This window comes from Aptenodytes patagonicus, chromosome Z (assembly GCF_965638725.1).
Source record: "Aptenodytes patagonicus chromosome Z, bAptPat1.pri.cur, whole genome shotgun sequence".
Classification (NCBI taxonomy): domain Eukaryota; kingdom Metazoa; phylum Chordata; class Aves; order Sphenisciformes; family Spheniscidae; genus Aptenodytes; species Aptenodytes patagonicus.
The window spans coordinates 58,354,618-58,470,213 of NC_134982.1; the positions used below are offsets into that span (position 1 = coordinate 58,354,618).

Below are 115,596 nucleotides of genomic sequence, written 5' to 3' on the forward strand. Positions count from 1 at the left end.
TCTTTTTAATCAAGATGCTGGTTTCTCCTGGCTGGCCACTTTTTCTGCCAGGTAGCAGAGACATCTGCTGAACCAGCACCCGAAAATGGGATTATTATAATATCTGAACAAAACAGTTAAATTAAAATAGGATGCACTCAGTCAACTTTCAGCTAATATATTGCATGGTTATACCCATTTCTGCAAGACCATTTTTTTAATATTTTTTCCTGCTCGAAACCTCTTCTTCTTCATATTCAAATTTCACAAATTTTTAATTTTGTTTGTTATGCAATCAGCATGTTCATCTGACTAAACACTAAAATCTGTTGTAGATTAATCTAGTCCGTGTAGAAAATATAGTTTACATATTGCTAGAACCCATCTGTTAACTTCACAGCACTGCAGTAAAAAAACCAGAAAGCACATTTAAATATATATTCAGTGTTTTTTCATTTATTCAGATAACCAATGAACCTGCAAAAGGACTTCATGCAGACATCAGGTGAGCATTCACAGAAATTACAGCTACATTTTTTGAAGGTAATATCCTTGGCAAAACACAGAGAAAAATATTTTTTGGTATTTGTTTTTTTCATGTTGTTATCCAGATTTGTCTGATGGTACTGGAGCACATAGGAAGCGGCAGTTATAAAAAAGAGTTTTTCTGCCTGTCTTACATATTTAGGATATTTATTTAAGGAGTGTTTCACGATCATAATAGCATTTTCTGCAAAGTTTATATAGTGACTAGTTTAAAGGAATCAGTACTGTATTTATTTTGTTACTGCGAAGCCTCTTATCAACTAGATTAATTATGATTCAGCAGCAAGGTCCATGCAAAACTTGTTACAACTTAAAGATAACTTTTAAATATACAGTACAAGGGAAGGAAACACATAAGGAAAAAGTCATCTCTGTGTTTCCAAGCAGTTCAATGAATAACTACATATTTGAAATTTAAGCTCACAGATTGTGAGTGGACACGTATATATATGCTTCCATAATTAGTCTATTTTCACCCTGGTTGTTGAAAGCATGTTTAAATAAGAATACCATTAATGTTCCTTTACTGATTTTGCAGTAAGTCACGATTTATACCAATTTCCACTAAAGCCAGCAGGAGTTTACCTGTAAAAGAACCAATGTAATTTTACTAAGCTTCATCCTAGACTGGCAGGAATTTCTCTCTTATTAATTCTCATAGTTAAAAAGTTGCATTTCTTCAGTGATGTGATGAAAGCTTGCCAAACTAAAATACGTGTTTTAAGACAGAAAATAGATACTAAAAAGCCCTTGGTTTCAGCTTAAATCCTTTTTTCAAGACATTTCCCATCGCTTATCTCACTGTGCACTGAAGGCTTTAGAAGCTGGAAGCAAATATCTGTTTTCTTTCTAAATTTTTAAAAATTTTTTTTGAGAAAGTTGCTGCTGTCAGATTTAATGAATGCTTGCATGATCATTTGCATTCACTCCACCTAGGAAAACATATTCAAGAGTCTACTTTGAAAAAAATTATTATATAGTTGTACAGAAAATTTCCAACAAGGATGATTAGAAATTGTGAGAAAAAAACATTATTAAGAATCATGAAAAAATATCTCAGAATCCAATCCAAGTGACCAGCATTCAGATAGAGATTGGGGGTTCCAGAGTTCAATGGCCCATTTAAGCAATTTTGCTAATGCTGAACTGTTAGCTTCAGCTTTTTCAAGACTGAATGTAGTTGCAATTCAGAAGAATTTTTCTGAGCATTAGTGTTTTCAGCCAAAGCACATAAAGAGATCATCAGATATACCTCTTTCTGCCTTAGGGGACAAGGTATGATCTATGCTTCCATCATTATATGTTTTTAGAATGGCATGAAAACAAATCCACAGAACAACTTGCTACATTTTACATTAAATGTAGAAGGAGAGGAAGAAGTTTGCATCTCTTGTTTGGAACATCTGGTTTGAATTTAATGACAGTGATACTTTACTGAAAAATTTATTGTCAAGGTGGGGAGATGTCATGGGATGCCCTCACTTAGGTAACAGGTACAGCACTTGTGTTGTGGTGTCCGTGGCTGTCTGCTTCTGACATTTCTCAGAAAAGAAGGGTTCTGCAGGCTGCATTTTACACAACATGACCCAGAATCTACATGGCCAACTGGTTGCCAGCTGAAGCTGTAAAGCACTTGCAGAAGCCAAAGACCTTTTTATCTTCCAAACTTGGCTTGTCATGGCAAACTAAGGATAGTGTGTTAGTTACTGACAGGCAGGATTATTTCACTTAACTGTGTCATAAAGTTAGAGGTCTAGTCTCTGAGCTGTGCCTCTCGGATCCATTGTAAGAGGAGGGAGATGGAGGGGAAGGGGGAAAGACAGGTCCAGCTGAATTCCATGTACTCTCTAAAACTGAAGCACCCAGTGAAATGAAGGACGTATTAAGTGAAGTCTAGGGGCTGTGATCACTACTGATCTCAGAGTCATAGATTAATGAGCAAAGATTGTGTGGCTTTGAAATACTTTTAGTATAATTCAAAGGTTTTGATTTTTTAAACCTCTCCATCTTCAGACTCCAGTCAATGTAGACATATAGTCCTCATACATAGAACAGTTCAAGACACTTACATGCTGCCTATCAACTCATAGGTACTCTTCTTGAAGTCTCATAGCCAAAAATAAATATATAAAAAAGTTAAATTTCTCACATTAACAGAATGTATTTCTCCCGATTATACCCCATCCATCCTTTTTCCAAGATGAAAAGCAAATTTCCAATTTTTATCTTCTAACACAAAATGCAATGTCTTTTCTTTCTTACAGTAAGGAGCTTTCATAGCTCACAGTTTTCAGTCATAGTCCATACCACTGTCCTCTTTGAACTCTACTATTATCTTATCCACCAAGTGTGTTAGCCATCACCCAGCTGATTATCTCCTTGCTTTCACTGAAAGAGGCACCATATAGTGGAATCTTCACGTCTTTGCAGAACAGATAGCAGCAGTACACCCTCACCCTCTGCAACAGGAGCAACCCACAATTGCCCAACTTCATACCTTCATTGCATTTGCAATGAAATGCTGTCTGCTTGTTTGTGTGCCTGAAGTTTTTTCCCCCATGGCTGACCAGGCACCTGTTCCATGTATCGAGGGAGCCAATGAACAGATTTGCACGATTTATTTCTGGCACAAGTTACTGAAGAAGGCATTCACAGTACTGCAGTCACTTATGCAAGGTTATTACATTTTTTCACTGTTACAAACACCTGTCCTACATTCTGCTCTAGAATTAGTGGTGTATTACTCCCCTCAATTATCATAGTCTTCGTACCTGCTAACATTGATGCTAAATTCAGGCTGCTCAAGACTGCATTATTACTGCCCAAGATTCCACTGGAGTCACAGCTTCCACTTACGATACTAACAGTAAGTGAACCTCGTAGTCCAAGGTAACTGTGTTTTCTTTCTTACTACCATCATGAAAACTCTAAAAGGACTCAGTGTTGACTTCAAATATTGTGAATCATCATTTACTCTGTATCTTCTACTCTAGCCCCGTTCCTTTGATATGAACATTGCTTTTTTTTCTTACATATAGCTGGCTAAAGCAGATTTACTCTTCCATTACATTTTTCTAACTTTCTAAGTTCACACTTATATGCTGTGAGTTTTGTCAACAGGAGTGCATAGTACATGTAAGGTGCTGATTGCCCAGGATGAAATTCTTTATCTATTTAAGATTTCAGCAATTCCACTGAGAATATATTTAATAATTTCTGGAGAGTCTGAGATGGTTTCTTCCCTGAGTGATATTTGCTATATGTTTAAAAACAGACATTGCAAGGCCTTCACCCCATTCATTCCCCATTTTTCCCATCTGAAAAATGTTGTAGGATTCATAAGACACCTGACAACCTTTCTTTTCCTAATCTTCCATGCATCTCCTGACATCTTACATGGCCAAAGACTGTTCTGCCTTTTTATGTTCAAAAGTGTTCCTGCATTCCTCTTTTCAGCATATTCTTGTTCCAAATTTCTCTATCACTTCTCATTATTTAACATACATTCAAAATTATCCCTCCTGGTGTTATTAATCAATTCATCATTAGTTTGCAGGATGTGGCATTTTTTGTAATACAAATAATGTTTTGTGCTTTATTTTTATTCATTATGTCACCTTGATGAGTGTGTAAAAGGACTTTTTCTCCTTTGTCAGGTATAAAATTCACTGCAGACTGCATTTTTAGCTACTGCTGTATTTCCTTTGACATAATTTTATACATTGTTTTACATTGAGATAAAGGTTTGTATATTGAAATAAAGGTTTTCAAGCTCTTCTTTAACAATGAAGGAAATAGTCCTTTCAAATTGACAAGTTAACAAATATTTGTTAATTTAAAAAAACCAAATATAGTACTAAATCCTCTATGCAGTGGCATTCTTTCTAGTTATTAAAAGATTTTGTAATTCATAGAGTCATGCATCTCCCATGAATCACTATGTTGATCTCATAATCATTATGGCACAAAAGTGAAGTATCACTGTTTTGGATACTTCACTCAATTTTTGTAGATCTAGATTAATTATATTTTTAATTAACTATAATTTTAATTAATGAATTTTTAGTTGTGAAAAAATCTTTTTACAATCCTGACTAGCTGTGATTAATAGATTTTACTTTGCATTGCATCAAACACAGAAAACAAATTTGGCAACTTGTGATGAAAAGAGGAGGGTGGGATGTGATATAAAGGAATTTACTATCAGAGACAAAAATAGCTGCAAAGATTCAGGGCAATGCACATTTATCTGATGAGTCAGATCTTCTATTCAAATATGTCTCCTGGATTTCTGTTGAGATATGAAAGTGCTTTCTCCAAATCTACTTTGTTGTATTTTATACCTTTTTATATAATCTTGTATTTATCAAAAGCCCTGTAATTTGTCTGTATTTCCATTACACTCAAATTGCTTTTTTTAATAAAGCAAATACTTTAAAAGATAGATACCTGAGTATGACACTTAAAGTGTTATTTCTTTTCAGTCTTACATATTTTATAGTTACCTTCCCGATACACTAAAAAATACAAACGAAAACTGGGCATATTGTTCTAAACTCTTTTGCAAAACTGAAGATTAAGAGTCATATATTTGTTGAAATGAAAACAGGTGCTTTCAAACATCACTCCTAAGCAAAATCCTTTTTAATTTGCAAACTGTAGCCCAATATGAGTTGCCAAAGATTTGTTCATTCACCATCAGATAGTAAATGCTGGTTTACAGATGACTGATTTCATTTTGACATAACATTACAATGCCTTTGACAGTCTTTTTACTATATTAGAGAGGGTATATGCATGAATATTCAGTTCTTCTAATGATAATTTTTGTGCAGAATGAACTGTCTTCTCGGTTCAAATCTTAAAATTTAGCTTTGTTTGTTTGTTTCCTTTTATTCTGTCCCTTTCCCTTTTGAAATACGACTAGGCAACCGTGTTATTTTGAGGTTTTGTAGTCCCAACTCCTAAACTAGTCTAGAGAAAAAGGAAAGCTTTTTTTCCTAGGCATTACCCAAGGATTTCAAAGAGATGCTACATCCAACAGAATATCTGTTAATCTGTTTTTTTGTTAATTGCCAGACCCTGAAAAATGGAAAAGCTACTAGTGCCAGAAAAAAAAGTGTGGAAAAGCAAAACCACAAGGTAACACAGAACTAACTTCTAAGAAGCAGATGTATTAGCCCTTGAAGACAAACTCTGCAAAGCATCTGCATATTCATTCACTACAAACCATATAAAGATTTCTTGGCTTGGTTTTCATTCTGCTTCTAGCACTGGTCTTGAAAACAGATTAATTTTATCAAATTTAGGAGATATAATATTCTTTCAGCCTTCTCATATTCACTTCTTTACTAACTGTTACTTCTTGTTTACCATGTCACAGATATTTGCCCTTTCAGATAAAAGTCAGAGCACATAATAATACCTGTCTTCATTTTTCGTGTTGCCTTGAAAATGTTTCTGCTTTGAATTTGGCAAGCTAAATGAAAATGTTTTTTGATGTCTTTGATAGAGTCTGTTTGTGTACACATATGTAATTAAACAGTGATGATGTAACATTAGTTTTAGAAGGTTTGTACGTCTACTAAGTTTCATTTCTCTTTTACTAGGAAACTAGTATTTCTGCATAGAATTTGAAACCCTTTTTCCATACAGTCATTATCTGAAAGTAAGACAAAAATAGTTCAAGAATGTTGATCATCACACTAAGGACCAGAGTTTGAGGTTGCAACTGAAAAAAGTGAGAACAAATGTTTGTTTTGCACGTGCATTGATTCTGTTTACAGAGGAAATTGGGCACTTGTGCAAGTAGATGGGCAAAACTGGTTTTTCATCAACATAGGTAATGAGGCAAAGAAAGGATATGCAGTACACATATGCAGCTGCAGCAACGGCCATAGTCAAATCAGGTATGCCATTTCTTATGTATGATGTTGAAAATTAAATATTTACATGATTTTTACTGCTTGACATAGATATTTTCTAGTAGTACTAGTACTGGTTTATACTTTAACCACTGAAAGGAACTGATTATGATACGAAAGCACTTCCACTTCTACATGATAAAAAAAAAAAATCTCTCCTAGATTCTAGAAAACAGGAGATTTGGAAATGTAAAATATTATTTCTTTGTGCATTTTAATGTTCAGTAGAAATCTGTCAGTACTGTAGCTGAAATTAACTCAGAAGAGCAAGGTACTGACAGCTAGGATCAGAGATGTCTTCATACAGTCTTAGATTTTTTTGCTGACACATTGAAAGATGACTACAAATATACAGAATCAGGTAAATATATTTCGAAGAAAGGATGAAAATTTTTCAGTTGAATGAAAATCTGAGTAGAAGAATTCATTCAGTCTTGGATATTATATTTGCTCTCCATGAATGTGAATGATTGTGTATTTTCATGTCTGTTTTATGTGATATACAGAAACAATAGTCTTCAACTAGGATCAAGCTCACTCCATGCATCTATGCAATATGCTAAAATTCAGTTTGAGTCTTTATAGATACTTGTGGAGAAAACTGTTATTTTATATGGTGAATGATCTTGGTTGTGTCCCTCTATTCCCACATGCAAAGCTTTCTGGTCAGTAGGCCGAGTTGCAAGGAGGCACTCGTGACTCAAGATTTAGTAATCTCCTATCATGAATCTCGCTTGTAGATTCTTTGAGCATTACTTTATAAAATATTATCTGCAAATAGCTAAACTGACCTCATTGTTTTACTTATGTTGTGGTTTAACCCGGCAGGCAGCTAAACACCACACAGCTGTTTGTTCAGTCCCCCCTACCCCCAGTGGGACAGGGGAGAGAATTGGGAAAAAAAAGAGGAAATCCAACACACAGCACTATACCAGCTACTAGGAAGACAACTGACTCTATCCCAGCCGAAACCAGGACAAATTAGTTCTTTCTTCTTGTCAGAGCGTAGAAGAGGAATAAATAAGCCCCCTCTCTTTCAGTGACAGCAGGTGGTTCATTTGGCTCAGTTGTGCTGCGGGATTTAATTTTTAGTGTTAAAACTTGAAAAAGATCCTAGGATTTCTCATTCTTTTATGGTACATGGCTGTTGTCTGCAGAATAGTTGGCGTGTGTGACAGAGTGGCAAACTTCATATTGTCCTCCATAGTCAAGGCAGAGTATTCCAGAATGACAGCTGGAGTGGGAAACAGGGGCCAAAACCCTCCATTTCAGGCTGCTTTCTGAGACTACCTGTTCTAGAAAACTCAAAGCGTATGCAGCAGGTATGGTACTTCACTGATGATTTTACAGAGCAATATTCCAGATCAGAGTGAACCTGATGTGAAAATCAGGAAAAAGTTAACAGAACTTCAGGCTGTGTGGATACTAAAGAGATTATTGTACGTTACACATCCTTTTCAATTCTTAGAGATCCTGTTGGATTTAGCACAACTATAAAGATTACATATTCCTACAAGGTTCAAGAATTCCCTAAACCCTACTGCCAGTGCATTCATTTGATGCATCCATTCTTTGACTTGGCCAACTTCAGAGGGAGATGATACCCCTAAAGCATCAGAGCCCCACAAAACACTGACATGGTATATAACACTGCATTCAGCAGGTGGCTGAGGTGGACCTCACTACCCAGAGTGGACCTGCAGTCACTGCACATCGTTGACTTTCTGTATGTGAAATACACGCCTAGAACACGAGAACAGGACTTGTGGATCATGAAGGCAATGGCTTGTTTTGGAGCAGCTGTACTGCTTCCTGCCAGCAGCTGTTACCCATCCCATGACAATGCCTGGTAAGAGGAGTGCCTGCTACAGGGATGACCCAGGTAGTTGTGTGGCTGTTGCTGATCCACTGCAGGTTACTGTCTGATGAGCAAGTATGGGTTATTTTTTTCTTTGATAGAACAGGCTGTAATTACAACACATCCAATTGTTTTGGCTCAACAGATAGGACAGCAGCCTGTGTTATGGGAGGATAGAGCAACAGGGGAAAAATGAGCAATGAGAGATGGCCGAGGAGGGAACTCCATTATCTGGTGTGGCTGCTGAAAATCACATCTTCTGAGTTGATGAAGTTATCCAGGATGTCTGGGATGGAGCAGTTTCAGATCCATGTCTCCCAATACTTGGACAGGTGGCCTAAACTTCACTACCCATACTTCAGAATAATTCAGCTGATCTGAAAGGCAAGGCAGATGAGTGATCAAGATATATAGGCTGATTCCTGTCAGGCTTTTAGCTCAGCAGTCAGGCTTTGGAAAGCTGTATTGTTCTTTTTATTTTCTGTATGATTTGCTTTTTGTAAATGGTATCACAAGCCATATCTTTCATCCAGCTATTATTTTTACATTGTTCCCTTAAGCAACAATTTGGTTTTCTGTTCCAAAGTGTAAAAAGAGAGAAGAAATGTTCTGTCTCAAATTCTTTTTCCTGAAATGCTAATGCATGTTAATACATTACACGTGAATGTGAAACTTTTTAAAATGTTTTTTTAAAATACTGCTTATGTTAATTTGAGGATGTCAAAAGCTGATATGGATCTGTCACTGCCTATGAAAAAGTTTGCCATCCATGTGCAGTTGCAAGTGTCTTCCTACAGATGTTTTCTTATGGTGAATTATGTATATCTTCAGATACTTTAAAGACAATCCTTGCTTTATATTGATAATATGTTATATGTATAGCCTGATACTTCATTTTTACCTATTTAAGTCACAAGCAAATATTTTAATATTTATGTCATATATACAAATATGTATTTCTGCAACAGGTGTGTATTTTGCTCATGTGGATGTCACTTTCCAAGATTTTTAAAAATACATTGAAACCTTCCTCTGACTGTTTATCCAGAAACCTTTAGAATGCATGGGAATGCCAATTTAGTGTTTCAGGTTTTAAGGTTTTTCTTAAATACTTTTCTAAACTAATTATGTTAAATGAATTACACTTTGCAGATTAAAGGGCAAATTTGATTTAACAATCACAGTTTGTTAAGCCAAAATAATAAAGAGGAATGACTGTACTACTCGTTAGATCTGGCTTCTCTCATGTAGGTGTGTAACACAGGATTCTTGGATGCTCTCTTCAACCCATTTCCTACCAACTCATGTTTTAATGAATTACTTCCTATTATTTATACATTGTATGTTATATACTAACATACATGTTATCCATGGTTTTACACAAATTAATCACTTTTCATGGGCTAGTGGTTTTATACTTTCTGATTTCACAAAGGAACACTTTAAAGGATTATTAAGAAGCTGTTCAGATCCAAGTTCTCAATATTATATTTGTTAAATCTTATTCATTTTTCCTAGGGGGACCCCAGTAATCCTCTAAAATTTGCTTAAGCAGGACATTTATAGCAGCTGAACCAAAATAACATTATGTGCCTAAAAACACTCAGGATAAGGAAGTTTGAGACTTTCAATACAAACTAATGGGTGCATAAACAAGAAGGAAAAAAATGTTAGTTTATGCTTAAAGTTTTGGGGTAGAATTGCAGTGATTTTTTACAATTCTTGTTTGTGCCACAGGGTAAGTCATTTGATCTCTTTTTATATTTGCTGCCGCTCACCAGAATAGATTATGAGATATACCTTCTTCCTATACCTGTTCTATTTAATTAAGCTCTTCAGATTGACTGTAGACAGCCAAACACGTAAGAAACTTATTTTGATTATTTTCTCTGAGTGCTTCTGTGTCTTCAATAATGACAACCCATGAGTTTAGAAATACATGTATGTTAATACTGCCTATATAATTCTGATTAACCGGATCTGTAAATCATACTTTTACCATTTATCTGCCAGTTTCTACAAGATTTCTAATTCTTAAAATTTCTATTCTAAATCCATCAGGCAAAAACCCACATATCAGTCCCTTTGTGAAGATGGTATCAACTTCAACTTTTAGAAGCAGTTTTTGAACCACATCAATTTACTTGCATCATAGCTCTCTGTTTGAGAAAAAAGCTCCAGTTTGTGTCTGTAGTATAATATTAATTATAAAAACTAGACTTCTATAGCAATAAACTGAAGTACTAGCAAAATATGCCTTCCCCTAGAAAATAGGGAAGATAAAGAACACAATATTTAATGAACTTTGTTCCCCTGGGCTTGAAACAAGGATTTAATAACATCTAGTACTAAGATAATTAAGTAAAAGCATTAAAATTTTAACTCATTTCCTCATGTTTAGTCTCATTCAGGAATATACATAAGGAGTTTAATGGCAAAATTAGAAACATACTGAGAAGAATAAGCTTCTTTATGTAGGAAACAGTGAAAATTGTCTTTAGAATGGTCAGCATAAAGTATTCATAAACACTTTAATCTAGTTTTAAGCATCTATCTTGAATTTAAATAGTATTCATAGTCTACAATTCAATGGAACTAAAAAATATATTGTATGTTAATTCCTGAAAATGAAATTTAGGAAATACATTCTTCCTGTGTAGTTATTCTTTTACTAAATAGATGTGAACAAGTAGAAAGTTGGTGCAGAATAGCAGAACTAAATTCTGGAGTGAGACATATAAATAAGATCATAATCCCAAATATTCCATAGAATTATTTTCTATGAACAAAGAAAAAAGAAGAAAAGACAAGATGAGGTTTCTGGTGGAAAGTGCTCTGAAGGATTCCTATCTTCTATTTTCCCCCCTCTATCCAGTGTAAAGAGATAAATACTTTCATAATAATAATCCTCGAGTTGCAGCCATGAACAACAGCACAAGCATCAGGAAAAAGCAGTGACGAAATTGTTCAAGCGCTTGCTAACACCATCTTTTCCAAACTTCCTGGTATGACAGCATCACTTCTATCCTTCTTAGTGCTGCTGTTCTATGTTGTAAAGATTGTTGGTTAAAAAGATTGAAAATTGGTTCACTCTTTAATAAACTCACTTCTAACAAAAGTGTACTTGTGGTGATGCTAGCCTTACCTAATGAAATACTAAATATACATATAATATATGAAAAGCCAAAGCTTCTAATACTCATGAAAATTTTCTGTACTTTGAATGCTATAAAGGGAAAAAAACCCTGATCATAATTCATGGTTAACCCATGGAAGTTGTTGCATAAAGCATCATTGAGCAACAAATTCTCATTTGCACTTTTGAACATCTTCACAAAGGTGTTTTTTTGACTAGTGAGTATAAAACACATAAGATTAATCAAAACAGATTTTTTTTTTTTTTTTAAGAAAAGTGTTCTTTTGCTAAGTATAAACAACTCCTGCACAGAACAAACATTTGGGGGTAGCAATTCAAATGCTTCAGGAAGTAAGACCTCTAAGCAGTAATCGGTGTTGAAAATGACACTTAAAAGCGTACTACTGGGACAAACTATAGACAGCCTCTTTCAAAGTACCCCTCACTGGCCAGTGCTGTATACAGCATATCTGGCTAGATGGAAACATCAAAATAGGTGGGTAGGATAAACCAGTGTATTGGTTCCTGCTGACCTGCTGCTCTTGCAGGCACAATGTAGCCAGCAACAGATCACTACTTAGAAAAGCATCAGGAGAGAATTTCAATGCATGGTGAATTCAGTTTGTTAAGAACCTACTTTTGGGATTTCCTCAGTTTCCTTAATCAGAAAAGCCTCCTTGCATTTGAGAAAATGGTTCTAAGAAAAGGGAAGTGTATGAAAAATGTGATTAACTTAGGTTCAGCCCCTTCTCTAGCTGAGCGCTTCCCATCTCTTCTGTTTTCCAGAAGCTACCCTTTGATGGGCCCACCAACTGTACGGGAAGAGAGAAGGGGGAACAGACTCCTGAAGCCAGAGCAAGCATTGGACGTTTTATGGTACAATAGTAAAAATCTCCGTGCTGGATTCAGGCAAGCCAGTGGAGCAATTCTCAGTGAATTCAGTGAGACTGAATGCTGGCAAACGCCAGGCCTCTTCAATACATCAGTGTAAATCGAAGCAGGCAAAACATTTCACTAGCATAGTTCTAGCTGCCGGGTGAGCATATAAACAGCTGTGAGATTTATGCATTTTAGGTGATGTGAGCGTTAAAATTTTCTTTTAGAAAATAAATTAAAATAAGAGCTAAGGGAAAGTGTAATAAAAGCTGTTCACCAGAAGAAAATGGTATTTTCCCTAGGGGAACAAAAGATGTGTATTGTTGCTATGATACCTCATCATGAAAAGTTATTTGAGCAGTAGAGAGGATTTTTCTAATCACTTAAGACTTCCAAATCCATTTAGAAATACTGCCTTCTTTTCCCAGTCAGGCACTGCAGTCAATATTGGGCAGTCAATACACAAGGAAGCCAGATACAGTCACTCTCATGCCCTGTTTTTCTCATGAACATCAGCCCCTGTTTGCCTATAGGAATACTATTATTGGCTTCACCATAATTTTGAAGGTGTTTAATTTGTTTCTGTTTTGTAATACATTTGAAAGAGTATAATCTTAACAGTTCAATGTTTTTTGCTTAGAACATGATGAAAAGCATTGATTAATTAGGTTAATTAGGTTCCTGCTCTGTGGGCCAATGCAGCATATCCTCTGAAGCCTTTAAGAAGCTGCATACAAGATCTTGTCCTCAGGATAGCCTTTCTAGATGATACAGGAATTTCATGCTGAACTTGATCTCTCAGCTTTAACTGTGGGAGCTGCTCAGAGATATGAAAGAAGCAGCTGGCCCAAATTTGCTCTGTAGTCCTTTCTGCAAAGGTAATTTGGAATTCAAATGTAAAATTCACACAGCGCACCCACTGAAAAGTCTGCTATTTGTTACCATTACATTAGTCAAGTCTGTTTCTGGACATTTGGTTTCAATCTGCTGCTGTTCTTCAAGGCAAAGACTTCTGGGCAGTGGGAAGAACGTGCTGAAACATGGCCCTTGTGGCACACGTGGTGGTCAGCACCTCCACGGCTTGAATCTTCCAGGTCATTTCACTGCACCAATCTCTGAGATCAGGTCATTCCCTTCCTCTGTCTGATCTGTCTGGGGCTACTGTTTCCCTTTCCTCTTTGAATAGCATGTGCTTAATAGCACTTTCCCAGACGTGTGGTCTAGCAGGTTTCTGGCAGCAGCATTCCACTTTACACTGATGCCACTTGAAGATAATTAGGGACACCTAAGTCTCTAGCTGTCCTCCTCATTACCACAAACACTACTTGCCTTTCAAACATCCCCTGCTGAGAACCTGAAACTCTGGCAGTCTTTTCTGCTGATGTTACACCTGTTTCTGCTGGAGTATGCTGAGTCAATTAATCCCAGAGCACATTCATTTTAAATTCAGCAACAGCAGGAATTTAGCACAGAGATTTGCTAGAGTGGTAGTATGCAGTGGACACATCTTCAAAGAGTACCCATGAGACTTTGACAAACAGGGCATTTCAAATGTTGGGTTTGGAGCTGGGCAAGTTCTTGAGATTATGTATGCTACACAATCCTAAAACCTCAGTTTCTCTTGTTCAGGACCTTATCCACCCTATCACTAATGTAGAAACTTCCCTTTTGTCACTTCCACTTCCTTCTGCTTATTATTGTGGGCCTGCATTATATAAGATTCAGCACACTTTTGCAATGAGAGTCTGGCATTTGATTGCACGTAATTATAAAATTGGAAGCTTTCAGAATTGGCAAAAAACTTTGTGCCTCATCTCTGACTTCCTTGTGAAGTCAAAGTATCTTAGGATTCAGAGTGCTTAGAAAATGCGTTATAAAAATACTCTGGTCACATGCAGAACTGTTCACATTAGCCATAAACATGTTTTATATTCTTAATACTTCTCAACACATACCATGTGGCCTGTTAATTCATTAAGGACTATTTCTATAGCAAAGCTATAGAAACAAATTTCAATTTAGAAGGGCATAGTCAGATCATAGACATTATTGGTGCTCCATAGAAGTTGGATACTGGGCTAGAAGGGTCTGTCGTCCACCCCACTACGGCTATTTTAAAAGTGCTTCAGATGGGCTGAATTTAGCCATGAACTTCTAAGTTTAGCAAGTACGATTTAAGTACATGGTGTTAAGCTTTGCAACTAACATTAACTAAAATACTCAGGTTTTATAGTCTTGGATCAAAAAAAGGTCACCCAAAGTCTTTCTGGTTTTCTGGTTTTTCTTTTTCACAAGGATTTTTGACAGGTAAAATAGGAAAAAAAAAGGAAAAAAACCCAACACCCTATATGGAAACATATTTGTTTGCCACAGAGTTCTGGGTTATGGGTGCTTGTTTATTATTATTCTGACAGGATGCCTCCTTTTCACTGCCCCTAGCTAAGAGGAAAAAGGGAGCCAGCAGCTGCCATTTTGGATAGTGTCCTCATGGCCTGACAGACTCTCCAGAGATGTAAAAGCCGTTCTGCACCACTCTTCTATTGATGCTAAAATGAAAAATCTTGACTTTTTGCATAGAAATTAAGAAGAGCCTTTTCTCAGGAAAAATAGGCATTTGCAGGTTTTGGAGGTACTTTTGAAGTTTGTTACGAGAGTTATCAAAAGGTAATTTTTCTTAATAAAATAAAACTGACAGTGCTAATCAATTAAAAATAAATTTTTAACTCCAGACCATGTGTATTCTTTAGAGCTCATAAAAACTAGGGAAAGTTTTTCTTCAGAACTATTTCTAACTAAAATTAATTTAGAATAATTTCGGTAAATCTGTTTTTAGGGTTTCTGTGGCTTTGACCTTTTCCATTCCTTCATCAACTTCAGTATTTTATGCTGAGTGTGCTTTTTTTTTTTAATTTTTGGTCTATGACATTTTACTCATTGTTTTCACTTTTTGATGTTCTCATCAGTAGCCATGTCCTGAAGATGGTGTATTGGTTCATGGGATGGTTTTGACTGCAAGTCCTTGGGATGATGAAGAAATGGTTACAGGATATGTCTTGCCTAGGCAAATGAATTCATTGTTACCAGTGATCTATTATGAACTGCAGAGGAACTATGAAGCCGGTCCACAACTGTATCATTCAGCACTCTATAACAGGTACACTGTCAATGACAGGTAAGCATTTGTTTGAAATTCCATTTTTCTGCTCAAAACCTGTAGTTGTTTGAGCTGTAAAATGAACATTTTGAATGCACAAAAGATCAAATCTAAACCTTTGCTAGGATGTTGAATGAAAACCATGTTATAAACGTTTCCAAAGGAAATTTCTTTATTTGTGAGAAATACATGTACCAGATCTCTCTCTCAAAACAGTTTAGCTGTTTCCCTGGTGTTACATCTCTTGGCATTGTGATAGAAATAGCTGCTGTGCATTATTCTAAGGAGCCACGATGCTGGGAGTGTCCAGTTTGGATCAGCTGACTATTCATTAGGCTTTTCAGAAGCACTGGGAAGGATGCAGACAGTTGCATCTCAAGATCTGTTTTCCCTGAAATGATTTATTCTAAGGAAATAATCCAGGGACAAAACTTGGTGAATGGACTGCAGCTGTATGCTTTTCCTGTAATACTGGGTTTAATATAACTCAAATGTGTAAAATCAAGGAAGAACACAATTAAGATATTTTAAACCTTATCAGTGCTGCTTTAGAGTCGGTGATAGTTAACAAGAATTATTTGTAAGTATACTAATTGCATTCACTGGTAGTATAGCTGCATTAAATAGTGAAGAAATTAATCCCAATAGCTTAACAGAACTAATGGGATACAAAGTGACCTGTGAGGGCATGAATCTTTTCAACTACCAAGCATGTGATAACAGGCAAAAGTATATGTGAGACCTCCATCCTTTCCATTAAAGACCTCTCATATGTGAGCTGTACTGGGAGCTGCACATGGGTCTTGTCAGCAACAAGGTGAGACATGAGTGAATTCAGAATTTACTGCATCATGTTAGACCAAAGTGCATTTGTACGTATGAACGCATAGAAATATGGTGTACTTTTAGTATAGTATTCAGTTTTGGACATTAGGACAGGTAGAACACAAAAGGATGGGAGTGGTGTTAAAGTTGCTTTCAGGACTTGCTGCATGGGGGCAGAGTTAAGGTTACATCAGTCTGTACTATCCTCTGTACTTCACAGATTTCAGAAATCTGTACCTGAAATACCCTCAATCCTACTTTTTTTTCCCAGTAGTTTCACAAAACATTACAAGATAAGCTTTTTTTTTTTTTTTGGCTCTTTTAACTTGTGCTTTTCATGCTTTTTTTATGAAAAAAGGCCTTTTCATGCCTTTTTTTGACATGAAATTTCTGAGAAAAAAAAAAGCAGTGTTATTTGTTGGCTTTTTAAAAGATAAAATTTCTGCAAAAATAGCTGAATGTACAGCTGTAACCTTGAGGGATGCAAACTGTTAAAGGATATTGGGATTCCTGAGTATACCTTCCCCTTATTAAATATGTTCTATCATTGAATGTAAATAACCATTGTGCCTTGAAAACTTTGGAATGCAATGTTATGTGTCTAAGTGCCAAGAATGTCACAAATATTATCTTAAAATTTATTTTGATTAGAACACAGTGGACATCTCACAGTACTGTGTTGTGTATACATTCACTTTTTGGATGTTGTATAACCATGCAAATTATTTCAACAAAAATAATTTTCTAAATAAGGAAATAGATACTCCTAAAACCACACTGCTGTATTCCTGTCCTTGGTCTGAAATTTAGATCCCACTTTCTCTGATAAATGGATTTAAAAAAACCGAGAAGATATAATGCTTGTATGAGATAAGCATGTGTCCTGAAAAAACTAATCTTTTAAAGTTCTATTTTCTGCAACAATATTTCTTTTTAGAGTTTACCATCAGAATGACTGCATGTTATTTTTACTAGTATTCTGTCGTTTTTCTACATTCTAATTGTATTTGCATTTATTTTTGTTCAAACACTTGTCTTGCCTAATTTTTTCCTTTAGTCAGACAAGTCCATCTGGACTGTGTCAAAACTACATTTTACTTGGGAAGGTCTTCACAAATTTCTTACATTAAATGCAAATCTACAGGGGCAAGGTGCTGATAGCCTGCATAACAGCTCAGAGATTTCTGTTCACAAAAGAAATTGGCTATGTGTTAAAGCACTAGGAAACTTTTTCTTCCAAAATCATAACTGTGACATGATCAAGATCATGCCAATATTAAAATAACTGTGTCATGATGGATGATCATTAGGACTTTGATTACTACTGATAATAATGATTATCACCACAAAGAATTTTTTTTACCGATACTGAGTCAGCTAACGATACTGAAATTTTGCCTTCTCATATGAAATGTGTTTTTTAAGTAATTGAGTCTAGTAGATTCATTTATATGCCAGAGATTAACAAGCAGTGATAAAATATGTCAATGATACATTAGGGAAACTGAATTCTCTGTAATTGGAGGTTTAAGATTAAGCATCTGTTGAAAGCACTTGAGACACAGCTGCTTTTGCTGCCATACTGGGACAGGAGAAAGATTGTGTGAATGATTTGTACGATTCAACAGACTTGATAAGGAGTTGGAGTTAGAGATCTGAAGACCATCTTAAATGGTGATGGAAAGCAGTTGTGATGGAGTCTAGCTTTAACAGCAGTGGTATCAAATATAAACCCAAGAGATACTTCTACTCTTGTCTATGCAAACCTGTATAAGTAGACCCTTAGTAGCCTCCAGTTCATTCTACAAGAAAGAAAGGGAGCAAGCTTTCTGAGCACATGCTTTCTTTCTAAATTGAAATTTGGAGTTTCATACGTTTTGTGTCCTCTCTCCTTTAGTCTGCATGTCATCAAGAGAAAAAAAGACTAAGAAACCCTTGTTTTGCTTAAAATTCCAAACTGGATATATAATTCTGGGAAGCGGAAGTCTTCCAGACAAATGATCACCGCTCAGCCCCACCTCTTAACCCAGACGTACTCTCACCAAGTGTTTTACAGAGTTTCAAATTTTTCTTCCACGTTCTGCCAAGAGGAGCCTCACAAAAGGAAAGGGATTTCAGCTGGTTCTATCTCTGTTTATTTCTGTGGGGATTTCACAGTATTTGACACACCAATTTTCTAAAACCCCAGATTAGTTCTGTTCTTCATTAACATTTTTCTGATTTATACCATCCTTTTATCCTGGGCACATGGTAATTTAGAATAAGAAAATGGTTTTAGTAGAAGTAGAAGTAGATCCTCTACTTCTTTATTATAGTCACTACTAAAAAGTTAATGTTGATTGAAAGAACTATGTGGCTTTACTGTAGTAAATAAATACTTGATATTCACTGTTGGAAGTTATACAGCCATACTTCTCATGGTGGCAGATAAAAGAGCAAACTTTGAAGGGTGACTAAAATGTTCTAACAAGAATGGAAAACACACTGTTTTAGGTATATCTAGGTATTTGAGTCAAGATAGTTGACGCTTCAAAAAAACTGGTAACCCATGAGTCAAAGTTAAAATTATGTTAGATGATTTCTTTATGTTCAATGAATAAATCAGGGCAGATTCTCACCTTCTTATGCTGAATACCTCCACACCAGAAATCTACCATGCCTTCTGGGAAATAAAGTACTCCTCAGCAAGAGAAAGTGCACAAGGACCTTTACTATCATGTTCCCGTGTTACCAGGGGAGGGTAAGACCATCACTCTTTATGTAACATTTGTTTAAGTGCCTGGATTTTGTAAAGGATATTATGGATTAGTTTCTTGTTTCCATTTACCCTTTGTAATCGATTTGGGAATTTTTTCTTCTTTTAGAATTATGTAATACCTTGACAGATACTCTGTGACGCTAACTAGTGATGCCGTGAAGAGCTGTGAATCAGTATAGACAGATGATGCATCAATCTTTCCAAGTGTACTGTAGTTCTCAGGAAAATCTTAAATGCATTCGCACTTTATTCTGCAATGCTCTGTATGTACAATAACCATTTTTCTGTGCCATTTTACAGTAGTCATTCTACAAATTTTGTGGTAACAGTGTTATTACCTTCCAAAAGGCCAAGTGACAACTGGATATCAAAAGGATCTGTCTTACTTTGTCATCTGAAAAAGTAAGCAGCAAGCAGTTTCAGTCCAGTGTCAGGATTTGTAAACTGCATACCACTAACACAATTTGAGTCTTAGGACTTTTCTATGAGAGACAACCCAGCCCTGGCAATCTAACAGCATAAGGTAGTAATCTATAAATGGAATTTTTTGTTTGCACTGGCTTTTATAAAATAAGAGTGATTGAAATTAATTTTCTGCTGTTGTTTTCAGATAGTTTCCATCCTCCTTCTGATCCTAAGATGTATGCAACCAGTTAAAAATACTCTTATACAACAACTCTGTGTTTCATGTAAGGAAACATGCTTTGCATCAGGATGGTAAGTTATTGTGACTGTGTGGTTTAACATTAGCTTTTATCTTTTTATCCTGTCACTGGAGATTACTTTCAAAAGTTGATATTTTTCAAGCAAAAATATTAGTGGTCCTTGAGCAAGTGTTCTAAAAGTCATTTAGCATCCTGCATCACAAGATGCAGAAGTAATTGGATATTTAGAATTTTTATTTATCGGTTGTCCCCATAACTAAAGCAATAACTTACAATGAGCATTTCAGCTGCTGTCCAAGAGTAGAGCCCGATATCACTAACCCAAACCACCAGACCAGTTCTGCTGTTTGGTTAGATGTTTCTATTAGGCAAACCCCTCTTGAATTGCATTCTGTACCTTAGCAGGACCAATTTTGTAAGTAGAAGAGCAAAATGGGCAGGAGAAACAAGCAGAGATCATGGGAGTTTTCTCCTGCAGGCTCAGAAGGAGCTACTTAGAGCACTAATGCTCCTATGAAGGAAAACAAGATCTCTCTGAAATGTAGATTGAATTTTCAGTAGAGGCTTTTACTATAAGCCATTGTTACCCCTTTGAGCTGCACCCAGAACTGAAGTAACAGCAAGAAGCGCAAAAGCTAAGTGAAATACAAAACAGGTCACTGTAGTCAGTACCTCCAATAGCTTTTAGGTGCTTTTTCAAACATAACTCCAAGCAATGTGATAAATCCATAAATGTGATGATCTAATCTTAACAGCTACAGAGGTAACATTACAGTGAAGTCTCTACTTAAAGGGAGCCATGACCACCTAACAAGAAGCAATAGTAGAAAAGCTCAAGCACCTTATCCTAAAAGAAATAGTTGCATATTCCTTCAATCTGTAGAACTACCAGCTTCACCATCACCTTTTAGATGGAAATACCTTCCATTGAGTAATAACGCCATGATCTGTTTCTTTCTCTCCAACAATGATGGTGGGAAAGATCCCATCATACAGGTATGGGAAATTTTAATTTTGGTACACTAACACTGGAAGAAAAGGAAGTTGAAAGTCAGCCAGAGAAGATAATAGGTTGTTGTTTTCTTTTAGTGGACAGAAAAGTGCTGTGTTGGCCCAAAGAGGAAAGGTGTCTACATCAGACCACATCCTTTTGTAGCTCTGCTGTGATCAGTAGGCAAAATAAAATCACACCAACAGAGGTGTCATTCCCACCCACAGTAGTGAGTGGAAAGAAGCTGCTATTGAGAATAGTGCTTTTTTGCACTTACCTTCCAGGGAAGTGGCATAAATGGATTATTTTTTATTCATATATAGACTTTATATTAGCATACTTATGGACAGCAAATTGATAATAAACATTGCTACATTAAAATTTAGCAAAATAAAATTAGTCTTTTACATACTGCTTTTAACAAAGCCATACTGACCAAGTTGGAAAGGGGACTGTACTAATAGAACTTTCAAAAAATACTACTTCAGTGGTGTAGACTAGATATGAAATCTGAGCCCAATGAAATCAGTGGCAAATTTCTTACAGATTATGCAGAGCCGAGATTTTTGCCCTAATTACACAGAGTGAGTCAGTATTAGGCTGGCAACCGTGTCCCAAAAGATCAGAGATATTTCAAATTAAGTAGAGTTTCAAGATGGCAGCAACAGTTAAGCAGCAGTAGAGCTAAGAAGGCACCATTAATGATATCTATGATTGTCAGCATGGAGAATTAATTTTTTTTTCCAACCTCACAACCAACATTTCCTAATTTAAGAAAAAAAAAAGAAAAAAGAAGTAATATTCTGGGAAAAATACATTCTGTTAACATATTTACTGAGAAAACATTCCAGTCACTGCAATAGTAAGAGCTAACATGATGATAGTTTATTTTCGTAAATACAATATACAGCATCATAAGACTGTGGAGATATGTCTGTCAAATCTGAGAAATGAATGTCACAGCCACACTAGATAAAAATGATAAAACACAAATATACTGAAAACAGCAAAATGCTGTAGAGCTTATAGTCATCAATGAACATTTAAATTATTAACAATATCTAAAAGTTCACAAATTCATAGTACACATTGATACTAGTTTTAGCTTGTAATAATATATTGTAGATTTGAATTCTTGTCTACGTGTGATCGTTTGTCACAGATCATGACATAATTACACGTGGAACTAGTCTATGAAATAAGTAACAGAGCTCAATATGTTTACAAGTAACAGAGCTCAATATGTTTACTATTCAGTAACTACAATTACTAACAACAGGAATAATTACCTCCTGAAATTATTTTCATCCCCTTCTGTGTATGTTAGCACATATAAGTACACTTCTCTATTTGAGTTAAATTATCTAGCAAAATTACTGGTAATATTCACTTTTAAATTATTGTGCTCATCTTTGAAATCCTTATGCAAAATCCTTTGAAACAGCTTCTATAAAATTTGGAGCAGACATGAGTATTGTAAATGTGCAAATGATGGCAAAAAGGGTAAATGCAACCAGGCATAATCTGTCTATGACAGCAGCTGCAAACTTCCACTCACTGCAGATCTCTTCACCCTCATCTTGTTTCCTGAAGCGCATTGCTATGAACTGAACTTCCTCCAGGATCTTCACAATCACCGGAATAGTATCCATTAAAGCCTTCTTTTGAACAAGCTCAATATCTTCTGGTAAGGGGCAAGTAATCTTTCCACTCTTGCTACCCAGATCATTCTTCTGGGGGCAGCATGGATTTTCCATCGCGTGGTAGCTATAGTTCATGTTGCCATTGCTGGACTGGTGCCCAGGTAGGACGTTCATCTCCATGCTGTTTACGCTCAGATGGTGCTTGGGATAGCTATATTTGCAAGAGAGGGGCTTTATATTTTCCCCGGGTTTTTTCATTCGTAAAAACCAAGCACACCAATTCAGCAGGATGACACGGACCTGAAAGAGAGTGATCATCATAAAAATAAAAAGGAACTTCTGTGCATTTTAAAAGTTTTTGAAATATTTCATTACTATTATAGTTAGTCTGTATGGTACTTCAGAAAGACTGACTGCTTTCTGTGTTCTCCAGCTATCTGCTCTCAAATGGGGTTTTTGGGGGTCTGGCTTCTTCCCAAGAATGACCTTTTTTTGTGTATGTCTTGAACATAGAGGTGTTTAATGCCCGCTTAGCTTATAAAGAAAAAGAGATGTAAAATCTTACTTTACAAAATGATTCTTGAAGTCCTATCTTTAGCAAACAATCCCAGATCTCTGTAATTGAGCAGAGGACACAAAATTGGCTGCATGGTTTTCAACCATTTCTCAGATAGTATGGAATACATTCAAATATTTGGGGGGGGGGGGGGGGGCAATGTTTAGATTCTGCTGAAAAACCCCTGTACAACAGACTAACAGCTGTTTTTAGCACATTCCCCACCCCCATCTCTATTGTTTAAGTCTAAATAAACAGCCTTCGTTGTTGGTTTGTTTTTTTTTTAATTGAAAGCCATTTTAATACTCCTTTGAAGAGTTCAGCCACATAATACAGCAGGCCTTTTTTCAAAAGAATAACAGTAAATCAATTAAATTGGGCAGTTCCAAATCTGAATGCTACTATTAACTGCTGTCATTTCCTTGTGCTCTACTGTACAACTGCTCTGGCGCACAACTGCTCTGGCACATCGCAAGAGCACTCTAACCTGCATGTGGCAGATTGTGCCCCATATGTTTCTTATCAAGGTCATTAAATGAACTAAGTCCAGAGAGTGCATCCAGCATTTTTTTCCAGTGAATTGATCTTCAGATGTTTTGTCTGAAATCTGAGGCTGCTATGATTCCTATTAACAGTTTGCTGTGAAATGCAGTAAAAAGGCTGTGAAATCAGTAACATCTTGTGTGAAGGGCAGCAAACTAAATCAGTAAAATCTTGTAATTATAAAGTCCTTCAGGTATTATGTTTACAAAATGGACATTTGCAATGTGCTTGTGAGAGTCCCTCTGGGAAGATAGGTGGCCTCTTTAATGTCTTTATCATTCTGGTTGCAAGTCAAAAATCATATGTCCAGGAGAGAACAGATGTGACCTCTGGTTTCTCTTCTGAGCCTTGTCCCAGGACTCCCTGTGTGATCCTGCTCCAGTCACTTTGGCCATGTTTGGCTCAGGACCAAACTTTGCCTCCAGGGTTGTTTTAGATGCAGGATGAGTTGTCTCGTGTGTTTGCACAGTACAGATGCAGGGATGGGGAATTTACAGCTAGCACTTTGAGCTGCTGCTGTAATGACCAGCATAATTTCAGAAAGGAGGAGGCATTAATTACCACAGGTGGGAATAATAATAGCAAAAGCCTAAAACAATGACCAGTGGAAGATGGTTACACAATTTTTAAATTCTGCAGTGAGAGCTCTTCTGGGTCTCAGCTCTGTGCCATCTTCTGTGAGCCTTTCTGCTTCTCTCCCACTAACAAATCTTTTATTCTTCATCCTAAAAGACTATTTTCCTGTGACTCATATTATTCTGTTTTCATTGGGGTCTTTAAATATTTCATTATTTCCTCCATGGTCACCACAGACAAATAGAAAACTCTGATGTAGCAACCTAAAAAATCAATCCTGGATTTAATTGAACTTAATTACAATGTCTTCTGACTGCTTATGAACACAAAATGGGACATCATGGAACAAAATAAAAGTATTAATTGCTAGCAATATTTCAACAGTGGCAGTGGCAAAGGAGGGAGAGAGATTAATTCTCCAGTACTGTGAAATTCCAAAATACTAAACCAGACAAACTTTCTTAGTAGAAAATGTTAATATGTCTGCTTTAGATCTGAAAGGAGACGTGAGGTGAAAAATCTCTATTCTACAGGAATGCTACTTTTCTTTCAAGACAAAGTGTTTACTCCTTAGGGAAATTACATTTATAAATATAGCCAAACCCATTTCCCATAGAAAAATAAATTCACAGAAGACAGCAGCACAGCTTTTAATTTGCTTGAACTTCCAAATGCCCTATTTCCTTGAAAACACAGATGCTCAGTCATCAATCTGTTCTTGTCGTAATAATTAATTCAGGAGACAGCTGCAGCATAGGGGTTGTTGGAAAACAGCCGGGCATGATGGTATGAATCTGTGGTCTCACCTGCATTATTATATCTGGGTTTCTGTGAAGGAAGGACACAGGTACAGCTGCCCGCAGAGGTCAACAGCCTAACCCTGCTGTGACCCTCTGCACCAAGGTCCTCCCCTAACCATAAAACAGCTGTACTCCTAGCTCCCATCACAGCCACCTGCCTGGCTTAGTGTGGAGGGGAGAGTTTCCAATTAAAGCTCTCCTGATAAGAGGCATCAGCACCTGAGCAAATCTGTGCATGTCCAGGTTTAAAGCATATCAAAAGAAAAGCCTGAAACCTGACAAACCTGATTTAGGCACAGCAAAGAGCCAGAGTGCTTTTACCTTTTCCCACAAAAGCCTTTCTTCTCTCTGTGCTTGGTCTCTCCATATCTCTCGCCTATGCAATAGTCTTGGTTGTCAGCAGAGGTAGGTCGATGGAGCTGTAACCCATACCTGATGTTATCCACTCCCAAACTGCTCCTTAGCTGGACCTTCTTTAGTGCTCTTTTTCATAGTAGCTCAGCAGACATTATCAAAAGTGTCAAGGAGCCAGCAGCAACCACTTCTCAACTGAGTAGGCAACAAATGCCCTGACTGAACACCTTGGATTTAAACACCTCTCTTGGAAAAAGTTGGCTTTAGTAAGTCATCAAAGATTAATAGAAAGGAAGGCACAACTCTCAGCAGTGGAGTAAGGGAAGAAGTGAGCACCTACAGAGAGGCTAAATACTAACATGCACATCTCTTCCCTTTTCTGGTTCAAAGGCCAAGCACAGAGCCCTTGAGAGACAGGCAGGGAAAAGAAGCTGCTCAACTGTAAATAGTTTAGAAAGTGGGTGTTTAGGCAGTGCAGTCAGTTAAATGTCCCAGGTCTGGAGCTGCTCCCATATAAGCCCAATGCCTTCCTCTGCAACTTACTCCAGCAGGTAATTCTATTTAAGCAGAAGGTGAGAAGAATCCTGTAACAATTAATCAGGGTTAGAGCTTTGCAATAAACTGATGTATGGCTCTGCCAAGATGAGGAGGATGCAGGGAGTAAGTAGGTGGTAATGGTATCTGCTGGGACCGGAATTGCAGAGAACAAATATCAGAAAAGCAATTTCCTTCTTTCTGCAGATGGCTGTCTTAGATTCCTGGTTTTTATTGAGCAAAAATCTTTCAGGTGTCTCTGTAAGAAACACCTGACATATGTGGACAGGAAAAAAAAATAATAAGACTTTGCCATGAATCCTAATGACTGAGCCTTGCCAATGCCTTGCAGAGGACTAATGCCCACTTTTGTGGGGTCAGCCTCTTCCCTACACACTTGGCATTCACGCTTTTTCTCTTGAGATCTTTCAGCCCTGTAAGCTTGCCTGGTCTACAGTTTTCACAGCCTATCATCTGCGCTTCCCAGTAGCGCTTTCCACAGTCTTTGCTTCCTGATGGCATTTTTTTCATCTATGCCAGTTCAGCTGTCAGGCCATTGAACAAAGTTCCTCAAGAGTGAGAATTCATTGCACGCTGTGTTTCCAGCCAAGACAGCAAGAGACTGGTAGAGAGCAAGAGCTGACCTGCAGAGTCTGTGAGCAGATTTAACATGAGCCATTGTGTCTAGGCTCCTTGAAAAGCAAACAAAACTATAAAATTGTCCATGGGGGCTGCTATGCTGCTGCATACCCTATCCCTGTAGACAGCTGAAGCATGTTTACCCAGATTTGTGCCCTCAGGTCTTGCTTACATGCAGGTTCATCCAGAATTCACATGCTCTGCTGTCTTGAAAGTAAGATGATTTTAAATGATACAGCACTTTAAGAAATAATTGTTAGTATGCTTAATTGCTACTGGCTTTTTTCTTTTAATTTGTATTAATGCTGCAGTTTATTTTTAGAGAGGCTAAATTAGAAAGCTGTTCTGTACTCAGGCTGACATTGGTAATGATGTAATATTCAATATCATGTCAGGATAATTGTCTAGCATGACAAATGTGGTGAATGCGATACCAGAGAATGCTGAACAACCAGACTTCTGTGAAACCAGGGTGGGTAGATAGTTGACTGTGACTCTTTGTATCTGCTTCTGCTTTCGTTCCTTTTCTTTTTGTAAATACAAAGCATACCTTGCTTATTCTAAAATCTATCCTTAGGAAAAGGAGAGAGAAAAAAAGCATCATTTTCTTTTAACTTGAAAATCTAAAGGAAACACATTCCTCCTGAAGGCCAGCTGGCGTTGGTGCCAGAACTCACTGGGCTAACAGAGTCTGCTGCTGTAGAGAAAAGAGGGTCCACATGCTAATGCACTGAGAATTGATCAGATGGCAGCAGACAAAATTGTTTTTCCACGCAGACAAGTGGATGTGGCTTCAGCAGAAGGCAGATTTTCAAGCCAGGGAAGTCCAGGGGTCTCCTCAGTACAGTCAGACTGAGCACAACAGTGTTGTCTTTCTGTTTCTGCTGATGGTGCATTAGCAGTGAGCTCTGAGCTGTGAGCAGCATAGCTGGGTTCAGTATTCAACACCCTCACTACACTGAGGTATTGGGGTTCCTGATCTTCCAGCAACTCAGGAAGCCAGCTCATAACTGGAACAGTTGCCAGACAGAAGTAAATTGGCTTCACCTCCTGTCTTTGTTTTGGGAGATGACAGCTCTGTCATGAACTGCAGTAAGAACCTCTGTAAGGGAACAAAGCAGACAAAATGCCCAGCAGAGACCAGTAAGTGTTTGTTTAGTGCTTTGAAATGTCACATTTTATCAGTACTGGTGTCTGCTGGATAAGAAATTAAAGGTGTTGCCCATGGGGTTAGCACTTACAAAGCAGGTGTGGGCAAGATTACTATGCCATGACTCAAACACCCCATTGTAAGTTTAAATAGAAAACTCAAATAACAGATGCTGTTTTTAATGGAAAACCAAATTTAGTATGTTTGTTCTTTCCCTCCAATAGCAAACATAAGTGTCACACATACTGTCTGTAGCTGACTTTTAAGATTAATGGAGAACAACTTCTGCCCCTCATCTATAACTAATTTGCTATAGCTTTCAGATTATTTTTTTCTTTCAATAGGCTGTTAAATATTTACCACCAAAGCTGCTTACCCATTTGGGCATCTTTCCTGCTTGCGGGTCATGATGGTGAAACTGTAGAACCAGCACTGTTACCACCACAGACAGACCAACGATGACCATGATGCTAGCGAAATACTGAGCTGCAAGTAAAAGGAGGACTTGGTTAGGAGGCGAAAAAACAAACAAAGGGCAAATAATATTCTTTGGCCATGTCCCAAGATCTACATTTGAGAAGCTCTGCATCACATCCAAACATCTTCTTCTCTGGTCTTCCACACTGGAGCATTTGAGGCCTTTGAGGTTTCCAGTGTATCTGCTCAGCTCTCTCATCTCCAACGAGGGAAGGGCTAGAATCAGTGAAAGACATAAACTGCTTGGCTTTTTTTCCCAGAGAGGAATGTAGCCCCCCTGCTAAGGACCTGCTCCCTGCCTGCTGCCAGGACAGTGAGGAGCTGAGCTGACCAGACCCACTGAACACCAGCAACCCCAGCCCTGGGCCACCCCACAGTAGCAGCAGAGGTGCTGGAAGGAAATGCTGTCCTCATGGTGTCACTGGACCCCCTCAGGAAGTGTCACCAGACCCCCTCCCTCGCCCCACTACTGCTCACAAGGGGTTAGGCATATTTTTCAGCACCCTTCTCAGCCTTCAAGACCACTTCTTTTGGTTCGACGAAAGCACGCTACACCTTTGCTGAGTGCTAAATTTAAGCTTGCCATGCAGGAAAGAAATCATGATCATGAACGCCAGCACTGAGACTTGAAACCGTATCTCCTAAGTGGCAGTACAGCTTCCTCATGCCAGGAGTGAGGTTGATGCACTGGAGTGTAATGAGGGCTAATGACATTTGAAGGCTGCTGTGGCAAAATACCAGGGAGCATTACCGTTGGCTGATACGATGGGGCACATGACACTGCCCCAGACTGCAGCCTCCTCCCAGCCCTCTCTCCTGCAGGTTGCAGGAAAAGTAAAAAATTCAATACAGCCTCCAAGACAAGTTTTGTTCCGGCTCTGTTTCTTAATACCACTTCCCACTGCCTCAGCAGCAAAAAGCTTGTTCATAATAATGAGGTTTTCAGGCCCTCCTGAAACGAACGCTGCAATTGCTTCAAGAGGCAGGCATGGCTTTCCATGGCAAAATGAATTATGCAGCTGGATTAGAAAAATAGTCCTGAGGGTGAGGTGAATTGGAAGGTTTCTGTTGCACTTATGAGAGAGCAGAGCCAACAGCCAGGCAGAGCAGAGCAGGAACTGAGGTTTCAGGGAAGCTGGCTGATCTGATTCTGGTATGCCCCATGAAACAGAAACACAGCAGCGTTGATATCGCTGGTTTAATTACTGCCATAAGTCACCAAACAACTTCCGTAAATTCTACGCATTTTGTTGTCACCAGACTCCAAGAGCCTGAAGTGGTCCCTTTAAAATGGCTTTGGCTAGGATATTTCACAAATCCTTGGAAAATTAGTCACCTGGTTAAACTTGGAAACAACTTGGTATTATCTGACTCAAGATCCCAGCCAATGATTAGCAGAGGGATTCACACTCTCAGGTTTTTGTGCTGTAAACCCAGGAACAGAGGTCAGGAAACTGCTTTGGAAAACTGCTAGTAAACAGGGAAAACTGTTCTCTCAGGAACAGACTGAGAACTGTAGGGGAACTGTTGACCCATAAAGAAAGATGTTTTATGGTTTTGCCTGATGATAGGCAAGGAAGATGGCTGGGTGTGCATCACCTGCATTTTGCAGGAGGCCTTCTGTTCAAGGTACAGTGAAGTTTTCAGTTGGAAAGTAAGGATGGAGTATATAGTGCGTGGTACTTCAGCCCTATTATCAGTGTCAAGCAATCAAATGTCACAAGATATCTGTGAAATGAGAACTGGCAGGTAGACTTATGCAGTCCAGGTGGGTGCAGGTTCTCTATTCATTTCAGGGGGAGAAAGCCCCAAAGCCCTGGAGCAGCCCAGACCTACTCTAGGGCTGGATTTTACCAGCCCTGAAGAATCAGCAGTAAAAGAGGAGGAAAGAATTAGCAATGGCTGGCACACCTGTCACGTTAGCCTTTCACATCTCTAGTTGGAGATATGATGAAGACTGTTGCCTCCCTTCCTGTGGCAAGACAAGGTAGACCTAATAGTCATTGTTCACAAAGGAATTGCTAGATCTTCTGCCCATGGGTCTCTGATGGAAAACATGAATCTGTGCTTACAGTCTAGACCCTGTATTGGGGCAGAGCCACCCGTAGGGATGGCCAAGACCTAGCTGGGCCTGGATTCAGTGGCAGTTCACCTGTAAGGGGAGGAAAGTCCCCAGAACTGAGTGGGTATGTCCACGAGGCAAAATGGTGCTGGCTCTGAAATGGTATCCATACCCACTCAGCATTTCCTGATCTTTCCTTCCTTTAATGCTACATCCTCTTTTTCCCAGCAGCAGAAAAACATGGTCCTCCTGCAGCAGCCAGGAGAACTGGTGGGAAAGAATCCTGTGCTGTCTCCCATGCACCTCCCTAAAAGCATGGCTTAATCCTCCTACAGTGTGCTGGCTTGGCATCTCTGTTCCTGGCAGTCTTTAGCCCTCACACCAGCCAGATTAAACCCATTACTTGGTGAAAGCTACAAGGGCTGCTGTCCCTTTTCACCTCTAGCACACCCTCTGATATGACCATGATGCAACCTTCTCCAGCAACCCTGTGAGCAGAAGACCCTACCTGCTGAAAGGATCAAGCTACAATGTGCACAGATAACACTTTCCTTGGAGCCACAGGACTGCAGTCTTCACTCACACTACCGTAGCCCCACACAGCCCTGAATTAGCAAACTCTGCTCCTGGGCCTCCACTGATGTTGCTGAACACAGAAATAGACTGCTCTCCTGTGAGATGTGGCACAGGAGACAAGCAGTGGAGTAAGAACTGAGCTTTGATCTCCCAAGTGGCAGCTGCAATCCAGCCACCAGACTTTTTTCGCCAGTATTTTAGGGTCTGTCCTAAAGCCTACAGCACTTATGCAGTTAGGGCTTTGAAGCTGCTGCTCCTACAAAGTCCTACCCCCACGTGTCCGTTGGCAGTGGTAAATGCAAATCTAATTTTAGAAAGAAGCTCAGCCCCTTTCATTTAAACTGCAGAAGGGAAATGTTCAGCAACTATCACTAAGCATCTCTCTGTATCCTACTTATGAGCTCCTGGTTACTAGAGCATCCCTGGTATGGATGGGTCAGCTTGGAGGCTTTAACAAATTACTTCACCATGGGCAGTGTCAGGAACAGCAATCCCAGACCGGAGTGCATTTGAAAGACCAGGGGCCTGGTTACTGTGTGTCAGCTGCTCTGAGGCACAGCTGGGAAGTGACTGACCCCTTCTGGAGGGGAACTGGCTCATTTGCACTCTCTGTCCTGGTCAGCTGCCACAGGCCAGGAAAAGGGACCAGAAGACCTGTGTTTGGAGCCCCTCAATATCCCTGACTTACACAGCGACATTCCTCAGGGATACCGAGGTCTGCACTGGTCGCCGCTAGATGCTCTTCATGTGTTTTCAAACCTGCATGCTGCTTTCTTCAGCAGTTGTGTGTGAATGGAAAAGCTGTTTTGGATGCTCAGTTGATCTCTTTCAAGTAGTATGAAGCATTTGCGTTTCTATAATTGATTTCCTTCCCTTTCTTTGCTGAAGGAGGCATGGTGTAACACGCTACCTGGACTGCTGTTTTAACATCTGGGAGTTGCCAGCCTCCATCTCAGCATTGTCAGAAGGTGATCAGGTGCTGTTGTCATAGCAAATATTGATCTAATACAGCCACAGATAGCCAGAAAGCCTTTTTAAAAAATCAGTGACAACAGCTATTTGTTCTTGCAGGCATCCTCTGACATCACCTATATCAAAAGGATGGCAATGACTTGAAATTCATAACTTGAGGGACTTCCAGTACCATTTTTGGACCTTCTGTCCCATTATCTGATGTTAGAGAAGTACCTTAGGATTATTTTAGAGATGTTTTGGAAGATCTGCTGCTTGAGTGGAACTAGATTAACTTTAAGGACTGATTAGAAGCAGGGTAAATAAAACAGAAACGCTAGGAGGAGCAAGATGATTCTAGATGGATGCTTTGCCTTGTTGATTTTATCACTGAACACTGACTGAGAAAGCAGTATATTATCCAGATTTGTTAACATAGTTAATCATAGGATAGACAGAGCTTCTCCATTGTGACCAGTTACAGTCTTGCTGTTCCTATGAAATAGTGGGGGAAGGAGGAGAGTGCCATGCTCAGGTATACACAGTGATCAAGTCAGATACTTCCCACTGGTGCTCCTGTTTGTATTCCTTCTTTGCAGCAAAAGTCAGGTTTGCATATGAAATGATGGACTGGCTTAGAGCTGCTCTAAGTCAGGTCATTTCAGCCATTCAGTGCTGAGTGCTTCTGGTGAACTCTCAGAAAATGGAAGAAATGTCCCAGAGCATGCACCGAATGAGATACTCACTGCTCTTCCTTCTGGAAATGGTCCAGGTTAATGAACTGAAGCCTGTGGAGGATGCAGGAAACTTGAAACACTAGCAGCGGGGCTTCCAACGACCTTTCTTCTTTTCTTCTATGGCAGGGACCAGGGCTGGTGCTGGGCAGATGCTGTTGCAGTCTACAACAGGTGATGGCAGAGTTTCTCAGAGACCAGGGAAACCAAAAGGTAGAGGAGAGATTCCCTTGCTGGCTGATTTACTGTTGTACACAGAGAGCAAAGAAACATAGAAGAGGACATAGGCAGGAAAACAATTTCCGCCGTTGTCGAGATTTGCTGTAGCTGGGACACTGTGTGCTGTCCATTAGCTCTCACTGACAGTAGGAAGCGAAGAGCACCATCTCAGTCCAGCTGATCCCTCATAAACATGAAATGTCTTAAAAGAGTGAGAGACTTCAGGATTGGACCCTGTGTCTACCTTTTGGTTATGGTACTTGTAGAGGGCACAGGGGCAGTGTTTTCACAGCATTTTCAAACTCTTCTCCTCCCACATGCTTTTGAAGTATAGAGCTGGGTGTTTGAAAAGTAAAACTGGGGTTTTTTTAATAAAGAAAAAGCATCCAAGACTCATGGCTTTGGGAAAAGCACCATTGATCACAGGGCATGAAACTGTAAGAGCTGCTGTGAATGAGAATTTCTGTTTCACTGAGGAGGCTGAGCAGGGTCCTGGTGCCAGCAAGGCACCAGGCAGGACCATGAAAGGGAGGGGGGAAAAGCACTCCACAAAATCAAAAAGAGACAGAGTAAAGAGAAGTGGCAGCAGCTGAGGACATACAGGCAGATGACAGAAAATGCAACAGGAGATTAATCTCATTTTCTCTCTCTAGTCAGAACCACTAATGCCTTATGCTTATAACTTAAAACAATCTGTAACTCCTGGAGGTGGTAAAGCACCATATTGCTTCCTTGTCTCAGTAATTTGCAGCCTCGTTTGCTGTATGACTAACTGCAAGAAATCACCGCAAGCATCTGCTGCAAATGTACTTATTCACAGCCTAAAACCTTCATTCTTACTGAAATAACATACGCATGATAAAGAATGGCAAGGAGGGGACACAGCTTAAAATAAGTTATGATAGTAGAGCCCTAAGCAGCAAGTAAGTGGTGTGGTTTTTAAAGAAGCAAGCAGAGGAGCTCAGCAAAAGAAGACAGATTAAAATGCAGTTTTGTTATCTGGAGGTGAAGATAAACTTAATTTTTGTTATGAACTATTTGATACATCCAGCCAACGTGTCAAGCATCACGTGGATGTTAATCATAGGAAGTGACAGTTCTTCACATTCATGAGCCCTGTGTTCCCCTTTTGAACACTCTCTGCACACGCCAGCTTTCAGGTGATCCACACTTTCTGCTGTAAAACTCCTTTTAGAACAAAATACAGATTCTTGATCCAAAATCAATGGTATTATTTTGGAGAGAGCTGGAAGGAAATAAAGATTTGCAGCACTTCGAAGATATTTGGGCATGGAAAAAATTAGAAATTATTAAGCACTTCTCCTGTGCAAGGGATGCCTTGAATTTCCAGGTGTAAAAAGTGTTCATGGGAGAAACAAATCATCTGACTGGCCTGAGACATCTGAACATTTCATCTCAAGATGTGGCTTTTGGGCAGAAGCATGCCGTAACGGCTTTGACAAAGTACTTTGAAAGTGATACTTCCTCAGAGCACTGGCTGGGGTGGAGGAAGAGCAGCCAGCTCAGAGCTTATTGCAGCTTTGGTCTCAAGCTGAAAGCATCCTGCTGTGGGTGCTCCTAGCTCTTTCTCTTTGTGACTGTACTTTCTGTGCCACCTGGGGCCTGAACTCAAAGACTGCAGTAAGTTTGGACCAATATGAGAGTAAAGAGCTGGTTGGGGTTTTCAAAGTAAACATTTTAGGGTCTGTCTCTGCACAGTGTCACCCTGTTCTCACAGCAGTGGGACTGCAGCACAGTAAACCAGAGGTGAGTGCAAGGTGGTTGTGGGTGGGTGGAGGAGGGACCCCACAGCCTGTGTCTCACTGCAGAGTGGAACAAGAGGTGAACCTGCTGCTTGCTAGGGCTGGGGGCTTAATGATGTTTTCTTAAAAACAAAACATCTGGTGCTGGAAGCAGCCAGGATCATGGAGGGAGAGGGAAAACTGGGGACAGCTACAAACTTTTCAGTGCCATGTGGCCCCGAATGTTTTCCCCTCCGGAGGTGATATTGCAGGCGGGGAGAAAGAAGGGTCAGGAAGCTGTGCTGGTTATGCTCATAACTGTGCTGCTCTCACTTCTCCAGAGCAATGGCTTTTGGCCATGTCTGACTTTAACATGGGCTGTGGATTGATCTGTCTTTCTGAAAAACTGGCTGGTTTTGGTAGTAACTAAACATTACATTAAGAGCTGAATTTTTTTAAGTCTGTGAGTCTAAACTAGCAGCTTATACTGTGATATGGATTTTTGAAGACATTCCTACAGCAGTGCAAGGTGAATGAGATAATGGTCACTGTTTTATCAGGTACCACTGGATGTGGGGAAGCATGACCACCAACTCTGTAATCTTAAGGAGGCTCTAGTCAAAGGATAATCATGAAGGGGAAGAGTAACAGGAATCCGTCTTAACTTAGGGGAACTTGTTCCTTAGTGACTTCTTAATGCATGATTTCCTAGCCTTAATTAAAAGGTTGCTTTCAAATGGAAAACACAGTTTAATGAAACAGGTCAGGGATATGTAAACAGGGAGGCACAGTGCTCTTTAAAAAAAGGAATTCAGGCATATGTCTATTGCCTAAGGAAGGAACTCAGAGATGGTCATTACCAAAAATGGATCTTATTATCCAGTGCTATTTACATGGATCACATTGTCTTTATAGAAATAAAAAAAGTCCTTCCAGTTTAGATCTAAATTCCTCAAATGTAGTTCTCAGATGAATTACCTAAGCCTTTAGTTTCAATGGGTAGGATCTGAGTTGTACAAAAACTCTAACTGAAATAACAGTATTTGTTTAATTTCGATTTTGTCACTGAACCGGGAAATCAACACAGTGGGACATGGATATTCCTTCTTACATAATGCACTAGACTGGGTGCAACGGTGTTATGTGGTAGGGGCAGGAAGGTGCATGAAATCCCCATGAAATTACTGGCATTTACAGTGCGAGACAAATCTGTCCATAATTGCACAGGTTTTTAGAAGCAGAAAGAACAATTGTTGTCATATACCTGAGCTGTACCACACAGCTTTATGATTTTAACCAGTGATTAGTGCACTCAGACCAGTAATTTCAGGCATGTAACACACCTGGAGTTCTCTGCATTTCTGTATGTCCTTTCCTCAAGTAATGAAGTCCAGCTGTCTACTTACATAGACTCTTGATAAAAGTATTTTTAAAGAAAGAAATTAAAAGTAAGTCAAATCACGAGTGCAGCCAGACACACTTCCCATGAGGCATGATTAAGCGATACTAGGAAGGGTAAGTTTAGGACACAGCTGCTGCTGTATGGTCATGGTCTGAAAGTCTTTAAGGAGTCACACTCTAGAGATTTTAAATGCCAGGAGGAACCTCCAGGACCCTGTAGTGAAACAAGCCTTGTTAATATAGTTGACTTGTGTTGGGTTCTGGCCAAACTGTTGTGTTTGTAGATGTCATGGGACTTTAATGGTTTTGATCCAAATGGCTGAGCTGGTTTCTGTTGCTATGGGTGGTTAATTTTTTAAACAGAAACAGAGGCATCTTTGCTCTGGTTCTCAGACTTCTCCTTTCTTTGGCATCACAGATGAGTTTGCAGAAGGGCAGGGTTCAACTCTTGAAAGATTGCGGTGCCTTGCTTAGCACTTATGCATGTTGCTGAAAACTGGCTTTTGGAAATATCTTGTTCCCCCAAAAAGGGAGGCTCTCCTGGAGAAGGACAGGAGCAGACACGCTGCTGGGCAAGGAGTAGCTATTTACTGATGTGAATGCAAGCCCCCAAGAAAGCTGAGTGAGAGCAGGGGGCAAATGTAGTGACACAGCCTGTCCAGCTCGAATATCTCTTGGCACAGAAAGGGGCTGGCTCACTGTGGAAAGGAAAGCTCTGCCCATCACCCTGCAGTGTAGAGGAGCAGGAGGGTCCTGGTGTTCAAAGTTGTTGAGCAGCCTGCTGCTGATTTCTAGGCCAAGCTTTGTCACTTGCTCTTTACAGAAAAGAAGTTGGATTGGTTTTATTATGTATTAGCACAGCAGTCAGTAGGCTACATAGAAATGGGAGTCCATCGTGTGGGGAAGTTGCACGTGTGGAGTAAGAGAGTCTCTGTTCTGGGCAGCTTTATGAACAGACAGAGAATGCAGAGGACATACCAAGGAAGCAGGGAGCCACTTTGCAGAGAGGTAGAAAAAAGCAAGTGTCTTGCCCCACCTGCTTCCTTGTGATTATTTAGGCTGAGGGGTGCTTCATTTATTGTAAATGTAAGTTGAGGTCAAGGAAGAGTGGCCTCAACTAAGAAGAATCAGGATATGATTTCCACATTTCTTTGCAAATATACCAGACCTCAGAAGCTAGTTCTTTTCTTGGTGTCATATTAGACCAGTTTTCCTTTGCTCCCTCAACAAAGACACTCCAAACAGCAGCTGTGAGAATTTCTCATGTTATTACAGTTAAGTAGTTAAAACTGAGGTCAGAAGGCAGAGAAAAGAAAGAGGTACAGCATGTTAGGCGCTAGTGTTTTTGTACTAGCAAAGGCTGGGAGTGTTCACCCAGGTCCAGGTAGGTGTGGATGGATGTTTATTTTTAAATAATACAATGCGAATTTTTAAAGTGTGTAGGGTCACATTTTCAGAGCATGTCTGCTCCCACATGCATGAAGACCAGTGACAGTGGCTTTTCTACAGACCAGCAATGGATCCTTCTACTTCAAGATCAAATTACTTGCATCCTTCTCAAACCACATGCGTTAGAAGGTTTGTTTATTCCTGTAACCTGGCGCTAATTGCGCTGATACTCCAAAAATTGAACAAGCTGTCCAAGTGTCCTCCTTTTCCTCACACTTATTCCTGAGGATTTTCAACTGGACCAGAGATCACACTGAAGAACTGTGATCATGACCTGGTATATCCAGTTCAGCAGCTAAAATATCCCATTTGGGATCACCTATAAGATCGCTGTGGAGAGATGATGCTGTGCTACCTTATTAGAGTAAGGATAAGGTTTTCAGAGCTCAAGATCATGTAAAACCACACAGCCCAGCTTTGAGCACTTGCTGAACAAGGGCTGTTTGGGTGCAGAAGCCAAATGGGTGAGCAGTCTTTCCCTGCCTATTTGGAGTGGAGCAAGGAGTTAGGAGCAGGGCTTTAAACTAGGAATGCTGTGGAAGGGAGATTACAACCCAAATTTAAATGGAGAAACAGTGGACAAGGGTGGAAAGAAAATGGTGCTGGGTGGCCAGAGAAAGAAAGGAATGGTGAAATAAGGTGGAGGGGCTCTCCTGCAGAGTGAGCAAATGCATGAAGTCTGGGAAATATGAAGGAGCAACTGGAACTCTGTGTGTGGTCATGAAACAATAACGTTGCTGGGACAACTGAGATGTGGAGGGACATCTCTCACTACCAGAATGCTCTGATGCATAGGTACAAGTTCTTCAGGGAGAACAGACAGTGAAGACAACATGGGTTGCACTCTATGTGAAGGAGCCACTTAGATGTGAGGGGCTCCTCTATGGGATGGATGAGAGCTGCTGGAGAGCTTGTGGGTGAGATTCAGTGAAGAGGCCAACAAGAGTGATGTTGTGGTGGGAGTGCATTATAGACCACCCAAACACAGTGGATATGGGGATGGGGCCTTCTTAAAGCAACTCAGGGAAGCCTCTGTATCACAGATCCTGGTTGTCACAGGGGACTTGGTGGAGTTCAAGACCATGAAGGGAGTGAGGAATGAGAACAGCAGAGTATAGCCCTTGGACTTCAGGTGAACAGTCTTCTAATTTTTTGTGGAACTAGTAGCTGGGATCCCACTGGAGGAAGCCCTGATAGATAAAGCAGCACAAGAAAACTGTGAGGGCTTGAAGTACAGCAGCCTCCAAGTGCAAGAAAAGTCCCTTCTATTACTCAGAGAAATAAGCAAACACATCAGGAGATAAGCATGGCTAAGCCAGGAACTCATGGTGGATCTCCGGTGCAGAAGAAGGGGGGATGCAGGAAGCAGGGACAGGCTGCAAAAGGAAAATTTGGAAGCATTGCCTGGGCATGAGGGTTGGTGTTAGGAATGTTAAAGTTCAGGAGCTGAGACTGTCAAGGGAGTCAAGTGCAACAGGAAGAGTTTCTATCACTACACAAACAGTAAAAAGCTGAACAAAGAAAACATGGGCTTGATGCTGAATGGGGAGGATGATTTAGTGACATTGGACAGAGATAAGGCGAAGACAGTGCTTATTTGCCTCAGTTTTCACCATCAAGGTCTCCTATGTCTCTGTGCTTAGAGACATGGTTCAAGAATGAGGAAAACAACCAGCAGTGGATGAGGATGGAGTCAGGGATTGATTCTGAGATCTGAACCTGCCCAAGAACCATGAGACCAGATAGGTGTCACCAAGAGTCCTAGGGTATCATTGCAAGGCCATGGAGATGGGGTAAGAACCCTGACAACTGGAGAAATATAGATGTTGCACCCGTCTTCAAAAAAGTCCAAAAGGACAATCCAGAGAACTACAGCCCTGTCATTCTCACTTTGGTCCCTGGGTACATTGGGGAGCAAGTCCTTGGGGAACATTTCTGGACACTTGAGGGAGAAGGTGGGGACTGGGAACAGCCAGCCTGCATTTATCAAGGATAAATCATGTCTGACCAATATGATTGCCTTCTATAATAAAATGACAATATTTGCAAACAAGGGGAGAGCAGTAGATGTCATTTACATCAACTTTAGCAAGGCTTTTGACACAGTGTTCCACTTCCCAAGGTCCTTTCCAACCTGAACTATCTTGTGATCCTATGAAACAAGAGCTTCTATTGCACAGGGATGGTTGAGTTTCAGAGCATGCAGCCTGAGTGCACCCCAGCGTGTCCAGGTTCAGTTTGCTTTTGGGCTGTAACAGGGAAGCATCAGATGACAGTAGCCACAGGATTGTTTTAGACATCCCTCATCTGGATACTTGAAGTCAGTCTCCAGGGTGTTACAAAGCATCCATGTGCAAGGATTATTCTTTTACAGTGTTTCACAACATCAAATTTGTCTAATGAACAGATGAAACAGGCTGTGTTTGACCTACATGACAACTTCGAGAGATGCATCTCTAATACATTTGATATGCTCTAATTATTTGGGCATTAGGAAAAAACTTGCACCAATATATGCTGTCAACAAGGCACATTCATGAGAAGAGACTCCCTTATCATCTCCTTGACTTTGTGATCCAAAAAGGGTGAAAAGATATGAAAGGTCCTAATAGTTGAGCCAATATTCACCTGGATGGGGACTTGATGCATCAGGGTTCCCCAACACCACTGCCCCTCACCCTCTCCTGATATGTGATGTTCACATAGCTATGCCATGATAAGTAGAAATTAATCTGTTATTACAGCATCAAAATCTGTAATAATACATAGCTATTAATAGCTTTTCTTGGTACAAACCTTACCTTCTATGATAGAGGACTGTATCAGTAGAAACTGGTCTGGTTAAAGCTAGTGGACTGTGCATAGGCAAGTACATCCCTTTACTAATTCCAAATGGCTTTTTCTATGTATTACACAAAGCAAAATTATGTGAAGACTGATCCAAGATGCCTTGTGTCTCCTCCCTACGCACAAAGTTTCTCTTAAAATTGCATCTGCCTCTGTGGAGTCCTAGGTATATGTTCAGAGAGAGGTTTTGTTAGTTTTTTCGAAGCTCCTGTGTGACTCAGAGGCAAGAGTCCTGCTGACTTTCAATAAGATGTCCAAGTTATTTGGAGGCTTTCAGAAACTCTTGCCTATGGGCGTTGTTGCCCTTACTGTTGCATCGTCACCCTCCTTCCCCACAGTTAGGTCTGAGGTTTTAATCCTTGAAGTGAGGTAATGAGGTTATCTGAGTAAATGCTCTTTTGTCCTATTCATGATATATATTGTGCGAGGCTTTAATTATACAATGGTGAGGTGCACCTTCCATCAGCAAATAGATATATTGTTAAATATTTTGTTTATTTCTACTGTCTGGAATGTGTATTTTAGTCATGATTTGTATGCAAACATAGACCTGAGCTCAGGACATGATAATTAAACAGGTTCTGAGTTTTCCTGTGGTGTTCATACTTTATTTTGTAAACCAGAACAGGTTTATTTTCTCTACCCTGCTATGACATCGAGGAGTTACACTTTCTCCAGTTCACAGCTGAGAAACTAAGGCGTCATGAGATCAAGGTAAAGGGATGGTCCTATGAAAACAGAGGATGTAACAATGTCTGTCCAGCCCATGTTCCCAAAATGATAATCTGTCCCATAGTATTCAGCACATATTAAAAATGCTCCAGTAATATTTTTGAATTTTGACCCTAGTACCTTGAGTTGCTTTTGAGGTATAGAGAAGAGTAGAAGGCTGCAGGAGGGGAAGAAATGCAACAGCAGGGAGGGCAGGTGACGTGGAAGAAGAAAGATGAATTTTCTCTATCCAGCAGCACTGAGACCTTCAAAAGCTCTGTGCAAACAGCTTCATCCAAAGAGCTGTTGAAGGGAATTTATGGACAGACTCAATGAATTCAGAGCCAGGGCTGAGTACTATTCCAGTATCCCACTCATGCCTGTGCACTGGTGGTGTTGACTTTGTGCTTTGCCAAACCAGCCTCCACGTTATATGTTGATTCTGTGTCCCCTCAATCCTTGCAGTTGCCAGCTTATCTGATATTTCCAGCGCGTTTTTGTATCCCTCATGTAGGCTCTTTTCATACATGCAAACAGTAAAGCCCAGAGGTTTACTCCTGACATTGCTGAAATGCAAAACTATAGTAATAAAAAGAGTCAGTCCTCAAATAAGCTTTGAACAGCTCTTGAGAAGCATCATACATCATGCACAGAGCTGAGAAAATCAACTTACCTATTAGTGGGACTGAGTCAGAAGTTGCAGGCATGATCTCAGCCACAAGCAGCATGAATACGGTCAGGGAAAGCAGGACAGTGATACCTGCAGGGCATGAACGTGGAGGGGAAGGATGAGGAACATGATCTCTGCAGCTGCTTCTCTGATGTCTTTGCTGTTAAATATAACCTTGTCCTGATCTACGACTAAGCCAAACCCATGTCTGTCAGTGCAGATGAGAACTTCCACAAAGTGAGAGCATTTTTGGATGCAACTTCATCTGCTGTCTTTTCACCTTTCTCAATTACACCCAAACCCTTGCTCCTCTTAAAGTAATGGAGAAATCTTTCCTGCTGAGTGAAATGAAGCTAGCAGAACCAGTAAACTACATTGCTTTTCCAAAACATAGCGCAAACAAAGCCCAGATGGTTATTAAGGGCTAGGAGAGACTTGCACAGACATTAGTCTAGTTTTTGGCTATTGCATATTATATAACACCCTCCAAAGAGCTGCAGCCTGTTTTAAAAGTAGCTCTTTGTTTGTTCTATCTGGAAAGACTGTTGCTAAACCTAACTGCCCTGATGCTGAGAAACCACAAGGTCAATGCATGAACATTATCTCCTATTTTTGTGTCAACATTGTACTTCAGCTCTAAATAATTCTTTTTCTTGCCTCTAGCCTATCTTTCATAGACAGCAATTGTATCCCCCATAGCCTGTGTTTTACTTCTTGTGAGACAGGCTGCTCAGATCCCTGATGTTCTACTAATACTGAGGGCACTTCATATGATATAAAGGTCTCTGTCCTGATAGGAATTGTAAACAATTAACTCTTAAGGTCTTGCCCAGGCCAATCTTGTGTATTTCCAGCTTTCCTCTGTCTTCTCTTGGAAGCACCCCTCCTGTCTTTATCAATACACGCAACAGTAAATCTCATTTAGTCCTTCCTTGGCTGTCACTGCTTTGCATTCATGGGGGACTCATGGCTTGGTGTTTTGAGAGCTGAACTTGGAAGGTGAAAATCCAATGCCCAGCTGCTGCTTCTCACAACCCTTCACTCTCTGTCTTAGTATGTCCTATCTGAAAAACAGAGTTAATCAGCTGTGAAATGCATTGACATGTACTAAAGAACAGAACAACAGGGACAACAGAGTACTATCACTGCTGCCTGTGCCAGCGACAAGTTCTGCCTCATCCCAAGTTAAAATCCAAAAGATTTTAGAAGTGTTTAGCACAGGATGTGTGAATGCCATACAGAAACCTGTTACCCTGGTTTCTGCAACCAAACAAGTGCTTCTATTGCTCCTCCAGGGAAATCTTTATTCATCAAGCAGCATGAGGTATTTATTTTCTGTTTTATAGGAAGTGCTTAAGAAAGAAATTAATTTTTTAGCACTTACCTAAAGAAATCTTCTCCCCTGAATCAGCTGGCAAAAGGAAAACAAGCAGTGCCAAGCCGGATATGTCACGTCTGGGTATGGTTCTTTACAGCATTCATAGTACAGCTCATTCCTCTTTCCTGGAACACCTACAGAGAGGGAGATCAGAGCAGTGGGGAGAGGTGCAGGACTGTCGGCTAACCCCTTGGAACGGGCCAGGAACCGATGGTTTATGAGCCAATGTGTGGCACCTCCACCACACATTGTGCGTCGAAGAGCGCTTCAAAGTGTCCTGCGGCAATTGATAACGGAGAAAAGACACCCCCAAACCAGTTATGAGGCAAAAGACATTTTCTAACACTTGTGGCCAATAATGCAGACATGGATTAATAGATTAAGGGGGACAAAGGACAATGTGCCTCAGTTCAATGTTGTTTGAAAGCTGAAATACAGGGTTAAATGAGCCAAGGTAACTCTTAGTGTGTCAGTGTCTTCAAGCAATGTCTGAGGCAACAGTGCAAGAAGTCTGCTGTTCTTAGTCCACCTTCTGTGTTTTCTAGAGTATATTTTCATGCCTTCTGAGTCATTAGAACCTGGCTTAGCCAAGAAAGCTCATCTGGGCCAGATCAAAACTGTTCTGAGCATCCCAGCCTCAACAAAGAAAGATTTGCAAGCAGTGGCCAAAGATTAACTCAGTAAAATGTGCATTCTGCCTTCCTGCATGCAGGGAATGGTGACAAACAGTTGATGTCATGTTCACTAGCCCACGCAGCAGATTTTCTTTGTGACAAGTGCCACCGGTTCTTATTTTTCTGTCATTCTCTTATACACATTTGCTTTGTTTTGTCAGAAAAAACAAACAGGCTACAGCTTAATTTTCAAAAGAGGTGTCAAGTTAAGCTTAAAATCTGTCATATCTGAAGGTTAAGATACATAGTTGTCCAATATAGCTGTACTGCAGGGCTGGCCATGGTGACACAGCTGCAGTAGACTGTCTGAGATGCTGCGGGGCAGGGACTGCAGCAGCACAGGAAATGCCAGGGGAGCTGGAAGAACTCAGCACTTTGTATCTTTCATGCCACCATAGCTAACCTCTTTTTAGTGCCTGCGCATGTAACAGAAGATATGACAATGGGTACGTTTTGGCAGGAGCATGGCAAAGTCTCCATAAAGGATATGGCCATGGCTTGCCTGAGGTGTTACTTAATACTTTTGCTGTATGAGCTAGATAAGGGCCTGTTTTGTCCACTCCTGGTCAGGGTTGAAAGCAGATAAACCACAGGCCAGTCTCTTAATCAGATATGCAAAGTTATTGGACAGAAATAACCACTATAAAGGAGCACCAGAAAGTCAGGAGTGCTCTGAAATGGATGGATTTTAGGAGGACTTCTCTACAGAGTCCTTCAGCTTCTCATGAAACTGACTATCAATTATGTTTCTTATTGTATTATTTCTCAGATGCCCTGAATGGTAAAACTACTGCACGCAGTTAGTCAGTGACAGTTACTTCTTGTCTACATATCCAGACCAGAAGTCTGCAAGCTCTCCTTAGGGTCTTCTAGGCTCTATCAATTTCCATACCATTGCTTCTGACTTACACCTACATAAATGGGTTCAAAATAACTCACTAGGAGCTCTCTCCGAATAAGTAGTTCTGGGCATAGATTCCTCTTTTAAAAATACAGGTATCTTCCAAAGCACAGAAGGGAAGAGAGACATACTGAACTGCAGTTATTTGCAGTTATTATGAACTGGTAGACACTTTGATGGTTTTCTGGGTGAGAGAGATTCATCTCTGTAAAAGCTCATTCCAGTTTTGCTGAAATAGTTTTTTTTACACCAATCAATTTTTGGCTGATGTGTTGGAGTAGATGTGACAGTAGTGTTCCATGCACTTACATGAGACACATCCAAGTTTAGTACTGACAAACTGCTCAGGTGCATCAGGACCAGTAGATTTCACTTACGCACTCGGTTGCAGGCAATTGCTTCAGAACACAGTGTTTTCAGACACAGTTCAATGAATGCGGCTGAAAGGTTGTGTCTGATCTGTGATTTTTTTCTTTTTTTTTGCTGCCTCTTACATAGCACCTTTTAATATATGTATTTCATGTCCCACTGGGATTGATCATTTCTATATATTTGGGGTTTGCCTTTGAAAATTAGACTACTGAAAGTTTTTAGGCCAGCCGATTTACCCACTAAATCCCATTCTCCATTTGAGATGTAGTTGGAAATATCAGCCTCGAGCATCTGCAGGTCAATCAACCAGCCACTGTGAGTCCAGGAGCCAAACTTCAAATCACACTTCTGCACATCAAAGGGGAACCAGCGGACATCAATGTAACATGTGCTCTTCAAAATGCCTGTGGGTAGAAATCAGTCAGAATCAAGCGTGTGCAGGGTGCAATTCATCTCTACCCTTATCTGTCCAATCAATTGTGAGCAACCTTCTCCTCCAAAAGTCTGTGTGATGTAGTCATGGGGTAATCAAACAAGTAGCACAGGTGGAAGATGTTGTCATGAGTGGAATAACCTCCCTTCCTGGTGCACCAGTGAAGATCTCTCTTTCACTGCATCCTTGAGGTAGGTTGCCCAGGACACTCCGGCCACCCAGGAGCAGCCCAGCCTGTCTCCTAGTGCTGGCTGGCCCTGGCAGATCACAGGCAATGCTGCAGGGCCTGACAGGAGCAGAGAGTACATAGATGTCTACACACTGTGGCTGGAAGTACTGTGACAAGCTCCTTGAAAGGAGTTCCTTGTCAGGCCCTGCATTAGACCCACAATCCCCTGAAAATACATTGTTATGCTAAACCTTGCTCGGTGCTGGCCTTTATCTTCTGTATGTTAACCTGGGCCCTGAATTTTACTCTGGATGTCTCTAGTCCACTATCATTATTTCACGTGACATTTTAAACAGTTTAGGAGATTAATACTTGTATATTGTTGCAATCTAATTATTTCTTTTTTTTTGTTATTCCGCTGAGAGAAGAAAAAAAAATAATGGATGCTCCAAACTTTCTTCTTGGGGCCACAGCTGTGGCTGTGGACTTCCCCAGCCGCCTGGCAGCATGGAGGGCTTGGAGAGTGGGGAAGATGATCTGGGCAGCCTCCATCACTGGCAGCTGGTGGCAAAGCACAGAGGTCATCCCTGCAAACCCTCACCCCTGTGGGCCTGTGGCTTTGCAGCCTTCACCTTACCTCACCAGTTCGCTACGTGCTGGCCAGCTCAGTGGCACTGTGTGAAAAAGAGGCAGCTTCTGCTTCACTGGAAAATTATCTCCAATGCTGCACTTAGCCTACCTATTTGCAGTAATTGTTTCTGTGTGCTCCCTAAAACACCAGATAATGTGAATCCCATTATTCACCACCAGAGAGGTGACTCCCTCTCTGAGTCACCTAACTGAGCGGAGTTTGATGTTTTGCAGTAAGTGTGAGCCATGTCTTTTGAAGATAAAATCCCCCAAACAGTGATCCTTGATTATTGTCTTTGCCTGCTGTTGCAAAGGCTGAGAGCATTGTGGCATAACCGTATGTGCAAGACCATGTCCCTGCACAAACACTGCTGCTCTGGGGTGGCTGTCCCACCTTCATTTGTCCTTTTATGTTCTGGGAGGTCTGACTCCCACCATCATGGGCATTTTTGGATGGGCTACATGGAGGCTTTTCTCCCAGTTTCTCCTGAATCTTGGCTCTGCTCCTTTCCTTAACAGCAGACAGCTCTCCCCTTCTTGTCCTTTCTCTCTACTACTTCACCTATCTTGTTTCTCTAATGGAAAGCAGCAGTGAGTACAGCCTGCTTTCAGAGTCATGGGAAATAAAACTTTCATGAAGCTTTGGAAACACCATCTTTTCCACTCTTCCATGTTTTCCAGTGTCTTGATTAATCTAGCTGCTTCTGTGAGCCCTTGTTGCCAGTCAGTATGCTGATTATCAATTTTTTCCTTCTAAAATTTTGCAAAGTAGTTTGGCAGCAGTTAAATCCCTGTAACAAAGGATTTCCTGTGCTTTACACAACAGATTTCTGTTATTACTTTTTCTCTTTTTACTCTTTGCTTGGGTTCTTAAGTAACCAATTCTTCACCATGGAGTTTGTAGCTCACCAAGAGATGAGCAGGACACCAGATCTGCCCATATAGGCACTCTCTGCATCACCTCCCAACCTGGAGGGATGGAGAAGGCTCTGCTCTGGTACATGCCAATTTTATTCCAGTCTCGTGTTGCCCCCTGGAGAGCAACCTTACCCGTGGGTCTGTACCAGTGAAAGCACAGGAATGCTTTAAGGGGTCTCAGGGGTAGGGATCAACAGAGGACCAGCCATCAGGGAACACCCACTTGTTCCCTGGTGGGCCCTGTGGACATGCTTGGGGTCAGTCTGCCAGCAGCTATGACACAAAGTTTGGGAATTTTTTGTCCACCACAGTGAGTGACAGTAAGAATAGCCTGTGTATTTGCTGGTAAGTCCTGGCTGCTGGGCCCTACAGGCACTGAATCGGCAATACAGATGGAAAGCAGGCTGAGACTCAGGTCTGTCTGGCTGAGACCAGTCTCAGTTTGTCTTTTGACCTGGAGTTGTAGCCTTAGCCTGGCAGGGAGGACTTCACTGCAGAGGGAGTGCTGCTCTCGGGACCTCCTGTGGTCACACACCTCTCCACTCTCAAGAAAGACCTAACTGGATTGCACATGAAATGTGATGTGAGGGTGCACACCACCTTGCTTTAGACGACACCTCAGCTGGGCCTCTGAATGTTCTAAGCAAACTGCTCAGGAGAGTGATTTATTGATTTGTGAAATGGAAATACACCACTAATAATGGACCTAAATTATTTCAGTGGGTTTGTCCCATAATTACACAGCTTGCAAAATTTCCACAGACTGCTTCTAAACACCTTGGTTTCATTCATGAAGGAAAACTGCTCGTAGTTATTCAAAGCTACACATTGACTTAAAGCAAACAAATGCTCTCTGTGCCCTACCTGGAGGAATATATTGGCAGGATCCAGAGTAATTCACCAGCACATTTGTGTGAAATGTCGCATCAAATCTTTCATCCGCACTATAACACAGTATAAAAAAAAACAAAACAAAACAAAGAAAAAGCAAGCTGATGTTTGAGTTAAGATGTAGTAACTGTCAACATAAAAGCAATCTTTTGGCTGAATTTAATGCACAGAATGTTTGAATTAAAGTCCTATGCCTGGGTGAAGAGTTCACCCTCGATCAGTATCTCGGTTTCTCATAGACACTGTTGGCCTGCACCCAGGCATGCTGGTTGCATGCTGCAATGTCCTCAAATAAGTGAGAGGCAGAGCTGTTGGATGTCTCAGAGCAAAGGCAGAGGTGAAAGGAGCAAAAGTGTCACAGTAGCTGTACCCAAAGAGTGGACAGTCAGGAGGATGAGGCTTTTCTGGGGCTGCTGTCAGAATCAGGCAGCTCACAGCATAAATCAAGTTATCTGTTACCCAGATATCTGTTGTAAGAGTAATGGTGGCCTGAGGCAAAAATTCTGCAGTTTCTTAGGATGTAGAGGGGCCAAGGGTTTGCTTCAAGCAATGGAGAAAAGCACTGGGGAGAAGTTGTTTTAGATTTGGGACTTGTAGGAGGAGATTCATTGAGACTCTAAGAGCAGAAACCAGGTGAAAGGGACCAAGAAAAGAGAATTTCTTTAGGATTCCAGTAATTCCGAGAAAAATAAGGGAGTAATGAGCCAGGCAAGGACAAGAATTCTTCAAGGGAGCAGGCCTGGGGGCTTGCTCCAGAGGGTCTCTTGGGAAGAGGTTAACTACGGAAGGTCCCCCTGGCTGATGCTGTAGAGCCTTGCCTGTCATGGCTATGTGCAGGTCTATGTTGCATAACTACACCATCTTACAGACCCTGTTTCACAACCAGATGTGGAAAATTCAGACCCTCCGTCCCTCCTGTGACCTGCTTTTTATTCATGTCTGAGTCCTCAGTCCTCAGTATTGTCCCCAGCACAAAACAAAGGGAATAAAATTGGAAAGGCTAAGTGCAGAATAAGTGATAACTATCAAAAGACATAAAAGGCAGCAAGAAAGGTTTTTAAAAATGCAAGGAAACAAGGAAAAGACGAAGGACCAGATAGATCCATTACTTGCTGTGGAAGGAAAGGAAACAACAGGGTGCTGCAGAGAGCTGCAGTATCCTGCACCCTCTATGCTCCACTCTTCACAAACTGTGGCTCACCACAATTAATTCTCGCACAGTGGCAGGAGTCCAGGGCAGAACAGGGGAGGAACAGGTTAAAGAAGTGTAGATAAGACAGATTCCAGTTGGCAGAGCTGATGAAATTTACTCTTGAGAACTGAAGGGACTGGCCAAAATACCCTCTGAAGCATTAAAAATTATCTGTGAGAGCTCGTGGAGAACAGGGAAGGGCTCAGGGAATTAGGGAAGATCAAAGAGAACTCTGATTTTTTTTTTTTTTTTTAAAGGTGAAATTATAGACACATCAGCCTAACTTCAAAGATAATGAGGTGAAAACAGCTGGCACAGATTTGTGAAGGGCCAACTGCATCAAATCAATCTGATTTTCTTACTGACTAACTGAGTAAGAGGAGGCAGGTGATATATATGAACTTCAGAAAGCTTTGCCACATCATGTTCTTATAAACAAACTACAGTAATATGGACCGGGCTATATGCCTCCTTTTTAAAGACTGAAAAGGAATAAAGAGACTGTGAGGAGTAAAGCTGAAGTAAAGAAGAACACTTGAAAAATCCAGGTCACTCCAGGCCTCCTTTGGATATCTTGTAGTGAGGGCTTGGAATGGAAAATGGATCTTGGTGAACTGGGGAAACCAACAGAATGAAATTCAGTCTGGAGGATTAGAAAGTATTACCCTTAAAACTGTCAGAGAAAGACAGATCAGTGAAAATATAGTAAGACAGCAAGGCTGAAGTACAACATCTGGGATTTGTGATAGATAAAAAAATAAGTCCAAAACTAAGATGTTAGAGCAAAACCAAAATTCCCTCCTCCTGGAAAGCGTCAAGGAAACATCTGTCTAGAGAGTTTCCACTCCATTCAACACTGCAGAATTGCTGGCTGCAGAGCTGGATTCAGCTCTGGAGGAGGAAAAACAGATTAGAGAGTGTTCAGAGGGGAAGAGGAATGATGGAGAGATTTATAAAATATGAGTGACGAGGAAAGTGAGAAGAAAATCTGTTTGTTTATTTCAGGCAGGAACTATGGCAGAGACATGACAATAATTTTCCAGGAGAGCTATGGTAATTATAAGGAGAATATGGATTGTTTTCTCTCCATGTTCACTGGGAAAAGGTAAAGAAGATGTCTACAGAACTACAGCAAGGAAGATTTAGATCGGCTATTAGAAAAATCTATTAGCTGGCGCTTGTTTGCTTTTATTGTTATTATTTTAAGAGTAAGAGCCAAATCCCCAGATGGCAAAAACCCCAGAATATCAGTGAAGCATGGCTGATTTCCAGCATCTAATGCTCTAGTTCTAGGATCCCACCAGCCATTGTGTATCTTGCTTACCTGTTATACAGAAGAATATCTGGTACCCAAATCTGGTCGGCTGGAAATCGCAAGTTCTGCACCCCTGGGTATTCATACTGATCCCAAGACAAGTAAACATCAACCCAGTACTGTTGGCAAATACATACATCAGATTATATGAGCTGGTAGAACTCTTCTAAGTTGTCTGAATATTATGGGAACAGAATGGATTGTGCCAGTAACAATAGCAGTAGTATGTTAATAGTTTAATGCTCGGCTTTAATTATTAAGAAAGGTTGGCATACATACTGAGGAATCCACAGTGTGACAACTGAATGCTGTGAGATGTATTTTTATTTCATCTAACCCCTCCATCTTGTGGCCTGAAGCCAGGCATCCCAAACCTTTTCTGGTGGGCTGGCAGAAACACTGGCAGCAGGCACCTCCATAAGGCATGCTGCTTCTCAGCTGAGGTGGTTTGAATGACTTGGGTATCATCAGTGGCATGTGGATCACAGTCTGAGAGTCCCTCTTTGGTGGAAATAATTTAATCTGTTACAAACTTTGGGTGATTTTTTTAATAACCACCTTGCTATGAGAGGTAGGCAAGTGAACTTTATATGCCAAAGGGTTGTTTCTGATCACCCCTCCTCCACACCAAAACAAATAGTTAATTCAAGAAAGGTGCAGGCACAGCTTTTGTGCTGAACCTTGTGACTTACAGCAAAGCTCTGTGGGAGGGCCGCAAGGGAAACATACCAGTGCTATAACTGAAGAACACTTCTGCAAGGGACAGGACACCCACAGGCTTTGTGCTAAGAATCCTGTAATCTTATAGGTTGGTCTGGGTTAGTTTTTTGCAACAGAAAACAACTCATTTCTGCTGCAAATCCCAGCAGGTAGCTGAGGAAGAAACAGCGTGTTCAGTTGCGCCCATTAACATGAGATGATAGTGTTTGGCTTCTAAAGTCAAAGGAGAATTAGTTCAATTATTCGAGTCTCTCACAGGCTTTTCCCTCCAAAGCTGCATCTTTACTGAGAACAAGCCATTAAGGAGATCAGTTTATGTGCCATAAAAGACCGTTATCTCTTGCCGTATGCGACCAGCAGCAAACCTGACAGGAAACTCCCTCCCCCAAAGCCCTCAGTGAAGAACAGTTTTGCTTATCCTGCATGACTGGTGCAGGTCACTCCTCAGCTGGAGCAGGCTGCAGAAGAGGGAGGAGGAACGTTTATGCATGAGGGAGGGCAATGTTCCTACTGGCATGCCTGGGCACTGCCAGCAGCAATGCAGCATAGGGCTCCCTGTGGTCCCTGGCCACCCCACCACCCAGCCCGAGCAGTCTCCACGTGGTCCAGCTGCATTGCTTCTGTGGTCATGGACAAGTGCTGGGGATCTTTGTGCCCTGCCCTCCATGGGGGCATCCCTGGCTCCCCGTTTCAGACAGAGGTGCGGATTTGCCCACAAGCCGTGAGTGCAGGGTGCCCGGGTCTTACTGGGTGTCTGTCTCCTTCACAACAAGTCCCCGTCACTGGCCTTGGAGAGGGCCTTGAGACCCTTGAAGAGTCTCTCCTGCTACAGTGTGACCATAACTTTGGGCTCTTTGTTACTAGATCCCTACATCCACTGACCTAACAACACAGTTGGTTTCACCCTCCAAAGGCCAACAGGTCTGCCTGAAGGATTAATGTAGTTTCCTGCATTTCTTTTTTAAGGCTAAAAGGAGCACTAGAGAAATTTCAAAGGACTCAAAATGCCTGGTTGTTTCACATTATAGACAAGTTAAAAGACAGCAACCTTGCTTTTCATCTAGGAAATCACATTCAGTAGTGTGCTATTAGAAAGGGTTTTTCTTTATTGACACAGGTTACTCACCATCTGCAGCCAAGCATTTGTGATCAACAGCTGATTCTTCTCATCCTTTGAACAAAAGGGGGAAGGAAAGGGAAGAGAAGAGAAAAAGGGATGAGACTCAAAGTACAGTTTCAGTACAGGTGGAAGAGTTTCTGTTTCTTTTAGAAAACCCAGACTCTTGGGGTAAATAAACACAAACCTTATGGAATAGATTGTGAGCTCAGTGCAAAACCACTGAACTGCATTATATGGCCCAGGCAATAATGGGTCTTTTCTATCTTTTAAACCTACAGACCTCCTGCATTTATCATAACTGATCAACAACGGAAGTGAAAATAATAGATAATGGCTCTTATTTTGCTGGAGACAATCAGACTGCTTACCAAAAGCACAAGTTTTTCCTTCTAGCTAGATGGTCAAAACAAGATGATTTCCAGTACCACACAGCATGCAGTAGTTGGAGAGATTTTACGTTGTATTTGCTGCCACTGCAAAACAATGGTGAAATGGTGCTGGAAGTGCTGTTCCTTTGGAGTGTTGGCGTTATGTAGCTTAGCTCAGGCTGAAAGGGAAGGAAGGGCTGGCCTTGGGCAAAAGCTAGCACATGGCAAAAGGACACAAATGCTGCCTGAGTGGGAGCTCACATGGTGCCTGCACAGAGCCGGAGTCTGTAGGTTCAGACACCTGCATGCAGAGGCCACAGGGAAGCAGCTCTGACTCACAACAGAAACAAGAAGCCGTCACCGAGCTGGTCTCCAAGCATTCTGGGGAGCTGCAGGGTGCCCAGCTTGCTGCAGTTAGCCTGCAGGTGCAGGACCCTGCAGTGCTACTGCCACAGCAGGGGTGGAGAAGCAGGGCTGCAGAGTTACTGTGGTGCGGATACCCAGATCCACACCCCCGCCTGGCACAGCTCCAAATACCACCACAGGTGTGCCCTGCACTTCGCAGGAGCTGAGGCTGGGGTACTCAGTGGGTCTGGCTCACTGTGTGTCCAGCTGTGTCCACACCACAGGGAGGTGTTTCTTGACCTCAGAGCACCACCTGTGTTCAACCCTTACCTCTTCAGAGAGCACTCCAGCTTTGACTGAGGTGCATCCGGAAGCTTGGTTTTGATGCTGTAGCTGCAGGCAGGCCTGATCAATGCAGCCACTCTCCAAGAAAACCACATTCTTGGCCAAGAGGCATACCAGAAAGCAAGAGTTTCCCCCTCTGATTCAGCTCAGCTCTCTTGGGCACATGTCGGAAGGCACAGCTATGGCCTGGCCCAGGTGACTCACTTGTTGACAACAAAGTGGAAATACCTTCAACTTGTTTTCTCCGGGATTGCCATCCCGTGGTACATTGACTTGACTCCTCTTCCTATAGATAAGTTGAAATAAATTATTATTTGGGCCCCTGAAACACTTATACTCTTTAATTAGAGGCAAAATTTTTGTTTGATTGTTTTCTTCCCATTCTTCCATAGCCAAGGTGAAGTGTAGAACTCATGCAGAGACCAGAGATTAGCTACATTACAGGGAAAATAAGGAGATCTCTGAAGGACAGAGATATGTTTTAGCATCAGATGAAGCTGCTATGAAACTCTGCAGCAAACCCTGTGAGCTGCAGCCCATCATTGCTGTACTGAAGTGATCAAACCTCAGGGTACAACGCAGAAGTGTGGGAATGTGGAGGCACCAACAGGATGCAAACACTCATGACAAGTATGCTGTAAGAACAGCCAGACAGGGAGCTTCACCGAGATGCAAGATGATGTGTTGGCCTAGCAAATTTCTAAGGAGAATCTCCACTGCCTACCCATGGGTCCAGGCTCTCTCCTGATCAAGTTACTTCCCAGGCTCATGATAATAACCACATGGTGCCAGTGCCCAGCTCCTCCAGATGGCTGAGCTACCTATTCATGTGTCTCCATGTGTGTTCATGCCCTAAGAAGCACATATGGTTGTCTGCAGTGTTTGGGGTGGGAACGTTGCAATTGAAGACTGCTGTGGCAGGCATTTAAACCCTACAGAGTACCCTGGGCATGCAGGCCCTCTCTGGTCATGTTCTTAATGTAGAAGATGAGTTAGTGTGTGCTTGCCATTGTCCGCCATGCCAAACGTCTATCTCACTAACACCTACCCTGCTCCACTTGAGTCCATGCCACTTCTCCTCTTCATTGGCACTCAACATCCAAAAAGCCTGGTCTCTAAAGCCACAAGGTAAACCACAGCCCTGAAGCAGCCTGGGCTTTTTGGTTCACTCTGATCCTATACTGTGCTATTTTTTTTGTAGTACTTATGGACTAACAAGGTAGTGAAGCCAAAACTGCCTTATACACTTTGGAAAAATACCAGTCTGCTCACCTCAAGCTACATTCATGCTCTCTTACCTCCGCTCCTCCCCTCCAGAGCTAGCCTCACAGTACATATGCAAAGAAACTACCCCAGAAGCACCAGGAAAGATGTGAGCTGCTCAGAAGCAAACTGCATCATCTCACACTGAGCTGCATCACTAGGTGTGTGCTTTCTTCCATGAGGCCTCTGGGTTTAGCCTCCAGAGCTAGCCTCACAGTACATATGCAAAGAAACTACCCCAGAAGCACCAGGAAAGATGTGAGCTGCTCAGAAGCAAACTGCATCATCTCACACTGAGCTGCATCACTAGGTGTGTGCTTTCTTCCATGAGGCCTCTGGGTTTACTTCTTGTGTATCCCATGCAGGAATCGCTGCATGACTGCAGACTCCCAGGCTAATGCCTGAAGCAGAACTGCCTGGAGAAGCCTCCTAATTACTGATTCCCCAGCACACAGGATACTGGTACTGCTGAACCCTTAGCATGAACCTTGTCTGTGTCATGATCTCCTCTATTCTCTCACTTGGGTTGTTGGAGCTGCAGAAACACCCCAACCTAGAAAGGAAGACATCATTGATCTGGAGGATTCCTAATTGTTTTGGCACTGTAGGCAGTTATCCTCTGCAGCCAGGCTTCTGTCCCCAGGAAAAGCAAACTTCAGGCATGAAACAGAGCTTTGACATAGTCTTCCATGCAAAACTCTCTATCACACTACCTCCTCTTCTGCTCCTCTTGAGTCCCCTTGAGACCTGCCTAAACTGCTTTTGCTACTGGGAGATGCCACACAAAAATCAGCTGAGATTTTATATCATGTTATACTGTTCATACATTTCCCTTTCACCTCTCTGCTGCTCTCCAAATTGTGGCAGCAAATATATGCCTCTCTTTGTACAAACCACAGCCTGCCTCCAGAGGCCCTGTCCATCTGCAACTCCCTTTGTCCCCTTGGTTGCAATTGCTGAAGCAATGGTAAGAAATTCCACAGAAAAATAAGAAAAGAAAAATCACACACAGGACTAAGCTTGTTGAGACACATTTTTTTAGATGCTGAAGGATTCAAAGGGATAAACACCAACTTGGAAAGATATAAAATCCTAAAGTGAAAAAAAACAGAGCTGGTAATTGACGAGCTCATCAGAGCTATCTGTGTCAACTGACCTGGGAAATGAAAGCAACCCAGCGATACAGAGGCTGTCCCCCAGGGATCCTCAGAGGCCAGCCCTTCCCCATCTGACTGATGCCTTCCTGGCCACCAATGACTCCTCAGGTGTCTTCTAGGGATGGTGAGCATGACGCTCGTCTGAGTTGCTCATTAAATCGTAGCAATATTTTATGTTGCTAGCCAATCAGTAATTGCTTTATACTTGAAGCTGAACATGTCCTCCTTGCAAAGTCTTTATGCGTACTGCTAAAGAAGCCTGAACACCATGACTGAAAAGATGGGCTGAAACAGTTAGGCAATTCCTTTCCTGTGCAAAAATGAAGGATTTTCCCCATCTACATTGCACCTTGTAGGGAAGGGGAGGAGGGGACCTCCTTCTTTTTGTTGGCTACCTGAGAGCCACAGGGGGATGCATTAAAGTGCAATGTAGATCTGAGAGGCCTATGGGTTGCCTGCATGTGGAGATGCCTCTTATCAGAACCCTTTCATGTGTGGCTCTGGATTTACAAGGAAACTCCCTTTTACCTGACATAGTAAGTTTATACTTGATAGACTCCAGGTCTGCAAAGGAAAACATCTAGGGCTGACTTCTGTATTTCACAACAGTTTGTTGCCCTTCCCTGCTCCCCTGTCACACCTCTGTGAGCTCCTTGTTCAAAGTCAGATGCGAATGATGTTGGTAATCAGCTTTGACTCCAAGCAATTCATCAGCCATTTATTTCATGCAGCGTTAAATTTATTATCTTGGGTACACTTTGCCTCCTTTTCACAGTGCTACTGTGCTCACCATGTTTGTCCTGCTTCTCAGATTTTTTTTGCAGTAAAAGGAAAGCTTGTCTATTAGAGTTCTTTACAGCGTAACCATGCCCTGCATGGTCTTCCTTGTCTTGCATTTTGATAACAGCAGTCAACAAGAGCACAAAGCCTAAGCAGGGCTTTGGGCTGCTTACATCTGTCTCAGCCTTGGGGGAAAAAAATATGTCACTTCAGGATGTATTCATGGCCATTCAGAGTCTATTCTCATCCTCGCCTTCAGGCTGCTGAGCTTTCAAAGGGTGTTCAGCTTTATGGACAGCAAAACACAGAAAATGTTATTTCCGTATTTAGCACTGATTAACAGATGCAGCCTGATGGGTCCTTCTTGTCGCAGGATGGAACAGAAAGTTTTCCAAACAAGGATCTGAGTTTGCCGGAAGTGCCTGGTTTGCAGGAGCAGCAAAGCTCACTTTACACTGGGCAGGCATTTGTCCAGGTGTAGCTCTCTTGCTAGGCCCCTTCTAAAGAAGGACCCCAAGGAGCCTGGCCAGGGGAAGAGTGCATGCTGGGGCTACCCAGGAGGTGAGGGCTGTGGGAGTCTAGGGTCTGAATCCATCCCCTGTTAGAGCAAGAGGCTTTTAAGGGCAGCGGTGTTTATGGAGCTTTCCATCTTTGCAGGTGTGGTGGTTTACTGAGCCATGTAGATTTCATCCTGTAAGGAAATAGTTTGGCCTTTGGAGTGGGCTCGTTGCCTTGCCTTTCCAGAGCTGAGGGTGAATCACAGCTCCTGCTGTCTTCATCATGACCTGTGGACTGTGTGCATCTCTGAGATACCCAGGCACAGGAGGGACTATATTTGTCTGTTACACAGATACTTACTGACAACTGTGAGAGCGTGTGTGCCTTACTCTGTCCCAAGAGGTCACTGGCCAGTACTGCTTTGCCTAAGTAAAAGCTAATTCTCACTCTGTGTCATTGGTTTGTGCAGAGGGACTTAAGTTTAGTTGTGAGGATGCCTTTCCTCCCAGGAGAAAACTTGAGTAATCCATCACACTTCTTTTCCTGTGTGAGGTTTCTGTCTCACTTGGCACCGTCAGCCTTGGGGATGACCTTCCCTCCTCGTTTGGCAGGCTCTCAACTCCTAGCTTTCCCTGCAGCAAAGCAGCCCTGCTAAGATCCCAGGTGAGGCTGGAGATGACTAGAAAAGGATGCTTTTCCAGCACTCCCCTGGCAGTTTTCCTGGGCTGCAAAAATGTTCAGCTCAGACAAATCAGTTTGCTTCTGGTATTCAAAGTGCTGGAAAAGCTAATGCTGTTGTCACTAGCTAGTGCCACAGTTGTCCTCTAAATTCTTCCTGTCTTTATCTGGGTCACTTTCTCCCCTTTCTATCTCCAGCCTGACCCCAGTTAATCCTCTGCGCTGGATATCTGCTTATTCCTACAGCCACCTTTGACCCATAGAGAGTGACAGAGTTAGTTTGGTTTGTTCCAGACACACACTGTGACGTGAATGTTTTAGTTTGGTTTTCTTTTCCCTTCTCTCAATCCAAATCTTACAGTGTATGCAGGTCTGCCTGCCTTTTGCACCGCTGCCTGTGAGTAGAATCTCCCTTGCCAGGCCAACACCTAGATAAAATGTAACTGCCCTCAGCCATCTAATTACATGGGTCATAGCACATGGACAAAAAAACCAAAGCCCTTCCTGGTTCAGTAGTCACATCATGCGGTAATGTGTCATCTCTGTAGCAAGGCACTTGTAAACAGCTGACTGACAGGTATCATTAATCCTTGCCCTCTCACAGAGACACAGAACTGGGAGCTGAATCAGCCACTGATTTATTGAAAGACACTGATCAGAAAAGACCCGAATTGAACAGGTAACTCTCAGATGTCACTGTCGTGACCAAAAAATCCAAATCACAGCACTACACCAGCCACTAGGAAGAAAATTAACTCTATCCCAGCCAAAACCAGGACAGTCACCAAAGGCCATATGTGGCTACTTTGGTTAATTTATTTCTTTTTTTCTCTTTTTTTAATACTGTTTTTATGCCTGAATATGAGGAGAGATATGGTCAAGAGACATGGAGACATTGACATGGAGACTTGGAAAGTTTTGTTAGCAGAGGCATTGGTCTCTGCATGGGATTTTGATCAAGAGTATCAAAACGAATTGATGAGGCTTTCAAATGCTTGTACGCTCAGTCTACAACTACAGCAGGCAGTCCTTTCCATTGCTGAAACACCCATCTGCCCACAACCTTCAGCTGCTTAACTAAAACTCAGCTTAAAGGCATTGTATGGTTGAAGTCCCACAAAACCACAGTCTGAGGAAAACCCAGGTTGCCTTCGTAACATTCAGTAAGCATCGTTGGACAGCCTTTGGATTTCAGGGGTCTCATTAAAAAGTTGGAATAAATGTTGCAATGGTAACATCAACTTTGAAAACATACCTGATGTTTAAGTACTTCATCTCAATACCTTTAACAAAGCACCCTCAGGGGGAAGATGGGATTCAGAGGGCATGGCCCAGAGTGAAGGTGAAAGGTTGGGAAAAGATACAAAAGTACACTGGAATGACAAACAATGAGCAAACATCCACTGACATCTGCTGAGCATTTCTTTGCCCATCAGGATGGAGACACAGCCAGGCCAGTGTTGTCAGGCAAAGGAGGATATAGTTAAGAGCTCATAGCTGAACACCCACGCCCTCCTGCTTTTCTCATTTTGTTGCTTGGGCCTTTTCTCCTATGAATGGTTGAAGGTGATCTCTTGTAAGTGTTCTTCACCTAAGGTTGAGCCACATTCCCATCTGTTGCCACTGGCTTCTCCTTGAGGTCATGCCTTTCTTGGTCCCTCTCCTGTCCTGGAGAGGCACATGTCCCTTTACTGTGGGCAAGCAGCACAATCTGCCTTTGGTCTTTGCACTGGGTAACAGCATGAGGCTGCCTGGTCCCACTGCCTCTAACCACCCGCAGTGTTCTCCTCCCCAGAAAAGCATTCTGGGTGAGTATCATTGCACCCCTATCTGCTGCTTACAGCAGCCCTTTGCACACTTGGTTTCGTAGCAGGAGCTTTACATGTTGGAGGGTCTGGCCACTGTCAGATCACACTCTTCCCCTTGCAAACTCCTGGAGCCAGGAGCAATCACTTGTAGTAAGTGGAGAGTTTATGAGAACCCTGTACTGGGAGGGACATGGCGTTCAAACAGGGGCTGTGTGAGAACAGCCTGCAAATGCAGGGATGCTAGCCGTGTTCCTCAGGAAGCATAATGCATGGCCAACAAAGTCTGTGACAGGTCTTCCTTCTGAAGGCCTTGGCTCCCCATATGTCAGAGACCAACCAGTTACTTTGGTACGGATGTTAAATGTAAAGACCCGGATGCAAAAGCTGCTGCAGGAAGAACTGAACCTGTGCATTCCCCAAAGGTGAGAGTGGGAGGAAGGAACAAGGGAAGAAATGCCATTTGCTGCTGCCAGCCAGGGCGTCAGAAGAGGCAGCCCTCCCACTCATTCACACAACTGGTGACTGAGAGTCTGCCAAGCCTACAGATTTGTGCCTTACCTGACTTTTTGCCCACATTTCCCAATTTACACTGCCTCTGTGGTGAAAAAAGGCAGATTTGTTCCTGCCCTGCACATGTGACATGACCTTCAATTACAGCCCGGGGCTGTGGGTATCTGCCTTAGGAAACTAATTTTATTTTTCCAAGATGCAGCTTCTCAGCAGTGCCTGAAGATCAGGACTGCTGTGAAGTGTGTCATGTTATAGACTCCAGCACTGGGTTTGAGACTGACCTCAAACCCTTCAACAAAAACCTACAAATTCCAGGGACTCCCTGTCCCCACACTGCTACAGGGTCCTGGGGAGAGTGAAGCCACCAGTTTTGTCCCACTGTTTCACAGATGCTTCTCATGGAAACCCCAGGAGCTGGGTCAAAGGGCCTCACATGGCTTTCCAGCACAGCACTGCTCTCTGACTGCTTGGAAGAACTGATGTACATGCTTGGTTCCTGGGGGAAAAGATGTTATGTCACCATCCAAAAGCAGTCAGTCCTCCCTTAAAATCCCAAGTCATCCACACATAGCATGTAGGTCGTTTGTATATTCTTCAGGGTGGATACCTCATCCTGAAATAGTCCTCCGTGTGTTTTGTGCACAGTCGGCAGGTATTTCAATAAACAGGACTAGACACAAATCGTTATTCCAAGCTACTCATTGCCTTTTTCAGCATTTGAAATCACACGGTAAGCAGTGGGAGGGGGGTTGAGAAAGGTCCCAAATAGACCAACGCTGAGTACTTATCAGAGAATCACACTCAGGCTATCTGCAAGGCTGCCTTTGCTTTTTCTTCCTGTATTTGCACGCTGCTGTGACAGCACGGCAAAGTAAGGGGACGTAGGCCTGTTCCAAAACTCAAGTGAGCTCTTAAAGCCTGTGATCAGTGATGGAAAATGGGGGGAAAGCTTTTCACTGAGGAGCTGAAGTCACTGTCTCTCAGGAGTACGCTCCAAGAACACAGTGTTAAAATACTAACCTTCCAAACACTGAGAAACTAAGAAATACTAGGTTCAAAGCCACACCAACAGCTTTGGTTTAACGGCTTTATTGCAGCTGGTGGCTTTAGAAACATGACCATTTGCAGTGCCCCTGCCCCATGCCAGCTTCCACAGTCCCCTGGCAACAGTAGTGAGGCATGGCCAGGAGAAGTCTCTGATTTCTGGGGACCCTGCTGCCTTTCCTGGAAGGAGATGTGGGAAATATTTTCCATTTCAAGCAGCTGCGTGCTGCTCCAAAGGATGACTTTCTTTCCCTGCCATTGCTATTATGTTCCTGAGTGATAATCAGGAAAATCTCACTTTAAATAAATTTTGCTCCTGTGCACCTTGGGCAGCTGATGTAAAAGTACTAAAGTCTCTTAAAAATCCTTGATGGCTCAAATTAGTTACCCAAGATTAAGGAATACCCATGGGCTCAAGATCTAAATTCCACTACTTCAAACAGCATAGTACAGCCTTTTCACCAGGCAGGCAGAAAATTGGTCAGTTATTGTGAAATGCCCAAGCTGGATGACCACCACTGAAAACCCTAGAAGGAAATCAGCCATTCTTTTGTTAGAGCCACAACCACCATGTACAGCTTGGGAACCATGCTGAGAGAAAACAAACTATTGAGTTGCTGCTCACTAAGTGAGCCCCCTCCACTCTTTGCCCTGAGCCAGGCAGAAGCCAATGAAAAAAAGCTGCAGGTAAAATTCAGGTAATTAAGGCTTCATCATAATGCTTCATGCAAGTGTGTGCACAAAGTCATATTAGATGGGAAGCCATAATACCCATGGTGCCTAACTTCATCGTGCTAGCAAACTCACGTGTCATGTTAATTGGTTTAGTGAGACTGACATTTTGATAATGCCTGGCACTTAGAAGGCAGCTAAAATACTAATTCATGTCTCAATTAGCCCTGGCTTTCCCACTTTTCAAGGTCTTCCATGCTAATGAAGAGGCCAATTTATTTAATTTTTCTTCCCAGGGTTCAAAACTGGTCACAGTAAGTGAGTTTTATGATCAGGAGAGAGAGTTTGGGATTTAACTTTAATGACTCTTATGGACTAGCAACCTTTTTGTAATTTTTAATGACTACTATTCATAATCACTAATTACTGATTTTCAGCTTTTCTAATGATGTCCAGTCTGTTTTCCTTGTCAGTTACACCATTTTGCATCAGTCTCACTGCTCTGGTCTCACTGAATTTGCTCTTGCAAGATGAGACTGAAATTTCTGGTGGAGAAAAAATTTTCTGGAAAGATATGTAGTTTGGTACAATAGGTCTATACAAGGAGAAAACAGAGCAAACACAGCTCGCAAAGGCTATGCAGGAAGCCCACAAATAAATGCAAAGGCATTACTAGGAGAGGAAAAAGAAAGGTACTTGAATCTAGAAGGGTTGAAAGAGTCAGTTTATCTCTCTAGTGCTTACCAATGCTTTGTAAGTAAATAAAATTCAGAATACCTGCTTCGTAATCCTTTCCTTATTACTTGTCTCTCTTTTATATACTCTGTGTTTCAGTCTTGAGTGGTCAAGCTTACATTGTTGAAGTTATCTACCCATAAAAGATTTGTACAGGATGTACTATCAGGATTATGGTTTAATCTAGTGAATACTGATACTATATTGGGAATAATATGTGAACAGGTGCTTTTGTGTACTGGTATATTTATGTTTGTTTCCTTGAATCACTTTGTTGATCTGGGTTTGCTACATAACACCCAGCACAGAGATTTGGACATGTGATGGTGCTGGGATGAAGGGTGGGAGGGGATGACATAGCTGCTGTAAAGTCAGTTTAGGAAGGGAGAGGGAATTTAACCCTTGAACTTTCTGGCCATTCAATTCTCTCGCAGAACCAGACCTAGAAAGCCTCTGTCCTAGAGGACGGGATGGTTAGGAGGCTGATGGCTTGGCTTGCCCTGGGGCAGCACCCAGGGCCAACGTGGCTGGCTTCCACCCTCCTCTGCCGCACTGGCAGGACCACTGCCAGCACTGGCCACCTCACAGCCCTGCAGCACCTCTTGCCTCCAGCCACACCTCACAAGGGGGGAAACAGTGCCTGCTCTACATTAATGCTGGCCGGAATGAATAGGCATATTTTCAGATGAGAAAGCAGAGTTGTTTTCACAAGTTGGTGGAGTTTAACAAGGCCCTTCTCTACCTTGCAGCTTATGAAACAAAAGCACTTAAAAGCAAGAAAATCAACTGCTAAAGGCATTCAGATCTAACAAAGATTATGTGAAGAAACTGACACTACAAGGGCTGTGTCAGACAGAAGGTACCACAGGGCTGGGCATCGCCTTCCTCCTGCCTTCTCACCTTCACCTTATGGCACAGAGTCTACTGACAGGCAGCCTCTAGCTCTGGCAATTCTCACTCAAATTGAGAACTCTCCAGCAAAGAGCTCATTGCACATCAGCTCTTGGGGACTGAGTTTGAGTGTCCTGCTAATTGAGGAGCAGATCACCCAGGAACTGAGCAGGCTGATGAGGCCATCTCTGATGTGAAGAGATGCCTGCGTTTAAAAGTTGTTCTCTCACCAAACACTTCCTCAAAAAAACCCCAAGCCAACCCAAAATCAAAAAAACCCAACCCCTTCAGGGCTGCAGTCTCTGATTTAGGGGAAAACCAGTACAAGCTAAAGCATGACCCCAACAGTTTGATAGAGAAGATAAAAACTGTGGTAATGACTGCATCTGAGCACTCAGGGAAAGTATGTACAGATCTTTTCCCTTGGTTTCCCTGCACAGCAAGGCACAAACCCGGTTTTAGGGAGAAAACCTGAATCTTTGCTCTTTGTTGCCCCACTAAACTCTTCTGTTACCTTGTCTTGCTGCTTTCCAAACCTGTCAAGAGCTTTGACACACTGCAGCAACAAAATCTGCAGTTTCAGTGGGATTGTTTGCAAGCATGTGATCAGGTTTGGGATGATCCTGCAGTCCCTAGGACGTACAATCATTTTACACACTGTTCAATCAAAAAAAAACAGTACATACTAAATATTCCAGATATAGTAGTTGTTTTGGGTTTGCATCCCAAAATACAGTAAAATGATGTATTTTTTGGCTTCTGGAAGTACAAAATGACTCATGGGTGGTTGGGTTTTTTTCAGTATTTTTGTGGCTTCCCACTGGGCACTCACAGTCCCTTTTTCTAGTTGTTATGCCCTCTGAAACAGGAGGAAATTTCCACAAGAGCACCTGAACAAGCGTGTGGCATTACATACTCGGGCAACCTGTCAGCTGCTGGCGTGGTTTTCTGGATCAGTGGCAGCTGGAAGGGTGAACGTGGAGGAGAAAAGTACTACGGGACTTCACCATGCACAGGGAGCCAAACAGCCAGACCCTTGTGTTGGCTCTGCAGAAGACATTGTCAGGGTCAACATGGAGGCTAGGCTCCCTCCTTCATGCATGAGGCTAATGAGCGTGCTTAGCGGTGTACAGCCTCTGAAAGGCAACAACGCAGTAGTTACTGGAAACCTCAGAGGTGTGTTTGCTTTTGGAAGGGTATTTTGAGGCATTTATTGTCTCTGCAGCATTGTGCAGCCACCTTGTAGCACTCTTCTTAAAATTAGGCTCTTTATTTAGAGGGGTTTTTTAAAACATATGATACTTTTCTGGTCTGGCCGTGGTTTTCTTCTTCATACTCTTCTGCTGGTTGACTGCTTGGTTTCTTTTCCTCTTTGTACATTTAAACTTGCAGTTTGAGGAAACACGTGGCCTAGAAAGCTAATAAAACAAGCTTTTCCTGTGGACCACCAAGCGCAGTGCAGCTATTGTTGCAGTGGTACTGATGTACTGACCCAAAGATGATAGTAAATAGTATCACTAGCAGAAAGAAAGCTGGAAAATAAAGACTATTTTTTTTAAATACCTCACCAGTGCTTCCACATAAAGGATGTAGACCCCTTCAGATAAGGTCTCCTACAAATGCCAACAGGAGCAATCAAAACCATCATTCATGATGACAAATGGTTCTACCTAGCAGGCTCTTATCACATTGAGCCAAGGGAAAAATGCTTGCATTTCCTCTGCTGTGAAAAATGTCATGCTTCATTTCTTAATTGCTCTAGCTTGACCAACTGGCTGGGCTCTTAGACAAAATAAGAAGAGAATTCTTGTTCCAGGTACTCTTGAATGTGGTCTACACTTGCTTGGGCTGGCAGGGCTTGATCTCTCTGTGGGAGGGATCATCAGCCAAATGCCCTGCTGATGCACAGGGAGTGCCTGGCTTCTGCCACGGAAGGGTGGAGGGCACGCTCCAAGCAAAAGTGACCCTCGGAAACTGCATACACGTGAGACAGCTCAGCATGAAGTTGTCCTTACACATAGAGGACAAGGCAAACTGAACTGATCCCTGCTGTTAAACAGGGGGTGTAACTGTCCCTCTTTCTGCTCATTTGTTTCCTGGATGTAAGAGACCTGTCTTGGCTGTAGTTGTGAATTAACATAATTTTGGAAAAAGTCCTAACCGTAATGACAAGAAGTCCTTCACTTGCATTGGTCTACCACAACTGTGACAAGCAGAGAACATGTTCTTCACGGATTTGAGTATGATGGCTGGCTTTGAGCACTAAAAACCATATAGATCCTGTGCAGACATGATGGTAGGAGCAGAAAACCTAATCCAAGGTAGTCATGTTTCAAAATTTTCTTTGAATGGATGTGAGAAGAGGAGGTTAGATTTTAAGTAAAGTCACTTGTCACTACTATTTGGCAAACCACAGGGACCTCAGAGCTGTATTTCCTCTCTATGTAGCAAAGTGAACCTAGACTGTCATCAATGCTGTTCTCAGCAGGCTGGCTGCAGAAGATTAATTTAGATTTCATTATGTTATAATACAGTATGTGTAGGAAACAGACTTATGGAGGCACGTCATGAAACCTGTCCCAGGAATAAGTGCATTAGATGTGATTCCAGGTCTTTGCAAGGATAAGAAGTCAGTTTCGGTGAGTATCAGTGGCAGACCCCTTCTTCCTTCCATGCAACAATAAAACAGGAGACTTGTTTTCATCTTCTCTACATTGTTTCCTCCCACAGGGAAACCAGTCCAGGGTCCACTGTCTCATGACCTTTGCAGTGACTACTTGCAAAGCATCCCGTACTGTTGTATGCCTTGGCACACCATACTCCCCTGAGCACGGAGTCCTTTTTTCCTCCCCAGGGAGCATGGTGCATGAACTCCCCTCAGGCTGGGACCTTGCCTAGCACCCTGCTCTGTTATGGTAATGGAGCATGCTGGACACGAGAGTCCTTGGAAAGAGCAGCTTTGTGCTTTGTTAGTGCATACACCATTGCCAAGACTGTGATGCTGTCTATCCCCTTCCCTGAGTGAGAAACAACTGTGCACCAGTTGCTTTGTCTTGTGCCAGGCAGGGCAGCTGAGGAGGCAGAGTCTACTCACCCGTGGCCTCCCATCTGGGTGAACAGAGAGATGCCCACTTGGTTTGCCTTGTGACGTGTCCGCTAATAGAGGTTACCTCTCCTTTGTACCTTGCCTGCTACTTTTTACATTACTGTGGCTATCACGACCCTCCTTTTAAACAGACATTTTCTTCAGCAGCTGGAGCATCCAGACGCTGCAGTCTGTCCAGCCAGCCATGGAGGCTGAGGGGCTGTGTCCATGCTCATGACCTGCTTGCTTCTGGCATATTCCTGCATTGCTTCCTGATTTAGGGACCCATGGGAGCAGTGTTTTGTGGATTTTCAGGCTAGTTGGTTTAGCCACTTGTTGATGCCACAGTGACCCTTCTACTACAGGGACTCTACTGCCAAGGGATTTCCTGTCCCTCCCCAGAGGAGACAGGCACCTTTTTACATCATGCAAGATAAACACTTCAGGTGACTCTGGATGCTTTTTAAAAACACCTTGAGTGGAGTCTGCAAGACCATGAGCTTGGGACAAGTCATTAATGCCCTGAGCTGATTAAATTCTAGCATCTGTAGTGTGTGCAGAGATGGAGGGAAGCAAAGCTTCCTTTCTGGTATGTATGACCATTTAGATTACCTCTTTCCCATTGTGGACAATCAAAAGGGATGACTAGAATTAAATTTGTTGTAATGGACATTGACATAATGTAGATAAAGTGCTTAAAGAAATGCTGATTTCACATGTGAAACCCAACTAAAAAAAGGGTTTATGTAACTCCTCCTGGCTGACTTTGAAAATGTACAGTCACAGCCCTAAGCCTAAAAAGTCCCCTTTACCACCCCCAACTTTCAAATTACTGCAAGAAAATACCGTCAGAAAAAGAAGGGCTGGAGCAAAATCTTTGGAGCTAAGACACCTCTACTAAACCTGGAATTGCTTGCTAAAATTTACTTGAAATTAGCTGGAGGATTTCTCTGCTCTTTTGTTCATGAAGAGGACTGTGAGCTCCTGCCATGAATGAGTGACTTTAGTTGAGAGTACTGATCTCGTCTCTCTTCCAGCTCAATGCAGTTGCTAACATTTCAAAACAGAAAGCTGCTTACCCTGCCTGAGTGGCTGCTGCCTGCCTCCAAGCAGGCTGGACCTACCACTTGTACGGCACGATGCTGGAGGGCTAGACTTTCAGGGTCCTGCTTTCCCCTCCAGGAAGAGCACCTGGTGCACTACACACTTTCTGAAAGATTGTGAGAGCTTTAAAAAGTTTAAATATTTGAGGACTCTGTCAAATTGGTTTGCAACTGCACAAGTTTGTACATCTCTCTCTCTATTCCTTGTTCCCTCCATGACAGTCACGGTGTGTTGGAAACCAGCCCATAATACTGACTATGGAAAGGGTAGGATGAGGAAAGGACCACTAACATGTTCAGCTGTTTGCTATGTTGACAGGGTGAAGGCGGTCAAAATTGTTGTCCTGGCTTGTTTTTCCCATGTAGATGAAAGAAATTATCTCTATATATCATGGTTTATCATACAGAATCCTCTTCATCATGAAAAAAGGGATTTGGATTATTATGTTAAAATTTTCTATGGGTCAAACCTCCAATTCTGAAAAAGCATGTTGCAGTCAAGACAATTAAAGGGTTGTGCCTCCAGGTTTTTCTTTTATATATTTCTAACCTCATTTCAGGGCAGGCTCCTTCAACTGCAGTGCATGGTAAAGACATGATGGGAGAAGAGGCCAATGTCATTATAATGTCTAATGAAAAAGTGTAAGTGCAGTGATGCTAGCTTTGAACGCCATACATGGTCTTCAGTTACTGCATCCCGTGTGGCTCTAAGAAGAATGTATCATTAATAATTTGTAGTAACACATGGCTTCTAATTTATTGAATTCTTTTTTCTCTTTAAAACAAATGGAAAAAACTACATAACTAATCTCCTTGCATCTCATGTATCAGAGATGGCTGTGCTTTTAGAATATTCACTCCTCCAAAGTGTCAAAGCATGTACTCCGGCATTTAGGGAGGATGCTTAGCCAAAGACAGTCTGCTTTCATCTCTGTTAGCCTGATTAAGAGGACAAGTATGGTTCCTACACCAGACATTAGATTTGTTATGCTGAGTGGGTGCCCTGGAGAACAGAACAGCAAGTAACTTACCACATCAATTATCTGCAGCAAAGAAAGCTGGAGCTCAACTACCAGGGGTTGGGAGTCATTCACTACCGGTCGTTCAAGACGATTGTAGTTTCTCAGCAGTTCTCTATACAAGCGTCTCTGGCTTTCACCCTGCTGAGACACTAGGGGAAAAGAAAGAAGTGATCTGTCATTCGGGCTGGTCACACTGTCCCCATTGTCTGTTTTGTTGAAAAACCCCTCTTAATAGGTTTGTAATTTGAAAGCAGTTCCCAAAAAAATCCCCACAATACTGCACATGGGTGTGACAGACACAGCTTTTCTGCATACGTGACTGATGAGCTCTTAAAAAAAATTAACTACTGACACTCTAACTCATTACTAACACTCAGAAACTACTGAAGAGCTTTTGGGGCTCTGAGTAAATGTCCCCCTCCCTTGTTGCCCCTCCTGCTGCTTTTATTTGCTTGTTGTTATACCCTAGAGACTGGCTGCTGTAAGTCAGTGCTGGTATTACTTGTACATATTGTGTGTTTACCCAGCATGAGTAACAGGTATTCTTATTTCTTGGAGCTGAGGTATCAGGCCCTTTTCTGTGCTCAGGAAACAGTAACAAGCCTTCTTCAAACCCTTTTCAGTTTTGTGTGGCACTCTTTCCAGGCTTTGGGTTACTTTCCTTGCCTTTTTCCCTTCTAATGGCAGCACACTTTGTTAACACCTAATGAGGTGGGGTTATGAAGGCTGGAGTATTTGACAGGTATGTATAATGATATTGAATTTCTGCTTAACTTGGCTTCCACTGGGAACAGCCTCAACACAGAAGGTGTTCATGCAAACACATGAGCATGTTAAAGACCAGCAGAATTTCAGTCTATGCTTAAATTGCAAGATGCCCCTGTTCCCCAGCTTTGGGGTGGGTGTGGAGAACATCCATCTAACCTGTGTGACCAGGTTTCCTTGCCACAACAACCATGGATGGGGCAGGGTAGCAGTGATGGCTTGGGTCTCTTCCCACAGGAAAGGGAGCACTTTGCTGGGACACGCTGCCCAGGAGCTTGGGTCCCCCAAAACAGTGTAAGTGTTGGTGCTCTGGCCAGTGGCAGACTAAGCTCTACCTAAGAGCTGCATCTAACAGAGTGAGAGGGTTATGGGCTGCAGGTTCCCTGAGGCCAAACCAGTCCTGTCAGCATGAGTGCATATTCCCTGAACTGTAGAAATCCAAACCCTGGCAGGGAATCTGCACTCTAAACTATTATTACTTTGGACTGAAACATTTTTTTATCCACTGCAGCTCCCAGTCTCTGTGTGTGACTTTTTTTTAACTCTTGAGCAGAGCTCTGCACATTGATACCAGGACTCCTCTCACAGTGGTTATGATGAATATCTTTTTGACAATGCAAACAAACCATAACAACCAGTTCTGCCTTCTCCAGACTCTTACTGTGCTCAGCAAACCTTGCAAGCCTGGAACAAGCTGCTCTCCAACACAACAGCCATGCCTTTTAAAGCTAATAATAAATTTAGTTCATAAAAAGTTTATAAATCTGTTTAATTTGTGTTCTCTTGAGTTTTCCTGATACTAAAGGGACCTTTGTGGCTTTCCAGTATGGCAGTGCCTAGTGAACAAGGAGGAAGAGTGGTTTTGTTTATTTTGGTAAGTTACACCAATACATCATCTTCATGGGCCCTCTCTGCTCTTGCATAATACATTACATGATCATGGGGATTCAGAGGAGCAGATGCTGTAAGCGCTGCTCCAATAGCCCATGCTGACACATCAGTATTGGATGCTATGTTTTCACCATCAGCAAAGACAAGCTCTGGCCGCAGTATCTCTCCTTCACCAGCTTAAGTAAGCTTCCCTGCAAGGCATTGATTTAGATCCTCTGTTATGGCTGTTGTATTTGCTTTCCAGTGCCTCAGCAGACCCCAACTCCCTTGTAAGATCCTTCTGTGGAAAGGAAACCAGTGAAAATCATTACACATTGTTCTATGGAAAGAGGGTCTGTGTTTTGAACAAATTTGCTGTCCCTTCACTCACCTGCCCACCCCACCACCACCCCCCCCCTATGTTCCTCTGCTTTAGGGAAGAAATGACTGCCTGCACTGCTGCTCTCATCTTGAGTATTTATGTAATATTTGCCTTTAACTTTCCTTTTAAACTGGCTGTCTCAGCTTTTACAAGGGAAAAGTGCCCTTCACCAATCTCTGGAAGTCAGCTGGGCTGCTAGAGTTCCCTGGTACCATCCCCGTCATGGTGCATTAAAGCAGCACGACCCCAAGGGAGGTCTGACTTGGAAACATCTGAGCATAATCCTTTGCTGTGTGCTTCAGCAAGCTGTCTTTGTACTGTGTGCTCCAACCATGCTGAAGCCAGGCCCCTTTCCCTGTTATACTTTGTGAGCTGAAGTAGCCCAGTGCTGCAGTTTTGCACCTGGTTTTCTATCCTTTCTTCAACTCTCCCCTCTGTAATGTGATCCTATTACTTTGCGACCTCTTGTGTCCAAAATTGTTAACATAGCCTTAGCTGATCTATTCTTAGCCTGCTGAGTTGGCATTGGTGACCACATGTTTGTGTGCCACATAGTTTTGCTTACAAAATTACATAGATTCAGAAGCAGTGGAGACTTTGGGGTGTCCTGGCAAATAGCCATGGCAGCTGTTGGTACCACAAAGACCTGGCTAGTCTAATCACACTGCCATCTCTCTGCTACAGCTGCTTTGGAGAAGGAAATGCAATAGGTGACAAGTCAGACTTGTATTTTCATAGACTTTTTCTTTAAATTGTAATCTTCAAATACTTAAAGTTTCATGATCCAGAGAGATTTCTACTTTTTTCTCCTCTAATGCTTGTGCCAATGCATTGTGACACTACATCCCTGTGTGCTAAATGGAGTGTTTGCTGGTGATGGGGAAGTCTGAATCTCTCAGGAGTAGTGGTAGAATAAGCGTTACCACTGCCTATCCCTCAGTCACAGAAATGTAACCAAAAGTAGTGGCACTGTTTCATCTTTTAAACTAGGCTGGAAGCTAGACGTCAATACTTAAGGTTGCTAGGTCAGTCTCCCGAAAGCAATGCCAGACTTACTTGCCTATGTATTTTACAGGAAAGTACAAGTAAGTGGCAAAGGGCATGATGCTTTCTAGATAAAGGATCTTTGAGCAACAGAGAGCCTCTTATGTCCCACTGCCTCAGACAGTGTCCCCCTTGTTTCTGAATTATCTTTGAAGCAGTAGGAAAACATACAATCTCATTAAAATTTGAGGGAAGAGCAGTGTATGATGTTTATCTCAAGTTTAGCAAGACTTTTGACACCATCTCCGAGAACATCCTCATAGACATTTGTCTATGCCTTACAGGCTAGCTAAGTGAACAGTGAGGTGGATTGAAAAGTGGCTGAACTGTCAGGCTCAGAGGGTTGTAGTCAGCAGCACAAAGTCCAGCTGAAGGCCAGCCAGTGGTGGAGTACTCCAGGGGTGAATACTGGGGCCAATGCTGTTTAACATTGTTATGAATGATGGGACAGAGTGCACCCTCAGCAAGTTTTCAGATGGTGCAAAAGTGGGAGGAGTGGCTGATACAGCACATGGTTTTGCTGCCATTCAGAGGGAGCTCGAAAAACTGGAGAAATGGCTGACAGAAACCTCATGAAGTTCGATGAAAGGAAGTGCAAAGTCCTGCACCTGAAGAGGAGTAACCCAGGCACCAGGATAGGCTGGGGGCCCACTGGCTGGAGAGCAGGTTGGCAGAAAAGCCCTGGGGGTCCTTATAGATATCAAGTTGGCCATAAACTGGCAATGCACCCTTACAGCAAAGGCCACCAGCATCCTGAGCTGCATCAGGCAGAGCCTCACCAGTAGGTCAAGAGAGGTGATCCTTCCTCTCTAGTCAGCACTGGTGGGACACACCTGGAGTGCTGGGTCCAGTTCTGGGCTCCTCAGTACAAAGGAGACATGGAGTTACTAGACCAAGGACTAGGTTGCCCCTCAAGCTTTACTCTCTGAATAATCTGAAATGGTTCCCTAAACTGTTCCTGGAGTTTGCAGGCAATTGGGAGGCACAAGGTAACCAATCCACTGGTGGTTTTGTGAAGAGCTCTATGGACAACAGAGGTATTCATGGACTACGTTCAACTCTTAAAGACCTCTCTGAATCTCCCCCCATGCTTCTGCATGTGCAAAGAAGTCTGCAAGAACCCCCACTGATTGATCAACATGACCTATAAACTGCTACCAATCTCTTGGGAATACATGCTATAGTTGAATTTCATCTTTCTTTCTAGGATGGAATTGCTGAGAATTGCACAGCAAGGTAACATGTCTAGGAGCTATTTCTCTATTGCAGAATGCTACCACCTCCTCTAACAGGAGATACAAGTCCCTTCAAATGCATTACTGTGAGACCAGGGAACTCCCCAGATAGGGTGGTACTGTGTGGCATCCTCTGTGCTGGATCAGGGAACCCTATGATGTGAAGGAAGAACCTGTAGCAAGAAAACAGAAGATGGCAGCTTCCCTATGGGATTATCTCTGAAATGTATTTGAAAAGCTGTCCATCACCTCCTTTGTTCCCCTACAACATGCTTGCCTTGAATTATTTCAGCAGGGAATAAAGCAAGTCATCTTGCTGTTAGCTTACAGTCTGAGCTCTGTCTTTCCTTCTACATGCATGGTCTGCATGTGAGATTTCATCCTCTATTAAATGCAGACAAGTTGCAATGTCCCAGACAGGTTAGGCTGATAGACTGGGACTGAAACATGGGATAATTGTACATTTAAAAAAAAATTGCAGAGACCTCCTCAGAGCAAGCCTAGAAGCAAGTTAATAACTGCATCCATGTACTTGGACAAAGTGTGGATTCATAGCTAGAGGGAGAGAGGCACCTCTGATGAGATTTGCACAGATGGTGTCTCATACTGACTGTGAGCCTTCATGGTGTCTGTAAAGTGGTTTGAATTCTCTGAGACACTGCCATTAAATTAGATCAAGCTGGTACTGGCTGATGTCAGCTCCAAGTCAGCAGCTGTGCATGCCCAAGCTCAAGCTCAGACTGAACTCCTCATGTCCTATTTCCAGTGATGGCAAGGACAGCTGCCCCAATTGGCCTGCATGTTTTATGGTGACCTAAGACATGCTGATCTTGGTATAACTCAGATATCTGCTCTGGTTGCAAAGCTAAAAATAAAATAAATAACCTAAAACCCTGCGTAGGGAAAAAATGAAAGAGAAAAAGAAAGAGAAAGGGGGAAAATAAATAAATAAATAAATAAATAAATAAATAAATAAATAAATAAATAAATAAATAAAATTTGGGGGGAAGAAAAGGAAAAAGAAAAGGAAAAAGAAAAAAGAAAAAAGAAAAGGAAAAAGGAACAGGAGAAAAAGAAAAAGAAAAAGAAAAAGAAAAAGAAAAAGAAAAAGAAAAAGAAAAAGAAAAAGAAAAAGAAAAAGAAAAAGAAAAAGAAAAAGAAAAAGAAAAAGAAAAAGAAAAAGAAAAAGAAAAAGAAAAAGAAAAAGAAAAAGAAAAGAAAAAGAAAAAGAAAAAGAAAAAGAAAAAGAAAAAGAAAAAGAAAAAGAAAAAGAAAAAGAAAAAGAAAAAGAAAAAGAAAAAGAAAAAGAAAAAAGAAAAAGAAAAAGAAAAAGAAAAAAGAAAAAGAAAAAGAAAAATAAAAATAAAAAGAAAAAGAAAAAGAAAAAGAAAAAGAAAAAGAAAAAAAGAAAAATAAGAAAGAAAAGAAACCTGACTGAAACTAGCAAAGCCCTTCCTCATTCCTTGTGTGCTGCGTATGGTTTTACTGGTTACACTGGTTTGTTCCTTTACAATTTTGCTTGGCCTGTTGAGGAGACATAGGGCTCTCGGCATACGGCTGCAGGCTAACAACAAACCTCTTCCACCTTCTCTGTCCGGGTGGGATCCTCTGGGCATGGATTGCCACTTCCATGCTTAAGTGTCATCCTGTCCTGCCCACTGTGCCACCATAATACTCCTTGTTTCTTCTGTGGGTTTGGGTTCAGATCTGGGGAAGTGTTTGTTGGGGCTGGAGGCTGTTCAGTGCTGTCTGGTAAGAATGGCTATCAAAATTGCAGATAGCTCTGGCCAGACTATCCATATGCCATACCCAGGAAGGCAGATGCTCCCTCCTTTCCTACGAGCTGTGCTGTCACGTCTGGTCTTGGCTGGTCAATCCTTCTGCTCTGCTTTGCATGCAGAGCTCCCTGAGCTACAAGGCAAGAGTCCAGCCCTTGCCAGTTCCCCAGCTTTGCTCCAAAAGTGGTCAGCTCCTTGACTGAGCATCCCTGGTATGGGCCACATAATGGCTTGCTGTGCACAGTAAAGAATAAGTAATGAAATATTAACAAGAGGGTAGGTGGAAGGACATGGATTTCCAAGCGGTTTTCAGCCATGGTAACTGTATTTATTGACCATTCCACCTCTGGTTCATAGTGTTACCTGGTTTTATTTTCATAATCTTTGAACTTTTTGTTGGGCCAGCTGCTAGCTGAATGTTTTCTAGCTGTTACTCATTTGTTTTGGCAGAGGCCTGAGCCCTACACACAAGTTATTACTTTATTCATACAAGATTATGGGAGTTATTGATACCTAAAGAACAAATGGTTCAGACCATATATCATATTCTTCCCATATCACTTTATATTTACACATATGCATACTAACATGTCTCTGAATTACAATACATGCCTTTTTTTTCTTCCGTTCTCAAAACCAGTTCCTAGAATCATTTGTATATACAACCTCTTTGCAGAGCACACTAAGTTAAAATCAACAGCATATTCCTGGTCCATCACATTGTTGTTTTTAAATATTTTGTCCCCTACTACTTCATAAAAGGTCATAAACTGCAGTGATATTGTGGTTGTGGTATTTATTCACTCCCCTTGTACCTTGTGCAGGTATTTTACCACATCTATGTAATTTTTTTCTCTCTGTATTGTTACTTTGACACATTCCCTCTGTTTTAGTTTGTTTGTTTGTTTGTTTTACTGTTTTCTAAAAGAAATTCAGTGGAGTTCTGGCCTTTTTTGAAAAACAGTGTCATTATACTGAGAGGTATTGTTATATTTTGTTGTATAATGATTGTATACAATCTTGTTATAATTGGAACATTTACAGAGCAAAAAGCCGTTAGGAAAAGCTATGGGTATCAGAGCTAAATCCTAGAACTTCCAAGTATTTTCCTAACAACCTGCAGACTCTTCTGCCATAGCTCCTCTTCTATTACTTATTTTCCTTTTAGTTTATCACTGTATTCTTACAGGGATTTTTAGCTATTTCTGTGGGAATGCAAATAGAATGATCACAGGAAGACACACACACACACACACACACACACACTATATGCAGTTATGAATTATGAGGGAAGTAACAGGAGTAGTATCAGAGAAAAAGCAGATTGTTTCACAGGCAACTTCATCAGCATAAAGTGGAATAGTAACAGCACTTACAAAAATGTGGCGTGTTCTAATGCTTTGGTAGCTATAAAAAACCACCCACCTTATTTTGTGTATTTTGCAGATTTCTGAGAATGTAAAGCTTGTCACTGCCACATGTCACTTAATCCCCAGAGACACAGATGTGTACCATCTGCTTTTGTTCTTATGTGCAGTGTTGTTGCTTTTATCTGTGGCTGCAAATGCATTATTTCTTTCAATGCCCTTTGATTTAAAATGCATGCCATCACACCTTCATGGAAGAGTACTCACATAAGTAACAATGGAATCACATCAGCTGCCTCAGCCCTGTGTGTGTCTGTGTCTGTGTCTGTGTGTGTTTGCATGTTGTGTATTTGAATTCCTCTCATTTAAAACCTCTTTTTAATCTACTTCCCTTCGGGGTAATCTTTGACACTAATCTTTGACTCTCACTATGCAGATTGTTTCTGCATCTTACACACAAAACACATTAGATACCCAGAGGAATGTGAGAAATGCCATGTTTTCCTAGGCAAAAGGACCTAATCTTCCTGATATTGGTCATTTCTGTTCTTTCATAGCAGATAAAGAGCTCCCAGCAGAGATGGGTATTAAAGGGTACGCTAGGAAAGGTTTCATCTTAAAGACTTTAGGCACATGACAACATGCTAAAAAGAGAATATAGGCCATTACATAATGAAAGGATGGGATAATACTTGTGGTCCTGCTGCCTTGGTGCAGATCTTTTAAAGGCTGAGATATGTGTGTAAGGTGAAGAGATGCACATTAAGATATTAACAGTGGGATACCTCTCAAATATATGATCGTTATGAAAACTGCCTCACTGCTCCAGGTCAGAAACATAACGGGCTACAGGCAGAAATGGAAAAAACTGTATTTTTAGTGTAATGCTAGTTTACATTAGCTCCATGCAATATAACTATAATTGCTACAATACTAGATGTGGAGGGAGCACAGGAGGAGGGAGTTGGAGCAATGGCAAAGAACTCCCCTTGCTAGACAAGTTACAGAGAGTTGTGGCTCTCTGAAGGTGACACTTGCCAGCCATCCTGGGATTTGTGGGGAGGAGCAGTAATGGAAGCCAATGGAAAGAAACTAAATCATAGGACAAAAGTGAGATACCAGTGTTAAGATCATCAGTGTACTGGAATGGGCTTCTGGACTCCCTGCTCCCACTGCCTTGCAGAGCAGCTTGTCACATCCCTTCACCTCTACATGTTTCAGCACCCAAACCAGCAACCCAAGGGAAAGCACTATGAACTTCACTAACCAAGTGCTGTCAATGAGGTAGCCATGGCAATATGCACAGCATTCACAGACGGCTGTGAAAAGGGTCACAGGGAATCTGCACCTCCCCATCAAAAGCCCACTCAATGCTATGCCAGGCACATGTGGAGAGCTCAGATATGGGAAAGCCATATGTGAACAGACAGGTGTAATAATGTTTTCAGTGGAAACAGATAGGCAAGTCTGGTTAGGGCTGAGAAGACGATAGGTAGGAAGAGGGGGGTTTTTCCTAAACCCAGTGCAGATAATAACTGTGATAGAGGCTGCAATGAAATCTTCAGTTTACGATGCAACATAGTTCTTCAGGCTGCACTTCCCAACCTCAAAATGTCACAATATAATTAGAAAGAAGCCCACACCAGGGTCAGCAGGACCCTGGAAGAGGAAGAAAAAAAGTTAACCTCCCAGGAAGATAAAGATAAGCCATTGTGTCCCCAAGACATGAAGAGAGCAAAGCTAAAAAAACAAACTTAGTTCTCCCAAGTGCTATTCCTTAGTTACAGGCAGAGAAAGCTTGTTTCTTTTTTCATAGTTCAGAGGTGAGAGAGGGATCTTGCCTCAAAACCATTGCCTCAGTGTGTTGTTACCAAAGCAGCGGTGATATTGTTTAACTTCTCTGGGCAATGCAGAGGACAGGTTGGAGTGGAAATGTTACAGGCAGTAATATTGTGGAAATGAACCACCCAGTGTGCCCAAAGATGTTGCAGTGATTCTTTTCCCTTCTCCTTCTGCAATGCTGGTCAGAGGCAATGGTTATGATCCCAGAGACAGCTAGTTTCCTGAACAATGAACTTTTGCCTTGCCAGCCTGCCAGCTGTACTTGCATAGCAATGTTAAGCAGCAAAAGTACCGAGGATGGTGATGGTTCCTCCTGCCTTCTTCCCACATTGCTCAAGCCTCAGCTGTTGCCTGTGGGCAAAGTGAGAGCTGCATTGGCTGCAAGGCACAGGCAAGGCACAAATGTCCAAAGTGAACATGGATCTTGGAATGCAGAGAAAGTTGCAAGCTTGTCGTTCCAGTATCAGAAACTCAAATGCTGGATGATATGACACATGGTGTTAAAGCGCTGTGAAAGGGATGTTGGCTACCCTGATGGAAATTTTGGCTGCATCTTGAATGGCTGCTTATTTTCCTCCCTTTCAGTGCTTAGTACCTGAACTTGGAAATATGAAGATACATTTTCCCAAATCTGAAATAGTTTCCCACTTGGAAAGCAAAACTTACATAAAACGTCTATAGATGAGACTCAGCCGTTTTAAGCAGCACTGCTGAGCTTTCACTAGGCCAGGCTAAACTTGCTGCCTGTCTGTGTGAAAGATGCTGTGCTGCTAGCTGGCTGGTGATAGTTTGGAGGTTTTGGCAGCAGCAGTGGCTGCTATCAAATGATTTTTTGCAAGGGAAAGAAGTCTGAGGCTTTGGTGGTCCAGGTCTTCAAAGATAAAGGGAACTGTAAATAGAGGTATGAAAATTCTCAGCAGGGAGTCTGAATTTATTTCACACTGAAGACAAAAGCTGCTTCTAAGACTGTCTTGAAGAGGTAAATGACTAGCTATGAGCAAATTAGACGTGACCAATCAAACAAGGTCTGTGGAGATCTGACCTAGGACACTTGAAATTGTAAGAAGTGCTTTGTTTTGGCTGATTCAGCCCACATTTGCTTATGTGCATATAAAGTGGCTGAGCATGGTCTGGGGTTTTTTTTTTTTCCAGACTCTGAATGTCACAAGGTCTCAGTGACAGTTGAGCGTTGGTTAGCCTTGATCTGTCTGTTTTCAGAATGCTAGATGCTATTGTCTTTTCCTCAGGTGCAGGCCTCAAGTCCTGCTTTTGTTGGGATCAGTGGGGATATGAAATATGTGGCTCTCCTTGCTGCACCCTGCCAGCCAAACCTGCATTGGCTGGGTCACTGATCCTGACTAAGTGCAGAAATGAACTACAGTGAAAATGAGGTACTTCCAGACAATGATGATCTGATTTTTTCTTAACTTTACTCTGTTGATTTAAAGCTTTGGTAGCTTCAACCCAATGCTCCTGAATTACGTCAGTGCAAACAAAACAAAATTAAAACAATATTGGTGCCCCACATGTCCAGGTGGAGTATGACTGCCATCTTGCGATACAGTAGCAATGCCTGCAGATGCAGGATGCTTTGTCTCCGAGAGAGACCAAAACTAGCCAGAAAAGCAGAAAGTGGCCCTGTGCTGTCTGGTCTGCCCTCTTGTATTCCCCAGCATACAGACTTCCTGAGTCTGCTAGAGCATTTTCACCCAAAGGGGAAATGATTTTGCCCACTTGAGAACAGGCTTCCTCTGGAGACAGATGTCTCCTCTCCTTACCCATAGACCTGTTCCCATTCAATCTATCCTTTCTCTATCAACCTGCCCTCTCGGTGTCATTGTCAGGCAACGCATAAGTATATCTGACGATGGCAGGAATGCTGAAGTGTTTGGGCTGAGATACTAATCCAACAAATTTGAATTATAAAGTAAATGGAAACTGAAGACGCTAATATCTTTGGAGACTACATTAGAAGGCTTAGACCTTGAATGAAACACTGGTGCAGAGAGTATGCTGCAGGATAGCTGTTTGGCTATATTAGAAAGACAAGTCTTTTGCTTAGAGCTCTTGAAGCTGTCCAGTTGCCTTTTATGAATTGTGTGTGAAGCCTGAACAAGAATGGGTCCAATTCAAAGTTGCTGCCTATTTGCCACTAGAAACACTGACAACTGCAAACCATCTAACAACTATTAATTTCATTTTTTATCTCCTCTTCCTATTGTTACAGCTGCTCAAGCTAGATTTCAGTTTGCTGATGATTTTTCTAAGATGACATAATATTCAAGGGAATGTACTCCCATCATTTGTCATGACCTGCTCTGCCACTTTGCACAGTCAAGATGAGAAAGTTCTTCAAAAAGAGCACAGGATGGCTAAGAATGACGGAATGTATTTTCTGCATCATTATATGACCTCCTAGGTTTGTTTTTTTTTCCCAAACCTACTAACTCAGAGGTGATGAAAACACCTCTATATAGTGGTGCTGAGACAGGTAGGGCTAGCACTGGCAATCAGTAGCATCCATGGGAATGAAAAAGGTAGACAGGAGTTTATTGCTGTCTTGGGACACACTCCTGAGCAAATATGGCTTGAAGAAAGACTTTTGCTTGTCAAGTACTTTCTGCATTGAGCAAAGCAGCTGATAACAAGGCTGAGACCAGAACTAGATGATGTGTTTGGAAATAACAGTCTTCCCACCTGGGGCTTGCAATTAAGTCAGTAAATTCCAATGGAAAAAGAATTTGTAGTCAGCATGAGTACTTATGCTTGTCAACAGTGAGGTGCAGGTGACTGTCCTGCAGCATCCTCCTATATAGCCAGCCTATATTCAACATCAGTGAGACACACTGCATGACACAAAGTTAGCTCTGTGCCTAATAAGGCCTCCCCAGGGCAGCACAAGACACACACTGACCCTGTGGAGTGAGTCAAGTGGAGGCCATTGAGACAATGGGCTGCTGGAGCACAGCATGTCCGATGCCTTTGATCAGTTTGGGGATGAGAAAGCAAAGGAGAGCTCTTTTGGCTGCCTTCAGATGCCATGAGGAAGGGCTCTGTGATGAAGGAGCCAGACTCCTCTGGGATGTGCACAGGGACAGCACTAATCAGATACATGCATCATGGGGCATTGCCAGGATATCAGGGGAGACTTTTTTTCTCTGAAGGGTATTCACCATAGGGAATACCGCCATCCTTGGAGATCTTCCCAGCTTGACTGCCCAAGAAGCAACCTAATAGAGCTGTCCCTGCTCTGAGAAGAGGGGTTCGACTGGGCAACCTCTGGAGGTCCCTTCCAGCCAAATTATTCTACCAGTCTACGAATCTGCATAGTTCAGATCCTCTCTCACCTCAGCTGCCACAAACATATCTTTTCTAATATACAACTTAATTTTCTCTCTTGGCATGGTGGAGATCTAAGTGACATGGGATTCTTTTCCATGTAGCCACAGCTGAGCTTCAGGGAACACAGTGTACAGTCTTGTCAGCCCAATCTGCAAACTGGCTTTAGGCTGTTTGAGTCTTCAATGCAAAATGAGATCTCCTCAAGCCTGCCCCTTCCCTCTAAGTCCTTTTTCTTTCCAAATCTATGTTGCATTAAGGACAGAAATGAGGACTGTGGCTTTCCCTGTGACATTCTGGAATGTAATAAGTACTGAAGACATCCATTTCTGGAAGGTGATAAGGATTGCAGACATCCATTTCAGTGCTTTGGTAACCACAGCTTCTGAGCAAAGCCAATTGATAGCAAGGCAGGACAGAGTCACCTGCACCTCACTGTTGACAAGCATAAGTACTCATGCTGACTACAAATTCTTTTTCCATTGGAATTTACTGACTTAATTGCAAGCCCCAGGTGGGAAGACTGTTATTTCCAAACACATCATCTAGTTCTGGTCTCAGCCTTGTTATCAGCTGCTTTGCTCAATGCAGAAAGTACTTGACAAGCAAAAGTCTTTCTTCAAGCCATATTTGCTCAGGAGTGTGTCCCAAGACAGCAATAAACTCCTGTCTACCTTTTTCATTCCCATGCATACTACTGATTGCCAGTGCTAGCCCTACCTGTCTCAGGCAGATTTGCTCTCTTCTTTAATTAGATTATGCAGCATCTCTAGGCAGTAGGCATCCTTGAACAACCGTGTCAGGAGTGATGCAAAGGGTTTTGATCAACTTAATCACACCCTAGAGCTGGAAAGGCTTTATATCTCCCTCCTTGCTTGTAACATACAAGTGAAATTCTGCACTAACCCTTTGTTCAGGATGTACAGTGAAATCGAATGGCATTTGGGTACATGCATTCCCTTGAAAATCACAGCCATCATGTTCAGATGGAAATATTTCCTGTTTTGTGACTGATGTAACGCATTCTTAGACTCTGGAAAGTTACTTCATCATGTGGCTATGAGAAGGGATGCTGCTGTTCACTGTTCTCACTGCACCACAGAGACATAAAATACCTCTTTCACTGCTTGGAAAAGTTTACAGCTGCTGACAAAATCATCCAATATGTTACCACCATCACTAACTCATGTTCTCCTCCACATGTCTTAAGAGAAAAAAACGGAGGGAGAAAAAAGGTCTGGAGCTGTCTTTAGGACATGAATCCTGTGCCTGGAACAGGAACTTCTGCTCTGAGACCATCATAAGCCCCCCTGCACTGGAGCAAGGCTGAAGGCTCCCAAGACACCATCTGGCATCATCCCAAAGACAAGATGGATGCTACTTTCTCGTGCACTGTATCTGCTTCTGGACCCCTCCCTACGTACAGAGTGCTATACCAATAGGTGCATATAACAATACGTGCTGGTGATGTCAGGGCCCAGGTGCTTTTTCTGGACCTTCCCACTTTTTCTAGTGAGATCTGAGGAGAGTTAACACAAAAAGATTTAGCCCAGATCACTATCAGCAAATGTGCATTTCCAAATACCCCCAACTTCCCTGGAGCATGGTGACTTCTCACAAGCTTGGGACAGCTCCACAGTTGCAGCTGTGCCTACAATAATACAGAACAGACTTAGAGCTGTGCCAGTGAACACACATAGAAGATTAGTGACTGAACATGAAGTCTGGTTCATTGAACTGAAAAGTCAATCTCAAGAGGCAAGCATGTACAGCAAGTTACTGCAGCAGACAGTAACTCACAGGAAATCATCTCAGAGATTTGCCTAGGACTCTGCCTGCCTGTCTTAAATGTGTTGACACCTTTCTGCACTAGTGTTCTTGATCACAGAGCAGAGTTACACCTATAAACAGACATGTGCTGTGAAAAGTGCATTCAATCCTGACTCCATGCATATGTGATGCCTTAGCATGCTCTCAGAATCCAGAGTGACCAGACTCTGGTGTCTGTGCTCCCAGATGTTATAGTAATAGCAGGGATCTGGCAGTAATTTCCCATTTCTGCAAGATGCATGTGTGGCATCTTTTTAGCCAATATGGAAGAAAAGACCTACTTGGACAAGCAAAGGTCTTCCTCATATCTTTTCTATTTTAAACTTGCATCAGCTGCACTGTTATCTTTGAAAGTGTGTATCACTCAGTGGGGTGATACAACTCAGAACGTCAACATAGAGGATGTGGGGAACTAAGGTGAATGTGACCTTCAGACCTCAAATTAAAAGCATGAAAAATTCTAAATTATCTGACTTGAACACCTGGTTCTAGTCTGGTAACATTTATGAGATCTAACATTTATGAGATCTAAAGGTGGAGCTCCTTCACCAACCACCTAAATTACCAATGACATTGTACTCTATTAAGGCACAGGACTTCTCACATCTATTCAACAGTATCTCTTTGGAGTAAACCAGTTCAATTAACACAGCTCACTGCAGTTCCATCAGTCCTACCCAGCTGAGACCCAAAGTTTAGACTCCATATATAGGTATTTAAGTACCAGCCTTGGTTCTTCCTGCTACACAGATCTCTAAACTTGTGTCACCTCAGTCTAACTAGCTCACATTAGAGCAATTGTAGTTTGGTAGAATCTGGCCTTTTGAGACTGTCTTGTCAATGTTACTGCTGCTGCAGATATAGCACCTGCCTGCATGGAATTGAACCAAGAACAGTATCCTTGTGAGGATTTGCTCCTAGAGATTATCATCAGCTGTGTTCTGATGTGATCACTAGAGCTCATCTAAATCGGCAAAGCTGTAAGAAAGCATGAAATGAGTGCAGCACAAGAATTCAATTCTGTATTGTGAGTGAGCCAAAGAAAAGCTGTTTTGCACTGGCAGGGTACACCAAGTCAGGCTGAGTTACTTCATAATTTACATCTTTTAGCTGGTTAGCTCACTTGCAGCATCCCCTGCCATAGGATTTGTCCCATACTGCTGAGCACTTACATTCCTACCAGACTGCAGAGGAGGGGCTCTGTCCTCAGCTTGTCTTTGCCTTTTTTGGGCTTTTCAAAGCCACGTGGCCAGAGTATGACCCTGATGTCAAGCTGCACAGAGCAAAGAAACTAAGAGGTCTGACTCTGCTCTGTGTAGTGTGTGTGGCACCTTAGTGGCCTCACTTAAAAAAAAAGGGCATAAAAGCACACTAATTAGAATGCATGGGTTGGCTGGACACTAGCAAAGTGCATGCTTAATTTCCCCGGATGTTCAAACCCAGCAGGTGCCTGTGCACTGAGCTGAAGGTAATGCTCCTCAGAGACGCTAGATGCCCATGTGGTCACTGGGACATATTTCTCAGGAGAAGGACTTCCTTGCAAGGTCGTCTGCACCCTGGCTCCCAGACTGCACCATGCTCAGAGAAAGGAGCAGAAGTGGGTCTGATCCTTCTCTTCCAATCTCTCCCTGGAGCAGGGTTTTCAAGTCCCTCCACTTGAGGTTATCATGTAGCTGCTGGGACTCACAGGGTCTTTCAATCCTTTGGGTGCTCCTTCAAGGATTGCACCTGGCCTGGAAGGGACGTCTGGCTCTGAGAGATGTCATCTAGGATCCAGGGAGGCTGAGGACCAGTTTTCTGATTTTCCCTAGGGCCCATGTCCCAAGAAAGCATCACTAGCTCCAGGCTCTTCAGGAAGGAGGGCTGCAATGACCTAACATGAATGACATGTCTATCAGGGCTCCTAGCAGTAGTGCAAGCGGAATCAAGTTGAAGCAAAAAGTTGTGGAAAGGAGTGGGAAAAATGACCGAGTTGTTCATGTTTTGTTTTGTTTTGTTTTTTACCTAGCTCTTTTCACAACTTTCCTGTAAAACAGCCCTGCAGGAGTTTTCAGTAGTTGAGAAATTGTTGTAATTGTTGACTACAATTGAGCAGTTGAGTAGTTTGTTGACTACAATTGAGTAGTTGAGAAATTGTTGAAACAACTCAGGACTATGTGAGAGTGATATCAGTTATGATGGACTTGCTGTGACTTCCATGTGGGTGCACTGAGGAATCCTGGGGGAGTTTATCTGGAGCTTACTGTTAAAAGACTCTGCTATTGATAACATGCTAAGATCATCTTGACTTTTTTCTCTTCTGACCCAACTGCACAATTCCTGTGGCTTTTCTTTTTTTTCTTTTCTTTAAAAAGAAAAAAAACTATCCACAAAGCAGAGGTCAAATACAGACCACCTTAATCAGAGGTTCATTTCATTCTGCTTTAGCAGTTGTCTGTAAAAGTGCATACTTGTAAACTGCTGGTAAAAGCACCTAACACAAAATCCTCTGAATTATTCATAAAAGCAGTTTGTGTCTTCATGTGCTGCTCAGAGAAACTAAGCACCCCCCCTGTTGAATTAGTGATTAGTCAGTATTTAAAAGGCAGTATTTACATGATACACAACTGCTCAAAATGGGACTGCACACAAAGTGAGTCATATCACAACTAGCTGCCATCACCTGCCTGTTAGTTCAGCTCCTGAAGTAGCACAGAAATATCTTACAAAGACAGCAAGGTTCTTAATTTAGCAAGGTGGGGAAACATTCTTTTGTACTATCATTGCTGCATTAGGCAGCTGAAATGTGGAGCTGTAATAATGAAATGCATAGATGTTTTGCAGATTCAGATAAACTAACAAGGAATTATCTGTGTGGCATGAATAGTCCAGTGCAACATCACATATACCTAAGTTTCCCATGCCCCTGTGCTTCTGAAATATGCGGATCACTTTCTGTGCTTTAAAAAGACAATCCTTTCTCTATGCAGAAATCGTGGGTAATATGACATGGTCTGTCACACCTGGAATACTCAGTTTTAGAATTTATAGTTGCTGCAGGCACGGATGTTTCATATAACAAGCTGTTAGGGAGGAAAAAAAGCACATTTTGTGTAGAATCCTGAACATCTTTCAGGACTGCGGCTATTTCAACCTCCCTTCTCATTTAAAAATTTAGCTTTTTAGCTAAATTAATTAATTAGCTTTGCAATCCTCCATGTTTTGGAAGAATCACACAGTTCCTACTTTTGTTTGTAACATGCTGAAACTTCAGAAGATGGCTTGGTCACAGGTGACGCCTTAGACTACAGAAGCCCATTATTATTTTTATTAGATGTTTCCAACTTATACCCATCACTGCCTGGAAGGACTCTTATTAAACATACTAAATGTTAGAAGAGAAAAACAAACCAGAAATTGTAAATTTATATATTTATGCAGCTATAAATCTTCCCAAATGATGCATAGAAAGTAAACACTTAAGAATTTTCTTCTGGTCATCTTTCTTTGTAGAACACCACCATTTCACTCTCACACCTACAGGGTTCTCACAGCCATGCTGTCCAGCCTGGAGTTGTAATTTCTCATTCCCAAAAAACCACAGATATGTTAAATTTTTAAAGGAGAGCAAGAACATATTCCTTTTGAAACACAATCATTTAAATTCATTTCTGAAAGTGAAAATTACTCACTTTTCTTTAAAAAGCCCCACACCTTTTCCTTTCTTAAAAGAAGGTGGCCAGCACTGTAAGATCCACAAACTTATTCAAACTGATTACAAAACTCATTGGGACCAGCACTGGATTCTAACAAAGTTTAAACTATAAGCATATACCAGTCCTTCTGAAAATAGAGTTGGGGTAGGATGTGACTAGTGTTTAGAAAAAATAAAAGGAAAAAAAAAAAACCCAAAACCTGGACAACCACAGATAAGCTTACCTTTAAAGAAAGACAGGAACAAGGATGCCCAGAGACATAGTCCAGAATAAACAAATCCCAAGCACTTTTCTGTGAGCATTGTCAAAATAGGCTGGCTATCCTTCCTGAGCAGAGGGTGAAAGAGGATGAAGTCTTGGAGACAGCCTGCAATGACTGATGGATTTGGCAATTACAGTAATAAGGCATCAAAACAGCTTCCCACCAGAAGAGAGAAGTGCGTTTGCTCATGTGCTTCTCCAGTCCCCAGAAGCCAAATCAGCTCAGTGCTGGGTCAGTAAATCCAAACACAAAGGGGCTGGTTACTTTGCTTAGGACTCACATTCCCAGGCACTCTGAGCCTTTTCTTGGTCAGAAGCGAATGCTAGCGATCCCCTCACACAGCTGTGTGTGTATGGCAAGGAGGGGGAGCGTGCTGCCTGGGAGATGCTTTCCACATCCCCACAGATTGTACCTAACTCGAGACAGCACGTCTACAGCACTTCCAGTGCTTGCACTCGAGTGCCTCTAGAGCTGTTTCCCAGCAAAATGAGTTTGTGTCCCTCTCTACTCTCTCTCAGCTGCCAGTGCAACTTGCAGCGAGCACTTGTAGCATGGTCCCTCTGCCATGCACCTGCCCTTTCTTCCAGCAGAGGTGGCTGGGGAGATTCAATAGTGCAGAAGCTGGGGAAGGTGAAACTAGCCAGTCTCCTGCCCTTTTTGATGCACCCCTTCCTGCGATCACATCCACCAGAGGCAGGGAACTGCAGGGAGTGCCCTCTTCCCCAGCTGCCCACTGCTGCTGGCTCCCCACTGTGGAATTTTGCACACACCCTGCCCCCTCTAAGACAGCTCTTCTACCTCTCCACTCCATTTTATTCACCAGCCAGGCAAAGGCAAGGCAAGGCAAAGGCTTGAATACATTTCATGACATTCATCATTTGGGCCTTTTTTTTATTCTTTTGCCTGTTCTGCACACTCACCCACTTCTCTTTCACTGAAAACAGGTGCAGGACTTTGCAATTCCCCTTGTTGAACTTCTTGGGGCTCCTGCCCTGGCAGGGTACAACCCTAGGTTGACACAGACAGCAGCACCAAGTTGTGACTCTGCGCAGGAAGGATTTGGGTGCTGCCGTAGCAAGGCTGCGCCGGGCAGTGCAAGCTGGTAGGAGAGCAGAGCCCCAGGACATGGGGCCAGAGGGTGCGGTGGAGGAGGCTAGGCCTGATGTGATGAGCGATGGGGCATAGGCTGGCCCTGGAGACCCGCAGGCTATAAACATCTGCCCTGGGACCAGGTGCAGAGATGCAGACCTGGGGCTGGGCAGCACTTGCTTTTGGGGGGAACAATAAAATAGTACATGGCATATGTAGAAGGACCCATCAGCATCAACATCTCACCCCTCCTGGCCAGAGGCTGCATTGATGCACCCTCTCTCCCACCAGGCTAACCCTAGTGGCCATAGGGCCCAGCAGACATGTGAGGAAATGGTGGTCATAGCACCAGGAGAAGGGGGAGAAAGCAGCACAGGTGGGGACAGCAATGCCAACGGGACTGATAATAATACTGAGACTTTTTCTGCAGTTTTCATGCTTTCACTTTCTTTTATTATATGGTAATTAGATCTGGGGGACCAGGACCACAAGGGGCTGGTGTGTGCCCTGGTTTAGCCAGCCCCTGAGGCACCCTGCCAGTGTCACTCACGATGGGGTGGCTTCCTCGGGGGCTGGGAAGGGTCCTTGGAGCTGCCAGCCCTCCTCTTTGGGGCTCGCCGGGGCCCCCCACGGGAGCGTTCGTTGCCCCAGCTGCGCATGGAGGGCCCAGGCACAGCCTCCTCTGGGTCCTCCTGGGCCTCTTCTTGCTCCCCACGGATGGGAATGGGGGTGGAGGGAGGGCTGCCAGGACCCCCATGAAGGGCTGGACTGGGGGCACGAGACTGTCCTCGGGAGGCAGTGGGGCCAAGGGTAGTCATGGTGCTATCCTGCCGCCCCCCAGCAGCACGGGCATTCCCCAGGCCCATCCGATGTCGGGCCTCCCCGCTGCACCGGTGCACGATGGTGTCAATCAGCTCATGGACAAAGCTCCTTGTGTGCCTGCCCAGGGCATCCCGCAGCAGCTGGATCAGAGCCTCCTCATCCAGGCCAAAGTATCGCAGGCTGGATGTGACAAGGCTCTGCACTGCTGCTGCTTCCTGGGCATCCTCAAAGAGCTGCCCCAGCTCCTGATGCAGCCAGGGTAGCAGGGGATGGAGGACAGCGGGGTGGACGCGGAAGAGGGATGCCCAGACATAGGCATGGAAGCCGCCCACTGGAGCCCAGGGCAGCGGCCCCGCAGCTGCTGGCCGGGGTGCTGCAGGGTGATGGAGGCTGTGGGCGGCTGGGTGTCTGGGAGCTCCTCCTGTCAGGCGGACGACAACTGATGGTGCCGCAGGTGGTGGGATGGTGTGCTCCTCAAAGTCGTCATCCTCCCGCACCGAGTGCAAGATGGAGGTCACCCTCCTCTTGCAGAGGGGGCACTCAGGCTTGTTCTCAGCCCACCGCAGGATGCAGGTGTAACAGAATTGGTGGAGGCATGGCATCACATAGCTGGCCTCCTCCCAGCTGTCCAGGCATATTGGACAGCGGTTCTCCAGCTCCATAGCCATGCTCTCCACGTGCTGCGGTGGGCTGGGGGGAGCTGGAGATGACAAGCCGCTCCCTCTCAGTGCCACTGTAGCAGTGGGTGTTGTGCTAGAAAAGGAAGAGAGGCCACAATTGTTGGCTGGCCCGACAAGGGGTGGAAGAAACGCCCAGGTCCCTCAAGAAGGAAACCCTCCCAGCTCCCCACCCCAGGGTGAGGTTTCCCCACACAGCTCACCTCTGCTGCTGCGAGCGCACCTCCTGGGTGCCCCGGCTGCCTGAACCAGGCAGGGCTGGGGAAAATCCTCTGATGGCTCTGGGGTGAGGCACCGAGAGCTGCAGCGAACAACTTCCCGAGCACGACCTCAGCACCAACAACAGCCTTGCACAATACTCCAAACCTCACATACCCACTCAGCTGGAGTGCGGGCACGACCCGGCTGCGTGAGACTCGGTGCCCAGATATAAGCAACAATGGACGCGTGGTCACAATCCATCGCTCGGTGACATCACAGTCTATTGCTTGGAGATGTCACAGTCCATCCCTCAGTGACATCAGCACCCATCGCTCGGTGACATCACCATCCATCGTGCGGGCACATCACAACCAGACATCCTCACCTGCATGCTCCCCCCGGCAGCGGTCCAGCCCCAGCACACATGTCTGGAGTTACAGCAATGCCACTGCCCCTTCTACCCCACCATCGCTTGTCATGTGCTCAGCATCAGTGTTTCACACCAGCTACCAAGGCCTTGGCCATGTCCTCCCAGGGCCCTGTCAGGTCACTCGGGCAGTGGCAGACATCGCCAGGTACATGCAGCAAGAGGGTTCATACAATAACAACTCGTGCCTCCCTTGGAGGCTGCGGGACAAAGTCCCACAGGCTCTCCCCACACCCCAGCCACTGCTGGCCAGCCCTCTGGGCTCCCCTGCTTCCTCCCATGGGAGATCAAAGGCAGCACTTGGCTTGGTTTTGGGGATTTTCTCCTACTTGTAGAGCCATCAAACCAATGCCTCCAGCCCCAAGCTCTGTGTGTCCATTTGCTGAAGGTGGTTGCACCCCTCACCCCCCATGGAGACACCACAGGACATGGGGTTTTGTGTTCAGTTCCTGCCACCCCTCAGGCCAGGGTGGACGTAGTGCTTGGGCCCCAGCTCAGATGTGGGGCTGAATGGGGCCCAGCATCCCCCGATTGGAGTCTGCAGGGTGATGGGGTGAACACTGATAATAATAATACTGATAGACCTTGGGCTGCCCGGTCCTCTGAGTTGGAGGACCACAACTGTGGGAACAGTGACTTTCCATTTGTGGACACTGAAATTGTAAGGGACCAGTTGTATCAGTTGAATGTCCCTAAGTCCATGGGGTCAGATGAGATTCATCCCAGAGTACTGAAGGAGCTAGAGGCTGTTACAGCAGGACCCCTCTCAATCATCTACTAAAGGTTTTGGGAGTCTGGGGAGGTCCCTGCAGACTGGAAGCTAGTCAGTGTTATTCCAATTTGCAAGAAGGGCATGAGGGAAGACACAGGGAACTACAGACCTGTTAGTCTAACCTCAGTACCTGGAAAAATTATGGAGAAGATCGTACTGGGTGCTGTTGAAAGACATTAAAGGATAATGCAATCATCAAGGCACAGTCAACATGGGTTCACAAAGGGAAAGTCCTGTTTAATTAATTTGATATCCTTCTACAGTAATGTCACTCACCTAGGGGATGAAGGGAAGGTGGTGGATGTAGTTTTTCTGGATTTTAGTAAGACTTTTGATACTGTCCCTCACAGCATCCTTCTGGACAAGTTGTCCAACTATGAGATGAGCAGGTACATGGTGCGCTGGGTGGAGAACTGGATGAATGGCAGGGCTCAAAGGGCTGTAATGAATGGGGCTACACCTGGCTGGCAACCAGTCACCAGCGGTGTTCCTCAGGGCTCAGTTCTAGGGCCAGTCCTGTTCAATATTTTTATCAATGATCTGGAGGCAGGAGTTGAATGCATCATTAGCAAGTTTGCTGATGATACTAAACTGGGAGGTGTTGTTGAGTCTCTCGAGGGATAAGAGGCCTTGCAGAGGGATCTGGATAGATTGGAGCATTGGGCAATGATTAATGGGATAAAAATTAACAAGTCCAAATGCCAGATTCTGCATCTGGGATGGAGGAACGCCGGACACGAGTATAAACTGGGAGAAGAGTGGCTGGAGAGCAGCCTTGCAGAAAGGGATCTGGGGGTGCTGGCTCAATATGAGTCAGTACTGTGCCCTGGCAGCCAAAAAGGCAAACCGCATCCCGGGATGCATCGAACACAGCATAACAGCCAGTCAAAGAGGTGATTATCCCACTGTATTCAGCATTGGTGCAGCCTCACCTTGAATACTGTGTGTGATTCTGGGCCCCACAATTTAAGGAGGTTGTTAAGGTCCTTGAATGCGTCCAGAGGAGGGTAACAAAGCTGGAAGGCATGTCCTGTGAGGAGCGGCTGAGGACGCTGGGTTTGTCTAGTTTGGAGAAAAGGAGGCTGAGGGGTGACCTCATTGCTCTCTACAGCTTCCTGAGGAGGGGAAGTGGAGAGGGAGCTGCTGATCTCTTCTCCCTGGTATCCAGTGGCAGGACACGTGGGAATGGTTCAAAGCTGCATCAGGGGAGGTTCAGACTTGACATTAGGAAACATTTCTTTACTGGCAGGGTGGTCAAACACTGTAACAGGCTTCCTAGAGAGGTGGTCGATACCCCAAGCCTGTCAGTGCTTAAGAGGCATTTGAACAATGCCCTTAATAGCATGCTTTAATTTTTGGTCAGCCCTGAAGTGGTCAGACAGTTGGACTAGATGATCGTTGTAGGTCCCTTCCAGCTGAACTATTCTATTCTATTCTATTCTATTCTATTCTATTCTATTCTATTCTACTCTGTTCTGTTCTGTTCTGTTCTCTTCATTGCTATTGCTCCATGTGAGACCCCAGGCCTCATAGTGCCTCCAGCCTGGGAAAGCCACCTCCTCCTTCCCCACATACATACTGCTTTGAATAAGACTGTGTAGCAAAACCCTTTTAGAGAAAGAGAAAAACACAGCTTTTCACTATATGCTGATGCTCAGAGCCAGGACTGCAATGGCGTACCGGTAACTGTGCATGTACAGGGGCAGTTCCCTGCTCTCTAGAGCAGGCTGAGCCAGTAGCAAGGAGACAGTAAATATAGTCTTTTCTGGCAGGCAGAGCTCTCTGCTGCCCAGGGCTGTGCTCTCCAACACTCGCTTGACATTCAGGGCTGAGCAGGGTGCAGGGATAGTGATTTAGGACCAGTTCTGTAAAGGGATTACACTTGGCATTCAGCACTGAAGAATTGTAGATATTGTTGTACTGTCAGTTGTATTTGCTCTGGGCACAGCTTTGTAGAGCAATAAACACTCAGTGGCACTGGTACAAGCTTAGAAACTGGCTGTGCTGAGACTCTCAGGAGCAGCTGTCAGTGCCAACCCTGTGCAGAGCCTTCCCAACTCTGGGTGAAGGAGTGACAAGATAGATGTGTCTCCAGGGAATCACATCCTTCCTTAGTACTAAACTTCCCTAGAAAAGGAAGACCTTGGCACAAGGACATAGGTAATGTGTATTTCTAAAAACAAATGCAATGTATTAATCAACAGTTTTATCTAGCTTTATCCAGTAGGTCAATTACAGTATCACCAGTTTGGTAAACCACACAGAAAGTTGCCATAAAAACACACACAAAAAGTTGAAGGCAGTACCCATTGACCTTAAGATCACTGTTGAACCTCTCAAGTTCCATCATAAAGCAAACCCAAAAAGTTGCATCAGTAAAACTGGCAGGCATTAATCGCTTCCTGCTGGCTCAGCCCCAGGTTTTTTACCCACTGTAGGTTTGGGTTCTACTTTCTTTGTGCATTTTTTATGTAAACACGGTGAAGATTATTGTTGGTTGTAAAACACCTTATGATCAGAAACTTCAGAAACTTTCTTCCCTTTCTCCACTGAGTCTAGTTAGAGACATCCTGTCATTTCCCTTGCCCTTGGGCTTTTACTCTGCTAGACACCATAATGTGGCCCACTTCACAGTTCTAAGCAGTTATAACAGTCTGGATAATCTGTAAGTTGCAAGGTGGAAGACAAATAAATAGGCCATTGAGGGGCTGATGAAGCAGCTGAAAGGCTGTTTGTTCTCCATACGAACATTTCCAAAAGTCGTAACTAGAAAATTGTACCTTGACTGATTCCTACACTTTAACTGCCTCCTTTGAAGCTGAGTCACTTGCTTTGATAGCCCCTGTTTAGTTTTAGTCACTACTACACATATCCAGCACCAGCCAAACTCAAAATGCTGATGAAGTGCAAGAGTCAAGACAGAGGAGGACATCCACTCTGCCTGCAGGCAAGTGCACCAGATGGACAGCCTTGCTTGTTCATAAGACTATTTAAAACCAAGTTACAACATGTAGCAGGCTCTCCAGTTCATAGAATCACAGAATCATGGAATGGTTTGGGTTGGAAGGGACCTTTAAAGATCACCTAGTTCCAACCCTTCTGCCATGGGCAGGGACACCTTTCACTGGATCAGGTTGCTCAAAGCCCCATCCAACCTGACCTGGAACACTTCCAGGGATGGAAAATTTCTTCCTCATATCTAATCTAAACCAACCCTCTTTTAGTTTAAAACCATTGCCTCTTACATTTCTGGACTGACAGTTCTCTGAAATGTTTCCACCTTTCTTCTTAGGTGGGTTTGGCACTGAGCTACTACAGCCTGAACACTACAGAGTTTTGTGTGTTTTAACTCCTCGTTCTTCTCCTTCCCCCAGTGTAACACCCTATCAATAGGCTGTGTAGAGCCCTGCAGAAGGCATAGCCACATTCATGGACCTCTGCGCAAGATGACTCAGCCATGGTGCAACATGAGGGACATTGTTCACTGAGGAGCAAGGCTCAGGGAGAAGAGTGGAAGTAAAAGGTGCTGGAAAGTCTGTATGTGACATACCAATGTATCTGTGCATGCAGATAGCCAGCCCTGACCTAACAAGACAGAAACATGAAAAATGGTAGAAGTAAGATACACCAAAAAGGGTAGTACTAGTTTATAGAAGCTGCTGACCAACGATGGGTGTTATGAAGACAACCACATCACAAGTATCAAGTAAAGACATGAAGTCAGCAAACCCAGGACCACCGGGGAATGAGTCAACATGGTGGACTATATTTGGAAGGGGATGAGGATGTTAAAAGGAAGAACATGACAAGGAGGGGAAAAAGGGGATATAAGGAGAAGCAAATCATGCGGGTGAGGCTAATCACAGGAACTGCTGAGCAGCCCTGAGGTAGATTGGCACAGCAAAACAGGAAAATAGGTCTGTTTTGCTCTGACCATATGTGTGTCTGACTTGCTTCTGTGCTCAGAGGAGACCCTGAGGTGCTTTCCTAAAACTGCAGGCACACAGGGGACACTTCCTAAAGCTGTGAAGTTCAGCTCGGTAGGGATAAATGGTGACCTGAAAGTAAACTTTCCATTTTGGTTTCCCCAACTGACAATACCACATGCAGAAACTGTATTTGCATCACACCAAAGGTTTCCATAGGAAAGAAGATCCCAGCCTACTGTAAATCAAATCAGATTAAAATCCACAAGCCTTGCTGGGAATGCAGTGCTGTTAGGTCACTCACCAGATACCTTTGTCTTCCCTCAAAGCTGAGCTCTGCTACAGTTACTTTCAGAGGGTTCACGAGTGGAAAACAAATCAAGGTGCATTTATCCATAACCGCAGACAATCTCAGCATGTGTTAGTGACGTTGCCATGCTGATTTGAAGGGATTATTTGAACAACTTGGGAGGACAGTCAAGGGCAGTTGCAATTATTTTGTCTTCAAGTTCTTACCTCCCAAAAATGTCATTACTCGCACCGAGTGGTCTTGGTTCTAAGGCCCAGGACAAACACAACTGTAAGACAGAAAACTCCATGTGCATTTGATTTATACAAGCCTGAAGTCTTTCTACACAATTTCTTTGGTCTCTCTGTGAGTGAACAGGCTGCTAAGCATATCTTTGGCTTTAAGTTTCAGGTGAAGATGAGGCAGTTTTCAGTCAGAGGCTTAGGAAAATATCTGCCACTGTGATAGACTGTGGTCTGGTTTTGCCTTTTTACTGATGGCTACAGTATTGCTTATAGATCTTCTTGTGGTGAGAGTGCTGCTGTGTGTTTATGTGGCAATGGAAACAGCGTATTCTTCTTCCCCTACATCTATTACCTCCAAGCCCCTGAGCTGTGGGTGTTGCAGAATGAGGGAAGGGTTTTCCTACGGGAGATGGCAGTACTGAAACCCAGAGCCCTGAGTACTTTGTTCTCAGCACACAGAGCCTGCTTTGATGTAGATCTGGCCACCAGCCGTGCCTGATGATGCCTTTCAAATGGCAGAACTGGCTTTCAAGTAGAAAGCATGGTAGAGCACCATGCTTGTCCTCTGAGGTCCTGGGCAAGTCCTGCAGAGGGACACCCTATGCAGTTTTTGAAAAACAAACCACTACCCAGTGGCATTTGGGTTAAAAACTACAAGGGGATGCTGCCAGCTGAACTCAGTGGTGAGGGTAAAGGGCTTGATTCCTACGACAGGAGGCAGAAGAGGAAGCCCTTGAGTCAGGGTCACCCACGTCACTGGCAGCTGGTCCCTGAGCACTTTTTCCCCCACATAGAATCATAGAATGGTTGGGTTGGAAGGGACCTTCCAAGATCACCTAGTCCAACCCCCTTCCTCTGGGCAGGGACATTTTTCACTAGATCAGATTGCTCAAAGCCCCATCCAACCTGACCTTGAATACTTCCAATGACGGGGCATCCTCAACTTCTGTGGACAACCTGTTCCAGTGTCTCTCCATCCTCATCATAAAAAATTTCTTCCGTATATCTAACCTAAATCTACCCTCTTTTAGTTTAAAACCATTGCCCCTTGTCCTGTCAGTACAGGTCCTGGTAACAAGTCTCTCTCCATCTTTCTTATAAGCCCACTTTATACATTGAAAGGCCACAATAAGGTCTCACCAGAGCCTTTTCTTCTCCAGGCTGAACAACCCCAACTCTCAGCCTTTCCTCACAGGAAAGGTGTTCCAGTGCTCTGACCATTTTTGTGGCTCTCCTCTGGACCCACTCCAACAGGTCCATGTCTTTCTTGTGCTGGGGGACACAGAGCTGGACGCAGTACTCCAGGTGGGGTCTCACGACAGCAAAGTAGGTGGAGAGAATTGCCTCCCTCAATCTGCTGGCTATGCTGCTTTTTATGCAGCTCAGGATATGACTGGCTTTCTGGGCTGCAAGCACACATTGCTGGCTCATATCTGATTTTTCATCTACCAATATCCCCAAGTCCTTCTCCGCAGGGCTGCTCTCAATCCATTCATCCCCCAGTCTGTATTGACAGTGGGGATTGCCTCCAGGTGGAGGTCCTTGCACTTGGCCTTGTTGAACTTCACGAGGATCACATTGGCCCAATCCTCAAGCCTGTCATGATGCCTCTGTATGGCATCCCTTCCCTCTAGCCTATCAACTGCACCACTCAGCTTGGTGTCATCCACAAACTTGCTAAGGGTGTGCTCAATCCCACTGTCTCTGCCATTAATAAAGATATTGAACAGTACTGGTCCCAGTGCAGACCCCTGAGGGACCCCACTTGTTACTGATCTCGTTTGGACATTGAGCCATTGACTGCAATTCTTTGGATGCCGCCATCCAGCCAATTCCTTATCCTTATACCAGTCCATCCATCAAACCCATATCTCTCCAATTTAGAGGCAAGAATTTTGTGTGGGACGTTACTAAAGGTCTTTCAGAAGTCCAGGTAGATGACATCTGTAGCTCTTCCATTGTCCACTGATGCAGTCACTCCATCGTAGAAGGCCATTAGACTAGTCAGGCACAATTTGCCCATGGTGAAGCCATGTTGGCTGATCCACAATAGAACCACAGCAAGAGTAACCATGCACTCTGGACAAAGCCCTTGTGCTGCTGCTTGCAGCAACCCCTCAGAAGGGGAAGAAAATGCCATGTTTAGGGGGTCAGATCCAGAGAGAGATGAAGACCAAATTCATTACCATAGAACTGCAGATTAGCAAGACCATTTTTTGAACCTTTACATTAAAAAAGTAACAACCCGAAAATTACATATTCAGACCAATAGCTGAATCACAGTGCATTTTTACCTACATCAATATCTGGAGGGAAGGGATTCCTTTGCAATGTGACATGCTAAGCAATCCCAGCACTGACAATGGAGGTGGAAGAAAAAGGATTTTTGCTACTCCAAGAGAGACACCCCGATCCATTCATCCAGCCAAGACTCCCGAAGTGTATTTGACCTCTACTACAGCTTTGGACAAGACCAAATCTCTTTCCTCCCAACTTCATCATTGACCTTTAAGTTGCTGAATGCTGTGGATGGTGTAAATCTGCAGCACATTCCCTCCCGTGGAGCCTGGGGAATGTTTCCTGTTGGTGACATGCATCCATGGCTTATTTGAACACTTAAATTGTTCTGCCAGAGCAATGAGTTGTCAAAAAGCTATGCTTTCAGCTACTCCCAGCTAATTGATTTCACCTGTTTTGATCTGGGCTTCCTTATCTGTTCCTTTTTCAGTAACTCCACATCCCTGGACAGAAGGCCAAGAGTTTAACAAGCAGCCTAGGGCAAAGCACATTTCAGGGACAATCATTGTGAGATGTGAAGGCTTACTTGTGCATGAAGATGTCAGACCTGGTCCTTGAGTGTTTATAGCTTGGGGATATTAGAAACAGGCCCATACTTGGCCACAAACCCAAATCTTCAAGGGCTTCCTTTACCAAGAGTAGTACTATGTAGTGACAGGGTAAGCTGTCCCCTAAGACAAGCCAAAGTGGGCACAAACACAGTTACAGGCCAGGGCACATGGTCTCCCTGGGGTAAGCACAACCTCTAACACTGCACCATGAAACGATGCTAATTGAACTCCCATCCCTCCCCAGAGCTGCTCACTAATTCTGATTCCTCCACTGTCACAGGGGAACAATGCTCAACTCACATGGCTTAAAACCAGCCAGAATAAAAGCAGTTTACTGGCTTCTTAATTACATGCAATTAGCTGTCAATCAGCTTGTACTTCTAGTCTCCTAAGAGGTCTTGGGCTGCAACCGGGGAGGACAGTTGGGCAGGCCCTACCTTAATTCAGGTCCCAGAGCTCTCCCAGAGGGGATCAGCGCTCAAGGCAGAGTAGAAAAGGAAAAGGCAGCTGCAATTGCTCCCTGCGGCAGGAAGAGAACAGCCTCATCACCATCCTGACCCAGGGTTAGTGTCCTGGTTTTGGCTGGGATAGAGTTAATTTTCTTCCTAGTAGCTGGCATAGTGTTGTGTTTTGGATTTAGCATGAGAATAATGTGATAACACACCGATGTTTTAGTTGTTGCTAAGCAGTGTTTATACTAAGTCAAGGACTTTTCAGCTTCCCATACTGTGCCAGCGAGGAGGTGCAGAAGAAGCTGGCAAGGGGCACAGCCAGGACAGCTGACCCAAACTGGCCAAAAGGATATTCTATACCATACGACATCATGCTTAGCATATAAACTGGGGTGGAGTGCGCCAGGGGGCAACGACTGCTGCTAGGGAACTGGCTGGGCATCGGTTGGTGGGTGGTGAACAATTGCATCATGCATCACTTGCTTTGTATATTCTTCTATTATTACTATTACTATTATTATTATTATTATTATTATTATTATTATTACTATTTTACTTTATTTTATTTCAATTATTAAACTGTTCTTATCTTAACAAGTTTTCTCACTTTTACTCTTCCAATTCTCTCCCCCCTCCCACCAGGGCAGGGGGAGTGAGTGACCAGCTGTGTGGTGCTCAGTTGCCAGCTGAGGTTAAACCATGACAGTGAGGTATGCCAAGCCACAGTGAGAGAGAAAAACACAGCCCTGGAGTATTATTTCCCTTCCAGGTTTAGGGCCACAACATGTGACAACTTCACTCTGTGCTCCAGGCACATCTGCCTCTGCTCCTGAAGATGAGAGTCTTGAGATACCGCCTGCTCGTGGGGGATGGGAAACATACTCCATGTGTTAGAGGAGCTGCAAATACAGGCTCCCGGGCTCGGGGCAGACATGCAGGTGATGAGCCCTGGGGACTGCTGGGAGAGGTGGGCAGCAGAGACAGGCAGCTCAGTGAGGGCAGGGAGGGTGCAAAGGGCTGCTGGGGACAGACAGAGCCAGCCCCGAGCCTCTAACCATGTAGAGGGCATTTCTTCCTGTCCCCTGCCCCACAGCAATTGGGCTTTCTATGCAGGCAGGTCTGGGGCATGCAGGCACTGCAGAGCCCCAGTGAGGTCCCTGAGAGCAGGAGGGCTGGGAGCTGGATGGTGACCCTGGCGCAAATCCCCAGCACCAGGATGCTGAGCTGCACGTGCCGCCTCAGCTGACATGGGAGGCAGCTCAGCACAGCGCCAACAGCACCATGCCTTGCCTTGCCTTTGGGTCTGTAAGGCTAGGGCTCCTCTGGCTTTGGTGAGACACACAGAGGCCTGCCTGGCACCTCAGAGCCTGGGACTCTGCAGGAGCTTTCGTTTTGGACCTGTTGGGACGGCTGGGACCAGGAGGCAGCAACCTTCACAGCAGCTCTGAGAGCACTGGCCAGCCTCAGGCCTGGGACCCTGCTGCCAAGCCCAGGCTAAGGCACGGGGGGCATTTTGTAGCTGGATCCAGAACCCTGATGCATGCCTGGTGGCAGGACAGACAACTTGTGCACCACAGCCAGGCATTTGGTGCTTGCAAGCATGAGGGTTTTTACTTGAAATTAAATCACCTTCCCCTCCTGTTTGTCATGCCCCACCCCTAAATAGGTATTTGCTACACTGTGGCTACACAGCAACAGTCCTCCCTACCCCCTGCACTCTGCTGTTGCAAGGTGTTCCTCCTGTTTTTGTGACCAACAGTCTCTACACTTCAACTGGAAGAGTTTGTGGTCCTTCATACTGCCCTGTCTGCACACAGCCTTAGCTGCATGAAGGGTCCCCCTTGCTTTTAATAGCTTTCCTTATCTTGTGAACGGGACCCATTGCTAAATCTCCATGCTTTGAGCCTTTCATCCCATATGTCTTTGCACCGTGCCTCCAGCATGGGGTTGTCCACTCCTCACGACAGGGTTGGAAACCACTTTTCCTCTCCCAGAGCCAGGAAGCCCCATTTTGAAACTGACTCACGGGGGGCTGGGCTGAAGGAGTAGTTGGTCCCACGAGGATGGCAAATCCACCTATGTTACGGCTCCCAGCAGGCAGGAGACCTGGTGCTACATTTTCCCACTTTAAGCCTTCAGATGCAGTCAGCTGGGATCCTGGAGCTTTGCAGTCCAGCTGCTTTCTGTGCTCCTCAGCCCTTAATCACATTCCAAAATTAGGCTACAAGTGAATCCTTGGAAATGCCTGGGTTGCTTTGTCCCACAGTCATTTAACCATGCCAGATGGCAGAAACGAGCATGTCTTACTACAAAATATACACCCTGGAGACTAGAAAATCTCACTGAAAAATCATCCTTTCTGACTCTAGTCCAGGGAGGCAGTGGTGGACAGGTATCTATGGATGCTTTTTGTATCACATGCTTGGGGAGAGGGAAGCTTGGGGAGAGGGAAGCTGGGGGCCAGTCCTGGTGACACAGAGTTGGGCTGTGAGCAGTGATGGCCAGCTTCAGCACAGGGATCCTGGCAGGCCAGGCAGGTGGGGACTGAGGATAAACCACGAACAATTTTTCTCCTTTGAAAATCATGAGAAGGCACTGGCACTATGAGGCAGAGCACTTAACTTACTGCACTCCCGAGCTGGAGCCTGGCTCCTTGTCGGTTTCATTGCTCACATCGGCTTGGTCATCAGTGCAGGGGCCTGGAGGTGCAGTTCCCTGCTCACAGGCTGCTGACAAGGACGGAAACAGCGAGAGCGAGCTCATCATGCAAGTCTGTGTTGCTCCTCCTCTCTCCTGTTCATCTGAACTGTGCTGCTACTGCAAAAGGCTCTCCAAGAGATGATAAAATGAGGCTCTTCTGGCTGAGATCCTACAGGAAGGATGCATACCTGCCCCTCAGCTCTGGCTAGGTTCATTGCTTGGCCTCCCTCTCCTATAGAAGCAGATGAAATGAATATACAAACCAAGAGTTTCCACCAAGAAGCTGTGAGGCAAACATTTTCTTTCACCACCACTTCCCTCTGAGAAAAACTGGGATAGACCACTGCAGACTGGGGCTTGTAGAGAAGGTCCATATCAAAGCTCTACCTACAGGTTTGGGCTGTGCTCTGACCTCGTGAAGTTATGTGACTTGTTCCCTCTTCCCGGGGTTGCTTCTCCTGCTGGTCACAGCACTGCATCTCAGCAAACTCAGCACTGGGCATCACTCCTCCACAGACAGGAGTACCTGCAGGTGGGCCAGCTCTGCTTCTTCCAACACCTCTCCCAAAGCTTGCGGCTGGCTCCCCAGTCAGCCCTTCCAGCATTGGCTTGACTTCCAAGCCAAACCCCAGCACCTGAGGCTGGGAGTCAGCACAGATAAAGGATGGTCAGCCACAGTCACATTTAACAGCTGAGCAAGGAGAAAGGAGAATGAAGAAAGCACTTGTACTGAAGGCAGCACTGCAAAGTGCAGCTGCTGGCTTTTGTCAGCTGCTGCTGGCTTTTGTCAGCTACTGCAGGCTCCAGGAAAGAGCAGAAGCACAAGACCCTCTGCTTTGATTCCCTGGAAAAGACATGGGACTGTCTTGAATCTTCAGGAGAGCCTTTGATTTTCATAAAGCTGTTTTTTCCCCAGGAGTGGTTTGGGTGTGTTATATGTGGTTTTGGGAAGTCTGGCAAAGGTGTCAAGTGCTGGTGTGGATGCTCTGCAATGCATTGGTCATCAGTAATGTCACCAGGGTTTCCCCACGCATGTCAAGCTGCACAGTCTACTCATCAGGTTCAGCTCCTCTCCAAGGAAGGTGGATGGCAGGGCTGTGCTGAGATCCCCCTGACACAGCAGGGCATGCACATGCAGGCTGAGCAGCCTTGCTGGCAAGGCTGTGAATGGTGGAGGAGGACAGGAAGGCACTTCAGGATGTGAACATCTGGCTGGTGGAGCAGGGAACTGGCTGGGGTGATCCCAATGCTGCTGGGTGCTGGGACAGGGGAGGCTGGGGAAGTGTGCGATGGGGGGCCCCAGTGCTGGCGTGAAGAGAGGCCGATGGTGGTGAGAAGGTCTGCACGAACTGGGGATCTCATGGCTCCCCACTCCTGCAGGCAGCAGAGGCCCCAGTAGGTGGTCAAGGTGGCGGTGGAGCTACTGCCTGAGCTCTGCATGCTCCAAGAACACATGGAGCAGAGCTGCACAATAAAAGCAAGGAGCTCCTGCAGTGTCAGGCAGGTGTGCGGTGGCCCCTCTTCCTTGGGGCTGAGGTGCTGACACTTGAGCCCCTGCTCTGTCCTTTCCCCACACAGGAGGAACAGAAGCAAGAGGTGCAGTGCACCACACCAGAGCTCGGCTGGGAAGTTCAGGTCCCCTCCTCAGCCCACGTGCCACAGCCAGGGCAGTGACTGGAGCTCACTTCTGTCTCTGGCTCCTCTTCCCCGAGCCACGACCTGGCCCCGCAGTACCAGAGCAGGCACCAGGAGCTCTGGAGGCTGGAGGAGCTGCTGCTATAGCTACCCTTGTGTCCAGGGGTCCTTCTCCTTGTCCCCCAGTGTCTACAGAGCTGGCTGGGAGAGGGAACCCAAATATGAGGGCAATGCCTGAAGGGGTGCATGAGGGGAAATACCAGGACTTCTTCCCGGGCAAAGGTCTCACAGGAGTGCCCCCTCTGCCCCACTTCCCCCATGCCCTGCTTGGTGCTCCAGTTGCCTCCCTCTCTGCAGGAGCACTTGCAGGCAGTGAAGGAGGAGAGAGCCACTACGCTGGAAGAACTGGACAAAGTACAGGGGTGAAGCGGATGCATCCTGGCAGTGCCAGGGATGGGGTGTCAAGTGCCGGGGCCGTACACCCCAGCACCGTCAGCCAGCAGCATGGCTGGGGAAGGCATCAGTCCCAGAGTCCGTCACTTCCCTGTGCCTTGTGAGTCACCACCAGGTGTCCCTGAGCCCTGGAGCAGGGGGGTAGGTAGTGAGTGGGCACAGTGCCATGATTGGAGAGCGTCAGGTGTCCCCAGGTCCCAGACTAGCCACCTTGCACTGTGTGCCCATTGCTTTGCAGGAGAAATAGTGCTCACCCCAGCTAGAGGAGCAGCTGTGGGGCAAGAGGAGCGGAGGAGGGCCCTGCCAAGGGGCCAAGGGCATGGGGAGGTGCACACTGGCATGGAGTCTTTGGAGGAACACTGCAGTAGCCACATGGACTTGGACTCTTCTCTCTCCCAGGCACGCCATCATGAACTAGCCCACCTTCAGGAGGAGGTGGAGGAGCTGGAAAATGCCCAGTGAGTGGGAAGTGGGGACCCCTTGCCCAACAGGGGTAGCCAGGGCAGCTGTGCTGCATGGGCCCAGGGAGCGCGTGTGGCTGTGGGGAGCCCCCCTGGTGATGGAGGTACTCATCTAACCAAGCCCTGTGGACTGCGGCAAGCAGCAGACAGAGCAGAAGGCCGAGGTGCTGGGGTCTGCACCACTGGGGATGGCGGAAGCGCAGCTGGTGAGGGGGCACTGCCAGCCCCTGCCCCAGCTGGCACCGGTTCACTAGGGACAGGGGTCTGTGCAGTGCCCGGCCAAGATGGGTGCTGTGCTCCTGTGCAGTGCAGAAGCAGGGGCCCTGTCCTGGAGTCACCTGGCTGTCTCAGCCACGTGGCAGAGCCCAAAAAGCATCCCTGCTCTCTGTTGACCTGCGGGAGAGGGACACACTGTCTGAGATGCAGCACCACTTTCTGCCGCGGCCAAGCTGGCACCAAGCTCCATCCCTCCCCCATGGCCTTGCCTGCCAAGGGCAGCTGGAGAGACAGCTTCCCCTGATGCTTGTGTGGGGTGGTGAGGAGGGAAGGGAACCCTTTCCCTGGTTTGGAGGGGAAACAAGTGGTGAACCCCAGGACATGGCCCTGGAGCATGTGCTCCAGAGGGATGCCAGGATTAAGGATCTCCTCTTCTTATGTGCCCTGTTCCCCATCTCTACACTTCTTTCCCCATCTCAGTGTCCATCTACCTCTTTCCCTCTGTCCCTCTTTCCTGCTCTCCATCCCTTTTCTTCTCTGCCTCTGTCCCACTACCCGGTTTTCTCACTTTGCCCCTCTGTTCTGGTCGCAGCCCAATTTTCCTCTCTCTATCCCACTGCCAGGCCCTCAGACTTTTTTTTTATCCTTTTGTTCAGCTCCTCACCCCTATTTTTCTGTCCCCACCCGTCCTTATCCCCATCTCCCTTTCGCTCTCCCCACTTCCTCCTCCATTCCTTGTCCCTATTTCATTCTCTCCCACTTTTTGTCTCACTATCCCTCTTCCTCTCCTGGTCCCAGGGTCCCTACTCCGCCCGTATTTCTCACTCCTCTATGCCTCCCCTGACCCCCCCTCTCCCCCGCTCCACTGCTCTCGCCCTCTCACTCTGGCCTGCTCCCCGCCGGGCACTCTTGCCCCAGGGCAGTGTTTCTCCCCCTCTCCGTGCCTCGCCCCGGCCCCTCCGGCCCTCCCCCTCGCCGTACTGGGGCCGCCGCCCGCCCCACTGCTCCCGCCCCGTGATCGCTGCAGGCACCTCGCGCACGCGCACGGCTACACCGCCCTCAGTTTGCACGCGGAGTTGTGCGCATGCGCACTACCCCTATTTCCCTTGGTCCGCAGGACTGCCCGCGCATGCCCCATCTTGCCCTCAGCACCGCGCACAAAACCAGGCGCATGCCCACTGCCCCTTCGCAGGCATCCGCATAGCGCTGCCCGCCCCTTCCCCCTAGCACTGCGCCCGCAGCCCGGCGCATGCCCACTGTCCCTCCCGCCCTCTGCCCTCGGTACCGCAGGCGCGGCGCTGCCCACGCGCGGCTCGAACATCTGCACCCTAGCGCGCAACCTGGCTACTCACCGCGCCCCCCTCCCACCCCCCCCCCCCCGGGCTATCCTGCAGCACAGCCGCCAGCCCCCCACGCGTGCCCGCTGCGGCTGGGCGCGTTTACTGCCTCCCCGCCCCTTGGGTAACAAAAAAAGTGACCGGCTGCAACCGCCGTCCCCGCCGCCGCCGCTGCCGCTCACTGGCAGGCAGCACAGCATTTCTGAGGATCGGTGTCACCGGGGATCAGTGCAGCCCAGAACTGCTCCGCGGTGCCCGCGCACCGCGACCGCCCCTCTGCGGCCACCAGCCTCCCGGGAACAGACAAGGCTGCGCGCACCGCAGCTCCCGCCCCTAAGCCATGGGGCGCAGGTGCCCGCTCGGCCGGCGGCAGTGCGCATGCCTGAAGGCGGTGCCTGCGCAGCCTCGGGAGCCGTGACCTGTCGCTCCCGCCCGCCCCTGCAACCGGCGCAGGCGCGGTGGCGGGAGCAGCTCGGCGGCGGGGTCAGCGAGCGGGAGTTTGTTGAGGCGCGGGCAGCCGGGCGCCGAGGGCGAGGCGCTGGTGAAGCGGGCGCCGCCCTTCGGGTGGCCGCGGGCGTCGGGCTGTCTTCTGCCTGCGGGGACCGTCGCCGCCGGGAGCCGGGGGAGCGGCAGAGCACCCCCAGAACAGGTCCCAGCAGCACTGAACCAGCCCTTAACTACACTTACTCTCAATTTAAAATTACTCCCACACCTGCCTCAGGGTATTCGGCGGTCCCTGAACGCACCCAAGCTGGCCCGATTACCCCCAGAACAACCCAAGCCAGCCCCAGGGCCCCAAACACCAAAAGCTCTGACTTGAGGCCCCCAAAGGCTCAGCTTCAGGGTTCGGAATCCCTGCCTAACCCCAAAGACCCCAAAGTTGCCCCAGAGCCCCAAAACACTCCCAACCCTGCTTCAGCCCCACACCAAACCTTTCTCAACAGCTCTTGGCTCTCCCCCACTGCTCCATGCCCTGCCTAAATGCCCCCAAACACCCCCATCCCTATGCCAGCAGCCCAAAACACCCTAAACTGTGCTCAAGGGTGTCCCCATTTACCCCCACATCCTACCTGAGTATCCCCAGTATTTTCCAATCCTGTCACAGTACACTCCCAAAACCTGTTTCAAGGCCCCCAAATACCTCCAAACACTCTGCAGAGAACGTCATGCAGGTGTCATGACACTTGCAAACCCTACCCAAGCACCCCCAAAGTCCTCCAAACCCACCTCACAGCCCCAAAAAATCCCAAACCCTGTTTCTGAGCCCCTGAAAGTCCTCCTCCAAAGACCCACAGACCCTAATTTCCCACAAAGACCCCACAAACCTTTCTTCTAGGCCACAAAACATCCACAGGTCCTTCCCAGGAGCCACCAAACAACCCCAGACTTGACCCAGGACCCCAAAAGTCTCCAAACCCTGCCTCCAGGTCCCCAAAGACTTCCCCCAAACACCCTGAAACCTTGCTCTTGGGCCAGCAAAACATCTCAAATCAAATCCAAGTGCCCCCAAACACCCACCTAAAATGGCCCAAGTGGCCCCAAACACCCTAAACCCTGCTTCCAAGCTTCTCAGACCTCTCCCAGGCCATGCCAAAGGATCCAAACAGTGTCCTGAAGCTCCCACCAAATCCCAAATATCCCCAAACGTGCCATGGTCCTTGCTGGCTTCAAGAGACCCTGTACCCTGCCCAATTTTCCCCAAAGAACCCAAAATTTGCCCCAGGCCCCCAAGCAAACCTTACCCTACTTCAAGACACTCAAAAACCTCGCCAAAACCGTACAACAGGACCCCAAACGCTGCCACAAAATCTCTTAGCGATGCTGAAAGTCCCACACCCTCCCCAGTGACCCTAAAGATTCCAAACCTGCCTCATGCTCCAAAACCCCCAAAGTGTGCCCCATGAACCCAAAAATACCTTCAGCTGACTCCCCCAAACCCATGACCAGGGCTACTGAAGACCCTCAAACCCTGACCAATAGTCCCCAAAGATGTCCAAACCTGCACTAGTGCCCCCAAACACCCCAAAGCCAGCTTCAGGTCCTCCAGAGATGTTTTTCAGCCCCCACATCCTGTTCCAGGTTCCCCCAAAGTGTGCCAAAATGCCCAAAGGACCCTAAAACCTGGCCCAGTGCTGGACAAAACAAAACAAAACAAAACAAAACAAAACAAAACAGTTTCACAGGCTCCTAAGATCTCTTCCAAACACCCCTGAACCCTGCCCCAGCTTTCCCAGTCCCCCAAACTCTGTGCAAGTTCTTCCAAAGACCCCTGCACCCTGCTTCAGGTCACTGTAAGACTTTCCCAAAACCCTACCAAACTGTGCTTCAAATACTCCATTTGCTCCACACAGTGCCCGAATATTCCCAGTGTCCCACAGTCCTGCCCAAGGGCTCCAAACCACCACCAAAACCTGCTTCAGGACCCTCAAAGACCCGAAACCCTACCTCAGAGCTGTCATCAGACCATGGACACCCCCAAACCCTGACTGCATGCCCCCACAATCCCCAAAAACCTACTCCCAGGCCACAATGCAAATCCTGCTTCTAAGCTTCCCTACCCCAAAGACTCCCAGACTCTGCCCCAGAGCCACAAAACCCCACAAACCTGGCCCAAGTGCCCCCAAATACCTCCAGACCCTGCTTTAGGACCCCTAAAGCCCTCCTGTGACCCAACCCACACCCTGCCCCACGGCTCCCAAAGGCCCCCCACACCCTGCCCAAGTACCCGCAACCCCTCCCAATCTGGCATCACAGTCCTGAAACACCCTGATAACTTGCTTCAGGACCCTCAGTCATCAGTCCCTAGACTCTGCCCAGCTGCCACCAATGAGCTCCAAACCCTGCCCCAGAGCTCCCCAATCACCCCCTAATCTAGCCCAAGTGGCCCCTACTGCCAAACCCTGCCCCAGGGCCCCCAAACACTGGCAAACCCTTCCCAAGAGACACCAAACACCCCCAAACTTGCCCCCAAATCTCAGAACACCCAACCCTGCTTCACAGCCCCTAGAAGCTTCCCCAAAACCTGTCCAAACCATATCCCAGGCCCTGCAAAGATCCCAAACGATGCCCAAGTGCCTCCAGAGATGCCCAACCCTGCCATTGGTCACCAAAACCTGTCTCAGGGTCCTCACATCACCCAAAACTCTGCTTCAGGCCCCCCAAACACCTTCCTCTGAACACACCCATAGCCTGCCCAGTTGCCATCTCCTGGGCTGCTTGCACTAACCCTGACATCCTGTACCTACATCTCCCTGCAGGCACGCCCCAGGAAGGCCTAGCAGTGATGGACGCTACTGCAGAAGCACCTTGCTGCCTTGCAGGGGTCATGATCCTATGCTCTCAGGGCCAGGTTTGGTCTGCCACTAGGCTCTTAGCCTGAGGAATCTCCAGGGGGTCCCCCAGCACCAAGAAACTCTGGTCATACGGCTTCTGGGACTCCTCTTTGTGGAGGACAGCATGCAATGAGCTGGGGGAAGAGACGGAAAAGCTCCTTCTGGGAGGGCAAGGGCAATGCAGGTGCCTAGAGACAGGACAGGACTACCCCACAGACTGCCCCAGCCCCTCTGGCTGCCCTGGACCTCTTGCCTGTGCCTCCCTCTGAAGTGACCACTGCCACGTGCTGCAGCATAGTCTGAGGTGAGCCCTGGTGTGAGGCAGAGCAAAGGCTGCTTTAGGGCCTGACCAACATGAACGCTCCAAAGCCTCCTGGCTGTAACACTGGCTCTTTGGGCAGGGAATGGCTTCACAAACTGCCTAAAGGGGGACACCCAGCATCATCAGTCTTCTTGCCAGGCTTTGCAACCTGGCTGGAAGGGCAATGTATTTGAGAGTTGGTCGTTCCTGCCAAACCGCAAAAGACTTGGCTTTCTTTTCATTTTAGATTAGCTAATTCTAAGTAATTGGAGGCTTTGGTGTTTACAGATGAGATCTCAGTCTTCTCTTAGTAGTGTGCAACAGATAGGAATTGCTGAGAGCAGCCTGGCAAAGCTTTGCATGTACATGGAGGCAGGTTGCAAGCAGTGATTAAAAGCTGTGGTTCCTTGCAGAGTTCAATCCTCTGCGCTAGAGCAGTCAGTGCAGAGTTCCTGTGGAGGCAGCAAAGGGGCAGCAGGGTAGATGTTCAGTCTTTCATTTAAGAGCACTGCAAAGAGCAGCAGTCTGAAGGAGTGGATTTGTGCCACATGTAACTCCGCTTAAGCTTGAAGTCCCTCCAGCCTATTGACGATTTCAGCATTTTAATGTGGTTTTTCTGTTAAAAGAGCATGTGCAACAGCTGCCTTCCCTGGACTTAAAGAGGGGTTGTCCAAGAGGACTGCTTTCAACACTGAGGTGTGCTGCTTTTCCAGAAAATGGGGTTACAATGCCCATAAAGTTTTACAGTTACCTGGCAGGTTCTGTGGAACTTTTTCATAAATTTGATATGCGATCACACCTCCCTGCAGGGGACACTGCTTGGGCAGAGCCCATTGTGCCATAGCAGGGATGCCTGTTCCTGCAGCCGGTTGTGCTGATTGGGGAACAGCTGTACCAAAACATCTCCTCCTCTTTTCCTCCTCCTCTGCTCCCCTCACCTTCCCACAGTAGTACAACGTGGACCATAGTTTTGGCCATGTTTCTTTGTTTTAGGTTTGGAGGTTTTTAAAATTTCTGTAAAAATTAAGGTATTCACCAGGGGGCACAGCTTCAAGATACTGCAGTTCAGGTAGCTGTACTCACCTCCAGCCACTGGAGGTGGCTGTCCTCCTGCTTTCTGGCTGGGAACAGCAATGCCCTTGACTTAGTAAAAGCCTTTGGGAAGCTCTGTCTGGCCCACAGGAAGTGCAACTACCACAGGGTCTTGAAATTACTGTGGAGTGATGGAGTGATAGACCTAGGCAAGGATGCTTATGCTATAGCTGTTTGATTTTTGGATGTGTAATTTTCTCAGTTTTACTTGTCTTCTTCCTCCAAGCAAGGTGTCATGGCACTCATTTTGGGGGAGGCTGGGGGATGAGCTCCCCAAGCTGCAATAGCATCCCCCCATCCCTGCCACATCCAGAGGATCAATGGTATTGTGCAGGGGGTGCACAGTCTGTGTTCTTGGTGCAAATGGAAGGCACCAAGTCGGATCAGGTAGGAAGTGCTGCCTGCCTTCGCTGTGGGCAAGCAAGGGCCATGGGGATGAAGAGTGCTGGGCAGGGCAGGGAGGGGAAGGAGAAGCAGTGGGCATGCAAGGGCTACCCATCCAAATGGAGGGGCTGCTGCTTTGGCCACAGGAGCTGCCTGCACCATGACAGCTTGAGGGAGCCCAGGAAAGCCTGGGGACTATCAGCAGAGGAACAGTTTTTGATTGCCTCCCCAGCTCCTTTGCAGGCTTGCTGGTGGGACTGGTCAGGGAGCCAAAGTCCCCGAAGACCTTCAGGACACTGGCCTGTAAGCTTCTGCGAGGCCACCACCTCAGGGAGAAAGGTCTGTTTGGGGAGCAGAGCCCCTTTGCCCCTTGCCCCAGCTGGAGACTCTGCCCTGCTGTGGGTGGACAGGCCACCCCTGCCTGGGTGACACTGCGAGGTCAAGGTCTGCCTCTCTCGTGGGGTCCAGCCGACTTAAGCAGCCCCAGCCTAAGTGCCTTTGGCTTGTCAGTACTGACACCAAGCACTGCCCATTGGCAACCCTTCTTCTGCCCCTCCATGTCTCTCCCTTGCATACCGCATGCACCCAGAAACAGCAGCCCCTGAGCAGGACCTCCCCTTTTCCCTTCACAACTTGCTTGGAAAGGGGAAAGCAGGCTAAGGTGAGGCTGCACGACGGGCACAATGGCATGTCTCACAGCTTCTTTTCCTCTATGTTTCCTCAGTGCCAGAGGAAACCCAGTGAAGGCTGTCAGGTTTCCCAAACTTTTCTAAGAACATGTTCTGCAGCAACCTCCAAAGTGAAGAGGTATGGAGACTGGCAAAGAAAGGCTTGGAGTCAACCAACGAACCCAAACCAGGATTGATGCCTGAATATGTGTGTATTTATCTATCAGGAGGGGAACTGAAGATATATTCCTTAACAATGCAGTTCTTGCTAATGATTCATTCTTGCATGATATTCATCATACTCTCTTCATTTTCCACCCTGTGTGTCTGTAGCTCTGTGCTCAATAAGCTGCGAGTACCATGTAGCTGATGCCACCTCTTCAGCGTGGCTGGCTATGGTCCTGAGTGGCTTACAGTCACAGAGGGAAAGGTGATGAGGCTCAAAAGCTCTTTGAGGAGGGAGGTTAGGACTTAAACAAGCTTGTCTTCTCTCTTCTGATTTTCCTCCATCGTGCCTGATGTTTTTATGTTACTGCCTCTCCCAAAATGGGGTGGAGGGCTTCTCTGTTCCTCACACTGTTTATCTTGGGTTTGGTTTTGCTACTGTGTATTCAGGATGTTTCTTAGTTGCAGTTCTTTGTGCTTATCTTCTGGCAACATTTAGCTACATGAAAACCTTCCTTCGGCACCTGCACGCATCTTTGCCCCTTTGCTGGTTACATGGTTCACATACTTAGCCACAAAATGTGTCTGGCTATGCCATCACAGTGTTATGAAGTTCTTGGATGCTGTTTGTGTTACACTATTTGAGTATGCTTATACATGCGTTTAAGAAAAGCTAATGTTAATTATATCCTGATTAGCACATTTATAATTCATGAATAAGTCAAACTTTTGCTTTGGTTACACAACTCCCTAACTGTGTTACAGATCCCTGCATGGTGAGATGCCATGGAGGGTGTGAGACACAAGGACTCTTGCAGAATGCAGCTGGACCCAAAAGTGCCCAGACCCTGACCCATCTAAAGATGCCCTAGAAAGTTTCATACCTGATGGTGGGGCAGGTGCAACCACACACCCTCCATAGGACATGTGGCATGTCAGCTGCTGGAACGGCTTGGCATCATTTGCAAGCTGCGAAGAGAGATCCTAGAAGTCTGGGTCCTATGGTGCTTGAGTTACTAGAGGAGACTTGGGGTACAGACTTACAGTGAGCCAAACACACACTTGTTTTCTGCAGCTGAGTCGCATGCAGGAAAGTGGAATCACAGATGTGCTGCTGACAGGGCATCTTCAGTCCAGCCTCCTTCCCACAGTAGGGCCATCCCCAGCAATAGGTCTGGACACCATGCCTTTGCCAATGCCAAAGCACTTGTTCCTTGGCTGTGATTGAAACAGCCTGGGTACAGGAAGAAAAGGAAGAAGAAAGAAGAAAAGAAAAAGGAAGATAAAAGATCTTGAAAGAGGGGTACAGTGGGGAGTATTAGTGGTGGTGGTGGTGGTGGTGGTGGTGGTGGTAGTAGTAGTAGTAGTAGTAGTAGTAGTAGTAGTAGTAGTAAGGTTAAAGTGGAGCTTTGGTGATTGGAAGTCGTTCTGCCTAGATTTCTCCTTACAAGGAAGTATGCCAAAGAGACCAAGGGGGCTTTTAGCTCAAAAGAGCAGCTTTGAAGCAGGGAGCATAGAGAGATTAGGGTTTTTGGGGGGGAGCAAAAACTAGAGCAGGTCACTTTTTAAAACTAAGAGATAAGACAAAATAGACAGGATGAAGTGGAGTCAGATTTCTACAGAGTTTCTTCCTCCAGGCATGCTGTGTTATTCCCTCTTTCTCCAGGGGGACGCACTTGATTAAATCACCCTCTTCTATTAAAGGAACATGATGTAGCAAACTAAGTAATCCCAGTACTATCCATCATATGTTAATAAAGCCTGGAGTTCCTGAAGTAGGATCACAGAGAGTGTACATAAGGGAAATGTATCCAGGCAGAAAGTACTGTAATAGATGTTTCAGCTAGTTAGTATTTTTCTTACCACTCTTCTGGGCTCCTTTTCCACAAAAGCTCCCAAGAAATCTAGTTTTGTTCCCATTTTGTAGCACATGTGGTTTTGGGATATATTTTCTTCCATCCTATACCACCGTCTGACTTGAGCCAAAATTATTGAGGGAGCTGCCTGCAAAGCAGGCACACACATGAACACATTGCAGCTGCAAGTAGGACCACTTGTTTTAAACATGTGATAAGATTCCCTGGGGAGTTTTAAAACACTAGTTGCTTTTGGTGTTTATTTTATTTAAGATTGCAGAGTATCAAGCAGAACTTGGACATGCTAGCTGCTGCTTTATGCTCCTTTGAAGACCTGCAGCCTCACAGAGCTCCAGAAAGCTAAATTACAGTTTGCTTTCACTGGTAGGCCATGAAAACCTTGTCACAAACTTGATCTAAAGAGAGGTGTAGATGAAGGTGAGAAGTGGACAACAGGTCTTGAGGTTCTGGGGATTGGGAGAAAATAAATCTCTATTTCAGAAAGGCATGAGGCACAAGAAGGTTTTCTGTATCCCCAAAGTATAATTGCTTTCGACTTTCAACCTGTATCTGTCCTGCTTACTGAATCTCTTTGCTTAGGGCTAAAGGTGTTCGAACACAGTGGTCCCAAAAAGGGGCAATAGCAGCTGACAGAATGGCTACTCCAGCCATTGTCATAATTTGTTTTTTTCATGATGTGTTGCTTTCATTGCCAGCTCCAATCACTGCAATGTTTTTATATCCATACAGTTTATATACAAGTTTCGGATTTTTTTCTGCAATATTTTCTTTCATTTGAAGAAACAAAAGGTATCTTCTGCCTTAAAGTTTCCCTGGATTTTTTTTTAACATTTTGATGACAAGTCTGCTTTTACTTACTTAAAAAGACAGCACCAATTTTAGTTTTGTTTGGTTTTGGGGGGATTACAGTGTAGACAGCCTCCCCCCCAACTCCAACCAGGGTGACCTTTACAGTCCTGTACAGGTAGGCCATCCTGTGCTGGTGTGCAAATACCTGTGGAGGCAATGAGGACTTTGCTGATATGTCTACTGCCCGCTGTGAGACATGCAGCATGGAGTACTGGACACTGACAATTCATCCCATAGCAGCACAAAAGGTCTCACCTGAGCCTCTCTACAGGTCTCTTGTGAGGCAGCTGTACTCACAAGAGCACCCTTGGGGCTGCTTTTTTCCAGTACAGTTCCTGCCCGTTTTGCCTTCCTGGCACTTACAGCCAAGTCTGGCAAGTACAGAACAGGGTGGGCAGGAACTGCCTGGTTTTCAGACTGCAGCATACCTCACCCCCAGGCTCATGTGAACTTGACCTCCCTCTGCCAGCCCCATGCAGTCCCCAGGAGAGGCTGCAGAAAGAGGGCAGAGGGAATTGGTTGTTCTGAGGAACTGCAGGAAGTGTGTAGGGGTATCTCACCAAGCAGAGTTTCTCTAGAGACAGGCTGTGATAGTGTCCTGCAGAAAGCCTTTGGACTGAGTGGCTCCAGGGGCCTTGAGACTGGCTGCTGTGCAAGAGGAACAACCTTTCTTGCAACAGAAGTGTTGTCTTGGCCCCAACCTTGGGCAGGATGGCAAGAATACATAACCCTGCCTATGTCAGAGGGCTTCTCTAGAATCCACAGCTGTGATGGGAGCAGTTGGCTGACCTTTATGTCCCTCTCCTTTGACTTTACAAAAGCAGAAGGCCTCTAGTGAGACCAGACCACAGCCAGGACCATCCACCTTTGCAGGAGGCTTTCTGCATCACCAGTTTTCTAGTGACCCCTACAGACCTATTGTAGAGGCCTCTGCTGGGGTTACTGGGGTCACAGAAGGCTTGTTAAGGCAGCCAGATCACTCCTTTGGCAGGGAGAGAACATGGGTCCACCCCCCAGCATACCAGACCCATGCCTTAACATCAAAGTCCCTCTGTCCTGCTAAGATTTCAGCTTCATGCTTTCCATAGGCTTTCCAGGGAAAGGCACATCTAAATGTGAGCTGTGAGAGACAGATGAGTTACGCAGCCTTGGGAAGAGTGTATAGCAGTAAGCTGACTTCAGCTATGGTGGTAATTACAGGCTTAGAACAGAGATTTGAGCCTCTTTTGTTCTAAAGGCAAAATGTGAAGTTAGCTGAGCCAGCAGAAACAGCTGATGTAGGTTGGTATTTGTGATGAAGGTAGGTATTTGTGTGAGCTACCTGACCTTGCTTTAGCAGTGCCATAACGCCTCTGTGGCATGCTGCTAGGGCATGACAAACCATATAGTGGAGGAGCAACCTGCTCCACTACACATTAGGAATTCAGAATTAACCTCACACACCTATATGTCTGATGCATTAGTAGAGAGAAAAATCTCCCCTTTCAAATCCCTTTTATATGCTTGGATAAAGAGAAGAGTGTCTTAGCTGGTGCAAGGCAGACTCTCTGACCAGGGCAATGGCAGAATTTAGAGACATTTGCTAGCAGTATTTCCTCACTCCTT

General features: G+C 44.4%; 1 protein-coding gene and 1 pseudogene across 1 annotated transcript; one reads left to right on the top strand and one right to left on the bottom strand.

Annotated features, from left to right (window-relative positions):
* Positions 1-680, top strand: part of LOC143173000 (dynein axonemal heavy chain 6-like) — a 14,258-nt pseudogene extending 13,578 nt beyond the window's left edge.
* A 20,900-nt stretch (positions 681-21,580) lies between these two features.
* LOC143172508 (neuronal acetylcholine receptor subunit alpha-7-like) lies at positions 21,581-86,921 on the bottom strand. The gene is given in 11 exon segments (XM_076362060.1): positions 21,581-22,655; positions 27,884-27,993; positions 41,350-41,436; positions 42,731-42,793; positions 42,796-42,858; positions 44,908-45,075; positions 47,686-47,765; positions 50,229-50,338; positions 52,066-52,110; positions 68,373-68,512; positions 86,734-86,921. Coding segments are annotated over 11 exon segments (1,467 nt in total). The 5' UTR covers positions 86,813-86,921; the 3' UTR covers positions 21,581-22,133.
* Between the last annotated feature and the right edge of the window lie 28,675 nt (positions 86,922-115,596).